Here is a 102132-nt window from a genome sequence, read left to right as displayed (position 1 = left end):
TTCTGGAATATTCTCATACTTAATCTTTTCAAAACTCATTTCTTTGACATTCCTCTCATCCTCTTCTTCTTCTTATCATAAATGTATGTTTAAGTCTGCCGGTATATCTTCCATGCTTTTCATATTTAAAAATTATTCTCTGTGTTGTGTTCTGGATGAATTAGAACCATCTTCTAACTTGCTAAGTCCCTCTTCTCCAGTGTCCAGATTAGAATCTGTCTATTCAGAGTTTTTAATTTGACAATATTTTAATATTCTGAAGATTTCTAAATAGTTACTTTTAAAATCCACCTGTTCTGGGGCTTCCCTGGTGGCGCAGTGGTTGAGAGTCCGCCTGCCAATGCAGGGGGCACGGGTTCGAGCCCTGGTCCGGGAGGATCTCACATGCTGCGGAGCAACTGGGCCCGTGAGCCACAACTACTGAGCCTGTGCGTCTGGAGCCTGTGCTCCGCAGCAAGAGAGGCCTTGACAGTGAGAGGCCCGTGCACCGCGATGAAGAGTGTCCCCTGCTTGCCACAACTAGAGAAAGCCCTCGCACAGAAACGAAGACCCAACACAGCCAAAAAAAAAAAAAAAACCACCTGTTCTTTTCCCAATTTTTATTATTTTGTTTCAAATTTTTTTGTTCTTTTCAGATGGAAATTATTTTTTCATTTACCCCTTTGGGCATGCCATATACTGTTTTTATTATTTTATTTTATTTTATTTACTTTCTGGCCACACCACACATCCAGGCCACGGCAGTGAAAGTGCTGGATCCTAATCACTAGACCACTAGGGAACTCGTGCCATATACTATTTTTTTAAAAGCCTTTGTAAGGGCCTCCCTGGTGGCGCAGTGGTTGAGAGTCCGCCTGCCGATGCAGGGGATACGGGTTCGTGCCCCGGTCTGGGAGGATCCCATATGCCGCGGAGCGGCTGGGCCCGTGAGCCATGGCCGCTGGGCCTGCGCATCCGGAGCCTGTGCTCCGCAACGGGAGAGGCCACAGCAGTGAGAGGCCCGCATACCGCAAAAAGAAAAAAAAAAAAAAAAAAGCCTTTGTAAGACTGCTTCATAAAATTATTTTCAGTGAATTCAAGTTCTTTTTTTTTTTTTTTTTGGCCACACCACGCGGCATGTGGGATCTTAGTTCCCCGACCAGCCCTCCTGCATCGGAAGTGCAGAGTCTTAATCGCTGGACCACCAGGGAAGTCCCAAATTCAAGTTCTTATTGTTATTTTTTTTTTTTTTGCGTTCTCTCTTAGTATTAGATTTGTGTGTGTGTTTTGGAATTGTGGTTTAATTCTAAATTTATGAGTCTGTGGGGGTTTTTCTTCTTCACTCTCCATATTTATAGCTACATGGCCTCCATAAACCGTGTCTAACGGTTCACAGCTACCTCTAGTTGCTCTTATACTTCCCCAGCCCTCAGCTCGGAACCAGGACTTAAAATGGCATTTTGGAGTTCCTGGGTGGCGGTGACAGTGGGGACTCTGCAGACGCAGTCTCCAGGGCAGCGGCACACTTCCGGGACGGGGAGCTGCCCTGTGCTCTCCAGGCTCTGTCGAAAGCCACGGTCCTGAAGGAAGAAGCCGTCCTACAAGGCGGTATGGGGGAGCCGCCTTGGCTGGGACATGATTTGTCCCCTTTACATGAACTAGAACACCTGGCTTAGGGCCTGGCAAACAGGCGTTGTCCATCTGCTTTCGTCACTAAAGAGGAGAACGCGGTATGGGGAGGTGAACGTCCACGCCCTGGGCAGGGATGAGTGCCTGCCCTTCCTGTGCTCCCTCCGCGGTAAGGTCCATCCCAGAGGCCAAGGTCACGGACTCACTCAACAGGGTCATCTGTCGCCCTTGAAATCTGCAAGCAGCAAAACTTGAAGGTTCTTTAATGATTACAGGCGTTAATGACTACAGCCGTTGTTTAGATTCGCCAGGTATAAACAAATTCTGGAAATTTCAGTAGTTTTTGCCGGGCACGGAGAGGGTTGTTACCTTAAATTTGGGTTTCAACCTTAAATTTGGGTTTCAAATCAACCTGACACACTACACGGCTTCCATCCTAAATCACACGCACCTACGGTTTCCATCTCCGAAAACGGAGGGCTTCCGCCCTAAACACGAGCAAATTATTTCAAAGCGCGGGGGTCCCAAGAGGAGAGGCACGTGGGGCCCCTGAGGCCACAACTCGGGTGGGCGCGGTCGCCCAGCAGGGAGCCTCCCCCGAGCGCCTCAGTCAACCAGAGCCGCGCCACGCCCTCGCCGGCCGCCAGGAGGCGCTGCGTACTGCGCCTGCTTGCTCCCTCCGCTCACTTCCACCGCCCGCTACCCCGCCCCTTCCGCCGCCCGCCCAGCAGACCTCGCCCATTCATGCCGCGCCCCACGGCGCGGAGACCCCGCCCCCGGCGGCGGTCGACGCAGACGCAATGCGGGCGGGGCGGGGCCGGGCGCGACGCGGGGCGGAGAGGGGTCGGGGCGGAGGCGGGGGCGGGGCCGGGAGCGACGCGGGGCGGAGAGGGGTCGGGGCGGAGCGTCGAGCCGCGGGGAGTGCCCGAGTAGACGCCACTGCTGCTGCCGCAGCCGCCGTCGCCGCCGCCGGGGGTCTGGCGTGCCCCGCCACCCCGGGCAGCTGGGTGCCGAGGCCGCCGGCGGAACATGGCGCCCTGCACGTTCTGGCGCTGCTGCCAGCGAACCGTGGGCTGGGTGCCGGTGCTCTTCATCACCTTCGTGGTCGTGTGGTCCTACTACGCGTACGTGGTGGAGCTGTGCGTGTGTGAGTACCGGGCGGGGCGGGGCGAGGCCCTTCGGCGCGGCCTCCGGCGCCAGGCAGGCGCGCTCGGTGGGCAGGGCGCTCCCCCGCGCCCGCGTGTGTACGCCCGAGCCTGGCCGTGGGGCCCGGTTCAGCCCGTGTGTTTCGGGTCGGCGTCCAACCTCTTAGACACAATGTGCTTCTGAGGCGAGGGAGCGGCGGCCGCTGGGCCCGGCCTCTGTGTCCCGGCTGTTTGCGGAGTTAACGTTCCCTCCGCCTGGGTTCCGAGGGCGTTCTCCTCGGCCCTGGGCCCTGAGAACGGGCGGAGGGTCGCCGCGGAGGGCCCACGCGGGGGCCGTGGTCCAGCCGCCGCTCCCCGGACCCGCCGGCCTCCTCCGCGTCGCTCGGCGTGTCTGCCGCTTGTGTCGGTCCGTGCTGGGAGCTCAGGACCAGAGGCTCCGTGCTGTCGGTAAACCCGGTCCCTTGGTCCCCCAGAATGATCTCGTCTGGGTCTACGCCGAGTCCGCAGTTTTCTGAAGGGCCCAGCAGTGTATACCTTAAGCGGAGAAAAGGCACAGGAGGTAGATGCTAATTGTCTGAATGGGAATTAGTGGCACCACCCACTCTACCTGGAAGGGCAGAATCGGGACCCTCGGGTCAGGGCCCTGCGCTGATACAGCTCGCGAATAAGTACTTGGTTAAAACCGAGTTTTGCACGTGAAAGAGACTGCTTTGGCTCAGAAGTTTTGAGGGTAGGTTTTTAAATGAAAATATCCACCTTTGAGAAAGTTATTTTGTACCTATAAAACATTTAATTTTCAAACATTTAATTTTCAGGGAAACTATCCCTGCAAGTAGGTCCAGAATAAATTAGTTGTGGAATACGTTTCCAAATAATAATGGAGTTCATCTGTTGCATATGATTGTTTAGTTTCATCCTTTTGGATACCAAAATGTTTGCCGAAAGTGCTTGCATCAATTAAAATTGACCAGATTTAGGTATTTCTTAAAGCTCCTTCCAGAAAGTGATCATGATCATGGGACCCTCAACAGCTTGTGATGATACTTTACCTTCTTTTTTTGACCGCACCCCTCTGGCTTGCGGGATCTTAGTTCCTCCACCAGGGATGGAAGCCGTGCCCCCTGAAGTGGAAGCCCGGAGTCCTAACCACTGGACTGCCAGGGAAGTCCCATACCTTATTTACTCCGAAGTGGGAGTAAGATTTATTCCACCAATCTCATTTAATTCTATCAGAGATTATTCCCTCCCTCTTCTAATTCCATAGTGGTTTTAAAGTAAAGGTTCTGAAGCTTTACTTGAAAATGTGCATTTATGTTGAAACTGCACATTTAACCTGTAGATGGTTATCATACATATCAAAAAGTGACATCAAACACGAAGGGAGGGACTTTCTTGGCGGTCCAGTGGTTAAGACTTCACCTTCCAATACAGGAGGTGCGGGTTCCATCCCTGGTCGGGGAGCTGGGATTGGATCTCACATGCCTTGCAGCCAAAAAACCGAAACAGAAGCAATATTGTAACAGATTCAATAAGGACGTTAAAAAATGGTTCACATCAGGACTTCCCTGGTGGCGTAGTGGTTAGGAATCTGCCTGCCAATGCAGGAGACACAGGTTCGAGCCCTGGTCCAGGAAGAGCCCACATGCTGCGGAACAGCTCAGCCTGTGCCCACAATGGCTGAGCCTGCGCTCTAGAGCCCGCGAGCCACAACTACTGAAGCCTGTGCGCCTAGAGCCCGTGCTCCGCAACAGGAGAAGCCACCGCAATGAGAAGCCCGCGCATCGCAACGAAGAGTAACCCCGCTCGCCATCTTAAAAAAAAAAAAAAAGAAAACATGAAGGGAAAGGAACGTGCGTGTGCTAGTAGGGGGGAACATTCCATCGCTCTCCCCTTTACCCCTTTCATGCCCCTGAACATAGGTGTCTCTACAGATGAAAGGAATGAGACTGGTCCCTTGGTCGGTTACACAGCTGTTGAGTGGCTGAAGGGGTGTGACCCACATCTTTCCACTCTGCATTTAACTTTTCGTGAGCCAAGAGGGTCACTGGAACTGTAATTGTTCTGTCCACAATGGGGAATTGGGGCGGAGCTAAGTGGTTGCCCTCTTAGGGGATCAGTTAGGCTTTAGGCCCGTCATTTAGAGATCACACCCCCAGGATTTCATTAAGTTAAAACATTCTGCAACAGTCAAGGCCCAAATGCTTGGCAGAATTTTAAAATACTCAGTGGTGACAGGTCTTACATAGGGACTGCGTTTACTGCTTCTAAGTTATCAGACTTTAACTAGGGAGCGTTTGGGAGCTCTGCAGTGTCACTGGCCTACATGGTGGAGCATAAAAGCTCATTCACTCTCACATTAAAACTATCCTTTATGCTACTTATGTATAATTTATGTTTGTATAAGCACAGACCATCCTACTGAGATATATCAGTGTATAACTTTATAGGAGCTTTAAACTGAGTGAAGTGTGAGTTTTATTTAAAGTGCTGTTTCAATAATTTTTTTTTTTTTTGCTTTTATTTATTTATTTATTTATTTATGGCTGTGTTGGGTCTTCGTTTCTGTGCAAGGGCTTTCTCTAGTTGTGGCAAGCGGGGGCCACTCTTCATCACGGTGCGGGGCCTCTCACTGTCGCGGCCTGTCTTGTTGCGGAGCACAGGCTCCAGACGCGCAGGCTCAGTGGCCATGGCTCACGGGCCCAGCCGCTCCATGGCATGTGGGATCTTCCCGGACCAGGGCTCAAACCCATGTCCCCTGCATTGGCAGGCAGACTCTCAACCACTGCGCCACCAGGGAAGCCTCAATAATTTTTACAGAATTTTCTCAGTTTCTGGTGTTCTTTATCAAATTAGATGGGAGAGAATGATAATTGTATCTTTAGATATGTTAATTTATTTAATTCTCATAATAAAAAAAGTTAAGTGATTTGTGCAGGGTCATACAACTAGTAAGTGGCATAACCAGAATTGGACCTCAAGTGGCTTGGCTCCAGGGTCCATGCTTTTATATTTAATTACTGTACAAGAGTAGTGTACTTGATTATCCAGATCTGGACACTAAGGGCAGATTTCAGTCTTATCTATAATTATTTATATAAGGTAATTTTTTCCTGAAAGGTAGTAGCTGAAGGTTCCTAGATATCTCAGGCGGTAAAAATGCATGGCCCACTGTAGGACATTTGAAAAAATAAATTGTTTATGAGAGACCCTTGTTCCGGCCTAGCCTCTGTAACTTCTTAATTCTGTAATTACATACACATACACACATATATTCACATACACGTAGAAATATATATAATCAGCAACTCCTATTACTGGTAGGAGTAATATTGAGGATAAAGTTGAGTAAGAAGTAATGCATCTGAGATGGCCATCTCACGGGGTGAAAAGTGGAGAAGTAACTTTGGAGTAATTAGTAATATTGGTCCTTGATTTTATTTTATTTTATTTTTTTTTAATTTTATTTATTTATTTATTTTTGGCTGTGTTGCATCTTCATCGCTGCTCACGGGCTTTCTCTAATTGTGGCGAGTGGGGGCTACTCTTCGTTGCAGTGCACAGGCTTCTCATTGTGGTGGCTTTTCTTGTTGCAGAGCATGGGCTCCAGGCACATGGGCTTCAGTAGTTGCAGCACGTAGGCTCAGTAGTTGTGGCTCGCCGGCTCAGTAGTTGTGGCTTGCGGGCTCTAGAGCACAGGCTCAGTAGTTGTGGCGCACAGGCTTAGTTGCTCCACAGCATGTGGGATCTTCCCGGACCAGGGCTCGAACCCGTGTCCCTTGCATTGGCAGGCAGACTTTCAACCACTGTGCCACCAGGGAAGCCCCCTTGATTTTAAATTAAACAGCAATTCTTCATTTTTTTCCTCAAGGCTAATATTCAGACATATGAGTTTAGTTATGGGTGGATTGACCAACTTTTCCAGCTTGGTCAAGCTGGTTCTTGTTGGGGAAAGTGCTAGTACAGTGTCCTAGGGTTTTATCAGGTCATTGGGAGCTGTTAGTCGTAGGTGTGTACCTCTTATTTGGCACTTAGATGATCGGAGACCTTAAAGAGATTTTGGAGATGATCTAATTCAATCCCTTTATTTTACTTCTGAGAAAACTATTACTTGGAAGATCTGTATGGTTTGTCCAAGGATGGATATGCCTTTTATCTTTTTTCAGAGAGGATATGTAGGATAGAACGGTAACCTCTGAATCTATGTGTCTAATAATTCCTATGTCTCCTGCATAGTTTCTTCAGATTTAGAAAGAGACAAGATAAATAGCTTAAACATCAACATTGAGCACACTGTCTTGACACAGTTGACTCCAGTGTATTTTATTGATTTCAAAAGAACCAGCTTTTGATTTCACTTATTTTTCTCTATTGTTTTTCTGTTTTCTATTTCACTGATTTCTTGTCTGATATTATTTCCCTTTCTCTTTTACTTTGGGATTAACTTGCTCTTTTTCTAGTTTCTCAATATGCAAATTGAACTAATTGATTTGAGCCCTTTTAAAAGTGTTTATCCTATATATCTACCCCAAATACTGCTTTATTCACATCTCATGAATGTTGATATATTGTATTTTCATTTAAATTCAATTAAAATTATTTTCTAATTTCATTTTTCATTTCACCTTTGACCCATAAGTTATTTTATAAGTATGCTATATAGTTTGCAGTTACTTGGGGATTTTTCAGATCTCTTTTTGTTACTGATTTCAAATGTAATTCCATGTGGTCAGAGAACATACCTTTATGACTTGTCCTTTAAAATGTATTCAGGCTTGTTTTATGGCCCAGAATGTGGTCTGTTCCATGTGCATTTGAGAAAAATGTATTCTGTATTCAGCAGTGTATTTTGTTGTTTGTTGTTAGGTATTCTGTCATAATGCTCCATAAATGTCAGTTAAGGCAGGTTGGTTGATAGTGTCCGAATCTTCTGTGTTCTTGCTAATTTTCTGTTTGTTTTATCAATTAACTACTCAGAGAGGTATAACAATAATTGGATTTGTCTTTTTCTCCTAGTAGTTCTCTCAGCTTTTGCTTCGTGTATTTTGCAGCTCCGTAATTAGGTACATAAAATGTTTAGGATTGTTGCGTCCTCTTCATGAATTGACCCTTTATCATTATGAAGTGACTTTCTTATCCTTGGTGCTATTGTTTGCTTTGAAATCTACTTTGGCAGATATTAACATGTCCACTAATCTTTCTTTTGATTAGTATTAGCATGGTATGTCCTTTTACTTTCACCTGTTTAATTTTTATATTTAAAATGCATTTCTTGTAAGCAGCATATAGTTGGGTCTTGCTTTTTAAATCCAGTCTGAAAACATCTGCCCTTTCTTTTCTTTTTTTAAATTGAGCTTTAATTGACATATAACATTCATTTCAGGTGTCCAGCATGAGTCAATATATGTATGTATTGCAAAATAACCACCACAAGCAGATTAGTTAGCATCCATCACCACACAGTTACAAAGTTCTTTCCTTGTGATGCAAACTTTTAAAATTTACTCTCTTAGCAACTCTCAAATACAACGCGAGTCACCGTGCTGTACCATCTCTGCCTTTTAATTGGCCCGTTTTGACCATTTGCATTTAACGTGATTGTTGATGTGGGTAACTTTAAGTCTTATCATTTGCTTTTTAAAAAATCTGTCCTGTCTGTTCTTTTTTCCCTTTTCCTCCTCGTCCTGACTTCTTTTGAATTAATCAATTTTCAAAAGGTTTTAAATTATTTTGTATGATTCTGTTTTCTCTCCTTTGTTGGCTTATTAGCTGTAACTCTGTTATTTTAGTGGTTGCTTTAAGGTTTATAGCATACATATTTAATCTATCATAATCTACCTTCCATTGATATACCAGTTCACGTACAGTACCCTATAAAAGCGCTGTTCCATTTCTTCCCTCATAGCCTTTATGCTCTTGTTGTCAGCATTTTATATGCTATGGAACTAACACTATATTGCTATTATTTTGTTTAGACAGTTTATTATCTTTTTAAAATATTTAAATAAGTAAACAAATCTTAAATGTTTACCTAAGTAGTTACCATTTCTGGTATACTTCATTCTTTTTTATAAATCCGTATTTCCAACTGGTGTCATTTTCTTCTGCCTGAGGGCTTTCTTTAACATTTATTGTAATGCAGGTCAGTTGGTGATAAGTTATTTCTGCTTGTGTATGTCTGTAAAAGTTTTTATTTTGCCTTTTTTTTCAAAAAGCAGCTTTATCGAGGTATAATTTACATACCATAAAATTTATTTATTTGTAGTGATTTTTAGAAAACTTAACCAAGTTATGCAGTCATTACGACCATCCATTTTCAGAACATTTTTTATCACCCCAGTCAGATCCCTTGTGACCATTTGTGGTTAATTCCTGTTCCCATCCCCAGTCGCAGGCAACGCTAATCAGCGCTCTGTTTCTCTGCATGCCTTTTCTGGACATCTCACATAAAGGAAGTCAAACAGTAAGTGGTCTTTTGTGCCTGGTGTCTTTCACATGTTTTTGAGGTTCATCTGTACTGTAGCATATATGAGTATTTCTCCCTTTATTCTCTACTTCACATTCTAATTTGTATTTTTCTGTTTCTAAAATGCAGTTTTATTTAAGAATATATTTCTAATAAGCCTCCTCCACAGATCACTTGTGCATTGAATTAGAATATAAATAAAACCCATACACTTTATTACGTTTAAGTATTTTAAAAATCCTGCTTTTAAGATTTATAGTATGGTTGGGTCCAGTTCATCTTTGTATCCACTAGAGAATCTAGTTACTAGTAGACTTTCAATAAATATGTGTTGAATCAAATGGAATCATACTCCTGTAAACTCACTTGAATCATTTTTGAATATGTGGAACCAACATCCACAATAACAATTAAATTATAGTTACCAACATATATTTCAACATTCTTTGGGGTTAAAAGCTACATGATATTGCTTATTGGTTCTGCAGTCTCTCTTTTGGATTTTGAAACAATGATTCTTTGAAATTATGATGATCTGTTTTGAAAAAATCTGGCTCCCTAAATCTCATCCTCAATAGAGGACATAATTATAGGAATGACATGAATTAGAGTATTTTTTTTGATGTTTTAATTTTGTTATTTCATATCTGTTTTTAGAGCTGGAGTGTAATACTTTTCTATGTAACTTGCCTTTTGAAAGCTATTGTTAAAAAAAAAAAGAAAGCTATAGTGTTCTGCAAACTTCATTATTTGCTTCTTCATTATCCTGGCCTTTTTCTTTTCTTTTTTTGAAGAACAATTTTTTTTCCTTAAGACTGCTAGTGATTTAATCTGTCCTGGTAGCGTTTTCTGTTGATACTAGAAAGCAGATTGGTCTGAGAGAACTCTATAGATAATACCCCAAAAAACCCAAGCCCAAACGAACAAAAGGAGCTTTTATATTTTCTTCCATATAAACTGAACCTTCTTTGGGCCTTTACTGCTTTCTTATAAGTCAAGGAATATGGAGAGGTGCTGGACAACTTAGAAACCAGGTTAGACTATTTGGAAGAACAACATTATGCCCTAGTCACATGGATAAAACTTTTTTTCTCTGCTGGTCACTTCCACTTTGTGGCAAAGAAGACGTCGCATGCTAAACTCCAGCCTCTAATGTCTGTTTACTTGACATCTCTGCTCATATATCTTAGAGGCATCTCAGACTTATTGTCCAAAACAAAACTCTTTTGAGTTTTTTTCTCTCTGCTGAACTGCTCCTCCTATCTTAGCTCAGTAAATGGCAGTTTCATCCTTTCAGTTCCCTGGTTGAAAAGTCATTTTACATCCCATTAATCAGCAAATCCTGTCATTAAGTGTACCAAAATCCAGTTGCTTCTCACCACCACCACTGCAGCTATATTTCTTCAAGCCACCATGATCTCTGTCGTGTGTAGTAGATTGAAAAACACGGCCACAATAATTTGTACTTCCTCCCAAGAGGTGGAGTCTGTTTACCCACCCAGTGAATCTGGGCTGGCTTTGTACTTGTTTTGACTAATAGAATGTGGTGGGAGTGATGTGTGAGATCTGGAGCCTAGGCTCAAAACAGCATGCGTCTTTCATGTTAACTCTTCTGGAACGTTCTGGTCGCCGTTCAGGCTGGACCATATGGCGAGAGAGGCCAAGGCAGGATGAGTTAAGCACCAAAGTGCCTGACGTGTGGATGAGCTCCTGCCCCAGTCTAGCTGCCTGTTGACTGCAGCTTGTAGAAAAACAACCCAGCTGATCACAGCCTGAACTGCTGATCCACGCGATTGTAGGAAATAATAAATGGTGGTTGTTTCAAGTCACTAAAGTTGGGGGACTTCCCTGGGGGTCCAGTGGTGAAGACTCCACACTTCTACTGCAGGCGGTGAAGGTTCAACCCCTGGTTGGGGAGCTACGACCCTGCATGCTGTGCTGTGTGGCCAGAGGAAAAATGATCATAAAGTCACTGAGTTTGAGGTGGTTTGTTATGCCACGTTATCACTTATATTATTGTAGCACCCTTATGTCTTTTTTTTTTACACCTTTATTGGAGTATAATTGCTTTACAATGGTGTGTTAGTTTCTGCTTTATAACAAAGTGAATCAGCTATACGTATACGTCTGTTCCCATATCTCTTCCCTCTTGAGTCTTGTCTCTTCCTCGTTTCACCCCGATCTTCCCACCTGCACCCTGTCTTCCACAGAGCAGCCAGAATGATCCCTTTAAAGCTAATACCAGCTTTGTCACTCCTCCAGTGAAAGCCCTGGCCGGCCTCCTCTCCTGTTCCGCGGGGCTCCTCACGTCCTCACCGTGGCCTCTCCCCCTCGTTACTTCTCTGACGTAATTTCCTTTCCACTCTTGCAGGCGTTCTGCAGCTGCCACACTGGCCTCCTTGCTGCACCGTTTTCCTTGTTGAATGATCTCAGTAACTTATTTGGCCTCTCTGAACTTGTCCCTGTGGTATAAAGCGGGGTAATGCCTGTCTTACAGAATCATGTAACGTTCTCAGCAGGGTGAGCTTTCAGATGTTACTGGGGGTGGAGAGAAACGTAAATAGCCACGAGCATACCTTTCCCCGCCTTCCCTTTTCGGCAGGAAGTGTTTTTGTTTTCCAGCTCTTAGAGTTGTGTTCCCCCCCGTGCCCACACACAGTCTTCCTAAGTGAGTGACGGAGCACATTCTCGCCCTTTTAAACACGTGGCTGCACTTGAGGATCGTATTGTAAACGTGGGCTCGTGTTTTGCTGTCAGCTTCTGGCAGTGTCGGTGGTGTGCCTGTGGGAGAACCGTTGTCAAAGGGGGCAGGCCGCCACCCCGCCGTCACGTGGGACTTTAAGAAGGTCAGGACCTGCTGCTATTCCTGGGAGCAGCTAAGCTACACAGATTCACATGCTGCTGCCACATGCAGCGCGTCTTCTTGAGCAAATGGGCACCTACACTAAATAACTGAAATAGTCACAGGTAATGGGGATTATGGTCGTATGAAGAATAGATTTCTCTACGACAGAGATCCGTAAGTCTTGATGATAAGCTGTTTTTTAATTGTTTTTAAAACGTTTCTCTTCTCTCTGTTCTTTCACTCTTCCCGGTGCTGCGTTATACTCACTGACGTGAACTTTGGCCCACCCAGTTGGAATCATAGGCGGGACAGTGATTATTAACAAACGCATTGAACAAGCATGAGCTTATTAAACGTGAAGTCTTCAGGGAAGCCTTTTAAACTAATGGCATGGAAAGGATATCATCAGCACCTGAAGGAAATAACACCAGCACACAAATGTTACCAGTGTGTGTCAGCGTTAAGATAGGGGGTGTGGCGTCGTGGCTGTGGCACGCATCGTGTACCCGTGTGCCCTGGCCTCCTGACGGCCCGCTCTTCCCCCACCCTCCAGAAAGCCGGAGCGAATCTCTTGAAGCCCAAGTCAAGATCCTTGGTCCTCAGCGTGCTCCGGTGGCTTCCGCCTTTGCTCTTAATGAAATCCAGAGCTCTTTCCGTAGCCTGCGAGGGGCCCTCGGTGCCTGGGCCCGCCCCTGCGTCTGACTCATCGCTTCCTTCTCTCGTTCTGCTTCAGCCAGCCAGCCCTCCTTGCATCTCTCAGGCCTTGCATGGTCCCACCTGAGAACCTTTGTCCTTATCTTCCTTCTGCCTGGAATGCTTTCCTCCCGGATTTCCACAAGCCTAGCTCTCTCACTTCATCTAGATTTCTTTTGAGATATTCCCCCATCAAAGAGGCTTTCCTGACTACCCTATATAAAATAAGAACTTCCTGGGCTTCCCTGGTGGCGCAGTGGTTGAGAGTCCGCCTGCCGATGCAGGGGGCACGGGTTCGTGCCCCGGGCCGGGAAGATCCCACATGCCGCGGAGCGGCTGGGCCCGTGAGCCATGGCCGCTGAGCCTGCGCGTCCGGAGCCTGTGCTCCGCAACGGGAGAGGCCACAGCAGTGAGAGGCCCGCGTACCACAAAAAAAAAAAATAATAATAAGTACTTCCTCTTTCACTTTGTCCTTACCCTGCTTTGTGGTTCCTCATAGCACTTATTAATTCTTGACATGTAGTTGTTTGTGTTTCTCTCCTGATAAGTATGTTCACTGCTTTATTTCCAGCACCTAAAACAGGTCCTGTGTAATGTGTACTCAATAGATTCATTGAATGAGTGAATTAATTGTGTTTCTGCCACTTCCCGTCCTAGTACAAGAGGGAGAATTGGAATGTATTCACAGAGTAGATAACCCACAATTTCAAATACAGATACTCTCCTGACCTTAAAAACATCTCTATGTTTATTTCAACCTAATTAAAATGTGAATTTTGTTTAAGAAAAAAAATCTCTATGTTATTTTAGTAATGTAACAAACATGGAATGTTTACAGTGTTCCAGGTACTGTATTTGACACTGTGAATTCAAAAATGTATAAATGCACATTGTCAGATTCATTTGGACTTTATATAATAGTCTATCGTTATTTTCACAGTGCTCATTTGCACATTACACATTTTAAGAAGCCCTGCTATAAGTAAGTATGTACTTTTGTTTAATCCAGTATTTTTCGAAATTCTTTTTTGCCATAGAATTCTTTTTTCATGAAACATCTATTTAAATCCCTTTAGACTTAGACAGTTGTTGACCTTCGGGAACAAAGCTCCATTAGTGGTGTTGGGGGTGGTAAGTGATCAGAACTGAAGGGACTTGTGCCTCTGAAGGAAGTGGTGTTAGCAGTGGATGTAAAGGGTAATAACTAACTCCTTCTACTTTTGTTACTTGATTCATCATATTAATACATTTAGAAAGAAGAATCATTATTTCTATAGATGCCAAAAAGGTATTTGAAAAATCCAACATCCATACCCGATTAAAAACATAATAAAATACGAGTAAGTGGATACCTTTCAGACAAAATTGCACACACACAAAATACTTAATTTCCACTAACACCAGCAGTAAATACGTATCACTGTGTCCATTGCTGTGTATTGAATAACATTGTATTGACAAAACCAGTTACCACATTCAATCAAGAGAGAATAATTAGAAGCATAAGACATTGGAAAGGAAGTGGGAAAGCTATTTCTACATGCAGATGACGTGATAGTGTATGTTGAAAAGCCAAGGGAGTCAATGACAACAGAACACCTAAAGAAAAGGAATGGAGTAAAATGGCAGGATATAGAATTAGCAAACAAAACGCAATACTTTCTATACGTACACAATAAAGAAAATAATGAATAATTGAAAATATGGTAGAAGTCAAGTCTCCATTTCCAATAACATCAAAAAGATAAAATACTTGGGCTTCCCTGGTGGCACAGTGGTTGAGAGTCCGCCTGCCGATGCAGGGGACACGGGTTTGTGCCCTGGTCCGGGAAGATCCCACATGCCGCGGAGCGGCTGGGCCCGTGAGCCATGGCCGCCGGGCCTGTGCGTCCGGAGCCTGTGCTCCGCGGCGGGAGAGGCCACAATGGTGAGAGGCCCGCATACCACACACACACAAAAAAAATTGTGTACCAATTGTATGGTATGATGTGTGGACAGACATATTGGCCAATGGAGTAGAATAGAATGTCCAGAAATAGGCAGTAAATATAGAAATTTAGAATAAAGTAGCACCTCAAATCACAGAGGAGAAAGTGGGACAACTGGATAGATATCTGATAAGAGATAAAATTGGGTCCATATCATACTGTATTCCAAGGTAAACTACAAATGGATAAAATATTTTTTGTTATATTTTATACTTTTTATTTTAAAATAATTTTAGACTTGTGAAAAATAGTACAAAGTATTTTCATATATCCTTCACCCAGATTCCCTAAAGGTTATCATTTGCTACACGCTTTATCATTTATTCATTCTGTCTCTGAAATATTTGAGAGTAAGTTGCAGACCTTATGTTCCTTTACCTGTAAATACGTCAGTGTTTGTTCTAAAAACAAGAGTGTCTTAGTCTGTTCAGGTTCTTTAACAGAATACCGTAGACTTATGTTGGTGGCTTATAAACAGTAGAAATTTATTTATCACTTAGGGAGACTGGAAGTCTAAGATCAAGGTGCCAGCAGGGGTCTGGTGAGGGCTCACTTCTTGGTTCATAGATGGCCATCTTTTCACTGTATTGTCACATGTTGGAAGGAGTGAGGGGGTCTCTTTCTTATTAGGGCACTAATCCCATTCATGAGAGCCTCACTCTCATGATGTAATCACTTCCCAAAGGCCCCACCTTCAAATACTATCACACTGGGCCTTAGGATTTAACATGAATTTTGGGGGAACACAAACATTCAGTCTATAGCAGAGAACATTCTCTTATATAATCAGAGTACAGATATCAAGATCAGGAAATTAGCATGATAAAATGCTACTCTCTAATCTGTAAGCCTTACTGGGACTTCTCCAGTTGTCCCCCTAAACCGTTCTGCTCCACGGACCAGGCCAGGCTTACACATTGCAGTTAGCTTTCAGGTCTCTCTTGTGTCCTTTGATCTGGAAGAGCTCCTCGGTCTTGTTTTGTGTTTCATGACCGTGACATTTTTGAAGAGTACAGGCTTCTTGTGTAGAAAGTCCCTCAAATTAGGTATGTCTGATGTTTCCTCATGTATACATTTTATAGCATGAATACCACAAAAGTAATGCTGTGTCATTGATTGTACTGTCTTGGGAACTGTTTACTTTGGTCACCACGTAAGCTGGTATCTGCCAAGTTTCTCCATTCTGTAAAGGTACAGTTTTCCTTGTAATTAATAAGTATTCTGGTAGACCCAGACAACCCACACGTATCCCTCTTTGAGGAAGGACTTGCTCAGTTGTGGCACGTGCGGTCAGCAGACAGCTTCAGCAGTCAGCTCTCCGGCTTGTTCAGTGTGACTCAGCTCACCCAAGGTCACACCCTTCCTGGGCGGTGTCATCCAGTGCTGAGTGAGAAGGGGTGGACTTCTTCAGAGCTCCCTGCCTGTGGCCAAAGCTTGGATAGGCCTGCACTACAGTGAGACGTCTACCTCTGCCCAATTCTGCTTCCCCCACCTCCTTTCACATGTGCTGATCCCTAGTGAGTATCTTGCACCCCAAACTGTCTCAGCACCTGATTCCAGAGAACCCATCCTGAGACAAGTATCTTTGTGGGAAAATCTGTTCATGATTACTTGCACTTACTCTTTTTTAGCATCTATTGAGGACTCTTGCTTGAAACAGTTACTGTGCTGGTTGCCAAATGGTGATTTTTTAAATTCTATGATTTCTTCTACATTTAATAATTAGAATTAAACTGAAAGGAAGAGCTTTCCCTCCTCCCCATTTATTTATTTATTCATTCATTTACATCGTCGTGCTCTCATGGATTCTTATTTTATGGGTTATAACATATCATTTATTTTTTATAATTTATTTATTTTTGGCTGCACTGGGTCTTTGTTGCTGCACGCGGGCTTTCTCTAGTTACAGTGAGCAGGGGCTACTCTTCATTGCAGTGCGCGGGCTTCTCATTCAGGTGGCTTCTCTTGTTGAGGAGCATGGGCTCTAGGCACGCAGGCTTCAGTAGTTGTGGCTCATGGGCTCTAGAGTGCAGGCTCAGTAGTTGTGGCACATGGGCTCAGTAGCTGTGGCTCACGGGCTCTAGAGCACAGGCTCAGTAGTTGTGGTGCACGGGCTTAGTTGCTCCGTGGCATACAGGATCTTCCCGGACCAGGGCTTGAACCCGTGTCCCCTGCATTGGCAGGCCAGTTCTTAACCACTGCGCCGCCAGGGAAATCCCTGTATCGTTTATTTTGTTGCTCAAATTGTCCCAGATTTAGCCAGTAGGAACCCTTTCAGTTTGGTTTCTGTGTCCTTGTGACACGTCACCATCATTTTTCTTTCCTTATCTTCAGGCACCAGGAGATTTTTTTTAGGCTTATTTGATACTTTTCCTACCCCTGGAACCTGCCATTTCAAAATGGACCAAATGTGAATATAAAAAATAAGAACCTTCCATCACTAAGAGAAAACATGGCTGGATGATCTTACAACCAGGGAGTGAGGAAAGCCTGATTTAAAAAAAAAAAAAAAATGGATATGACATAGTTCATAGGGAAAAAAAAATAAAAATGACTTATAAACATATGAGAAGATTCTTACCCTAATTTATTTAATGCAAAGTAAAATTACCCTGTAGTATCAAAAGTCTGAAAATATTTTATTGTAGAGAAATAAGCAGCCTCATGCATTGCTTGTAGGAGTATCAAAATGTTACATCCCCTATAGTTGAGTTTGGGGAAAGCAGACAGATTTACTTTCAGTCCAGTAATCCCACTGTTAGAAATCTACACTGAAGATAAACTTCCACAAGTAAACAACACATGCATAGGGTTATTCATTGCTGCACTGTTTGTACCAGCAGAAGATTGGAGACAACCCAGATGGCTATCAATAGAGGCCTGGTTGTGTACCTGGAACACCCACACAGTAGAACACCATGCAGTGCTTTACAAAGGAAACAATGGTTGTCTCTGTGTACTAATGTGTAGTGATTTCTAGGGTATAAGTGAAAAAAGCAAGGTGTAGACCAAGATATATAAAGGAAGAAGTTAGAAATACGTACTTACTTGCTTATTTTGCTAAAAGAAATAGTGGAAGGATAAAGCAAACACTAATAAAAATGATTATCTGGGGTGAGGGGGTGAGGAGTGAAAGCCAGGCCTTTCTGAGTACCTTTTTACATAGTTTTAACTTTTAAACATTTATATTTGTTACATATCCAAAATAAAAATAAAACAGAGGGGTAAAAGCAAACTGTAAAATTTGAAATCATGAAACGAACTTAATTTTATGAAGTTGGTACTATAACTACACAGAGGAAAGAATTATTTCAAGTGAGTTTTGAAAGTAACACAGGACTCCTTAGTTGGATGTAGTTTAAAGCCAAAACAGAATAAAACAAAAAAACTGCAAAGAAATCTTAAACTAGTATGTAGTTTTTAAACTGTTTTATGTATATTTTAGTTTAAACTGAATAAATAATTACTTAGGAACTAAGATTTTCATTGTGAAAGTAAAGAGATACAAATATAATGCCAAGAAATTAAGGAAAAAACTCTGTAATGTTCTATTTGAATTGGAAATATCAGTGTGAATATAAATATAAATGTATAGGGCTTCCCTGGTGGCGCAGTGGTTGAGAGTCTGCCTGCTGGTGCAGGGGACATGGGTTCGAGCCCTGGTCTGGGAGGATCCCGCATGCCGTGGAGCGGCTGGGCCCGTGAGCCATGGCCGTTGAGCCTGCGCGTCTGGAGCCTGTGCTCCACGGCAGGGGAGGCCGTGATGGTGGGGGGCCCACGCACCGCGATGAAGAGTGGCCCTGCTTGCCACGGCTGGAGAAGGCCCTCGCACAGAGGCAGGGACCCAACACAGCAAAAATAAATTAATTAATAAAAACTCCTACCCCCAACATCTAAAAAAAAAAAAAAAAAAAAAGAAGCCCAGTGATATTAAAAAAAAAAAAGAAAAAAGTATAATACTCCTTCTGTAACCCAAAGGGCCTAAAAGCAATGAAACTCCAGTAGCTGTGAGCACCCTGAGAATTCAAAGCTTGGTTTCTAAATATCATTAAAAGGAACCAGTGACCCTTGAAGAAGTGGCTAATGTCAGGTCCAGGGGAGGAAAATATAAAATGAGCCTGGGACATCTTGTGCTGTGCAGGGAAGTGCTCAGAGACTAATGGGATGATCAAGATGCTACAGGAGTCAGCTGGAAGAGGCATTAGCCAAGTGAGACAATTTGAACATAAAAATAACGAGTGTACTTGATGACACATTGAGTAAATAAAATCTGTAAGTTTCTGTATTGATATTCAAGAAGAAAAAAACTAAATTTATTTGCTAACAGTGGAGATGAATTTTTTAAATTAATCAGTTTATTTATTTATTTTTGGCTGCATTGGGTCTTTGTTGCTGCATGTGGGCTTTCTCTAGTTTCAGCAAGCTGGGGCTACTCTTCGTTGCAGAGCGCGGGCTTCTCATTGTGGTGGCTTCTCTTGTTGCAGAGCATGGGCTGTAGGCACAGGCTTCAGTAGTTGTGGCACACGGGCTCAGTGGTTGTGGTGCACAGGCTCAGTAGTTGTGGCGCACGGGCTTAGTTGCTCCGCAACATGTGGGATCTTTCCAGACCAGGGCCCGAACCCATGTCCGCTGCATTGGCAGGTGGACCCTGAACCACTGCACCACCAGGGACGTCCTGGAGATAAATATTATACCAAAATCTTATTCTGAAAATGGGTAATTAAAGAGAAATAATTATATTTTTGTACTGCCTTTTTAGAATGACTCTAGTTCATCTCCAGTGAGGGAAAGCTCTTTACAGAAGAATGCCAGCTTAAAACTATGGAAGTAAATAATAGAGGGCTTTTAATGGTGATTTTCTAATTCTACGAAATAATAGATTCAGGCAAGGCATATCAGTGGATGCTAAAACCGTTAGGGGAAGAAGATATTCACATACCCTTAATGTTTTACTCCACAAAAGATTTCGTGATTGTCAAAGTGAAAAGTGGACCTTTACAAAGGAGACATTTGGTGGTCACTACCTTACCAAACGGCCCAAACGTAGCATCACTGATAGTGACAAACTTAAATAATGTGTCTCCTGAGTATCTCCTTAAATACTATACAGTGCCCAGGTGAGTATTCTTGTCCATCCTCTTCCCCCTGCTCCCTCAAATTATACTCAAGACATTAGACTTTGAATGGAATGGTAGGAGGAGGAGGAGGTTGGGGTAGACGAAGAAGTGAAGGACACCAAAAAGAAACAAGTTCAGAATGTAGCACATTTCACAAGACATCTGGCCTCCTCTCTTCAAACAGTCACTGTCTTTTGGGATTCTGGGAAGATGATGGTAATGGTTTATTATTTTTGAGTCTCCCCCAGATCACTGCATATAAACAGAACAACTTGAATTGTATCTACAACAAAACCAGTTTGCTAGAGAATGAGGATGAGCTTTTAGACAACCCAAATGACTACAGAGACCGCAACTTAAACTATGATAGGAACGTTAGTCACGTACGTATGTTCTTATAGACCTAAGTGAGGAGGGGTATAAGGAAGAGAAAAATATAATTTGTAATGGTTATTTGCTCTAACAAAGTATATATGGTACCGCTATTAGAGAATGTAGAGCATGTATGCAACAAGTTATTTAAACCTTTCAGTAATCATATTACAGGCAATACTAATGGTCTCATTGATTGAAATAATATCAGGCATCTTATCTGACCACAGTACTATGAGACTAGAAATCAACTACAAGAAAAAAACAGCAAAAACACAAACAAGTGGAGGCTAGAAAATATGCTACTAAACAACCAATTGATCACTGAAAAAATCAAAAAGAAATATGGAGACAAATGGAAACGAGAACACAGCGATCCACAATCTATGGGATGCAGCAACAGCAGTTGTAAGGGGGAAGTTTATAGTGATGAAAGCCTACCTGAGGAAACAAGACAAACCTCAAGTAAGCAGCTTAACCTTACGAGAACGGATGAGAAAAACAAGAAAACCCAAAGTTAGTAGAAGGAAAGAAGTAAAGAATCAGAGCAGAAATAAATGCATTAGACACTTCAGAAAATAGAACAGGTCAATGAAACAAAGAGCTGGTTCTTTGAAAATAGTTTTTAAAATTGATAAACCTTTAGCCAGACTCATAAGAAAAAAAGAGCCTGAATCAATAAAATCAGAAATTAAAAAGAAGTTAAAACTGACACCACAGAAATAAAGGAGATCATAGCAGATTATTATGAACAACAATATGCCAATAAAGTGGATAACCTAGAAGAAGTAGACAGATTACTAGAAGTGTACAATCTCCCAAGGCTGAACCAAGAAGAAATGGAAAATATGAACAGGCCAATTACCAGTAATGAAATTGAATCAGTAATAAAAGAAATCCCCAACAAACAAACGTCCATGACCAGATGGCCTCACAGGTGAATTCTACCAAATTTGAGAAGACTTAATACCTATCCTTGGGCTTCCCTGGTGGCGCAGTGGTTGAGAGTCCGCCTGCCGATGCAGGGGACATGGGTTCGTGCCCCGGTCCGGGAGGATCCCACATGCCGCGGAGCGGCTGGGCCCGTGAGCCGTGGCCGCTGAGCCTGCGCGTCCGGAGCCTGTGCTCCGCAACGGGAGAGGCCACAGCAGTGAGAGGCCCGCGTACCGTGAAAAAAAAAATAAATAAATACCTATCCTTCTCAAACTATTCTAAAAAACTGCAGAGGATGGAGTGCTTCTGAACTCATTCTGTGAGGCCAGTATCATCACCCTGATACCAAAACCAGACAAAGATATCACAAAAAAGGAAAATCACAGGCCAGTATTGCTGATGGACATAGATGCAAAAATCCTCAACAAAATATTAGCAAGTCAAATTCAACAATACATTAAAAGGATCATTTACCATGATCAAGTGGGATTTATTCCAGGGATGCAAGGATAGATCAGTATCCACAAATCAGTGTGATACATGATGTTAACAAATTGAAGAATAAAAACCATATGATCATCTCAACAGATGCAGAAAAAGCTTTTGACAAAATCCAACATCCATTTATGATAAAAACTCTCCAGAAAGTGGGTATAGAGGGAACTTACCTCAACATAATAAAGGCCATATATGATAATCCCACAGCTAATATCATACGCAACAATGAAAAGCTGAAATCATTCCTCTGAGGTCAGGAATAAGACAAGAATGCCACTCTCACCATTTTTATTAAACATAGTATAGGAAGTTCTAGCCACAGCAGTCAGAGAAGAAAAAGAAATAAAAGGCACCCAAATAGGAAAGTAAGAGTAAAACTGTCACTGTTTTCAGACTACATGGTACTATACATAGAAAATCCTAAAGACCCCAGCAAAGAAACTACTAAAGCTCATCAATGAATTTGGTAAAGTTGCAGGATACAAAACAAATATCAGAAATCTGTTGCATTTCTATATAGTAACAACAAACTAACAGGAAGAGAAATTAAGGAAACTTGCATTTACCATCACATCAAAAAAAAAAAAACCTAGGAATAAACCTTCCTAAGAAGATAAAAGATCTGTACTCAGAAAACTATGAGACACTGATGAAAGCAATTGAAGATGACACAAACAGATGGAAAGATGTATTATTTTCATGGATTGAAAGAATTAATATTGTTAAAATGACCATACTACCCAGGCAATCTACGGATTCAGTGCAATCCCTATCAAAGTACCAAGGGCATTTTTCATAGGACTAGAACAAATAAGTTTAAAATTTGTGTGGAGACACAAAAGACCCCAAATAGCCAAAACAATCTTGAGAAAGAACAGAGCTGGAGGAATTACGCTCCCTGACTTCAGACTATACTACAAAGCTACGGTAATCAAAACTATGGTACTGGCACAAAAACAGACACATAGATCAACAGAACAGGATAGAGAGCCCAGAAATAAACCCACTCACTTATTGTTAATTAACCTATGACAAAGGGGGTAAGAATATATAATGGGGGAAAAGACAGTCTCTTCAAAAGTGGTGCTGAAAAAACTGGACAGCTACATGTGAAAGAATGAAATTAAAACATTTTCTCGCACCATGTACAAAGATAAACTCAAAATGGATGAAAGACCTAAATGTAAGACCTCAAACCATAAAACTTCTAGAAGAAAACATAGGCAGAACACTCTTTGACATAAATTGTGTCAGTACTTTTTTGGATCTATCTCCTAAGGCAAAGAAAATAAAAGCAAACATAAACAAATGGGACCTAATTAGGGGACTTTCCTGGCGGTCCAGTGGTTAAGACTCTGCGCTTCCACTGCAGTGGGTGCAGGTTAGATCTCTGGTCAGGGAACTAAGATCCTGCATGCTGTGAGGTATGGCCAAAAAAAAGGAAGGAGGGGAACTAATTAAACTTACAAGCTTTTGGACAGCAATGGAAACCATTGATAAAATGAAGAGACAAGCTACTGCATGGCAGGAAATATTTACAAATGATATGACCAATAAGGGGTTAATATCCAAAATATATAAATAGCTCATACAACTCAACATCAAAAAAAAAAACCTGATTAAAAAATGGGCAGAATGGGCCCATTAAAAAATGGGCACATGAAAAGATTCTCAACATTGCTAATCATTAGAGAAATGCAGATCAAAACCACAGTGAGATATCACCTCACACTTGTCAGAATGTCTATCATCAAAAAGACCACAAATGACAAATACTGGCAAGGATGTGGAGAAAAGGGGGACCCTGTACACTGTTGGTGGGAATGGAAATTGGTGCAGACACTGTGGAAAACAGTATGGAGGGTCCTCAAAAATTAAAAATAGAACTACCATATGATCCAGCAGTTCTACTCCTGGGTATATATTCTAAGAAAATGAAAACACTAATTTGGAAAGATACATGCACCCCAGTGTTCATAGCAGTATTACTTACAATAGCCAAGATATGGAAGCAACTTAAGTGTCCATCAACAGATGAATGGCTAAAGAAGATGTGGTATATATATTACAATGGAATACCACTTCATCATGAAAAATAATGAAATTTTGCCATTTGCAACAACATGGATGGAACTGGAAGATATTATGCTTAGTGAAATAAGTCAGAGGAAGATACTATATGTTATCCCTTATATGGGGAATCTAAAAAAAAAAAAAAACAGTCAGTATAACAAAAAAGAAACAGACTCACAGATACAGGAGAACAAACTAGAGGTTACCAGTGGGGAGAGGGAAGGGAGGAGGGGTAACAACTGATGGAGGATTAAGAGGTACAAATGACTATGTATAAAATAAGCTACAAGGATATATTGTACAGTACAGGGAATATAGCCAATGTTTTATAGTAACTATAAATGGAGTATAATCTTTAAAAATTGTGAATCATTATGTTGTACACCTGAAACATATAATATTGTAAATCAACTATACCTCAATTTTTAAAATGCTGATTTATAATTGCATCAACAAATTAAATAAAAGGGATAAATCTAACAAAATATGTGCAAGGTTTTGTATTGATCAGGTAAAATCTGAAGTGAAGAGATACGCTGTGATCATGGAATGGAAAACAATATTATAAGGATATCAGTTCTTTCTAAAGTGATCTATAGAGTCAATACAATACCAGCCAAAAATCCCAGCAGGCTTTTTTTTTTTAATCAAAGATGAGCTTAAAATTTATATGGAAATGCAAAGGACCTAAAATAGCCAAAACACTTTAGAAAAAGAAGCTGGAGGAGTCATACTGTGTGATTTCAGGATTTCCTAAAGCTGCTTGGAATCAAGTCAGGGTGGTGGTAGAGTAGGAGTGGACTATAGATCAATGGCGCAGGCTAGAGACTTCAGAAATAAACCCTTACAAATATAGCTGATTAATTTTCATGAGACGATCCAAGGTAACTCAGCAGAGAAAGTATAGTTTTGTTGGCTAACGATATTGGAACTATTGTCCATCTCTAGGCAAAAAAATTAACCTCAATCCTCACTTCATACCATATTTTTTTTAAATCAGCATTTAAAATCTATTACAGACCTAAATGTAAAACCTGTAAACCTTATAGAAGTGAACATATGAGAAAGTCTGTGAGACCTTCGGTTGGCAAAGATGTAGAGAAGACCCATCTTTAGAACTGGAAATTTTAGAACTGAAAAATACGATAGCCAAATTAAAAAACTCATAAAAGTCTGCTCAGTAGCAGAATGGAGAGGGCAGAGGAAAGAATCAGTGAACTTAAAGTTGGAATAAAAATTACCCAGTGTGGGGGGGCTTCCCTCGTGGCGCAGTGGTTGAGAATCTGCCTGCTAATGCAGGGGACACGGGTTCGAGCCCTGGTCTGGGAGGATCCCACATGCCGCGGAGCAACTAGGTCCGTGAGCCACAACTACTGAGCCTGCGCGTCTGGAGCCTGTGCTCTGCAACAAGAGAGGCCGCGTTAGTGAGAGGCCCGCGCACCGCAATGAAGAGTGGCCCCTGCTTGCCACAACTAGGGAAAGCCCTCGCACAGAAATGAAGACCCAACACAGCAAAAATTAATTAATTAATTAATAAACTCCTACCCCCAACATCTTTAAAAAAAAAAAAAAAATTACCCAGTGTGAACAACAGAAGAAGTTAAACTGAGAAATAAAAATGAATAGATCATCAGGGACTTGTGAAACTATTAAAAAAAACATCTAAACTATGTGTCATCAGAGTTCCAGAAGGAGGGAAGAATGAGAGTGTGGCCGAAAAAGAACTTGAAGGAATAATAGATTAAATTTTTGCAAATGTGACGAAAGACGTAAACCTACAGGTTCTAGAAGCTGAGTGAATGCTAAACAAGATAAAGAAGTCCATACCAAGACACATCATAACCAAACTTGTGAAAACTAAAGACAGATAAAATCTTGAAAACAGTGACAAAAGCTTACCTTACCTATGGGGGAAAGTTAGAACAACAGCAAGTTTTTCATCAGAAACTGTGGAGGCCAAAAGGAAGTGCCCTGGCGTTTTTCAAGTGTTAAATGAAAAGAACTGTCAACCCAGAATCCTGTATCCAGCAAATATTCTTCCCTCAAGGTTGAACGTTGGCAATTACAGATTGTCAGCACATCCTTACATTGTAAGTATATGCAAAGCAAAAACAGGATGAAGGCAGTACTATGGCTTTCTCCTCACATGCTTCTCACTTGTCAAGGAAGAAAAAGCTTTTTCCACCATAACTTTTCCTTTTCCAAAGATGTATCCATTAGCCAAAACTGTATCACATGGCCACAGTAGATGCAAAGGATGGTGGTAAAGTGAGAGTGTCTGGGATTTTTCAGTCTCACTTAGTGGGGAGTCGGTGAGAAAAGGGGGCAGTTAAGCGGAGAAGAGCATGTGGCCAGCTCTCGGGTCCACAGAGAAACTGAAAGTTAGATGAATACTATCTGCAAATGAGATACATCGTCACTGACGTGATGGAAAGAAGGACATTCATTATACCTTTACAAGGCACATGGAACCATTAGTATGTGTAATGTTTTTTATAGTTCTGACTTTATCATCAAAAGAATGTTTAAAACTATATTGGGATCCTCAGAAAACGGAATATCCCTCTGTGAGCCCAGAGGCTCTGCAGACGGCCCAGTGTTCGTTGTCCCTAACTATCCTTTGTCTGTGTAGTCGGAGGGGCAGCTAACAGATCCTGAGGGCTGGTTCCACTCCACCCTGTGCCAGGCATTGGTGACTCTGTCGTGTCCCTTCCTCCAAGAAAAATCTGGAAGGAACTACAGATTAGAAACTAGTGATTACATACCAGTGTCAGGAGTGTTAGCATAAGGGAATTATATAGTGCTGTGGGAACGTATGCTAAGGAGATTTATTTACCCCACTCCTGTGGTCAGGAAAGCCCTCTTGACGAAGTAGTTCTGGTCATTCTTGGTTTGTCTAGCTTTGTTTTTGGTATGGAACAATTTTGTTGTTTCCTGTAGTTGCGTGCTGTCTTAGTGGAAAGTTGGAAGAGGCAGCCACCAGAAACTGTTAGCCAGATGCAGTTTAAATCAGAACTCTGCTCTGACAAGTGTGATCACACAGTCTGTTATCAACTTTTGATCTTTACTAATATGATTACTAAAAATGGTATCTCCATGTAGTTTTACTTTGGATTTCTGTTACGAATGAGGTTGACCATCTTTTTTATGTTTGAGATGTTTGTATTTCCTTTTCTGTGAAAAAGTGGGTTCTTTAAAACAAACTCTTGTTGATTTGTAGCTACTCTTTAAACAGAGAAATTAGTTTTTAGTCCATAGTAAGAATTGTGAATATTTTTTCCTAGTTTCTTGTTGTCTTGTAGTGATTTTTTTCGAGTGTTTATTTTTACTTCTATGCAGTCAAATATATCAATATTTTCCTATGGCTTCTGTGTTCTGTGTCTTACTCTGAAATACCTACTCAGCTCCAAAAGTGTATATATTTTAAAATTTCCCTTGTTTCATGTAGTACATGCATGATTTTGTTTTTATTTTTAGTTTTTGCATTTAAATCTTTGATACATTTGGGATTTATCCTGACTGTGTTGTGAATCTCAGTGGTACCTTTTTTCAACATGGCCTCCCATGTATTCTGATGCTGTTTACTGGCTCTGTCCACACTGATTTGAAATCCCATGTTTATCATATAGTGAATATGCATTTGGTTCCATTTGGGAGCTTTCTGTTCTGTTCCAGAGATCTATTTATTCATGAGCCGGTACAAGTGTTTTAATAATTGGGGCATTTGTAATATTTTTAAAATACTGTGCTCTAGGATTTGACTTGACTAGAGCTACTTCATTATTCATCTCTTTCAGAATTTTCCTACTTCATCATGTAAGTTTATTTTTCCACAAATGAACTTTGGAATCTGACTGCTTAAAAAATAAAAGTACTTTTATTGAGATGACACTAAATTTATAAGAATAACCTCAGGAGAATTGTCATTTTAATAATGACTCTTCTATGTAAGAATATAAGCCTTTCCACTTGTTCAGATTTTTATCAGTGTCCCTCAGAAACATCAAAATGTTTCTTTTTGTATAGATCTTGCTCAATTCTTACATTTATTCCTAGGAACATTATTTTTTTAGGTGGCTTTTAAATAGAACTTTCTTTTATTATAACTTCTACATAATGATTACGTGTATATTGGGAATCTACTGATTTCTGTATATCAGTTTTTGTACACTATCACCTCTTATAATAGTTTTTCAGTTGGTTTTGAGTATAAAAAATGTAGTCATATAATCTACAAGTAGTGATACATATGTCTTCTTTTCAGTTTCTATACAATTACTTTATTTCTCTTTTATAATTGTGTGGCTACTGTAGTGCTTCCCAATCATTTCATATCATGGCACGTAATGAAAATTATATTTTTAGTAGTGTACACTAGCATAAAGGGGAAATGCTTTGTGAGGCCAGAGGGGACCAGCCCAGGGTTTAACTACCCCAGACCATACCTGAATGACCTAAGATGGGCTGGAAGAAACCCTATGCCTCTCTGAAACAATGTTTAAAAAAAAAAAAAAAAAGTAATGATCATGAACCTGCTTGTTATGTTCCTGACTTTAGTGGGAATACTTCTATTGTGTTTTCTCATTAAATTATGTTGGTTTGGGGATTGAGATAGATATATTTTAGTTTATTAAGGAAGTATCCAGATACTCCTGTTTTATCAAGAGATTTTAGTCAAAAATGGATATTGAATTAATAAACATTTCTTAAGCATTGTTGCTGTATGCCAGGCTTTGGAAATAAAATACTGAATAAAATGAAACACACTCCAGGAAAGAATACAAGTCCAAGTAGACCTGAGTTCAGATTTTTTTTTTAATTAATTTTACTTATTTATTTTTGGCTGTGTTGGCTCTTCATTGCTGTGCACGGGATTTCTCTAGTTGCAGCGAGCGGGGGCTGCTCTTCATTGCGGTGTGTGGGCTTCTCATTGTGATGGCTTCCCTTGTTGCAGAGCATGGGCTTCAGTAGTTGTGGCACGAGGGCTCAATAGTTGTGGCTCACGGGCTTAGTTGCTCCGTGGCACGTGGGATCTTCCTGGACCAGGGCTTGAACCTGTGTCCCCTGCATTGGCAGGCGGATTCTTAACCACTGCACCACCAGGGAAGCACTTGAGTTCAGATCTTATCTACACAGCATGTACTAGCTCTGTGACCTCAGGGACGTCCTTTAATTATTTTGAGTCTTAGTTTATTTATCTGTAAGAGGGAACTAATGATAACTGTTAGGGTTGTTATTGTTCTAAGACATGATTCCACACTAATGCAGTCCAGCAGGGTGAGACAGACATGTCAACAAGTAATTGCGAAAAATGAGGTGGTATGGTAGGATGGAGGGGTGCGCAGCCTTGAAATAAAGGAGGGACCCGCTCTGCCCAGAGTGGGACTCAGGAAGGCTTTGCCAAGGAGGGATGTAAACACCGGGTCTTGGAGGGTGAATGGGGGAGGCAACAGTGTGGGAAACAGCTTTGATGTATTTAGGAAACTGCAGTTTTTTCCAGGATAATTAGACCGTGGGTGTGGGCAAATGACAAGAGACTGGAGAGGCGGACAGATCGTAGATCACAGAGGGCCTACAGTGTTGGCTACTCTGACGACTGTGGGCTTTTTTCTGTAAGTGATGGGTGGGTGTTGAAGAGTATTCCATCTTCAGATTTGCTGGTGGTGAGGATGTGTTCAACTGAGAGTAGAGTTGCTTTAAGCTATCGCATTTGAGAAGGTCCTAAAACAAGGCAATGGGAGAAATGGGAGGGGGAGGCGGAAGTGAAGAGACTTAGGTGGTAGACTCAACAGGACCCAGAGGCCACTGGACGATCCAGAGCGGAGGAATAAGGAGCAGTTCCCAGGGTTACAAACTAGGAAGAAAAGTGCTCTAAAAATCACAGGATAAGTTCCTCTTTTTTTTTTTTTTCTGTAGAAAAATAACAATGTGTTTTGTGTGTAGCTTTTACAAAAAGTTTGGTAAGTTACATCACAGACTACTTAATTAAGTGCCATATGAGTGCCATAGAGGAGAGTTCTCATTCTGTAGGCAGCATTAAGAAAAGAGCTAAAGAAAACATAACTATAACCATATTGATACACTTAAAATTAACAAAGGTCTGAAGAAAAATTTTAATGTGATTGCAATGTTTATGGTAAAGAAGAATTTGAATTTTAGTGTTTCCATGGTTTTTGAGTGTGTAATTCTGAATTTGCATTATTGTTTACATTTTACAACTAAATTTTATGTTTATGAAAACGATATTAAGGTGAATAGTCAACCTGAAATAAAGTTTATATACAAGTGTTTAAAATATATTCACTGTGTTTTCTTCTATTTTAGTTACACTTTCTGGAAATGGAGAAAACGGTAAGGCACTTTTAACTTTCACTCTCAAGTTAAGTAGACTACTTATGGTATCTTAATTACAACCCATATACTTGTTATTTAGTGACGACTGTGTGTGTTTTGGTTTCCAGAAAGAAGATATATATTCTTAAAGCTTAAGTGATTAAAAGGAGATGTGTTATTAGATTTATTTTTATACATTCAGTATATTCTCATTTGTGTTATTTATGTAAATTGATTATTTTGTAAGGCATCTAGTACCCAAACTTCTTTGATGTATTTATATACATATTTTTGCCTTGTATATTCTTTAGAACTCTTTATAGTAGTGGTTCAAAGATTTTTAATATCAGTTCTAGCTAAGTTTGAGGAGGAGGTGTTTCATGATGTCTGAATTTTATTGGTGGTTCTCTTGTTTATGCATTTGTTTAAAATAGTACTTTACTACTCATAGTCATTTAATTAAGTAACCAGACTCTGAATTTGTAAATTATATTACTAGTTCATTTTGAAATGGAATTAAAGTTTTAATGACTAGTCAAAGAGACAGTGTCTGGAGAGAAAAATCATTACTCAAAATTTTATTGAGATAAAAGAAAATTTTAAGTCCTTTGAGATGAAATTTCAAAAATAAAATTTGATTTGAGATATGAAAATCCAGAGGATTTCTAAAACAGTTGAATAGTTAGAAACTTTTTTTGTGGTGGTGGTTGTTTTTTTGGCCGAGCTGCATAGTTTGCAGGATCTTAGTTCCCGGACCAGACATTGAACCCGTGCCCCCTGCAGAGGAAGCGCTGAGTCCTATCCACTGGACCGCAAAGGAAGTCCCTAGAAATTATTAATAAATATTCTTATTGTTGAAAATAGAAGGCGTTAAGCATGTAAATCTCAAGTTGACTTTGGATCTAATTTCTCAGTAACAGAACAAATATAGACTCAATCTTGGTAGGCTTGTTTTTCTTGCTTAAAATCAAAACTGTTTCCTGTGTGTTGAAAGCACAGATACAGAAAGCAGAGAATTTCTGAAGTTGTTATAAAAGAACTTTTAACTTGGATCATTATTTCTTGGGACTATTTTCCCCATGTCTTTCAGAGAGTCTTTCAGTAAAGTTTTTTGTTTGCTTATTTGTTTGTTTCTTAATTCAGTTACAGGTGATTTTTGAGTCAGACTTTTTTTTTCTTTTTTTTTTTTTTTTCTCCTTGCGGCACACGGGCCCCTCACCACTGCGGCCCCTCCTGTCGCGGAGCACAGGCTCCGGACGCGCAGGCCCAACAGCCACAGCCCACGGGCCCAGCCGCTCCGCGGCACGCGGGATCCCCCGGACCGGGGCACGAACCCACGCCCCCCACACCGGCAGGCGGACTCCCAACCACTGCACCACCAGGGAAGCCCGAGTCAGACCTTTTGATTTATAGGTTCAGGTTTTCTTTGAACTTTGATTTAATTTGATGAGTTAAGCTTTTACTTTAAGTATTACTTCTAACCAATAGTTTATAGCATATATATGGGATTATTAGTAATCACACTAATTTGAACTTATTTAAAAACAATATTTCCTGTTATTATTTATATTATAATTTGATAACTACCATCTATGAAGTGCTTACTATATTCCAGGCAATATACTAAGAGATTTATTTTATCTTTTCTTTCTTTAACTGAAGGTTAAGATTTTTTAAGGCAAAAACCATGTGCTTTTGTTCTTATGGAGAGCAAAAATATTCTAAAAAAATATTAAATGTTTAAAAAACGTTACAGTATATTGTTCTATATTCTAGCCTTAGTTGTAAGTAACTCAATGATTAAGAAGTTTAAAGTTAAAGTAACCAAGTTATGCAATAATACGTAGATGAGGATTGACAAACTTGATTGAATATGGGGGCAAAAGACGATAATATAAATGAGTGAAATGAGCTAGGTGAAGGTAAAATTGCAGACTTGATAAATGGCTTCAGTGCTGGTGTAACAGGAGACTGAGCTCCAGCCTGTTTTTCCAAAGGAGAAACAAATGAAGGGACGCTGTTGAATCCATTGGTTAGACCATGGGGTTTAGCCTAGAGGGAGCTGGAATGATAGAGAATGCAGATTTTGCGAAACCACAATTTTCAATGAGGATGACAATCAGTTTTTGTGAAAGTGGAAAGAAAGCATATTTGAGAATAGAAGGAAGTTGTGGTTAGGGCTTCATCTTAGCACCAGATGTTATCTCTGAAGTAGGATGTGGCCACTAGATAATAATTTAAAAAGTGGAGGAAAATTAGTTTAGATATGACACAGTGAGAAAGACCTTGGGTGTTTATCAAGCATATATGGGTTTGAATTCTGGCTTTATCATTTAGTAAGTAAGTAACAGTGGGGAAAATATTAAATTCTCTGAGCCTTCGATTTCACATTTGTAAACTGAAAGAATACCCACGAGACCATTGTGAGGGCTAGAAATAAGGTAACGTTATATGTCTTCTAGTAGACTTGCAGTAGGTGGAAGGGCTGACTTGAGTAGCTATAGTTAAAATAAATATGGTTACTAGGAAGTTCCAGAGTTTTAGAGAGTGCATTCATTTGTCATGTAGATGGAGCTATTTCCCAGGAATTTCATAGTCAAAGGGGATAAGAAACGGTGAGCCACATATTTTACGCTGGCCACTGAGATGGATTGGAAGCAAGAGACTGGAAGGCAAGGGCGCCCATTGGCTTGTGCAGTGACCCAAATGAGATGAGCAACAATGTAAGAACTATTACACTAGCGGTGAAAAGAATGAGAAGTCTACTTTGAAAGAGATTTTAGGAGCTAGAAGTTGAAGTACGTGCTCCGTGCTGATTAGCCAGCCATGCGTTGTGAGGGTCATCGAGCCCTGGCTTCCTGCATCAGTCATCTGTGTGTCTCAGGGTTCTGTTCTGTTAGACCAGGCATGGACCAGTATAATTGCAGAAGAAAATGCCAGGGTCCAGCAAGTTGTCAATTTTGTATCATTATTTTTATGGGAAAACATAAGGAAAAGTAACCTCAGACCAAAGGAAGGACAGTACTTCGAACTGAATACATGTTAGCTTTCTAAAAACGTCACTCCATTGTTCTTAACGTTTCTCATTTAACTGCAGACCAGTGAAAACTTTTATCAGTCTATATACTTGGGTAACACTGAAATAGGGAATGCACAAAAAGAACCAGTCTTTGAGAAGAAGGAACTGCTATACTTGGACAGCAATGATAATAGTAGCCAATATTTATTGAGGATTTATTATGTGTCAGACACTGTTGTGTTTTGCATTTATTAACTTATCAATACTAAGCAGCTAACTTAAAGGAAACACATTAAGTGCTTTAACTGAAGTCTGAGTAAATTATTTGGGGAGAATAGTATGAAGGGATAATAAATTCTGAAAGTAATGGAGGAGGCTTTTGGAAAAAGTAATATTTGATCCAAACTTTACAAATGAGTAGAATATCAAACTTTTATGCTCATCTGTGCTTTGTTTTCTTCGGTGAGTTTGTGGTGCTGCATTCCAAACTGAAAAAGACTTTAATCACTTGGTAAATAATTCTGGCTTCTTAATGGAAACCGGTTCCACTTCTTACAGATAGAAAAACCACAGAACACAACAAAAAGTTTTTAGTTATATCAGTGAGTTAATATTTGGAGATAAAGATGTTGGAATGTTACACTAATCCACTTAGGAAACAGTTATGGCAGAAATTCAGAGTGGCTAAAATTTTTTCATTACTCAGTGTTGAAAACGACAGTGGAATTTAGGATACCTTTCCTGACAGTCCAGGAATTGAATTGTTTATTTTCAGTATATAGTTCCTTGGATTTAATGTTCATAGTGAACATTAAATATTAAATAATAATGTTCATAGTGAACATTAAATAATAATTTTTAAGTCATTTAAAATCTAGCTTTTAGGAAGTGCTTTTGAAGGAGGTGCTCATAAGATTTCAGCTTAAATCTTCAGCAACTTAATGAAATCAAATCTCATCTCAGAATACAGTCTTTACTTATAAACCAGGTCAATAATCCTTAAATGCAGGAATAGAATGTTTTTTCATATCTGTAATGTTAACGTCATGCAGATAAAGGAGTGTATATATTTGATGTTTTTAGTACATTTTAATTAAATTTTTTATTGGATCGAGCCTCCTGACCCTAAATATTGTGTTTTAATGTATAATGCTTTTTCCTGTTTTCACCTGGATTCAATGAAATGTTATTTGTTTTTATTTACCAGGAAAGGCCGTTGTTTACCTTGTGGCTTTCCATCTGTTCATTGTTATGTTTGTATGGTCCTATTGGATGACAATTTTCACATCTCCCGCTTCCCCCTCCAAAGAGGTAAATTTAATGTTGGTAAATTACCAAATGCTTTCACTAATTATGGGATTATTTTCCCTGTGTTACCTTTGTTAAAACTTTATTACATAATGCATTTGTTCTGTTTTCATTCATAAATTGCTTGGTAACTCTGCATTGTGAGTGTGAGTCATCAGCGTATCCCTCAGATCCAGCCCACTGACGCAGCATCGTAAAAGATGGATAATGGCGCTAAGCTTTAGCTGTGCTAATATTCTTCTGCCATGCTATGTTTTCTTAAATTAAAGATGTACTTTATGTCACTGGAGTGAATAATGTTAAGGGACAGAATTGAGTTAGGAAAGTAGAGTTTATTTTTAGAAACTCTCAACATTTATTTTTTCTCAGGCCTGAACAAATAAGCTGCAACTAAAGTGTTTTGATTGTGGGAAACAAATTGTCTATGCTGTGGCTTGTTATACCTAGCGTGGCTAGTGTTTCTTCTACTTGCAGGTTCCACTTGGAAATAATATGAGTACACATTTATGTGGAGTAAAGCTGAAGACCACTATGTCTATTTTGCCTTGATATGGCTGACTGAATTCTCTTCACCTAAAGTTTAGAATAGCTAGATAGATAAGAATATATTCTCTAGAGTTAGGACTGCCTGAGTTTGATTTTCTGCTCCAACACATTATTTAATGAATCCAAGGCTTAGTTTTCTCTTTGGAAAGTGGAGCTAACAGTCATGCCCGTCTCTAGGATGTTTGTGAGGATTAAGTGAGATTCATTCATGTAAAGCTTTTAACATAGGACCTGCCATAAGGTTAGCACTCAAATATTAGATGATGGTAATAATGTAATTGTTTCCCTTTGTATTAAATTCATCAAAATCCATTAAAAATTATAGACGTATGTTTAAAGATACCAACTTTCATTTAACTTTTTATAGAACATATATGCCGAAAACTATACATGCCATAAATGTACACTTGACGAATTTTCATGAACTGGACACGTGAGAAACCAGCACCCAGTTCCAGAAGCAGAACGTGACTGGTTTCCCGTGAGCCCCTCACACTCCCTGCAGCCACTGCTCACGAGACACCACTGTCCTGCTCCCCCGACCCCTACCCACCCAGTAGCATCAACTGGCTTTGCCTGGTCTGCACTTCACGTGGATGGAGTCATACAGGACGTGTGCTTGCGTGTCTGGCTTCTTTCATTAACGTTCTCTTCATGTGCGATTCATGCATGTTGTTGTATACAGTTGTGGCTCCCTCCTCTGCTGTGTTATAAAACACAGTTTACTTACCTGGTCTACTGTTGATGGGCGTGGGCCGTTGGGCAACTTGCAGTCTCGGGCTGCTACACATAGGACTGCCATCGACATTCTGGCACGTGTACGTACATACACAGTTCTTAGGGGCAGGTGCCCAGGAGGGGAATTGCTGGGTGCTGCACGTACAGTCAGCAGTAGTGGGGAACGCCAGACTCTCACTGCCCATTGTTTCTACTGGGGGCTTTTCTTTTAAGGGATAATGTAAACCACTCATCAAGCTTACTGTTTCTTCAAATATATTCTTCAAACATTTGCTAATAATTAGTCAGCCCTTAAAGTTATATTACAAATTGCCATCCATATCTTAATCTCTTAAGTTGAAAAGGACCTAATTTTATCTAATCAGTTACTAGTAGTGATGGCTGTTGGAAACATAGCATGTGTGAAAGTAAATAGTTTTTATTACAGGAAATAAAAAATATAATAAAAACAATTGGTAATACTTTTGAGAAACAGGATAGTACAGAGGTTCAGAACTCAGCCCCCAGCTCCAGACCCCCTCGTCTGCCTCATCCCTCTGCGTTTCTAGCCGCGCAACGTTGGACACACTCCTTAGCTGTCTGTACCTCGGGAACGTCCTCTGTAAAGTGAGGATGGTAGTCGTACGCACCTTATTGGATTGTTGTGTGGGTTAAATAAATTAATCATACGTACATGTGATTGATGGTATTTATAATAATATGTAATTAATGCTATAGGGAAAATGCTTAAAAGAACGCCTAGCACATTAGTGCCATCTAACTTATTTTTTTCTTTTTTGGTTGTTGTATTTGCAAGGTTGCACCCATTTAGCATTTAGCCCAGTGCTTAATTAAGCCTTTACGTCCACTCCATCCTTCATGCTCCCCTATTCCTGTAAGTGTAATTGTAAGTGTAACTGACAGCCTGTGTCCAGTGGCCCTTCTGTGGCACGATCCACCTTCCCTGTCATGGACCTTGTCATCTAGTACTGTAATTGCCTGCTTACCTGTATGTATCACCTTATTAAATTGTTGGTTGTTTAAGGGCAGGGATCATTTCTGTCATGTTCTCCACTATATCCCTCTCCCACCATCTGGCACATAGTGGGCATCAGTAAGTATTGAATGGATTGATTATTCAATCATGGAGGGCCAGCTAAGCTAGGCCACAGTGACAGCCAGGAACAGGAATGTAAGATTATCTTTCTGAATAAGCTTACTCTGGGCTGCCTGAGTAGCTCTTGATAAGAAATTGCATACTTGTGAGATAGGTGTTCATGGCCGCATTAAAAGGACTCTAAAAATGTAGAGGCTTGAGCAACACTTCGGGCTTGGATCTAGGGGGATTGGTTGGGTCTAAAAAGCAAAAACTATGCATTTTTAGGGAAGTTAAGTTATAAAGGTAGGCATTCTTTTTTCATTCTTTCAGGCAGCAAGTATTTACTGAGCATCTGCTCTTTGTCCGACTGTGGTGGACTCTGGGAATAAAAAGAACAAGACAAACATAAAACGTTATAAATCATGGTACATTTAGAAAAAGAACGCGATGATGTGGCAGCATGACGGTAAAAGCTCTGAGGAAAAAAGCTGTTTTCGATAGTGTGATCAGAGAAATCTCTGAAGAAGTGGTATTGAAGCTGAGACCTTCATAAGCTGTCTCTTCCACTAAAGGATAAGCTTTTTGAAGGAAGACTCTTTGTTATTTACGGCTGTGTCTTCATTGCCTAGAATCAGACCTAGTGTATAATAGATTGATAAATACTTGAATGAACGAATGGTAAGGAGGACGCAGCATAAGAAAAGCTGGTAGGCATCTTCCATCACTAAGTGTCATCTTCCTAAAAAGAAAATATGGTTCCGTCGCTTCTCTGGCGTTCCTGCAGAGGTTGCCAGTGGGCTGGTCATTTGCCTGGAACACAGACCCTTCACGAGCTGAGGTCTTACTTCATGTCCATTGCTTCTTCCTGGAACTCTGTTTTCAAGTAGTGTGTTGCCCTGAATATAGTATTTTCACCTCTTTGTGTTTTCCATATGCCGCTTCTTTTGCCAACATTTTCTTTCCTGCTTTGTCTTCCTGGACGATTCCTGTTTATCCTTCTAAACCCCGTTTAGGTACCTCCTCTTCCAAGAAACTTTCATTGACAGCCCTCACCCCTCCCGAGGGAGCTTTGGTCACACCTTGCAAAGAATTGCTGATTTGTAATTCTATGTTTACATGGTTAACATTTGTACTGAACTATAGGAATGTGTTTTTGAGGCAAAGGCTGTATTTTTATTCATCTTTGGATCCCTGGTACCTGGGACAGTGCCAAGCTCTTAATTGGTGTGTAACAGATACTTAAATTGAACCATTTGAACACTAAATTTAAGATAATGGCATTTCATGGTTTGAATTCTGTTCAGTAGTATTTAATGAAAAATAGACAGGAATAATTTCAAAAATCTAGTTCATTTTAAGTTTTGTTCCACTCCTCACCTAAAATCCTGGTGTCTCTTGAGATTTTCATTTGGTTTAAGCTTTTCGTAATTTATAACCATAGTTCTTATGGAAAAGTAATGATTTTGAGGCCTGGCTAGAAACAGTTCAGCCCAGGAAAATTCTGTTCAGATTTGACAAGGAAGCTGTAAAATTTGATTAGAGCATCTTTTTTCCAAATATATATTTAACGTTATACCATATGATTTTTATTCTCTGTTTTGAATGTTTCAGAGATGCATCATGTCAGGGAAGAACTTTCTAGCAAGTTACAGGTCTCTTAAAAGAGAATGGGGCGTCTTACAAAGTAGGAACGTATTTTTGTACCTGACAGTATTCGAGGGGGTGGATCTCAGAAATGTCTGAAGATTCCAGCCTGCCTGGGAGTTTAGATCAGTGACCTCCAGAGTCTCAACTTCAAGCTTGTGTGTAATTTTTTCTGATTTTTTTCTGTCCTGTTCGTATGTCCATGTTACTTCTTGTCCTTTGTAAGTAAATTGGGGATTTCTTGTGTGCCATCAAGATTTAGTTGTGGGAGCTAGGCTAGGTCATCTAGACGGACTCTTCCTGCTTCTTAAGCCATCGTGTTTGGGTCAGGTTAGAGTAACAAGTCTGTGAAAAGAAAGAGCACGTACTTCACATGAGCAACACAGAGGGAGACATAGTACCGTAGAACTCAAGAGACTTGTGTTTTTATATCAGCTCTGCCGATAATTCTGCAGCCTTAGAAAATTCCCTGAGCTGCTTGGGATCACAGTTTCCTCACCCCAGAGCTCTTAATCCTGCCTGTGCCGCACTATCGCCCCGTTTGTAACAGAAGAGGCTGCCTCAAGAAGGCAGTGCCGTTACTGACGAGGCATTGAGAGTGTGGAAGGCTTGGTACTGGAGTTCGCAGGTAGACCAAAATACTCAAATTTTAAAAGATAAAGTTTTAGTCATGACTCCTTAGACCTTTTCAAGCAAAACCCTGTAAGTAAATAAAAATTGAGGAACAGTATTATTAAAGTATGAACTATGATCAAGAGCATGTCTAGGCCATTTTTTTGTTTTTAAAAAAAATCTGAAATAAAGACCAATAGAAACTGAAAAAAAACTCCTGGTTACATAAAATAGAGGCATAAAACTGAGGTCCTTGAGATGCTGGGATGACATGAAAAGAAGAGCAACTGAACAAGTCCTTTGTAGGAAAATGCTATTTAAAGAAATAGGCTGGAGGCTGCCCACACGCGGGAATTAAAACTTCAGAAGTGGAAACTGGAAACAAATCTATAAAGGAATCTCTCCTTGAGAAAAGGAGATTGTGCTTACCTTGGCAATCCTTAATACTTCTGGAGAAAGCACCCTGATTGATTAGCTTTTTAAAAGCAAAAACAAAGTAGTAAAAGAAGGACTTGTTGTCCTCATTGAGAAATTTGGCCAGAAAATAGTAGGGCCCCATGCCTGTGATTTAGCCTGTTACGCAAAGCAAGTGACTCTTTGGACATCCTTCCAAATCTCTTGACACTAACTTTCAAACACCAGAATTTTTACTAACAAAATATATATTAAGCCCTTTTTGATGGGCAAAGTTAAACTTCTCTGTAAAAAACAAAAATGCAAAAAATATTTAGTTCACGTTCTTTGCCATCATTAGTATGGAGGGCAAATATTTCTCAGTCTGTCAAAGATATGTGGTTTTGTTAAAATGTGCTTGATTTAGCTTCCTAAACAAATTCGAAGACAAGTTTTGCCTTTATAGAAGGAAATATTTTTGTTTTTTCTGTTCTGGATAAAACTTTATTTTTCTGAGCCTGATAGTTAATAATCATGGGATTAAAAAGAATTAATAGTTATTTCTCCTTTTATAGTTCTGCTTGTCCAATTCTGAAAAGGAACGTTACGAAAAGGAATTCAGCCAAGAAAGACAGCAAGAAATTTTGAGAAGAGCAGCAAGGGACTTACCTATCTATACCACATCAGCTTCAAAGAGTAAGAAAAACAAATCTTAAGCTTTTCTTCTCAAAGAATTTTTAAGATATGGTAATTTTTGCCAAGATATATTTGCATGATTTGACTATTAAGTGGATATTGCGGTTGCCACAAATAACATCTGTGGGAACAGGATTTTCATGTGTTGTGTACCTTACATGGTATTTCAGATAATAGTTATGTACATATGTTGATATAGATTTTTTAAATGAATTTATTTATTTATGGCTGCGTTAGGTCTTCGTTGCTGCACGTGGGCTTTCTCTAGTTGCAACGAGCGGGGGCTACTCTTCATTGCGGTGCACAGGCTTCTCATTGCGGTGGCTTCTCTTGTTGTTGAGCATGGGCTCTAGGCACATGGGCTCAGTAGTTGTGGCACGTGGGCTCGTAGCTGTGGCCCACGGGCTTAGCTGCTCCGTGGCATGTGGGATCTTCCCGGACCAGGGCTTGAACCCATGTCCCCTGCATTGGCAGGTGGATTCTTAACCACTTCTGCATTTCTTTTTTTGTCCCAACTCAATCTTCATGGCTAAAAATTACATTTATAATTTTTAGTAAACCATCATTTGGAAATCCTGGTTTGAATTTGAACATTTTGTGTCATCACTGAGTAACTTTTTAAAAAATCAAGACTGTGCTAACTTAGAATGGGGAGAAATAGAAGACATCAAGGGGAAGAAGCTTGTTCAAGGTTATAAAGCTAGTATTCAGAGAGCCAGAATTTGAAGTCAGGTTTGTCTGGTTCCGAAGCTGTGTCTGTTCCACTGGCCCCCTTGACGTTTGTGACTGCAGCAGCTTCCTTTTCTCAGGGGCAGAGCCTTACTGATAGGGATGGACCTGTGAGCGGCCAGACTGGTCATTTAAGTACAGGAAATTGTTTTAAATTATGTATTATACACCTCACTAATTCATGCAAATACCAGATAATGGTGATAGCTAACAGTTACTCTGACCTAAGTTCTTTACACATACAGGCTCATTTAAACTTCACACCAGCCTGTGAGGGAGACACTGCTCTCTCCAGTTTACAGACGAGGGAACGGAGACAGGTTAAGTAACTTGTTGAAGGTCATACAGGTAGTCATACAGGTAGGTCATACAGGTAGTCATACAGGTAGTATGTGAAAAGGTGCTCTGCCTGTAGAACCCCTATGCTTCTCAACTCTGAGGGGAAATAAAAGGAGCTTTACCTTTGTATAATTAGGTACACATTCTGACTTAAGAAAATTTTAAATTTGTGCAAAATTTTAGGAGGGGTTATTTGACCGACATTTAAATTTTTCATGCATTTCATATAGGCACACCTTGGAGATACTGTAGGTTCGGTTCCAGACCAGTGCAATAAGGTGAATATCACAATAAAGCAAGTCACGTGAACTTTTTGTTTCCCAGTGTGTGTAACCGCTATGTTTATACTGTACCGTAGCCTACTGAGTGTGCAGTAGCATTATGTCAGAAAAACACATACATACCTTAATTTAAAAATACCTTATTGCTAAAAAATGCTAACCATCATCTGAGCCTTCAACAAATCATAGCAGTAATATCAAAGATCACTGATCACAGATCACTATAACAAAATAATAATGGAGCTTGAAATATTTTGAGAATTACCAAAATGTGACACTGAGACACAAAGTGAGCAAATGCTGCTGGGAAAATGGCACCAATAGATTTGCTCAATGCAGGGTTGCCACAGGGCTTCAGTTTGTAAAAACAAAAAAACGCAGTATCTGTGAAGCCCAATAAAACGAGGTATGCCTATACTATCCCTTTGCATAACCACTATATTACCGTATAGAATGAAAACATGGATTTCAGATCAAACCCCAGCTTTTCCATTGCTAGTGCAATGAGAGTCCCTTAAACTTCCTAAGCCCTGGTTTCCTCATTTTATTTTTTATTTTTTTTTTCTTTTTGCGGTATGCGGGCCTCTCACTGTTGTGGCCTCTCCCGTTGCAGAGCACAGGCTCCGGACGCGCAGGCCCAGCGGCCATGGCTCACGGGCCCAGCCGCTCCGCGGCATATGGGATCCTCCCAGACCGGGGCACGAACCCGTATCCCCTGCATCGGCAGGCGGACTCTCAACCACTGCGCCACCAGGGAGGCCCTGGTTTCCTCATTTTAAAATGAGAATAACAGTCTCTAAATCTCTGGAAGTATACATAAATGAGACAAGCACTTAGTATAGATCTCAGTGTACAATAATAAATTTTCAGTAAATGAGAGCTTATTTATTTATTTTTAATGTTTATTTATTTTTGGCTGCGTTGGGTCTTCGTTGCTGCCCAAGGGCTTTCTCTAGTTGCGGCGAGCGGGGGCTCCTCTTCGTTGCAGTGCGCGGGCTTCTCATTGCGGTGGCTTCTCTTGTTGCAGAGCACGGGCTCTAGGCATGCGGGCTTCAGTAGTTGCAGCACGTGGGCTTTAGTAGTTGCGGCGAGTGGGCTCAGTAGCTGTGGCTCGCGGGCTCTAGAGTGCAGGCTCAGTAGTTGTGGTGCACGGGCTTAATTGCTCCATGGCATGTGGGACCTTCCCGGACCAGGCCTTGAACCGTGTCCCCTACAATGGCAGGCAGATTCTTAACCGCTGCGCCACCAGGGAAGTCCGAGAGCTAATTTAAAATAATCCCTTTTTATATTCAATATAAAATGTCTAGTTTACAACAGTTGTTAGTAGCTGCAGTTATGTAGATTAGATTTTTTTTTTTTTTTGGCCACGTTGCGGGGCATGCGGGATCTTAATTCCCTGACGGGCGATCGAACCCATGTGCCCTGCAGTGGAAGCGCGGAGTCCTAACCACTGGACCGCCAGGAAATTCCCTAGGTGTTTTTAACCCAAAGTCCCAAGATTTCAGAGAATTAATGAAACCGTGAGATTAAACGCAAAATTTTGGGTACTTTTTGAAATAGCCTGTTCTTTTGATTTTCAGAGCAGTACCTATGCCCCAAAGAGTTAAAAGCTGCTAATGTAAAGTCTTTACCCTTAAAGCTTTATTACCTTTCATTAATTTTAATGGCTTTCCACTACTCTGAAAAATACCCTTCATCTGTTGAATAGTGCACCAGAATTTTGCTGAGCACTTTACGGGGATTATTTACACCCCACTGAGACAGTGCAGCATTTATCCCCACATTAGAGACAAAGAAGTGAGACACAGGGAGGGCCCTGAAGTCCCCAAGTGGCAAGGTCTGGGATTTACACCTTATCTTCTGACTGCAGACAGAGTCCCTGCCCTTGAGCACCATTTTATACTGCATTTCTACTGCTTAGAATCCCAAAGAACATTGGGGGTTTTTCTTCTTTTTTTCTTATTATAGAAATAATATCATGCATTCTTTAAAAAATGAAGTTACAGAACCCCATGTTATAGAAAGTGGATCTTTCTTAGACCAGAGGTTAGTGGAAGTGACGGAGCTGCCCTCGCGGAGGGGCGTGGGGGCTGCACTGGGCTCCTTTTCGTGCTTTTCTGAACCATGTAGACATCTCATCTATTAAGGAAGCAAAATGAGTCTTTCTAAACCTCCGCCCTCCACAGCCTGGATACAACCAGTGTTTCTCTTTCTCCTGCTCCATTTCCCTGAGTCAATTCTGCTAAAGCTCTGTCCTTCGCCACCTTTTATTTTTATGTCTTTTTCTCTTCCTAGAATGATTATTTTCGCCTCCCTAAATCTACTTTAAAGTTTTAATCCACTGTCCATCTCTCTTCAACCATTTCTATTCACTTAAACAAGAAGAGATTTTAAAAATCTTCTCTGAACTTCTCACACTGTTACCTTGTAGATCGCAGGTCACTGTCTGCTGGTTGTCTGTGCCCCTCCCTCCTTGACTCCGTCCTGAGGCTCTGGCACTGGGATCTCCATCCACGGCCCTGACACAGCCAGTGTGTCACCCCCCAGGCCCCCAGGAGGCGTTTGTGGGATGAACCTGTTCCTGGGTGTTCCTGGGTGTTCTCCATAATGGCTGCTTATTCACTTGAAAGATCTCCCCAGTTCTCTCCCCTTCACTAATTTTTCCCACCCTAGAGGCTCACTTTATGTTTTATCAAAAATAATAACATTATTATAACGATAATAACTGCTTTACTGGGAATTTGATACGTTCCAGATTTTTTTTGATCTGCACAATAGTCCTTTGCGCTTGATATTATTTGCATTTACAGAAGAGGAAATTGAGGGTTTCAGAAAGTGAGTTACTGACCCAAGGTCACAAGCTAGTAAGTAGGAGAGAACGAGTATGAAACACGGCGGCAGAGTCCCAGCTGCTTCCGGGCTCGGGGCCACCCCGCAGCTGCACACACTTGGCTGCCCCTCAGGACCTCGCTGCCTTCTTGGGGTCTCTTGTCCTTTATGAAACTCGCGTGAAGATTGCTCACCTTCTTCCCTTCTCCCACAGTTTGCTCCTAAAAATCTTGCTTCTTCACTTAGTAATTCCCAACCCATTTCTTCCCTCTGCTTTCAGGTATACTTCAAAGTGTATCTCCTCTTAAAAACAACAACAAAAATTTGGTTCTGACGCGTTCCACCTACCGTTCTATTTTCTCTGCCCTTTGACTGTGGGTCCCCTCCTAAGTCGTCTGTGCCCTGGGCCTCTTTTCCTTCCCAGCAGATTCCAGGCAGCTGGCTTTCATTCTTCCTAACCAGGTTCGGTGGCGTTTCATTCTAACTGCTTGAAGAACTTTCTTCTTTGTGCTTTTCCATTCTAGTTGTTTTTGCATCTTTGAATGTTCATTCTTCCTCCTACATTTTTTTAACCCCGCTTCACAAGGGTGCCTCGTCCCAGTTCTTTTTGTAATGTTCTTTCAGCTGTTTTTAACCATGGAATTCTGACACCACGATATTGTGATCGTTGGTTCACTGTGTCTCAAACAATTTGTTTGCTTTAATAGTTTTCAGACTGAGTTATCTTTTCTTACTGTGAACTAGCAGATTGAGGGATGTTGTCACATGAGCACGCGCTTGCTGCCCAAACCCTTTCTTGTTGTCAGGCAGAGGGCTGGACTGCAGCTGTGCCTTCAGAGGGACGAGCCTGCCTTGCCCTCCCCCAGGGCCCTTGGAGACGCTTGTCGGGGCTTTGGCACTCCCCTTGGCATGTGCGCCCGCTAGAGCTCCATTCTCATATCTCCACCTTCCGAAGGTTAGCTGTACCTGAGTGACCTGTTATCCCAATTCACGTCAAGCAAAACCTAACACCATGGGGGCAGGAGGGAAGTCTGTCTTGTTCAACTTTATATTCTCAGCATGAAGCAGTGTTTGTCACAGGGTAGAGACTGAATATTTGTTGAATGAATGAACAAAAGAAAGAAAAACAACCTAACCCCCCTCCCATACCCACCCACTCCCTCCACCCACCACCATCAGGCTTGTGTCTGACATTGGCAGCATCGCCTCCCGGAAACCGCAGTTTTCTTTGCTGCTTTTACTTCAGTTCTTCTATCTACTCAGTCATCAAGACCCTTAAAAAGGCTTCTTGAAAAGTCTGTTTAGTTTCATCTCATCTCAGAGCAATGGCAGAATTTTGAGTGGAGGAAATGTAGAGGAAAAGGAAATAAGACACTGGGCTTCTGATCCCGATCTGACCACTCATTTAGAGAGAGGGAGATAATCTTGGGCAAACTACTTTTTTTCTCTTTAGGTTTTGGGGTGTTTCTAACCTAAAAAATGAGAGGTTGGGTTAGGAGACCTCTCAGGCCCTTTATACCTGCTCTGCTTTTTCTACCTTATATGGTTTCACTTCCCTAGTGTCCAGTCGAGCCAAGGTACTACAGAAGGCCCTCAGTGAGGTATGGGTTATTCATTTAATAAGTGGATATTTGTATAAATTCCCTTCATCTTGAAGTTTGGTTTAAATTATAAAAGCAATACAGGAACATGATTTAAAACAACTTTTTGAGGACGCCAAATGGGAAGTGTCTGCCTTCTCACCCTGGCAGTGCTCCCCAGAGGTTGCCACCCTTCTTGTATATCCTTGCAGAAATTTTTTATATATAACAGAATATGGCAAAACTTACATACAATCAATCAACATTTTAACAATGAGAGTGGATAGGTATTAACCAGTACAGATTTGGTTACCTGGGTAGCTGCCTTCTAGCAGGTGTAACTCTAACACTGCTTCAAAATAACACTTTGTGTCTCTCATATATGTTAATTCAAGTCTGAAGGTGGATGCATTGTATTGGGATGTGTAAAGAGAAAAATACATATATTCTTCTCCCCCTCAGAGATATGAAACATGCTGCATATCAAACTATTCTGCAGTTTGCTGTTTTCTACTTAATATGTTTGCACTTTTCCAGTTTAGGGTCCGTGTCTCCTTTGTATGGAGAATTCTTGTTAAAGTCTACGTAGTGTATCATAAAATGCTTAACTATCTTCATAATTCGTTATTCCTAGTGTTTTGTTATTGAAACCATGTTGTGGTGAGAGCGTGTCTATAGAATAAATTTTCTAGCGGCAGAGATCCCGGGCAGAGAGTGTGCATGCCTTACGCTTTTATAGATACGGCCAAATTCTTTTCCAAACACAGTACCACGTGACATGGTCCATCTGCTTTCTAGAGGGTACGTTTAATTTAAATTTTTACTTGAACCTGTTTTCCGTGCTGTCACTATGTCTGTTAGCCCTAACGATCACAAGTAACAGACAACAGCTTAAGCTTTTTAACTCCCCCTTCCCCCCAAAAGAAACTACCATAACGTATGGGGTGGTGTGAGAACGTGGTGGGTGGCTCCTGTGCCCTGAGGGAAGGACTGCAAGAAGGGACTGGAGCTGAGAACTGGGGGCCAGAGGGGCTCCTGCAGCTGTCCCTGCTGCTCCCTGGCATCTGCTCACTTCCTACACTGTCGCCCTTAAAATGATTCTCCCTTTCTTATCCCGTCCACGTGGCGAAGCGTGGCCATCGCGTTACTCAGTTCCACCCCGCGAGATACAGCTCACTGCCCCTCAGCCCTGATTCGTAGGAGAGAGCGTGAACCAGAAGGGGGAGGTGGGTGGGTTCACACAGTCCAGGTAGAAGAGGGGTCTTAGGTCATTTCCTGGAAAGAGAGTGGCCTGTAGACCAGGCGGATACCCCCGAAAGAAGTCTACCGCACTTGCAGTAGATCCCGTAGAGTATTTATTAGTCAAATGCTCTAAATCTGTGAAAGTTTCAGCTCTAGTGAAAGACCCATAGTAATTTGTCTTGTTGCCAAGAAGCATTTGTTTGCTTTGGAGGCCATGATATGGAAAAAGGTCAGTATCTCACTGTAATTTTATTATTCTCTGTTCATCCAAAATAGTGGTTTTAAAGCATTATTGATTTGTGAAGTCTTGGTACATTTCCCTCATAAATCTCAAAGAACTATTTTGTCACTTACTTAGATTTCAAAAACCAGAACCTCAGGTTCTGACTGTTCTGCAGATTCTGGTGGTGCTCTTCATTCAGTTGGCTTTTTGTTTCTGTCTGTGCTGTGTGGCACGCAGGATCCTCGTTCCCCGACCAGGGATTGAACCCGCACCCCTGCGTTGGGAGCATGGAGTCCTAACCACTGGACCGCCAGGAAGTCCCCTCCAGTTGGCTTTTTTTCTCTCAGAGTACTTGAGCGGAGTGGGGAGGACAAGCCTGACCTGATCCGGCTTCTCTGACCCTGCCTTGTGTTCTCCTCCTTTCCTCTCTGCCCCAGGCACGCCGGCCCCTCACTGTTCGTGCACTCTGAGCACCCTCCCACCCGAGGCCTGTTCCCTCTCCTCAGATTCCTCTTTTCCCACAGATCTATGTGACTGACCAGCTCCCTTCTTTTTTTTTTTTTTTTTTTTTGCGGTACGCGGGCCTCTCACTGTTGTGGCCTCTCCCGTTGCGGAGCACAGGCTCCGGATGCGCAGGCTCAGCGGCCATGGCTCACGGGCCCAGCCGCTCCGTGGCATGTGGGATCCTCCCGGACCGGGGCACGAACCCGTGTCCCCTGCATCGGCAGGTGGACTCTCAACCACTGCGCCACCAGGGAAGTCCCCAGCTCCCTTCTTTAAGTTTCAGTTTTCTCAAATGACTCTGAAATTACAGTACCCCAACGCCCCTTCCCTGCTTTAATTTTCCTGTCAGCACCTATCCCTAATATTACTACTTATTTTGTTGCCTTGCCTTGCTTACTACTCCCCATCTTTTCCACTAGAGTGTGAGTTCCGTGAAGGCGGGGATTTATGCCGAGAGCAATATCTGGCCCCTAGTAGGTGCTCGTTATGTTTTGAATGAATGAAGATACAAACTATATATTAGAATTTAGTGGGAAGAAGTTTAGAGTTCTTTCGCAATAGTATGTTTGCAATTTTGCTGTTTATCTGGGATGGGGTGGGAGATAATTGAGAACGTTTGTTTTGACATTTTACTACAGACATCATGGTACAGTAGGTCTTAGTGTATCTGAGTTTTGCCACTAAACTGCATGTTTGACTTGATACCAGCTCCTTATTTCCTTGGATCTCCTTATTGATCTGAACATTGCTGGGCCAGCTACATTTCTGAGGTTCCCTTCTGCCTCTCGACATTAGGATTTCATAAGCTCTCCAATGAACTTTGGTATTATTTTAAAATTATTGGTTGTCAGTTTCCTAGAGTTGTTTATAAGAAATGAAAGCAGATTTTACAGTCAAATTAAACTCAACTCTAAACATACCTTCTTCAACAACTTCCTTTTAATTCTTAAATGTAGCCGTCAGATATTGTGAAAGATGTCAGCTGATTAAGCCTGACCGTGCGCATCACTGCTCAGCATGTGACACGTGAGTGTTTCTCTTTGGCTTTCGTTTAAAAACCCCAGTACTGGAACTGGAGATGGGAGAACAGAAAGTGAAGGAACTTAGCAAAAATACTGCATCCTCTCCCATTATTTGCTCTGTATGCAGAGCTCACATAAATGTGTATATAAGCTAGAATATACTTTGAAGTAATCTTTGATAACAGTTCCTGTACCAGTTGTTAGAATTTTCTTTAAGTATGTGTACTTCTTGTGCATATGCTTAATGTAATATTGATGACCAAGTAAGTAATACCCCCCACCCTGAGAAAGATAACTTTAATTCCTGGATTAAAAAGACCATCATGACACTTTTGTTGTTTTTATTATTAATGTTGATATTAAAGCCTAACAAACCACAATAATATTACTTTCCTTTTCAAATATTTATTTATGTATTTATTTGGCTGCACCGGCTCTTAGTTGCAGCACGCAGGATCTTTAGTTGTGGCATGTAGGATCTAGTTCCCTGACTAGGGATCGAACCCTGGTCCCCTGCATTGGGAGTGTGGAGTCTTAACCACTGGACCACCAGAGAAGTCCCATTATTACTTTTAGTTACCACCTCTGAAGTCGTTCCCCCCAAAATTTCAAAGATTTTATCGCTTCTGCTCTTGTGAGAAGGTAGTGTGTTGAAAGAAAGACACCTAGTATGGGAATTCCAGTGAGTCCTTGAACTTGAGTGAGACAAGTTATTTAACCTTTTGGGTATCAGTTTACTTATTTGTTGTACTACTTGAAATGATCCATTGTCTAACTTTATGCAAATATACATTACATATACTGGTGGGGAGGCAAATTTGGGGTTTTTTTCTTCTGATTATAAAAGTACAGTGGTTCTTATACATGGGATAGAATTGTATAAAATCTGTGGAAAAAAATAACCACCTACAAGCCCATCAGTGTTAATATTTTAACAATATTTGCTTCTAAAGTTTTATCACTTGCACGTTTAAAATAACTTCCATTTTACTTTCCTTAGCTGACTTTGTAAACTAGATCTACCTAATGTACCAAGTGCTATATGCACCATATCTGTATATTAAAATGTTGTTTGATGTGGTCCAAGCCAGCTGGCTATGCTCAGCTGAATTCTCAGTGTGAAAAATCATTACTTCTTACCTACGAAAGTATTTGTGGAAATAACAGGAATTGTCTCTAACCTAATGTCTACTGGGTTGGTTTTTCTAAGGTGTATTGCTAAAAGGAAAATTTTAAGTTAAAAAACAATTATCAGAAATTAGAATCAGGGAAATTTTTCTACATGGATTTTCTTATGTTTGTTTCTTAGGTGTATTCTTAAGATGGATCACCACTGTCCTTGGTACGTATAAAACACAGAGGAAATGACATGGGGGTGGAGAGGTGGGAGGGGAGTATTTGGAGTGATTTACCTCAGCATTCCTAAATTTTGAAGGTCAATTTAATTACTCATAGATATCAAGATTGATCTAGTTTTATGTTTCTGCTACATGTTTTCCTTTAAAAATATATTCTGATGTTATTAACCCAAATAATTGTCTACTAAGAATTAACATTGAAATTCCAAATTCCTTACAGAATTTATTTAAAACACACATCCATAATTAAGATACTGCTCCCGACTTCCCAAATGACCCATTTTCTAGTTATAGTGATTTTAAGTTTTTTCATTGTCCTATTTGTTATTATTATGGTTAAAAAAACATTAAATTTCCCATCTTAGCTTTTTTTTTTTTTTTTTTTTTTGCGGTACGTGGGCCTCTCACTGCTGTGGCCTCTCCCATTGCGGAGCACAGGCTCCGGACGCGCAGGCTCAGTGGCCATGGCTCACGGGCCCAGCCGCTCCGTGGCATGTGGGATCTTCCCGGACCACGGCACAAACCCGTGTCCCCTGCATTGGCAGGCAAACTCTCAACCACTGCGCCACCAGGGAAGCCCTGTCTTAGCCATTTTTAAGTGTACAGTTCAGCAGTGTTAAGTATGTTCACATTGTTTTGCAACCAGTGTCCAGAACTTGTTCATCTTGCAAAACTGAAACTCTGAACCCATTAAACACTCCCCACTCCCCTCCCCTCAGCCCCTGGCAAACACCATTCTAGTTTTTGTTTCCGTGAGTTTGTCTTATTTTTACAGTGTGATTTTCTTTATTCTTCTAGGGTGAATAACTGTGTGGGATTTTCTAATTACAAATTCTTCCTGCTATTTTTATTGTACTCTCTATTATATTGCCTTTTCGTGGCTGCAACAGTTTTACAGTACTTTATAAAATTTTGGACGGTAAGTCTTTTTTCTATCTTAGAACATATATTTAGGACTTTATAAGTTGCTATTTCATAAATCCTTCATTCTTTATTATAAGTAGACATACTTAATTTTACTAGTTAAGAGTTTATAATGGCTCAGAAGACAGATGGGGTTAAAATTTACCTTCATATATACATGTTTGTAAATAAATGAATATTAAACAGGATATAGTGAGCTGCTTTTAGTAATCCAAACTGTTTCCAACCATACTATCAGTTTTAGGGAAGTAGTTACTTTTATTTCAGGTGATGAGACTTACTGCAGTTTTACAGTAATAAAAGTGAAATCCCCAGCCCCAGGTAACCACTAATCTGTTTCCTGTCTCCGGAGATATTAATACTTTTTCTGTTGTGAGTTGCAAATGTTTTTCCACAATTTTGATCGATGTCTTGTAACCCTGTTTGCTTTTGTTTTTACTAAATCAAAATTTTATATTTTTAAAGCAGTACTTTTAAATTATGATTTCTGGCTTTGTTCTGTTCACTGTAAATTTATACAGATATTTACCCAGCTTTTCTTCTGGCATTTTTATTGTGGTTTTTTTCCTCCCTCCATTTAAGTCCTTGATTTTGAAGGTGGGGGTTATTGTGGTTAAAGGTACTTTTGTATTTACTCTTCCTAAAAACCCTATGAAGGTATTTTATTTTATTTTATTTTATTTATTTTTGGCTGTGTTGGGTCTTTGTTGCGGTGCGCGGGCTTCTCATTGCAGTGGCTTCTCTTTGTTGCACAGCATGGGCTGTAGGCGTGTGGGCTCAGTAGTTGTGGCTCGTGGGCTCAGTAGTTGTGGCTCGCGGGCTCTAGAGCGCAGGCTCAGTAGTTGTGGCACACGGGCTTAGTTGCTCCGTGGCATGTGGGATCTTACCGGACCAGGGCTCGAACCCGTGTCCCCTGCATTGGCAGGCGGATTCGTAACCACTGAGCCACCAGGGAAGTCCCTATGAAGGTATTTTAAAATGTAGGTTTTATTATTCTTCAGGTATGGTGAAGCTGACAGATCAGGAGATGATAACCATTGAAAAGATAGTTTGTTACTCACAGTTCCAAGGGAGGGTTCATGCCACCCCGTGCAGGGCCACACAGGGAAGCACCAGAGTTGCTCAGGAAACAGAAGGCACAGGGCCCGTGGGAAAGCATGGTGACGCAGGGTAAATGCTCCTAGGGTTAGCTGGTTTGAATGATTTCAGTGTTCTCTGAGGATACAGGCTGTCCCTGGTTGTCTGGTGTGATTAGGGCAGGGTAGTATTGCCCACTGGAATGTGAGAGCCAGAGAAAGGAGGTGTTTTGGAGTATGGGCTCTGGATTGATTAGTTTGTATATGAGAGGTACGTTCCTTGCTATCTCTGTAAGAATTGGATGGCCCTGGGAGAGGCACTCTCTCCCCAGTCAGCAAGGCTCCAGATGCCAGAGCATCAGGAATACAGAAAGGTAGAAAATACAATGAATGCAGAAGGAGCTATTATTATTCCAGTTTTCAGAGTTGGAAACTGAGGTTGGAAAAGTTAGGTAACTAACAAGGTCACATACTTAATAGTATAGGAAGCCAAAATTTTAACTTAGATCTTTCTCTTCCAACATGCAGATACCTGAGTCATCAAACAGAATTAATCTTCCAGGAAATGTCTAATACATTTTAGAAGGATTTTCGTTAAAACATCATTAGACTTTTGAAGTTTGGGTGTTTGGACCAGGTATGCTAGCACTTGCGGTCCCTTCGTGCATATTAGAAGCGAGCACCTGCGTGCCGTGTGGTATCGGCCTAATGAATTTTAGCCTCTGTTGTTCCCCTACTTGGGCAGCTTTGTTCAGTTTACAGCCTACTTCACCACACTCAGTGGTCCTATTTAAATGAAGATGAGGGAATTCCCTGGTGGTCCAGCGGGTAGGACCGCTGCTTTCACTGCTCTGGCCCAGGGTTCAGTCCCTGTTTTGGGAACTAAGATCCTGCAAGCTGTGCAGCACAGCCAAAAATTTTTCTAAAATAATAAATGAAGATGAATCTGTGCCAGATGAATGAAGTCCAAATCGTAGAATTTCCCATTTCTTTATCAGAAACTTATGTTTGCATGTAATGATTTATTAATTAAAAAATAAATATTTTAAAACTTTTTGAGGGCTTTCCTGGTGGCGCATTGGTGAAGAATCCGCCTGCCAATGCAGGGGACACAGGTTCGAGCCCTGGTCTGGGAAGATCCCACATGCTGCAGAGCAACTAAGCCCGTGTGCCACAACTACTGAAGCCCACGCGCCTAGAGCCCGTGCTCCGCAATAAGAGAAGTCACTGCAGTGAGAAGCCTGCGCACCACAACAAAGAGTAGCCCCTGCTCGCCGCAACTAGAGAAAGCCCGCGCGCAGCAACAAAGACCCAACACAGCCAAAAATAATAATAAATACATTTAAAAAAAAACAAACTTTGAGATTCATCATGAGTAAGGAAAGACTAATAAACTTAAGTCTACTTTTTTCTCCATTCTTCAACAATTACTATGTGCCAGGCACATATGTTCTAGGCACTTGGGATATATCAATATACAGAAGAGACAAAGAGATCTGTCTTTGTAGAATGTACTTTTGAGAAAGGGGAAACAAATAATAAACATAATAAATAAGTAAAGTATATTGTATATCAGAAAGTAAATGCTGTGAGGAACAAGTAGAGCAGAGAAAAGGATTTCGCACGTGTGTGGGGAGGGGGGGGTGTGACGGGCGCAGCTTATAGCACTAAAGAGAGTGATCATGGCAGACCCCCGTAAGAAGATTAACTTTGAGCAAGAGTTGAAGGAAGTTAGTGGATATCTGAGATAAGAATAGTTATGTGGGATTCTCTGGCGTTCCAGTGGTGAAGACTCCACGCTTCCAATGCAGGGGGCATGGGTTCGATCCCTGGTCAGGGAACCAAGATCCCACATGCCACATGGCACGGGGTTGGGGGGGGAGAACATTTATGCACCCAACAAAGGAGCACCTAAATATATAAAGCAGATATTAACAGAAGTAAAGGGAGAAATAGACAGCAAGACAATAATAGTAAGGGACTTTAATACCCCACTTTCATCAATGGATGAATCATCTAGACAGAAATGAAATAAAGAAACATTGGACTTAAATGACACTTTAGTCCAAATGGACTTAACAAATTTATACAGAACACTTCATCCAAAAGCAACAGAATACACGTTTTTCTCCAGTGCATATGGAACGTCCTCCATGATAGGTTACGTGTTAGGTCACAAAACAAGTCTTGCAAATTTAAGAATATTGAAATCATAGCAAGCATTTTTTCTAATTACAGTGATATGAAACTAGAAAGCAATTCCAAGAAAAAAAACTGGAAAATTCACAAATATGTTTAGATTAAACATGCAACTTAACAACCAATGGATGAAAGAAGGAATCAAAAAATATCTTGAGACAAATGAAAATGGAAATACAACATAACAAAACACGTGGGATGCAGCAGAAGCAGTTCTAAGAGGGAAGTTCATAGAGATAAGCCTGTATTAAGAAGGATGAAAGATCTCAGGTAACCTAACTTTACACTTCAAGGAACTAGAAAAAGAGCAAAGCCTGAAGTTAGGGACTTCCTGGTTGTCCAGTGGTTAAGACTCCGTGCTTCCACTGCACGGGGCTTGAGTTCGATCCCTGACTGGGAAACTAAGATCCCACATGCCGTGCAGAGCGGCCAAAAATAAAATTTTTTAAATAGCCCTAAAAGGAAGGAATTAAAGATCAGAGTGAAAATAAATGGAACAGAAACTAAAAAGATAGTAGAAAAGATGAGTGAAACTAAGCTGGTTTTTTGGGTTTTTGTTTTGTTTAGTTTTGGCTGAGTTGGGTCTTCGTTGTTGCACGCAGGCTTTCTCTAGTTGTGGTGAACGGGGGCTACTCCTCCTTGTGGTGCGCAGGCTTCTCATTGCGGTGGCTTCTCTTGTGTGGAGCATGGGCTCTAGGTGTGCGGGCTTCAGTAGTTGTGGCACGCGGGCTCAGTCATTGTGGCACGCGGGCTCAGTAGTTGTGGCTCGCGGGCTGTAGAGCATAGGCTCAGTAGTTGCAGCGCACGGGCTTAGTTGCTCCACGGTATGTGGGATCTTCACGGACCAGGGATCGAATCCATGTCCCCTGCATTGGCAGGTGGATTCTTAACCACTGTGCCACCAGGGAAGTCCTCCTCTTTCATTTCTGATTTTGAGTCCTCTCTTTTTTTCTTGGTGAGACAAGGGAAAGGCCTGTCTATTCTGTTTATCTTTACAAGAAACCAGCTCTTAGGGCTTCCCTGGTGGTGCAACTAGAGAACCTAGAGAAAGCCCATGCACAGCAATGAAGATCTAACACAGCCAAAAATAAATATTAAAAAAAAAGACATTACAACTGATAAATACAAAGGATCAAAGAGATTTCTATGAACAATTATATGCCAAATAATTGGATAACCTAGAAAAAATGGATAAATTCCTAGAAACATACAACCTACCAAGACTAAATCATGAAGAAATAGAAAATCTGAACAGACTGATTAATAGTAAGGAGATTGGGCTTCCCTGGTGGTGCAGTGGTTGGGAGTCCACCTACCGATGCAGGGGACACGGGTTCGTGCCCAGGTCCAGGAAAATCCCACATGCAGCAGAGCGGCTGGGCCCATGGGCCATGGCCGCTGAGCCTGCGTGTCTGGAGCCTGTGCTCCGCAACGGGAGAGGCCACAGCGGTGAGAGGCCCGCGTACCGCAAAAAAAAAAAATAGTAAGGAGATTGAATAAGTAATCAAAAACCTCCAAACAAACAGAAGTCCAGACCAGGTGGCTTCACAGGTGAAGAGTTAACACCTGTCCTTCTCAGACTTCCCAAAAATGGAAGAGGGAACACTTCCAGACTCATTTTATAAGGTCAGTGTTACTGCAACAGTAAAACCAGACAAGGTCACCACAAGAAAATTACAGGCCAGTATCCCTGATGAACATAGATTTAAAAATCCTCGACAAAATGTTAGCAAACCAAATTCAACAATACATTAAAAGGACCATACACTATGATCAAGTGGGATTTATTCCAGGGATGCAAGGATGGTTCAACATCTGCATATCAGTCAATGTAATACACCACATTAACAGAATGAAGGATAAAAATTATATGATCATCTCAATAGATGCAGAAAAAGCGTTTGTCAAAATTCAGCATCCATTTATGATAAAAACTGTCAACAAAATGGATATAGAGGGAATGCACCTCAGCTTAATAAAGGCCATATATTGACAAGCCTACAGCTAACATCATACTCAGTGGTGAAAAGCTGAAAGCTTTTCCTCTAATATCAGAAACAAGACAAGGTTGCCCATTCTCGCCACTTTCATTCAACGTAGTATCAAAAGTCTTAGCCAGCCAGGACAGTTAGGCAAGTAAAAGAAATAAAATGCATCCAGATAGGAAAGGAAGAAGTAAAACTGTCTCTATTTTCAAGTGACGTATTAGAAAACTGTAGAGTCTACAAAAAAACTGTTAGAACTAATAAAGTCAGTGACGTTGCAGGTTACAAAATCAATATACAAAAACCTGTTGCATCTCTATACACTAATAACAAAGTGTCAGAGAAGAGAAGTTAAGAAAACAGTACTATTTACAATTGCATCAAAAAGAATAAAATACCTAGGAATAATTGTAAACAAGGATATGAAAGATCTCTACACTGGAAAGTAGGAGACACTGATGACAGCAAATGAAGAAGAGACACAGATAAATGGAAAGATAACCTGTGATTATGAATTGGAAGAATTCATATTGTTTAAAATGTCCATACTACCCACAGCAATCTACAGAGTGAGTGCGATCCCCATCCAAATTCCAATGCCATTTTTCACAGAAATAGAACAATCCTAAAATGTGTATAGAACCACAAAAGAGCCAAATAACCAAAACAGCCTTGAAGAAAAAGAACAAAGCTAGAGGCATCTCACTTCCTGATTTCAAATTATATTACACATCTGTAGTAATGAAAACAGTATGTTATTGGCATACAAACAGACACATAGATCAGTGGAATAGAATAAGAGAGCACAGAAATCAACCCATGCACATATGGCCAGTTAATTTATGACAAGGAACCAAGAAGATACAGTGGGGAAAGGACATTCTCTTCAGTACATGATGTTGGGAAACCTGGGCAGCCACATGCAAAAGAATGAAATTGAACCTCAGTCCTACATCATAGGCAAAAATCAATTCCAAATGGATTAAAGACTTGAACATGAGACCTGAAATCATAAATCTCCTAGAAGAAAATACAGGTGGTAAGCTCCTTGACATCAGCCTTGGCAATGATTTTTTGGATTTGACATCAAATGCAAAAGCCACAGAAGCAAAACTAAACAAGTGGGACCGTGTCACACTAGAAGCTTCTGCACAGAAAAGGAAATCATTAACGAAAAGGCAGCCTACTGAATGGAAGAAAATATTTGCAAATTATGTATCTGATAAGGAGTAATATTCAAAATATATAAAGAACTCATACAACTTAATAGCAAAAACAAAACAATCAGATTAAAAAATGATCAGAAGATCTGAATAGACATTTTTCCAGTGAAGACATGCAGATGGCCAACAGACACATGAAAAGATGCTCAACATCACTAATCATCGGGGAAATGCAAACCAAAACCACAGCAAGATACCACCTCACACTTTTTAGAATGGCCATTATCAAAAAGACAAGAAATAACAAGGTTTGGCAAGGATGTGGAGAAAAGGGAGCCCTTGTGTGCTGTTCGAGGGAGTGTAAATTAGCGCGGCCATCGTGGAGAATGGTACGGAGAGTCCTAAAACAATTAAAATTAGAACTATTATACAGTCCAGAAATTCCACTGCTGGGAGTATATCCAAAGGAAAGGAAAACACTAACTCAAAAAGATACCTGGGGGCTTCCCTGGTGGCACAGTGGTTGGGGGTCCACCTGCCGATGCGGGGTACGCAGGTTCGTGCCCCGGTCCGGGAGTGTCCCACATGCCACGGAGCGGCTGGGCCCGTGAGCCATGGCCGCTGAGCCTGCGTGTCCAGAGCCTGTGCTCTGCAACAGGAGAGGCCACAACAGTGAGAGGCCCGCATACCGCAAAAAAAAAAAAAAAAGATCTGCATCCCTGTGTTCATTGCAGCATCGTTTATAACAGCCAAGACCTGAAAACACTCTTAAGTTTACATTGGTGGATGAAGAAATTGTGGTACAAATATGCAACAGAATTTATACCGTTGCATAAATGGTATAAATTCTGCCATAGAACAAGAAGGAAATCTTGCCGTTTTTGACAACTCAGATGGACCTTTAGGGCATTATAATAAGGGAATAAAGTCAGACATAGAAAGACAAATACCATATTATCTAACTCTTATGTGGAATAAAAAAAAAAAACCCATAGATACAAAGAACATTTTGGTGGTTGTCAGAGGTGTTGGGTGGGAGATGGGTTAAGTGGGAGAAGGTGGCAGAATAAGCCTGGGGCTGTGATGTACAACCTGGTGACTATGGCTAATAAGTCTATATGAAAGTGTCTAAGAGTTAGGTCTTGAAAGATCTCCTCACAAGAAAAAAGGTTTTGTGACTCTGTGGTGATGGATGGTAACTAGACTTATGGTAGTGATCCTTTTGCCATATAGACATATATGGAATCATTATGTTGAACTCCTGAAACTAAAGTAACATATGTCAGTTACATCTGAATTTTTTTTAAGAGTGACTGTGGTAGGCCTCAGTAAGAAGGTAAAACTGAGCAAAGACTTGACGGGACTTAGTGGATACCCGAGAGAAGCGTGTTTCAAACAGAGGAGACATCTGACCTTTAGAGTAAAGGCCCAGAGGAGGAGCACCATGCCAGGCAGCTGGCAAGGCTGGAGTAGATAAGCAGGGGGAACGGGTCCAAGAGGCGGCCAGGGTTGCAGGGTCGTTGTGGGCGTTGCAAGGGCCGTGGAATGGGGAGCAGGGGTAACGCCATCAGCCTTATTAAGGGTCCCTCTGGCTGCTGTGTGGAAAGTAGACTGGAGGGGAGGAGATGGCACCCCTTGGAAGGCTATTGCAGTACCATTGAGGCAGGTGAGAAATTATTAGATCTAGTTTTTAGAAACTACTCATCCGAAGTTTTTAAAAAGCTGTTTGCTAAAAAAATCAATTTTATGCTTTCCTAGATACAAATCTCTGTTTTAAAAACTTTGTGGAAACCCTAAACATGCTTGGAGAGCGGAATGTTCTTGTCTTTTGTGGTTTTTGAGAAAACGACGTTGATGACCTTTAGAGAGCCACATCTTAGTGGTCCTTCCAAACATGAAAGGTTTATAACAATAGTGCGCAGGATAATTTTGTATAAAAAGTGGTTTCTTAATGCGTTGTCTCTATTTATACAAGCTTTGCCACAGGAAATCTACAGAGAGTTGTCCAAAGGTAAAATACCTCATTGCAGGCTCCCCTGGTGGCACAGTGGTTGAGAATCCGCCTGCCAATGCAGGGGTCACGGGTTCGAGCCCTGGTCTGGGAAGATCCCACATGCCACGGAGCAGCTAAGCCCATGCGCCACACCTACTGAGCCTGTGCTCTAGAGCCCATGAGCCACAACTACTGAGCGCATGTGCCGCAACTACGGAAGCCCACACGCCTACAGCCCGTGCTCCGCAACAAGAGAAGCCACTGCAATGAGAAGCCCGTGCACTGCAACAAAGAGTAGCCCCCGCTCTCCACAACTAGAGAAAGCCCACATGCAGCAATGAAGACCCAACGCAGCCAAAAATAAATAAATTTTAAAAATTAAAAAAAAATACATCATTGCCATGACATTCTTGCCATCTTTTTTGTGACATTGATAGTATGTATAGTACCCATTTGTTTCACAAGATGGGGAGATAGAAGAATCACTTGATGTATTTAAAAGGTATTGCGGTTACTCTGGAAGAGAAGAGAAGATAGATGTCAGAATCAACTAATGCTAAAAACCTTCCTGTTGGCCTGTAAACAGTGTTTAAATCAAGCAGGAGCCGCTCTTGTTCTGTGAGGCTGTGGTTGGCTGTGCAGCTTTGTTGTGAGAGCGAGTGCTTAAAGGCTTCCTTGTGATCCTCTTGCTAGAGACTGACTTCTTCTGGGTTAACACTTGCTTCTGTTGAGATGAATCTAGCCGTTAGAATGGGTAACAGAAGCTGTTTTAGTTCACTAATGCCTTGTGGCAAATTGACAAACCAAAATCGGTGATGACCGAAACAGGCTCTGTAGGAAGGGAGCAAGGATTAAAGAGGGAGGAATGGAAGCAGCTGAAGGGATGACTGTGCAGTGGTGTTCCGAAGATACAGACTAGGGAAGTCCAAAGATAAATTTATCACGATTAGTTTCTGGTTATATAATTAAAACAAGCAAATAGTAGCGTAGATGGAGAAAACCCTCATGTATCCTGGATGTTGGGGAAAGCTTGAATATATGTATAAAGTACAAAAGAAAAACGTTGGGTAAAAATGTCCATCTTTTTATTTATTACTGAAACTATTGCTAAAATTTAAGAGCAGTTTTTGAAGTGACTCTTTCTGACATGTTCTGTAAGCAAGCCCCTCTGATAATACCAATTCTCTGCTTTGGGAAATGTTGCTTTTGGATGTATTACCTAATTTATTTTTTTACTTCTCATATCTGGCAATTTTTTGGCGAATTCAGCAATCTTCAGGAAGAACCAAATTTGTTAAGAGTATATTTTGGAGGTTGACTGTTCTGAAAAGTCAGTCTTCTTTTTTCTTCCCGCAGAATGAACTCTCAGATACACGTGCAAAATTCCACATACTTTTTCTGTTCTTTGTGTCGACAATGTTCTTCATCAGCGTTTTGTCACTTCTCAGCTACCACTGCTGGCTCGTTGGGAAAAACAGAACAACCATAGGTAAGTAAGTTAAAATAAAGCATAATTATGTAGGAAATGGCCACAAATGAACATGAAATCTAGAGAAGGACAAAAGATGATAAAGATAAAATCATTCTGTATTAAAATTAACTTGGACTGGATAGGAACAATGGCTGTTTAATAAACATAAAGGTTCATAATTTTGAGAAGGTTGAGGAAGTAAGATTGACTTTTATATATTTTTTCAGTAGTGTGTTGTATATAAAAGTAGAGAACTGACTATATTTTATAAATTTTAATAAAAGCTGTTTCCTGCATTTGTTGTATCACTAATGTTAGCACTTATGTCCCTTTTTTGCTCATTTTTTTAAAATGAAAATATTGGGGAAGAATTCAGTAAGGTATTCCAATAATTGGACACACACTTCTTAAACAACAGTGGTGTGGCATTGCTCAGACTAAACCATTGGCATGTAAGCAGCAACACCAGCCATAACTGGAATATTGAGGTATTGGCTAACAAAATAGGGATCTGTCACAGTGTTTCGAAAGAAAGTTAAACACCCCCTGCTGTCTAAAGGAGAGTTGGACATACTTTAACATAGAAAGATGCAGACATTGTAGGGAGATTCTTAGGTACTTTTACATTTGGATCACTTTAATCTCATGTCTTATGGAGTCCTGTAAAATATGACGGGCTTCCAGGGTCAGGGTTTGGTGCCCTGCCTTTCCCAGCTCACTCTGCTGTTGCCCTCCAGTTCCCATGCCTTCATCCCTTTTCCATGTGAATAAGCTTCCTTATGTCAATTAATTTATCATCGTCACAGAATATCCTGTCATCTCTTCACCTTTAACCCGAGGTCACAGAAGGCAGCCCACATGCAAAGCCTAGCTCTTCAGACCTCCCAAGCAGCTGGACACTGAGAGATTTCACACAGAAAAGGAGATTTCTTCTTTTCAAAACTGACGACTCTGGTGGCCCTATTTTCCCACCTGGTGTCATTCGGTAGGAGCTCAGTAGTGGCCGACTGCTTCGGTGGCCACGAGCATTTAATTGGCCATGGTTCCCACCCTGCTTCACTTGTTTCCCACCCAAACCCTGTAGGTGTCTGAGAGGTGAGTGCTTCCTGGGAAACACATTGTTCTCTTAAAAACAATCTTTTTCAAACGTTTTTACCAGTGATTACAGTAAGAAATGCATCATTTTATATCACTACCTAGTGCATGCACACACATTTATAAAATGATGTAATTAGAATAAGCAAAATCTTCGTAAAACATCATTAATGTCTACTATGTCCAATATACTCTGATATTTTCTGTTCTAGATCTTTAAAAAGAAATGCTGGTTTCAAAGCACTGAATTGATTCTACAGCCTCTTCAGATTTCTAAACCCACACTTTGAAAAACCTTCCCCTAACACACCACTCCCTGCACACCCTGGTGTTACCCAGCTCTCCACTGCTGCTTCCAGATGTCCTCTGGGGCGTCACTTGCACCTTCCTCATAGCTGTCCCCGCCCTACCTTGAATCATTTCTCATGTTGCAGAGTTTCTATTAATACATTCAAACTGCTGCTATCACCCCAGACAGGCTGGGTGGCCTCTTCGATCCTGATAGCCAGTCATTCCTGTACCCAAACACTGAACCTTTCATCACTGGAAACTGAAGAGGTCTCACATTTTCACCTTGAAGCCTCCATTCCCTGACCACAGTCTTTATGTGTTCAGCTCTCCCTTTCCGTGTTCCAGTGTGCGCCCTTTTTAGCTTACTGAGTCCTCCACACTCCACCACTTTTCTCCCACGTTTCTTTCCCTTCTGGTTTTGTTTCTCACCCTTTTCCATTCTAGATCCCATAATAAATGCCCTCAAGCTCCCAGCAGCACCCTCGCACTACACATGCCCCTAAGTGCCTCTTCTCCCATGACGCCTTTGCCAGTCCCTGACCCAGGTTATTCCAGCGATGCGTTCTTCTCCCAGTGCGATGGGGCTGGAGAGAGCCGGTGAAGGCCGTCTCGCTCCCACAGCGGTGGTCACAACTACAGATTCAAAGTCTCAGACCTTACTTAGGCCCTCAGCTCTGTTTGGCAGTAATGTCAGTATTCCAGCCTTTCATCATTCTCCCTAATTTCCTTACCTATTTTGTGAATGCTTCATAGAAAAATTAGAAGTTGTCACAAGTAAATTCTTATCGTCTCACCTTTATAACCTCACACAAACATTTCTACTTTCAAACCCATCACTGTCACCCTCTTTCTAATTTCTGTGGACACGATGTCTTTTCTGGTATCTATGGTTAATCTTTAGAACCTTTTCTAAAGGCCATCCCATTTCTTCTAGAACTTTCTTCCATCAGTTTTTACTTCACTTTTCTGTGTCATCAACCTTTCCCAATCCATCTCTCCCTGGCTCCTTCTTATCCATAGCTTATAAAACATTCTGAAATGCATTTTGTCTTTAAACAGAGATCCTAGGCTCTGGCCACCATCAGCTTCCTCACTTGTTATTCATAGCTCAGGATCGAGCTCAGGCGTCACCTCCTACATATTTCACCTTCCTTGGCCACCACCCCACATGTATCCGTATCACACTGTCATTCTGATAGACTTTTGTTAGACTGTGGGTTCTTTGATCAGAATTTCATCTACTTTACCTTGGGATCCCAAAACCTGGTGCTTTGCCATAGGCACGTAGTAGGAAGTTGATAAATAATGAATGAGTGAAGTTGCAAGAGATAGAATATTAAAAAAAAAAAGAAGAAAAAGAAAAAGGCTAAGGTGTATTGAACATTCTTCAGTCGATTTTACTTAATATCACACAATAATTTTGACATTTTCATTTTATAAGGGTGATGAAATATTCAAGAGGTTATATTTTTTTCCCAAAAAAGTTTAAAAAGAAAAAAATTGGTACTTTCCTTCCCTCCTATAATTTTTGAATAGGTTAACTCTTCTTTTTTGTAATATATATCTGTAACAGAATCATTCCGTGCACCCACATTTTCATATGGACCTGATGGAAATGGTTTCTCGCTTGGATGCAGTAAAAATTGGAGACAAGTCTTTGGTGATGAAAAGAAATATTGGCTACTTCCAATATTTTCAAGGTAGTTTATAAAATGCACGTCTCAGAAATTATGGAACCTGTGATAGTCTCTGTCTCTCTGATTAAGTGATTCAGAGAATATAGTATATTATGACATTATGAGCCTTAAGAATGAAAACTCAGAATATCTTGATTACGTGAAGTATTTTATTTTTCATGTTTTTTATAAGGGTGAAGGAGAGTTTGGGCATATATTTGAATGAGAAAAAAAGATGATTCATAGAAAATAAGAATCACTCTTTTTTTTTCAAAATGAAAATAAGTTTGTGAAGTAAAGAATCATAAGAATTTATATTTATTAGCCATATCTTCAAAGATTTCCAATACAGGTTATGTATTCTGTTGTGTCTTAAATCAAAGAAGACCCAACACATAATGCAGTTTTTACCTGCATTTAAATTTAAATGAGAATATATGCTCAAGATGATTCATAATTTCCTTTTCTCCCAAATTCTCAGCCATCCTAGGCCATCTATATACCAAAAGTCATTATAGAGAAGGAAAAAGTATTTGAAATTCAAGTACCATATTTGTAAGTGTTGTGGGGTTTTTTCCTTTTTTCCCTTAACAGGGAACTGTATTGCTTGTTATTTTGTCTGAAAATGACATATTTGCATTCTTTTTTTTTTTTTTTGGCCACGCCACATGGGATCTTAGTTCCCTGACCAGAGCTTGAACCCAGGCCCCAGCAGTGAAAGGTCAAAGTCCTAGCCATTGGATGGCCAGGGAATTCCCAATTGCCTTCATTTTTGAAAGACATTTTGCTTGGTATAGAGTTGTAGATGCTGCTTGCATTTTTTCTGATAAGAAGTTTGTGGATATTATGTTTATTATTATTTCTGTAATATGACATTTTTCTCTGGCTGCTTTTAAGATTTTGTTTATCACTAGTTTCTTGCAATTTGATTATGACATGCCCGGTGTCGTTTGCTTCATGACTCTCGTGCTTAGGATCGTTGAGCTTCTTGGATCTGTACTTTTTAAACTTTCATCAGATTTGGAAAGTCCTTTTAACCACTGTCTCTTCAGGTATTTCTTCTGTCGCCTCCCTCCCCTCGTCCCTGCAGGGACCCCAGCTACATGTCTGTGGCTCCTCGGGAGGCTCCACCACGGCTCACTGGTGGCTACTCACCTTCTGTTCAGTCTTTTTCCTGAGTTTCATCTTCAAGTGCGCCAGTCTCTTCTGTGAGCTTTATCTGTTGTCTCTTATATTCAGGTGTTTCCACTCCGACTGGTTGGAACATAGACTATTATTTTTAAAGGTTATTTTCTCTAAACAGAAATTTCAATGTTGGCAGTTGGGTTTGTTTGTTTGTTTTTTGCGGTACGTGGGCCTCTCACTGTTGTGGCCTCTCCCGTTGCTGAGCACAGGCTCCGGACGCGCAGGCTCAGCGGCCATGGCTCACGGGCCCAGCCGCTCCGCGGCATGTGGGATCTTCCCGGACCGGGGCACGAACCCGTGTCCCCTGCATCGGCAGGCAGACTCTCAACCACTGCGCCACCAGGGGAGCCCAGCAGTTGGGTTTTTTGTCTTTGTTTTTTTTTCCCCTTCTTTGAAGATGTTGTTCCATTATCATCTGCCTTGTGTCGTTTGTATCAATAAATCAGCCTCTCTTATCTTTATTCCACTGTTTGTACAGGCACACCTCAGAGATTATTGCAGGTTTGGTTCCAGACCACCACAATAAAGCAAATATCATAGTAAAGAGAGTCATACGACCTTTTTGGTTTCCCAGTGCATATAACAGTCTATAACCATAGACTGTTAAGTGTTCAATAGCATTATGTCTAAAAAAAAAAACAATGTACATACTTTGATTTAAAAATACTTTATTGCTAAAAACTGCTAATTGTTATCTGAGCCTTCAGCAAGTCGTAATCTTTTTGCTGGTGGAGGGTTTGAAATATTGTGAGAATTGCCAAAATATGACACAGAGACGCAAAGTGAGCAAATGCCGTTGGAAAAATGGCACCGATAGACTTGCTCAATGTAGGGTTGCCTCAAACCTTTAATTTATAAAAATCACAGTATCTGCAAAGCACAGTAAAATGAAACACAATGAAATGAGGTATGCTTGTAAATTACTATGTCTATTTTTCCCCTGTGGCTACTTTTAAGATTTTATCTTTATCACTGGTTTTAAGTAGTCTGATGATGATGTTCCTTAGTATGGTTTGCCTTGTGTTTATCCTCTTTGGAGTTCGTTATGGCTGCGTTGGGTCTTCGTTGCTGTGTGCAGGCCTTCTCTAGTTGCAGCGAGCAGGGGCTACTCTTTGTTGCGGTGTGCGGGCTTCTCATTTAGTGGCTTCTCTTTGTTGCGGAGCACAGGCTCTAGGCACACGGCTTGCAGTAGTTGTGGCACATGGGCTCAGTAGTTGTGGCATACGGGCTCAGTAGTTGTGGCTCGTGGGCTCCAGAGCGCAGGCTCAGTAGTTGTGGCGCACGGGCTTTGTTGCTCCATGGCATGTGGGATCTTCCCGGACCAGGGCTCTAACCTGTGTCCCCTGCATTGGCAGGAGGATTCTTAACCACTGTGACACCAGGGAAGTCCAATCTGAATAATTTTGAAATAATTTTCAATTGTTTTTTCTGCCTGCTTCCTATTCCTGTGCCCCTCCCCCACTAGCTTTTCAGGTTCTCTTAAATATATGTCATGACCCGCTGGTCATTGCTGTTGTCCCTCCCTTCTCCCCCTCCATCTTTTTTCTCTCTTGGCTTCAAATTGGATCGTTTCTATTGTTACATCTGTGAGTTCACTTATCTTTTCTTCTGTAATGTCTACTGTTAAGCTCATCCAGTGAATTTCTTATTTCAGATATTATATTTTTCAGCTCCAAAAGTTGTTTGGTTCTTTTTTTATATCTTACATTTCTTTTTTCTTCATATCCACTTTTTCCAGTTAATTCATGGACATATTTGTAATCACTGTTTTAATGTCTTTGTTTCAAGTGTTCATGGTCATTTCTAAATCTTTTCTATTGACTTTTTTTTCTCTCAGTTATGATCACATTTTCCTGCTTTTTATGCTAGTAATTTTTGATTGGATGGTGGACATTTTGAATTCTGAGTGTTTAAATTTTGTCTGCCTTTAAAGAATGTTGAATTTTGTTTTGGCAGACTTCTGTTTCAACTTAGTCCTCCTTGCTTAAACCTTTGGTTGAGTGTAGGTAGCATTTTCTCTAGGGCAAGTTTATTCCTACCGCAAAGGTGAGAGCCTGGTTTATTCCTACCGCAAAGGTGAGAGCCTGCTGCGGTCTCTGCCATATCCACATGTTCAGTGAGGTCTCTCTACTCTGGCAGGTCGAATGCAAATGGCTTCCAGTGCTGTGCAGGCTCTGAATTGTTCAGCTTACACTCCCCAGTTGTTCTTTCCCCAGATTCACATATGTGGCTTAGTATTCATCAGAAGACTCAAGTAAAACCCTGTGCAGATTTCTGTAGCCCTTTCTCTGCACATATCCCTCTTCCTCAGCTCTGTCCGATAGAAGCAAGCCTCCTCATCTTCTCGAAACTCCCATCTCTCTCACCTTAATTCAGTGAGACCACCTTGCTCTGCACATCCCCCTGTTGGTGCTCAAGTTCTGGCAGAAGCTGCAACTCCTTGGTTGGTTTCTCTTCTTTCAGACACCACAGTTCTGTGCTGCCTGTTTTGAAAAGAGTTGTTGTATGTACTGTTCAACAGGAGGTCAAATGTACCAGTCAGTCCATCTTGGCTGGAAGTGGAATTCCCTGCGGTACACAGTTTTGATGTTTCTAGAATGTGGAAGGCATAGCTGTACTTTCTTTTAAGTTGTGAACTTCTTGAAGGCAGAGATTTTCTTTTCTTTTGTTCAGTGGTATACCCCTAGCACTTCAAATGGTACTTGGAACATCCAGTATACTTTCATTTAATGAATGTTGTTGAATAAATAAATATGTGGAACTTACATCTTGAATTTCAGTTTGAGCATTTATGATATCTTAAATGATTGTGATAAGCAGTCAGTTACCCAAATATTTGAATATGTATGTTTATCATGACTTTAATAGACATGATCATTTTAATAGTCATGGAAGATACTGTTTTTAACTATATGTAAATTATAAAAGAAAAAGACATATTTCCTCAGTGGAGTCTAATAACCCTCTAAATTAGAAATCTTAGAAATCATTCTCTGAAATGACAAGTTGTGATAATTTTATACCATGCCTCTGGAAAATAGGTGTTAAATTTGACCACTTTGATTTAACTGAACATGATTAAATTGTTACTGATATTTTTCATTACGCAGTCAGGGTGATGGCTGCAGTTTTCCGACTCGCCTTGTGGGGACGGATCCAGAACAAGCTTCTGTTTCAAACCACAGTGAAAATACCAGAAGGTGTGCTTCTTGTCATTAAGTTTTTCAGAATTCATTATAGAGCAAACTGTGTGTGTGTGTGTGTGTGTGTGTGTTATACATAGATAAATACAGTAGTAATGTAGCAAGCCAGCATAGATAAAGAGAAATTCTATTCAGTTTTTTTAACTGAGGGTTAAAATGTGGATATAGCTGATATGCTCAGGATAACCATATTTTTTATCATTCAAACCAGAACACTTTTGAGAGTAAGAAAGTGAACGCTTGCTATTAGTAGTTGAAGCAGGACAGTCTCATGTCACTGGACGCGTCTGGCAGGGTAGGAAGCACGGCTACCCTGCCTGCGCTGCGTCTTCCTAGAAACGAAGACTCTTTCAAGATTTGATTATGTTGGTTTATATCAGTTATATTTTCAAAGAAGTTAGTCATTGTACTATTCACCATTTTATTTTGATAAACAGATTTTAACTGCAGCGTGAAAATAATATTAATGAGGATTCAAAAATACAAATACAAAATTTTTCTTCTTCGTCTTAGAGGATATTTTCTCAGAGTTTGTATGGCAAGCACACTGATTCATAAATTCAGAGAAATAGTTCATTTTAAATGAAATTTTAAAGGAGATAGAGATGCTTCTGTCAAAGTGAAACACTTGAAACCTACTTACTACAGAAATAAGTTGTGGGGGAGGAGGGATTATAAATTCCAAGCTAGGGGATTAATTTTGGAAGAACATAGGCCTTAGAACCTAGGACCTCAGAGCTCGAAGAAGTTACTTAAACTGTCTGAGCCTCAGCTGCCAGCTCTATGAGAGGAGGATTTGTACTCCCTTCGGGGGTTATTGTGAAGATTGCGATGGCGTGTAGAAAGCACCCAGCACAGCGTCTGCCCATAGTGGGTCCCCAACAATACTAGTTCCCTTTTCCGCCTTCTTTTTTTCCTCCATTCCCTCCCTCCCTGGATGTCTTAGCTAGAAAACTAAGTCTACGCTAAATCACTAAATCATTTTTTCCCCTTAGATCTATACTGCAGAGGTAGAAAGCAGAAAACTTGGGAAATGACAGGTAATCTTTTTGTCCTGGCCACAGACGTAGATCCTCACCTGTCCTTGTGCTACCTTATGGCTCTTGATTAACATGTTAAAAATGTTTCAGATTGGCCTCTGAAGCTGTTTTTCTTTTATCTAATTGTTTTCATTGGCAGTGCTGAGTACAAATTCTTGGGTCTAGAGAGCCATTTAATGCGGGGGGGTTGGGGGCACATTTTCTCTTTTTTTTTTTTTTTTTTTTTTTTTTTTTGCTGTACGCGGGCCTCTCACTGTTGTGGCCTCTCCCGTTGCGGAGCACAGGCTCCGGACGCGCAGGCTCAGCGGCCATGGCTCACGGGCCCAGCCGCTCTGCGGCATATGGGATCCTCCCGGACCGGGGCACGAACCCGTATCCCCTGCATCGGCAGGCGGACTCTCAACCACTGCGCCACCAGGGAGGCCCACATTTTCTCTTGAAGATGGAGTTTTTACAGAGTGCTGAGATCTCATGAGTTGCCCTCACATTTAGGAGAAGGAATACTAATTTGCTTCTTATTAATTAAGTATCATTAATTGAGCATTAGACTATTTACTAAATTATTTGCTCCTCTTTCAGTATTGGCTCAAATCCACCCTTTCCTATCAAACCGCTTAGTGAATCAAAAAACCGCTTGTTGGACAGTGAATCTCAGTGGCTAGAGAATGGATCTGAAGAAGGTGTTATCAGATCAGGTAATGCTCGTCATCTGAAAACATTGCTTTGTCTGGTTAAAATGAAAATCACCAGGTTTAATAAATGTGGAAAAAGTAAAATACACTATGTGCTATTTTAAAATACTAAAATATTTGAAACTTTTTAATAAAATATCTTATACGTGGGCCGTTAGCGTTTACTGGTAGCTTTCACGGAGGCGAAGGGTGAGTGAGGAAGTGTAGTGGCTGCTGCTGTGTTTTTTTCTGTTCATGATTTTGTTTTTCCTTGTTGTTACCCAGCCATGTATTTTGTCACCTCAGATGTAGACAATTCTTTTGACATAATATTTTGGATAATGCTTAAACAAGGTTATCCTTTGGGGTCATAGCTTTTGCTTATTTGAAAATAATTTTGAAATGCCTTGTACTCTTTGGCTGTCTTGTCTTAGTATAAAAAGAGTGCACTGAATGTATTTGAAACATGGTGACTTAATCATTTCATGAATTGTGGTACATTATACAACAGTTGATAAGACAGAAGTGCGCTTTTGAATTAGGCCTTGGTTTATAATATAGTCTGGCCGCTCGCTAGCATTACAGCTTAAATCACATCTGTGGTTCTTAATACTAGTAATAACATTCTTCTTGCACTGTAGGAAGATGGTTTGGTACTAACTCTAGGAAATAACCTAAAACTTGAAAGCTTGCTGTCACAATTTCTGATTTGTTGTTAATTGTCATTTTGGCTTTCAGTAGCATTTCAATTCTCTTAAATTAGTTTCATTGAGACCTTCATTCAGGGGACTTACCTGGTGGCCCAGGGGTTAGGAATCCACCTGCCAATGCAGGGGACACAGGTTCGAGCCCTGGTCCAGGAGGATCCCACATGCCGCGGAGCAACTGAGCCCATGTGCTGCAGCTGCTGGGCCTGTGCTCTGGAGCCCGCAAGCCACAACTACTGAGCCCGCATGCCACAACTACTGAAGCCCATGTGCCTGGAGCCCGTGCTCCGCAACGAGAGGCCACTGCACTGAGAAGCCCGTGCACCACAACAAAGACCCAACACAGCCAAAAATAAATAAAATAAATATTTTTTAAAAGACCTTCATTCAGGTCATTAGACCCTCAGTATAAAATCAAGGGGAAAATCCATTTGTGGACTTGAAAGTATTGCTCCTGAACATCTTTAGAGCCAATGGACGTTTTTACAAAGATAAGCATAAAACCAGACTTTCAGATTTTAGCACTGCTTTCCTTCCTTCTGGGTTCTAACAGAAGGCAAATGGTTGGCACCAGAAGCCTATTTAGTGCTTACATAATACTTGCTTTTACTGTAATCATCAATTTTACCATTTAGCCAGAAACTTAATATTTCTTTTTTTGTCATGTCATATATAATTATGTGCTTACAGGGACAAATAACCATGTAACAGTGGCAATAGAAAATTGAGTATCACTTGTTCATAACTAACCAGTTGAATAAGAGCAAGGTAAGACAGTATAAAGGTAATTTCTCCAAAAATTAGTTTATTTGCATGTCATAATCTCAAAACAATGTGCAATTCAGTCTTTTTTACTCTTTCCATTATGTCAGCAAAATCAGGTAGTTCAGGAGAGATTGGAAGGTAACATCTGCCTAACTCCCATTTTTCTGACCACTCCTAGCATGATCTTACTGGATATTTGTTGGTAGATTAATGAGGAAACTAGTAAAAATTGTTAGGATTGGTATATGGACAACTAACCTTTTCACTGAACGGTACCTTATTAGTTTAAGGAAAAAAGGTGACTTTTGCCCACTACTGAAGAAATTTGATCCAGACAAGAGTGACTAAGATTAAAGACTGAAAAAAAGACTGGAGAGGTTCACGATGTTATTTACTTGGTAGAAGATATAGCAGAAGAGCAGTTCACTGTAGCCACGTACATGGATCAGGGATGCCTTCTCTGTGCGCCCAGAGGCAGGAGCCAGAGGAGGTTGATTGAAGTAGGAATAGAAGCCCTTCCCGGTGGACCCGTAGGAGCAGTGAGGGCAGTGCTAACGCCGACACAGGGATGTAGTGAACTCTCCTGCTGCTGAAAAACAGAGAAGACAGCTGTACACGTTCAAGTCAGAAGCTAAGCTCACTGGCTCAGCAGCATCATGCGCAGCTATTAGAGTTTTGAAAACCTACGTGTAGTGCTTCTTGGTTACCTGTTGCTACCTAGCAAGTTATCACACACTTAGCAGCTTAAGACAACACACCTTTATTACCTCAGTTGCTCTGTTCTCATCTGTAGTCTCATCTAGGGGACATCTGCTTCCTTGCTTGGTGTTTGTCATTAGCATTCAGTTCCTTACAAGGACCTGGAGTCCATGTCCAAGTCACAGCCAGAGCCTAAGACTCAGAGAGCATCAGAAACAGCCCCCGGTGGGGCTCCGGGCAGGCAGAGGGCAGCAGGAGCTGCAGGCGGTGATCACGTGTCATTGGCAGCCCCACCCAGAGCTGGTCCTCAGACAGGGCTCCCGGGTCCTGGCTCCGGGCGTCTTCTCAGTGTAGGCGGAATAATGGCTGATGCTCGTGGTGGTTGAGAATCCTCACTGAAATTCCCATAAACTTCTGATAGCAGTCTTCTCAGATGATGCCCAAGTTGACACTAAGGGAAACGTGTAAGGATCTGCCTCTGTTAAAATAAATGCTCACTTAATGGCTTCAGGGAAAGTCAGTGATCCGTCCCTTATTTACGGCATCTAAAAACCTTTATTATTATTAGAATATTAGTAATATTAAAGTATTTCTTTCCTTTTGTGTTGTATTAGCAGCTTTATACCTTAGTCCAAAGAACTATTTAATAAATCTTATTTTCAGAAATATAAAATCAAGTTTTAATCAATAATTCCATTGTTTCTGGTTTTATAGGTTTGTAAAAACATTATGGACTGAATATTTTCAGTTTTATACGCAAGATGATGATCAGTGGAATTAAATAATTGAAGTATAAATGAAGATATATTTTTTAAAAAAGGAAACCTTTGTGCAGATGGTTGGATCCACAGAAGCACTACTCCAGAGCTGGAAGATGCCTTAATCTTAAATGAGCCCATCTGTTCAACACTGACTTACAGTTACAAAAGTGACTTAATTTTACTTTGGAAATGACATTTACTCATAACAACGTACTATGATATGCTATAATATGAGCTGTCAGGTCACATGTTAACATGGCGTATGTATTCTTTTGATACCTGAGTTACATTATTAGAGTTCTTAGTATCCATATAAATTTTCACTCCAGAAACACAAGGTAAAAACTTGTTTTAAGTGAAGTACATCTAGGTCAGTATGGTGGCTGAAAGTGCTTGCACTGTGTAAGAAAAAGAAAAGAATTGCTTTAAAAACAACTTGGTGTTTGCTAATTTATAGTTACTGTTTTATACTTTTCAACATTTTTACTAAAGATTTTTTTTTATTGTTGGCTATAAAATAACACTCAGAAGGATTTAGATACCTAATCATTTAAAACATGGAGCATATTTGTATAATTCATTGAAGGCTTAGTTCTAAGCATTAATTAAACCATGTGCAGTGTTGTGCCCAAGGCTTAAAGAAAATTTGGCAGTATAAGAAATTATCTTGTTTCTGCTTTCAATATACTCTTCTGTTGAACTTTCATGGGTATTTATACAGGTAGGGAAACAACGGTTACGTGTGCTATAGAAATACTGGACACAGTAGGATTGGGTAGAAGTGGCTAGAAGAAAAATAAAGCGAAAGACAAGCTACAGAAAGCTGTTCAAGTATGTTCTCAGAGTGCTGCCTGCTGCTGAGTTGACTTTCAAATTTCAATTTAGGTAATGACTGAAATTTGCTTTGAAACTTTTTACAGTAATCCTATAATAGCTTAAACAGCAACATAAAAGACAATTTGAACTAGGGTAAAACTGTTTAGCGTAACACTGCTCTCAAGAAGGAAATTCTCACTTGAGTTGTCATTCAAAACTTCCATTCTCTGAGAGGCGGATTCCACTCTTATATCTGACTTCCTAACAGCAACCCCTTTCTGCCTAGACACTTATCCCCCTTTTCCTTTTCAAATCCAATCTAAGTGACAGGGATAGTTGGCATTAATTCTAAAGAAAAATAGTGTCCTATAGCGGAGAAACAATATACAGATGTCACTCCTCCTTTATACTCTGCTTAGTCAGCCACACACAAGCTAAAATGACTGACTGCTTCCAGTAGTGGGTGGAGATCAGTTTTAACCAGCGTCTGTAAAAACATGTTATAGTTTCCTTGTCTGTAAAATGGGGTTGGGGAGAGGGGTGTTAAGAATGATTTCGACTGGATGACCTTTAACATTCTTCAATTTCTAATTTTGCACAATACCTTACTTAACATTCGTCCAACAGGTATATTTGGAGTTGTCTTCTGGACGCCAAACAATATACTAGGGATAGCTCTATAATCTCCTAATGTAGCATAAATTTTATAGCCTACTATTCCAGGTTTATAATTTATAGGATTTGTTTAATTCAATGGGCTATATTAATATTAGATGTTAAAAGCAAGTAATTTTTTTCCCCTTTGAACTAGAGGAATGAGTTAGCTTTGAAAATAGTTTGGAATACTATAATACAGTTTCTACCTTTATTTCAACGCTGTAGTCTTAATAATCTTGATTCTAGAAAACTTATGAGAGTTAAGGGATATCGATTTACCAACCAGAAACATCACTTCAGTTTGGCAGTTTGAGTATTATAAGGAAGTAGTAAATGTTTAAACGTAAGTGACTGCTTTCAGAAATGTCCTGGTACTTCTTGTGGGTATTTTTACATTCAGGTCAAAGGATTTGCATGCACCTGATTAACAACTGAGGAAACTTAATTTTCCCTTTAACCTATTTGGGTGCTTTTGTGGTGTTTCTTTTTCAGTTCTTTCAGTATGTTAACATCATCTTAATACCATTAGTAAACACCTTTTCAGGAATTTTCAGCTAAAGCCTTTTAATTTAGTTACCTTTGGTTTAATTAATTTATGGCCAACATTTGCCACGTTCTAAATATCTGGCTTCGTTTAGTTGTACATATTAATGACTGGCAAGGGCCTACACATGGTGGGAATCAGGAAAAGGCTGACTCTTCGGTATTTCTCTGGGATTGATTAATGCTGCCAACCTTTGCGGAGAAATGGTCAAAATGAAGCCCTGTCAAAATTTATTAGTACTGTCTTTGTTCCTTCAAACACTTGAACAGTTGTGATAATATTTAAGGAAAATAAAAGTTGAATTTCAGGTCTTGCCATAGCCATTAAAAACAAATTAGGAAACTTGGTTTTATGTGGGTACAAACTTACTTGAATATTCAGTACCTGAGGCATCTGACCACTGTCACTGTGCCAAACCAAAGAGCAGCTACAGCTTAGTGGTCACTGAACTTGCACTGCTTACCTAGTATAGTTTCATCTTTGCATATGGATGATTTTTTAAAATCCTTTTACAGATTTAGTGGTTATGATCCGAAGTGTCATAAGTTAATTTAACTTAGTTTAAATCAAATATGCAATGTTTACTTGAATTTATTTCTATTAATAGCAGATTTTGACTGTAGGATTTTCAGTCATGTGAGATTTCCTTTCAGTCATCTTTAAAGCAGATGCATATTAAGGGCTTAGTGTTAGGATCTGCATATTTGGGGCGCTGATAAGACAACTGACTTGCAAATATGTTTTGCTTACATTTTGTTCTAGGACTAGCACTGCTATCAATGGAAAGTATTTTTAACTAATCTGTTAGAGAAATTAACCATATTTTTGCATTTCAGCCAAAATAAAGACCGTATCTCATATTCTGTAAGATACAGCGAATATGTAAATCTCAAATTCATGTGTTTCTTATGATCTGAACTATATTTTCCAACTTAAATTAAAAATGCAAGATAGATTCAGCAAGGTCCATATTTTTCTAACGACTTCACTTTATATTGTTGAGTTGCATAAAGCAAGGAATTGTATTTGTATTAATAGCTTCAGAAAGCTGTTGAGTTTATCACATTTGTACATGATTGCAGGTTAGTCTATGCCCATTTACAGAAAAGGTGGACACTATTTCAAAGTGATCTTTAATATGTTTTTATATAAACAAATTTGAAACACAGTTTACTTTGGTTGTTTTTACATATGTCCTGTAAATCTTGTATTTGTTTTTCATAAGTGTAACCCTGAACCATGACTTAATGTTATCTTTGCTTTGTCTTTTGGGTGGCCTAACCTACATTAACATGAAGGCTGAACATTTTAAAACTTGTTTTTCCAAAACTCATAATAATGATTATTTAATAAATAAATAAAGTCCTGTATTTGAACAGCTGCTGCTGCTGTTAGGGGATGACTTGCTTTAGTCACCTGGCAGGTGTGGCAAGGTACAGCGTTGCCTTGGGAAAGCGGTGGGGCTGATCCTTAGGGCAGCCACGGGGACTACCTGAGTGCGACGACACTGTGGTCTCCCTACGCCAGAGCACACGAGGCTTTATCAAAAAGGTTTTAATTTAGCTTTTATTGAACAATTTTCAATTGTCCCCTTCATCAAACCTAAGAACTTCCGTTCTTTGAAAGACATTCTGTTAAAAGAATGAAAAGTCGAACACTGGAAAAAGAATACCTGAAAAAGCACTCATATCCAAAGTACATAAATCATCCTTAAATTTCAATATTGAGGTGACAACCTGATTTTTTTAAAATACACTTGTTTGTTTGGTTTGTTTTTTGGCTGCGCCGCCTGGCTTAAAGGGTCTTAGTTCCGGGGGAAGTCCTCCAAAATAGACGATGTCCAATTGTCCACTTTTAGGAGCAAATCTCACCAGAAACCGCTATTTTTAGGAGCGCGTTTAACTGGAAAAGTAGATTTTTTTTCATGTCCGCTTAGGCAAGACCTGTCGGCAGAAGGTAAGTGAGCATGCACGGCAAAGCCCCCGGGCGGAACCTCGCACCGAGGCCCAGATGCCAGAGCGCGGTCGGCAGCTCTATTGCGGCTGCGCGCAGGTTGCTATCCGCATCCCGTGAGACGCGGGCGCCGCCCGGTTCCGTCCTCGGGACAGAAAAGCGAGACGCGATCCGACCGAGACACACTGCGGGCGGTGGGGAGCGCGGGCCCGGGGCCTCCGTCGCAGGCACTCGCTCGGCTTGGCCGGGGCTCCGTGGGGCTCGAGCCAGAGACTCCCGCTCGTCGCCGCAGGACGCAGGCGACGTGGCGCGGGTCAGGACCACTTGCCGGTGACCTTGAGATGGTCGAGCTGGTCCTCCAGCCGCCGGGGCGCGGGGAACTTGGCCGCCTGCGCCGCCTTGAGCGCCTGGAAGGCGGCCGCCCGGCGGGCCGCCGCGTGGCCACGCTCCTGCTCGACAGTGAGGAAGGGCCGGCTCAGCCAGTAGTGGTTCTCCGCCTCGATCTCCAGGCGGCGGACCATGTTCTGCTTCGCCTGCGCCGACACGGGTCGCGGCCTCCGGTGCTTCCCGATCCACTGCCGGCCGGGGATGCGGCCGCGGCGCAGGAGCGCGGTCAGGAACATGGCGCCTGCCGAGGGCACAGAAGCGGGAGTCGGCAGCGCGCCGGCCGCGGAGAGAAGGGAGAGGGGAGCCCCGCCGCCGCCCGCAGGGCACCCCGACCCGCGCCCCAACACTCACCAACCGCGCCTCACGACCGCCCTCCGCACGCCAGCACACGCGCCGGAAGCCGGAAGCCGGAAGCGCGCTTTCTCGACGCGCCGCCCGTTTCCTCGCGCGAAGCTTCAGCTCTCGCGAGAAGGGCCTTGCGCGAGTCGCGGAACCAATGGAGTTTCCGGCGCCGGGATTCAAACGTGCGCGGGAGCTGAGGACGAGCGCGGGTCTCGTCCATGGATCTGATCCGGGGCTTCTGCGGGAAGCTGCGGTCTCTGGCCGTCACCCTGGACGGCGAGACGACCCGGCTACAGCGAGCGCTGGACGGAGAGGACAGCGGTGAGTGAGCCGCGTGAGGGACGCTGGCGCGCGCACTGGCCGACCGACAGGCGGCTGACTGTGAGGAGCCCTCCCGGGGGAGGCGGCGGCGCCCTTCGCCCCAGGCACCCCCGGGCCCGCCCAGCGCTGCGCGCAGCCTCTGCCCCACCAGGGACGCGAGGCGGAGAAACAGCCGCACTTAAAAACCCTAATCGAGCCGGCAGGCTGGGCTCGCGATGCACGCGCTCATTTACACACGACGAGCTTTCAAGTGCACGTAGTGGGGGCTTATCAAGAAAAATACGACCAAGAGAAGATGAAACGTTTCTTCTAACAGCAGCCGCTCAGCCCTGTTCTTGACATGTAGGGTGACTTTAGTCTCACCCAGATGGTCCACAGTTGCAGTGTCAGTATTTTTCCCAACAAACCGTAGTGCCAAAACGAAAGCTAATACGCAGTACTGCTTTTTAAAATATAGGTAAAGCAAAATTCTCCACCACTAACGTTTGTATTAAGAAACTTTTTGAAGTTGTTGCAAGAGTAGTGCAGATTTTGAGATTATTTTGTGCGTCATAACTGTAATCCGCCTTAAAATATCGCACCCTGCAGACGCAGACTCATTTTCCTTTAACTATATTATAAGTTTTCCAGCCATTTAAAAATGTTTATGCTTGTGCCTGTGAAAGCAATATTATGTGCACGGCAAAAAAATTTGAGGTAACAGAGAAGTAGAAAGAAGAAAATAAGTCTTTGCTATAACTTCACCGTCAGAAGACACAGCTATTAATAGTTCAGTAGCTTTTCTACCATCCTTAATTTTAGCGTTGCCTTGACTTTGTTTACGTAGTTGAGATAACGCTATAAGACACAAAACTGTATTAATGGTTTTGGATTTTTTAGACATAGCTGAATAGTTTTCCATAAAGCTTGTGCTAAGTTACCTCCTTACCAATCTATTGCCTGGTTACATACATTCTTTCTTTTCTTTTGGTTTTACAAGAAAAAGCTGGAATAATTTTTTCAGTTCCTGGCCTGCATGTATTACAGAAAATATGGAATTGTGATAATTAGAGAAAATGAACATCCCCTAAATTCGCCTTCTATGATCAGTTATGAATCTCATAAAATTCACCATGTTAAAGGATACAATTCAGTGGTTTTCAGTATCTTCACAGAGGTGTGCAACCATCATCACACCGAGTTTAGATTTTCATAACCCCGCGAAACAAACCCCGGTCACTGTTGACAGCCACTGCCCAGAATCTTGCTCCCACCTACCGCACTGCTTTATGCGGCCGCTGATCTGCTTTCTGTCTCTCCAGATCTGCCTATTCCGGACATCTCCTATAAATGGAATTGTACAATCTGTAGTCTTTTGTGATTGACATTTCACTTAGCGAAGTGTTGCAAGGTTCATCCCTGTCATGGTAGCATGTATCAGTATTTCATTACATTTTATTGCTGAATAATATTTCATTGTATGGATTTACCACATTTTGTTTATCCATCAGTTGATGAACATTTGGGTCGTTTCTACTTTGGCTATTATGACTAATGCTGTTGTAAACACTCGTGTGCCAACGCTTTATGTGAACATAATGTCTTCAGTCCTCTTTGGTATGCATTTAGAAGTGGAATTGCTGCGTCATATGGTAAATCTGTGTTTTGCTTTTTGAGGAACGACCAAATTGTTTACCAAAGTGCACCACTGTACATTTCCACCAGCAATGAATGAGGGATGCAATTTCTCCACATCCTCATCAACATTTGTTATTGTCTGTCTTTTAATTATAGTCATTCTAGTGGTATGAAATACAATATCATTGTGTTGTTGATTTGCATTTTTCTAATGAAAACTGGTCAACTTTTTTTTATGCAGCAGGTTCTTATTAGTTATCCATTTTATACATATTAGTGTATATATGTCAATCCCAATCTCCCAATTCATACCACCACCACCACAACCCACCCCCACTTTCCCCCCTTGGTGTCCATACGTTTGTTCTCTACATCTGCGTCTATTTCTGCCCTGCAAACCAGTTCATCTGTACCATTTTTCTAGATTACACATATATGCATTAATATACGATAGTTGTTTTTCTCTTTCTGACTTACTTCACTCTGTATGACAGTCTCTAGGTCCATCCACATCTCTACAAATGTGAAAATTGGTCAACTTTTAACAGGTGGAAGGAGATAGTCTTGAAGGGAGGCATATTTTAGAAAAGAGAAATCTTTTTAAAAACGGCTTCTATGTTAGGTATATGACAAACTGATTAATAAGAAAGGTGATGGTACAGTGGGTAAAGGATGTCTTTTCAGTGCCAGGTCAATTGCACACTCATATGGAAAAAAAAGAATGGATCTTGATCCTTACCTCTTGCCATACACAAAAATCAATTCCTGATGGATTGTAGCTCTAAATGCAAAAGGCCAGGACTTCCCTGGTGGTGCAGTGGTTAAGAATCCACCTGCCAATGCAGGAGACACGGGTTCGAGCCCTGGTCCCAGAAGATCCTACATGCTGTGGAGTAACTAAGCCCAAGCACCGCAGCTCCTGAGCCCGCGTGGCACAACTACTGAAGCCCGCGTGCCTAGAGCCCATGCTCCACAACAAGAGAAGCCACTGCAATCAGAAGCCCGCACACCGCAATGAAGAGTAGCCCCTGCTCGCCGCAACTAGAGAAAGCCCGCGTGCAGCAACGAAGACCCAGTGCAGCCAAAAATAAATTAATTAATTAATTTAATTTAATTAATGCAAAAGGCCAAACAATAAGGCTTTTAGAAGAAAACAAAAGCATTGTCACTGGCAAAGATTTTAAAAATAGGAACCAAAACGTGCTCACCATAAATGAAAAACAGTTAAGTAGGACTACATTCCCTCTTCCTTCCTCCAGTCCCTGATCTGAGTGCTGATTACATAGGTATGTTCACTTTGAAAGTTCATCAAACTATATACTTATGATTTCTATACTTTTCTGTATGTATGTTATAGTTTAATAAAAATTTTAAAGAAAAGTCTTAACACTTTTCTTTGCAAATGACAGGATATAAATTATAAATAAGTATCTACAAGGATTTTATAATTCTAAATAACTATACTAAATTACATTTTCTTTCTTTTTCCTCCTTTTCCTTGTTATACTGTTTTCTTTCAATATTCATATTGAAGACTTTGAAGATTATCCAATGAGAGTTTTACATGACCTTCATTCAGAAGTCCGGACTCTAAAGGTATCAATCCTACAATATTAATTTATCATTTTTATGTGGTAATTTAAAAAAACTAACTAGACTTAGTCAAAAGTTAAAATGTACTTTCTTTCCTCATAAAAGGATGATGTCAATATTCTTCTTGATGAAGCACGCTTGGAAAGTCAAGAAAGCATTGGTTTCATAAAGGCAACAAAAGTACTGATGAAAAAAAATTCAATGGATATCATGAAAATAAGAGAGTTTTTCCAGAAGTATGGATATAATCCACGTGCTAAGGAAAATTCAGGTGTGAATAACTTGCATTTTATAGCATTTGTTTTAGTATTAAAGAAAGAAGGCAGCATGATTAAGACTACTATAGGCTTGGCCATTGTTTCTAGTTCTGACTCTGCCATTATGTGATAGTCCTTTGATCATGTATTCAGCAGTCACTGTGTTCTGGATGCAGTGCCGATCAGTGGTGCAACATAAAGACAGTTCTTGCTCTCCTTTGCAAATGCTGGATGAGAACCAACACAATGCTAGATGAAAGAAGGGTACAAGATAAATCTATGTGACTTGAGGATAGTTGGTTTCTGGTCAGCTCTGCCAGTAAACAGCTGAGAGACGAACCTTAAGGCATGCTATTTCACTTTTCTCGTTCTCGGTTTCTTCTTCCATAGAATGAGAGATTTTGGGCTATATAAATTCTTAAAGTCCTTTTTAGTTCTAAAATTCTAATGAAGGGTAGGATAGCATGATGGTTTAGAATTTAGAGTCAAACTGCCTGAGTTCAAATCTCTAATTTCACCACTTACTAGCTGTATTAATCTTTGACCAGTTACTTAACTTTGTACCTCACTTTCTCATCTATAAATGAGAGAATTTTTTTTTGGTTTTGGCCGCGCCGCATGGCTTGCAGTATCTTAGTTCCCCGACCGGGAACTGAGCCCAGGAACTGAGCCCAGGACCACAGCAGTGAAAGCACCGAGTCCTAACCACTGGACCACCAGGGAAGTCCTATAAAGTAGATATGTTTAACAGTATCTACCTCTGAGGCTGTATAAGGATTAAATGAGATAAAATTTGCTTAGAACAGTACCTCGTATGCTAATCACCCATTGTTAACTATTATTATTGTTATACCCATAATTGTGAGTAACTAATTTCAGTATGCTTCAGTGTCTTCATTTCTGTTATGAGAGTCTTTGTACATAAATAAAACATTAATTAGAGTCAACAAATATGTATATATCGAGGATATATATGAAGGTGTATTAAATAATCCGCATGGTATAATGGAAAGAGTTCAGCTGACTTTGGTGTGGACAGGTTGACTTTGGTTACTCAGAAACTGGTTCCACCAGTTACTACGTGTGTGTGACCTTGGATAATTTCTCTAAATTGCTTTTCCTCACTAGTGAACTAGAGGTGCTAATACCTTCCTAAGAGGTAGTAATAATGGTGATAACTTTATTTTATTAAACTCGTCAGTGACAGCCTTGTAATAAATTCAACAATAGGTTTTTTGGTAGTTCTTATAACATTTCTCAAAATTAACAGAAAGCACAATGCCAGAACAGCTCTGAATCAGCAGCTCTTCCAAGGACCAAAAGCCACAAAATCAAAGTTTATAACTTTTTTTTTTAATGGTGCATCCTTCACATTTAACATGTCGTGGCTTATCATGCACAAAAAAATAATATCCCATCCTAGTTCATTTCGGTTGCCAATCAAAACAAGGAAAGTAATATCTTCATAGAAAAAGTGTGTACCTCCTTCAATCCTTCACTTCCTTCAATCTGTAATGACTCCTAAAAAATAAAAAAGTATAAGTATTTTCTTTTTAATATTTATTTATTTATTTATTTATTTGGCTGCGTTGGTCTTAGTTGTAGCGTGTGGGATCTAGCTTCCTGACCAGGGATCAAACCCGGGCCCCCTGCACTGGGAGCACAGAGTCTTAGCCACTGGACCAACCAGGGAAGTCCCTTCCCGGTATTTTCTTAAAAAGGATGCAACAAACAGGAAATTTTCAAAAATTTTATTTCCCATTTCTTTCAATAAATATGTGTTTGTTACAATTAATATTTCATTTAGCAACCAAATGTTATCTGTTCAAAATCATCTAAAACAAATCTCTTTATTAACTGCCTCCGAATGCTTAAACATATGGCAGCATTTAGAATCAAAAGATGTGGGTTCAGATCTTGGCTCTTTAAATTCTATCAGCTGAATGTTCTCCAGAATGTTGTTAAGTACCTTAATTTTTTAAATGAGGAAAAAATATTCAAAGATTTTTTTGTGCTTGGAGTAGTTAATATGAAAATTAAATGGAGTAAAAATTAAATATAAAAATGCTTATCCTGGGCTTCCCTGGTGGCGCAGTGGTTGAAAGTCCGCCTGCCGATGCAGGGGACACGGGTTCGTGCCCCGGTCCGGGAAGATCCCACATGCCGCGGAGCGGCTGGGCCCGTGAGCCATGGCCGCTGAGCCTGCGCGTCCGGAGCCTGTGCTCCACAACGGGAGAGGCCACAACAGTGAGAGGCCCGTGTACCGCAAAAAAAAAAAATGCCTATCCCATCGTGGATTCTAAATACATTTTAGTTTCTCTTCCTTCATCTCACCCTCTCCTCTGTCTCTTCTTTCTATCAGCCCTTTCCAATTACTGGTTAATTTTCCTTCTCTACTTCATACTACATTTCTTTAATACACATTTTATATTTGTCATTCTGCATTTTCTTCCACCATTCCATTCTCTACTTTATACCTTTATACCTTGCTGTCTCGCTGTCTCACCAAAGCCCTACCATTTGTTAAATTAATCTCTGCCCAAATCCTGACCAAATCCACTTACCTTCTTTCTACATATCCTCTTTCACTTTCTGTTGTCTCTCACACCAAAAGCGTATTTCTCCTTCTTGAACTCTGTCTTGGCATTGTAAGTGCTATCCTGGATCCAACCTAAGTTCCACACCAAACTTGTTAACCAGTGGTGTACCCAGGAAATGGCAGAGGACTGTGGGAAGAAGTATAGTTGTTAGTAAAGTTATTTAGTCTGAAATGTACAGCATAGTGGTTCAGCATATGGGGGTCTGGAGTCAGATATAACCTATTAAAGATTGAGAAACTACTTGTCTCACTAATTTCTCCTCTGATTTCTCTCAACTAGGTTTTTGATACAGGTGTTCCAGACTGACTTAGGTTAAAAATTTATATTTGGTAACAGTCTTTCCTTTTTACCTTAGGCCATCTGTAAGTTAGAAATCTAAAATAATATTATTTTACTTTGTGTTAAATCTAGATTGTAGTTAACTCCACACTGTAATTAAATGTCATTACATGATAAGATAGTTTCAAAATATGTTAAGAAAGACTGGTAAATCACATTAACTGAGAAAGTAAGGAAATTACACTTTTATTTGTGAGTATTGTTTTTTCATCTTTTAACATTTTAGTTTACTCCCCTTCTCTTATGTATCCCCTAGATGAGATATGGGTGGACAAGGCGGTACATGTCAGAAATTTAAGGGGACAATTGAAATAAAACCTTAGAAAATAAGGAGAGAGTCAGGACCTTTGATGATTTGGGACATTTCAAATGGAGCTGTTTTATGTGGTTTTAGTATATGACATTTTCTAGTCTGATGTTTGACCAGAATATGACCTTGATTTTTCCTCCCAGTGGATGAGCAAGAAGTCATTGACTCTAAACCAGAGTCCAATAAACAGGAAAATCCTGAGAAGCCTGATGAGAAGGGTGATTTGTCGGATTCTGCTCCTCCAAGCAGTTCTGTTTCTGAGAAGCCTCCACGTAGTCCACAACTTTCCGATTTTGGACTTGAGCGGTACATCATATCCCAAGTGCTGCCAAACCCTCCCCAGGCAGTAAACAACGAGAAGGAAGAGCCAAAAATTTTAACTCCGTTTTCCAAACGGCCACTAGTAAAAACTCCCAGATGTGCACTAAAGATGGATGATTTTGAGTGTGTGACTCCTAAATTAGAACACTTTGGTATCTCTGAATATACTGTGTGTTTAAATGAAGATTATACAATGGGACTTAAAAATGTGAAGAATAACAGGTAAGCAGCTTTCTTAAAAGGAGCATTTTATCTAACTTTCTAAATCTTTTGTATTTATTGATTTTTTTTTCCCTAGAAGAAATATGTTTCAGACAATATCTTTCCTTCAGAGATTTTCAGATACTTCATATTTCAAACTTCTCTGAATCACCAATTCCATCAGTGAAGTGTGAGCTATTAGTTTCCTCAGGTTATAAGATATAGAAGGAATGGTAAGAGCCTGAAAACAGATGGTATATGGTAGGATAGAGAAGAAGGGATAAAATAAAAGTAAAATTATTAAAAACTTATGACCCGGGCTTCCCTGGTGGCGCAGTGTTTGAGAGTCCACCTGCCGATGCAAGGGACACGAGTTCATGCCCCGGTCCAGGAAGATCCCACATGCCGCAGAGCGGCTGGGCCCGTGAGCCATGGCCACTGAGCCTGCGCGTCCGGAGCCTGTGCTCCGCAACGGGAGAGGCCACAACGGTGAGAGGCCCGTGTACTGCAAAAAAGAAAAAACAAAAAAATGTATGACTGATTTGGTATGGAGACTTGGGAACAGAAGAGGATCTTGGGTAAATCACAGATTTCTGTTTTGTTGCCTGAAGTGATGCTAGGGAACTAAAATAGGAATACCTGCAGCTTGGGTTGCAGTAAAGCTGATGAGTTTCCTTACATGTTGGTTTTGAGGTGCTCTTAAGCTTAGGTATTTTAATATGAATTTGAAGCGCAGTGATGAATTCCATGCTAGACTAAAGAGATGGGGAGTGATTAGTATGGAAGTAGTAATTAATTAGTTACAATGAAAATGAAAATACCGCACATCACAGTACCACATATAAATCCATACCTTTAAGAACTCTAGTTATTAAAGAAGGAGAATAAACATTCAACTCAAAGTGTCAGAAAAAAACCCCACAATTGTGGGGAAAAGTGAAGGGAGTAAACACTAAAGATAAAATGTCATTACAAAATATTTTCAGAAGGGTAAAACTGATATGTTGAAGAATTGGTTTTTATTTAAACATTAATGCAAATGGCAAAATTAGGAACTATGGGCTATATTTTTTACTTTTCAAGCTATTAGAAATACTATAGGGTATAATACTATACATGTTAAAATCCCAATTAAAATACTCATAAATTAGGGCTTCCCTGGTGGCGCAGTGGTTGAGAGTCCGCCTGCCGATGCAGGGGACGCGGGTTCGTGCCCCAGTCTGGGAAGATCCCACATGCCGCATAGCGGCTGGGCCCGTAAGCCATGGCCACTGAGCCTGTGCGTCCGGAGCCTGTGCTCCACAATGGGAGAGGCCACAACGGTGAGAGGCTCACGTACTGCAAAAAAAAAAAAACAAAAAACATAAATTGTATTCTACAGAATAGTAAAACTATAATGCATAACTTCCACATTAAGCTTATCCCAGGAATGCAAAGATAGTTTAGTATTTGGGAACTCATAAAATACACCATTTCTATGATTCAACAAGAAAAACAAGTAGAGGACTTAACCTGGTGGTGCAGTGGTTAAGAAACCACCTGCCAGTGCAGGGGACACGCGTTCGAGCACTGGTCCAGGAAGATCCCACATGCCGTGGAGCAACTAAGCTCATGCATGCACCACCACTACTGAGCCCATGAGCCACAACTACTGAAGCCTGTGCACCTAGAGCCCGTGCTCTGCAACAAGAGAAGCCACCACAGTGAGAAGCACATGCACCACAACGAAGAGTAGCCCCTGCTCGCCGCAACTGGAAAGGCCCGTGCGCAGCAACAAAGACTCAACGCAGCCAAAAATAAAATTAATTAAAAACTAGGATAGGGCTTCCCTGGTGGCGCAGTGGTTGAGAGTCCACCTGGCGATGCAGGGGACACGGGTTCGTGCCCCGGTCCGGGAAGATCCCACATGCTGCGGAGAGGCTGGGCCCGTGAGCCATGGCTGCTGAGCCTGCGTGTCCGGAGCCTGTGCTCCACCACGGGAGAGGCCACAACAGTGAGAGGCCCGCGTACCGCAAAAAAAAAAAAAACTAGGATAGTCTCAATAGATTATCCTATTATTATTCCTCAGTAAGGAAGTTTATGAAATTTGACACCTGTTCTTCATTTAAACTGGTCAGATTCTAAGTGGAAAGATACTTCATTAACATAATAAACTATGAATATCTAACTTAATAGTGAAGCTATCTGTTACAACCATTAAACATTTTTTTTTAATGTCATTCTTGATGTTCTGGCCAATGTAATGAGATAGGAAACAAATAAGTATTACTCTGATGTATTTCTAGGCCATGTTTTGTGCCTGGGCAACTCGAGAAAGTCACATCTAAAATTTATAGAAATAATAAAAGTTCAAGAAAGAAGCTGATATATTGATAAGATATATTTTATATAGTTATAACTATTTAAACTAATATGCTTTCCTATATTTTATTAATAACTAATTGGTAAATACAGGGGGGAAATCATTCAGATATGAAACAGAAAGGTAAAATACTCATGCCAATTGTATGTGAAAGACCTATATGAATAAAACCATTAAATATTTCTGAGTTATATAAAGGGAAAATTAGGATGAAAAAACAGACCATATTCCTGAATAGAATGACTGAATATTATTAAGATGTTCAATCATATCAACTTAATTTATGGATATCATACAATTACAATAAAACCTCCTTGGGATTTTTTTAAGGTAGAAAGTGAGGGATATTTGACAGAATTTTTCTAAAATTATTTGGAAGAATAAAAAGTAAGGATAACTAAGAAAATAATGAAAAATAACAGTAATGAGGGGACTTAACCTACTGGTTATTAAAATATATAAAGCTACAGCAAGTAAAGCAGTGTAAAATTGTGACAGAATGGACCTATTGCAGGAACAGAATAGCCCAGAGACAGCCTCTAATTTACATAATAACTTAATATATACTGAAGGTGTTTTTGAAGTAAAGATTATTCAGTAAATTATACTAGGACAGTTGGTTAATTGAACCATCTTCTAGTATTCAGTGATATTCTTTATAACTGTATTTCAGACATCTGGGTAATTGGCTAGAACTACCTTAAGATAGCAGGATCAGTCTTCTTAGTCTAAAAAAATGTTCTTAATCTCTATCTGTATACTGGTATAAAATTCCACTTTATGATTTTTGAAGCAATGAGCTATACAATTCCTATGTTTGAACTAATGAGTTGAACTCATAGCTTTCCTTTAAGTCAGAGTTTTTTTTGGTTTTTTTTGGCCACACGGCATGTTGGATCCTAGTTCTCCGACCAGGGATTGAACCTGTGCCCCTCTGTAGAGGAAGTGCAGAGTCCCAACCACTGGACCACCAGGGATGTCCCTACGTTAAAAACTTTGAACCCACTTCTAAGTCAAAACTGTCAATACAAAATGGTTCTTAACCTTTGTTTGAGGCATGGATATACATTTAAAAACAAAAAAACAATTTGTTCCATGGGACTACTGTTCCATAAAACATAACTGAATATTTGTCCAGACTTGATGGTATATATGTATATAGTAAGATTAAATTTTTTTCCAGAGGTTAAATATTCACTTTTTTTTTTTACCTTATTATTTCCTTATGAATCACACCAGTAAGGGGGCCATAGAAACAGAACCAGTGACCAACAATAATATCTTTGCCACTCCTGGCCCCATAACCCAGCCATTGGAAAAAAATGGTAAGTGTGAAAATCAAGTTACTTCTCAGCTGTACTCTTTTCAGACTATCTTTGTACAAAAAAAAGTTTCTATCACCTTAGACATTCTAACAGCCTTCTGCATCTTTTCAGTTCATAATACTGAATTATAGGAAGTGCCATTGCATTCAGGTTCAGAATGATTTCATACAAGAGAAATATAATTTTCTGGAATGCTTTTCATACTCTTCCTGATTGTATTCAGTATTTTTCAGCTTGTTTGTTTTTAACATTTTAACTTAAAACATATAAATATATATTCATTCACCAATCTTTTTTTTGTTTTGTTTTTTTTGTGGTATGTGGGCCTCTCACTGCCGTGGCCTCTCCCGTTGTGAAGCACAGGCTCCGGACGTGCAGGCTCAATGGCCATGGCTCACGGGCCCAGCCGCTCCACAGCTTGTGGGATCTTCCCAGACCGGGGCACGAACCCGCGTCCCCTGCATCGGCAGGCGGACTCTCAACCACTGCACCACCAGGGAAGCCCCATTCACCAATCTTTTGATGTAGAGCCAATAATACCTTTTTTTGTTTTAGTTTAGCTTCAGCCTATTGATTAGATTTCTACATTATCTTCCTTATGTAAACCACTCCCAGAATACATCAGCTACCGTTTCAAATTTTGGGTTTTTTTAATAGTACAAAAACTTAAAATCATATTCATGTAGTGTTTTCATATTTGTCCCAGCAAACATGAAAACACTGGTTTTCACATAATATAAAATGAAAAATCCTAGAGTTTTATGATTTCTCTGAATAATTATTTATAATCATCTGGTCTATACCACATTTATTGGAAATTTTTTTAAAGTAACTTGTCTATCAGGTCTTTCCAAAGTTTTGGACATGTTTTCAGAAAAATTCTTTTTTTGTGCTATTTGCACTGACTTGTTATTAAATTAACAAATATTGCTGGCATAAACAGGTTTGAAAAAATACAACTGGGGGCTTCCCTGGTGGCGCAGTGGTTGGGAGTTCGCCTGACAATGCAGGGGACACGGGTTCGAGCCCTGGACTGGGAGGATCCTACATGCCGCGGGGCAACTGGGCCCGTGTGCCACAACTGGTGAGCGCGCGCTCTGGAGCCCGCAAGCCACAACTACTGGGGCCCGCATGCCTGGAGCCCATGCTCTGCAACAGGAGAGGCCACCACAGTGAGAGGCCTGTGCACCACAGGGAGGAGTGGCCCCTGCTCGTCACAACTGGAGAGGGCCCATACGCAGCAACGAAGACCCAAAGCAGCCAAAAATAAAAATAAATGAATTAAAAAAAAATACAACTGACTCATAGTAAGCTGAGCTCAACTTATAAGAGCATGATTATATTGAATAGAGGCCTTTTTTTTAGAAAGAATGAACCACTACCTCCTTCACATCATACTCAGAAATCAATTCCCAATGGACTATAAACTTTTTAGAAAATGATAAAGGAGAATATCTTTAGGCCTTCTGAAATGGGATGGATTTTCTAAAGAATAGCTTACCAACTAATATCCTTTAATATACCATCAGCAGTATATTTCATGGAAGGAACAGAATGCTTACGTTTACCCATTAGTAATTTGGTTAAGTGGAGGCTTGTTAATAGAGTTTCAACTGTACTTAGTTTGACCCTATTTTTATGGCACAAAATTATGATTATTACAGCTTTTATAGTCTCTACTTACTAAAATTTAGTAATTTGTTTACCATTGCTTCTTTTATCCCACTCATTCCTTCTGGGTTTAGATTTCCCTTTTTTTGTGTCACTCATTCTTCCCCACCCCGTGCTATCATTTATGTTATTTACTTATTTTAAAATTTTTATTGAAGTATAGTTGATTTACAATGTCGTTGCTCATTCTTGAATGATAATTTAGCTGGATATAGACGACTAGATTGACAGCTTATTTTTCTTGAAAGTTTTAAAGAAAGTATTCCATTGTGACCTAGTGAGCTGCTGGTGAGCAGAGTGCTATTGGTCTGATTAGCTTTCTTTTGTGGAAAATCTGTCTTTTTTCCCTGGTAGTCTATAAGATTTTTATGTATTATGTTTAGAATTTAGTATGATTTTTCTTTTTTTTTAACATCTTTATTGGAGTATACTTGCTTTACAATGGTGTGTTAGTTTCTGCTTTATAACAAGTGAATCAGCTATACATACACACATATCCCCATATCTCTTCCCTCTTGAGTCTCCCTCACTCCCACCCTCCCTATCCCACCCCTCTAGGTGGTCACAAAACACCGAGCTGATCTCCTTGTGCTATGTGGCTGCTTCCCACTAGCTATCTATTTTACATTTGGTAGTGTGTATATGTACATGCCACTCCCGCACTTCGTCCCAGCTTACCCTTCCCACTCCCCGTGTCCTCAAGTCCATTCTCTACTAGGTCTGCGTCTTTATTCCCATCCTGCCCCTAGATTCTTCATGACTTTTTTTTTTTTTTAGATTCCATATATATGTGTTAGCATACGGTATTTGTTTTTCTCTTTCTAACTTATTTTACTCTGTATGACAGACTCTAGGTCGATCCACCTCACTACAAATAACTCAATTTCGTTTCTTTTTATGGCTGAGTAATATTCCATAGTATATATGTGCCACATCTTCTTTATCCATTCATCTGTCAGTGGACACTTAGGTTTCTTCCATGTCCTGGCTATTGTAAACAGAGCTTCAGTGAACATTGTGGTACATGACTCTTTTTGAATTATGGTTTTCTCAGGGTATATATATGCCCAGTAGTAAGACTGCTGGGTTGTATGGTAGTTCTATTTTTAGTTTTTTAAGGAACCTCCATACTGTTCTCCATAGTGGCTGTGCCAATTCACATTCCCACCAACAGTGCAAGAGGGTTCCCGCCTCTCCACACCCTTTCCAGCATTTACTGTTTGTAGATTTTTTGATGATGGCCATTCTGACTGGTTTAAGATGATATCTCATTGTAGTTTTGATTTGCATTTCTCTAATGATTAATGATGTTGAGTATTCTTTCATGTGTTTGTTGGCAATCTGTATATCTTCTTTGGAGAAATGTCTGTTTAGGTCTTCTGCCCATTTTTGGATTGGGTTGTTTGTTTTTTTGATATTGAGCTGCATGAGCTGCTCATAAATTTTGGAGATTAATCCTTTGTCAGTTGCTTCATTTGCAAATATTTTCTCCCATTCTAAGGGTTGTCTTTTCGCCTTGTTTATGGTTTCCTTTGCTGTACAAAAGCTTTTAAGTTTCGTTAGGTCCCATTTGTCTATTTTTGTCTTTATTTCCATTTCTCTAGGAGGTGGGTCAAAAAGGATCTTGCTGTGATTTATGTCATAGAGTATTCTGCCTATGTTTTCCTCTAAGAGTTTGATCGTGTCTGGCCTACATTTAGGTCTTCAATCCATTTTGAGTTTATTTTTGTGTATGGTGTTAGGGAGTGTTCTAATTTCATTCTTTTACATGTAGCTGTCCAGTTTTCCCAGCACCACTTACTGAAGACGCTGTCTTTTCTCCATTGTATACTCCTGCCTCCTTTATCAAAAATAAGGTGACCACATGTGCGTGGGTTTATCTCTGGGCTTTGTATCCTGTTCCATTGATCTATATTTCTGTTTTGTGCCAGTACCATACTCTCTTGATTACTGTAGCTTTGTAGTATAGTCTGAAGTCAGGGGGCCTGATTCGTCCAGCTCCGTTTTTCTTTCTCAAGATTGCTTTGGCTATTTGGGGTCTTTTGTGTTTCCATACAAATTGTGAAATTTTTTGTTCTAGTTCTGTGAAAAATGCCAGTGGTAGTTTGATAGGGATTGCATTGAATCTGTATATTGCTTTGGGTAGTAGAGTCATTTTCACAATGTTGATTCTTGCAATCCAAGAACATGGTATATCTCTCCATCTATCTGTATCATCTTCAATTTCTTTCATCAGTGTCTTATAATTTTCTGCATACAGGTCTTTTGTCTCCTTAGGTAGGTTTATTCCTAGGTATTTTCTTCTTTTTGTTGCAATGGTAAATGGGAGTGTTTTCTTTTTTTTTTTTTTTTTTTTCAGTACGCGGGCCTCTCACTGTTGTGGACTCTCCCGTTGCGGAGCACAGGCTCTGGACACGCAGGCTCAGTGGCCATGGCTCACAGGCCCAGCCACTCTGCGGCATGTGGGATCTTCCCGGACCGGGGCACAAACCCGTGTCCCCTGCATCGGCAGGCAGACTCTCAACCACTGCGCCACCAGGGAAGCCTGGTTGTGTTTTCTTAATTTCACTTTCAGATTTTTCATCATTAGTGTATAAGAATGCAAGAGATTTCTGTGCATTAATTTTGTATCCTACTTTACCAAACTCATTGATTAGCTCTAGTAGTTTTCTGGTAGCATCTTCAGGATTCTCTACGTATAGTATCACGTCATCTGCAAACAGTGACAGCTTTACTTTTTCTTTTCCAATTTGGATTCCTTCTGTTTGTTTTTCTTCTCTAATTGCTGTGGCTAAAACTTCCAAAACTATGTTGAATAATAGTGGTGAGAGTGGGCAACCTTGTCTTGTTTCTGATCTTAGTAGAAATGGTTTCAGTTTTTCACCATTGGCGACGATGTTGGCTGCGGGTTTGTCATATATGGCCTTTATTATGTTGAGGAAAGTTCCTTCTATGCCTACTTTTTGGAGGGTTTCTATCATAAATGGGTGTTGAATTTTGTCGAAAGCTTTCTCTGCATCTATTGAGATGATCATGTGGTTTTTCTCCTTCAATTTGTTAATATGGTGTATCACGTTGATTGATTTGCGTATATTGAAGAATCCTTGCATTCCTAGAATAAACCCCACTTGATCATGGTGTATGATCCTTTTAATGTGCTGTTGGATTCTGTTTGCTAGTATTTTGTTGAGGATTTTTGCATCTATGTTCATCAGTGATATTGGCCTGTAGTTTTCTTTCTTTGTGACATCCTTGTCTGGTTTTGGTATCAGGGTGATGGTGGCCTCATAGAATGAGTTTGTGAGCGTTCCTCCCTCTGCTATATTTTGGAAGAGTTTGAGAAGGATAGGTGTTAGCTCTTCTCTAAATGTTTGATAGAATTCGCCTGTGTAGCCATGATTTTTCAAGCTAAGGACTCATGTCCTTAATTCTGGAAAATTCTCTGATATTACCTCTTTAATAATATTACTTCTCCCCTAATTCCTTGATTTTTTTCCTCAGATTCCTGTAAGATATATTTTAGAATGTTATCCTTCAGCCTCCTTGGTTTTCTGTTTTGTGTTGTTTTTTTGTTTTTATAATTTTATTTATTTATTTTTGGCTGCATTGGGTCTTCATTGCTGTGTGTGGGCTTCCTCTAGTTGCAGCGAGCGGGGGCTACTCTTCGTTGTGGTGTGCGGGCTTCTCATTGCAGTGGCTTCTCTTGTGGAGCACAGGCTCTAGGCACCTGGGCTTAAATAGTTGTGGCATGCAGGCTCAGTAGTTGTGGCTCACGGGCTCTAGAGCACAGGCTTAGTAGTTCTGGCACATGGGCTTAGTTGCTCTGTGGCATGCGGGATCTTCCCAGACCAGGGCTTGAACCTGTGTCCCCTGCATTGGCAGGCAGATTCTTAACCACTCTGCCACCAGGGAAGTCCCTATTCATTTGTTTCTTAAGGGATAGTTAAATTGGTTTTTTTGTTTGTTTTTTTGTTTACTATTACAGGCAGTGCTCTAGTTAAATTGTCCTTTGGACACATGTCTCTCACATCTTGGAGTAGAATTTCTAGATCAAAGGAGATGCACATCTTTACTTATTCTAGAAAATGCTAAATTGCCACTGTAGAGTTGCTATTGTGGTTTATTCTCACCAACAGTGTTTGAGTTCCTGTTTCTCCATCTTTTTCAGTACTTGATGATTAGACTTAATAAACTTTTGCCAGTTTGATCATTTTGCTAACATGTTTACTTTTTCTCTTTGGTATTTTTAGGGTGCTTGCATACTTTGTTACAGATAGCAAATGTCCATATACACATGTTCTTGTTTCTAGGTTCTCTCTTCTGTTCCAATAGCCAGTTCTTCCATCCTTGGCCAGTGTTACACTGCTTTTAGTTACTACAGCTTTAGAGGAAGTCCTTATATCTTGGAGGGCAAGTGGCCTTCCTTGCCCTCTTCCTCCTCCTTTTTTTTCTTCAGGAATTTGGTTTTCCCATAAAGGTCTTACACAGCTTTTAACAGATTTATATGTAGGTATCTTATCTTTTTTGTTGCTATTGTGAAAAATATTCTTTTTCAAATATATTTTTTATTGTTTGTTGATCTTATACTAGAACTTCATTGTTGTGTATTGCATTTGCAACCCTGCTGAACTTTTATTAGGGCTAATGATAATTAGATTGTGAATATGACAGTTGTTTTTTCTTGTCCAGTCAAGTACACAAGAGTTATAATTTCTTAAGTTATTAAAAATAAAGTGCACAAATTAAACTGACAAAGATTATAATATAAAAGTTAAAATCTTTATTTCAACCTTATTTTCAAATATGTATTTCATGCCATTGTATGTGTCTTCTAGATGCTGAGCATACACATTCTCCCGTGGCACCTACATTCTGCACTCCTGGTTTGAAAATCCCTTCTACAAAGAACAGCACAGCTTTGGTAAACTTCCATAAAATTGAAAGTGCTAATCTTTTCCCTAGTGAATCCGATACACTATTTCCAGACTCAAACAGTCTGTTCAAAAAACATAGACTGGGGCTTCCCTGGTGGCGCAGTGGTTGAGAGTCTGCCTGCAGGGGACACGGGTTTGTGCCCCGGTCCGGGAGGATCCCACATGCCGCGGAGCGGCTGGGTCCATGAGCCATGGCCGCTGAGCCTGCGCATCCGGAGCCTGTGCTCCGCAACGGGAGAGGCCACAGCCGTGAGAGGCCCGCGTACCGCAAAAAAAAAAAAAAAAAAAACAACGTAGACTGTTGTAGCCTTTAGGAGTATATTTACAGTGTTTCCGGAGGGTCATTCGGGCAGCAAATATCAAGAGCTTTAAAATTTTTCCATACCGTTTAACGAGAATTTATTCTAAGGCACATTGGGACAAAGGTTTATAACAATGAAGTTATAGAGGGAAGAATAGCATTATTTGTAAGAGCAGAATATGGGAACAAACTAAATGTCAAATGATAAACGGAAAGCAAAATATATTACAGTAAATCCATAAGAGCCAGTGTCATGTGACTAGGATGTTTTGAAAAACAGATAAGAACATATAGAAAGAATGTCTTCAAGAAATATTTAATGATATGGAAAATGATATGTATGTGTATGTATATACACACATACACATATATTTTATTTTAAGGAATAAGAATGGATAGAAACACACCAGAAAGTGGTTATCTGTGGGTGATTTTTATGCCTTTTTTTCCAAATTTTTCCCATTGAACAAATTTACAGTGTAATCAGAACCTCTTCCCTGTTTAAAGTTGGTATGAACACTTAAGACAACCAATATGGTAGATTGGGCCGTCCAGTGGATCTTCCAGCAGTGATGGAAATGTTCTGTAATCTGTGCTATCCAGTGTGGTAGCTAGCTGCTGAGCAGGTAAAATGTGGCTAGTGCATCCGAGGTGCTAATTTTCAGTTTTTTAAATTTTATTAATGTATAATTAAATTTAAATAGCACCATGCGACTTGTGGTAATCCACTGCTTATGTTCCTGGCCTCATTGCTGACTCTGCCCTAGGGAGACGGGGCGTGTTGGCATGAATGGGCTTTCTCCTTGGCAGCAGTGAGGGCATAGCTCATCATCCTACGACTCTTACCTGGCCCAGGATAGTGTTGCCTGAGTCTGGGTGGTGAATCCGTCTAAATCTGGGGTTCAGCCAACAGGCCTATTTAGATTTCACATGAAGCTCTTGCTCAGCCGTCAGTAATGACGATGGTACTTTTTCCTCCACATGCCATTTCTTTGTGTCCTTGATTTTATTTAGTTCTTGGTCAGGGAAGAGGGGGTCATTTTGGGGCCTACTTAGAGATCACAACAGAACTAACAATTGACTAACAATTTTTATTTACTATATTACTTTATACCACCATAATTTAATTATTTCTTTTTATTCTATAGGTAGCCACAAATTATCCATTATCAAAAACAAATAGTTCATCAAATGACTTGGAAATGAAAGACAGTACATCGTTAGTTTTAAATTCAGACGAGTGCTTTGAGAATTTTGCGGATCCCTCTTCTCCTACGATTTCTTCTTATGAAAATCTGCTCAGAACACCTACACCTCCAGAAGTAACTACAATTCCAGAAGATATTCGCCAGGTTATTTTTCTAGGCTATCGTTTGTTTGTTTTCTGCGAAAATACCTGAAAATGATATTTAACTGTGTTATTTATCATTGGGCTAATGTGCTCATTTGGATCTAAATCTAAATTCTGGGCTGTTAAGCCTGTCTAAGACCACCTGGCTAAGGCTCTTCAGAGCTGAGCACAAGCTAGTGATGTCATCATGCCTTTGTTCCCTCATGAGGCATTTTCTCTTTAACTTCATGTTCTGAAATGTATTCTTATAATATTTTCTAATCATTGTTCAAATGTGATCACCATGGTGACCATTGTTTCCATTGGTGTTTCGAGCAAAGTCAGAAATGTCATTTACCCTCCAGTTTTCCAGAGTTGGAGTATCATGAATAACTTGTATCACAGTTTCTTGAACTTGAGATGTCTTGGGCCTCAGTTTGAGAAACATTTGTTTAAATATATTAGAATATCTGATTCTTTTTGGGTTTTTTTTTTTTTTTTTTTTTTTTTGGCCACCGTGAGGTTGGTGGGATCTTAGTTCCCTGACAAGGGATTGAACCAAGGCCCCAGCATTGAAAGCGCCGAGTCCTAACCAGTGGAACGCCAGGGAGTTCCCACAGAATATTTGATTCTTTAGTACAACATAATTTACCAGTAGTCTGTTACTGGTTTATAGCAACTACTGACTCTACTAAGTAACCACCAGCCTGATTCTTTGAGCATCCCCTCTTGATAAAAGTTACGGTGTTGGGGAGTTATTGCTTAAGCAAATGGAATTCTTAATAACCATTCTAGAGACCTTCCTAGCTTATGGAGAAGGATAAAGCTACTTGGGGAAATACCCAAAAGCCATTGGAAGGGACTCATACTAAGATATCAGTAAAGTATTTGCTATCCTTCTTTCTCTGTCTTTTCTGCATTCTTGGCCCTATAATAAACTGAGGGAGAAAGGAGCATCTTCTGTCTATAGGCATTATATACAGTTTCCAGTTTGCCATAGTGATCCTTCTCTCTTCATTTTTGTGTTAAAGGAGGGAAACCTTGCATTTAATGTATTACCTCTTTGTGAAAAAATCATAGTTGAAGGGCTTCCCTGGTGGCGCAGTGGTTGAGAGTCCGCCTGCCGATGCAGGGGACACGGGTTCGTGCCCCAGTCCGGGAAGATCCCACATGACACGGAGCGGCTAGGCCCGTGAGCCATGGCCGCTGAGCCTTCGCGTCCGGAGCCTGTGCTCCGCAATGGGAGAGGCCACGACAGTGAGAGGCCTGCGTATCACAAAAAAAAAACATAGTTGATATTTCAGATTCTTGTTTTTATTATCTTTATAGCTGATGATCTTTCTTTTGAGCATTTATTTCACCTCTTTCCTATATAGATTTCCCTAACGTCTTTGTAAAGGCCTGATTTGCTCTCAGGGATGCACTGCTGCTTGCTTCCGTTAACCCAGCAGTACATTTAGAAGTTTTAGAAATCCCCGCTACACCCAAGTTAAACTTCTGATATCTCCATCTCTGTGCCATTGAACGTCTTTGCTGCTAAATATTCTGTTTTAAATAACCCAGATCTTCAAATTTTCCTTGGTTTTTCTTGAATGTTTTATAACAGCTTCGAAATTTATATTATGTTGTTCATATGACTTGGTGAAAGGAGTTTGCTTTCTTTTAGATTTTATCAAAATACAACTCAAACCTAGCTACTCCGGTAGCAGTTAGAGAAGTGCCACCCAGCAAAGTGTTCCTTCCTCGATGTGAAGGACAGCACGTCCGAGACGCTGGCAACAGAGAAAACTGGTGAAAGTGAGTATGTTCCCATCCTAAAGGGACTAGGTTTGTTATCTGAGGAGAACACTGGAATGTTAATACACACTTGTAATTGACATCCACCAGCTAGGTAACAGCCCATCTCTCTTTTGGTCCAGAATTCATGATCCCTGCATCTCAGGCTCCCACACTACCATGTTTTACAGTGTCACTGGGAATCTACTCCCAACCATATTATGAGTGTAAAAATAGATGGCTTCAGTGTCATTTGTTTCGTTGAAGGCTACTGGTTATACCTAATTGATATTTTCTATTTGTATCTTTCTACAGAAATTGTAGTGGATCCATCCTTCCATTATAGAAACTGAACAGAATGAGATGAAAGCAAATCTGCTCTTACTTTGTTTTTCACATTCCCCGACATCTTTCCCCTTTTGAAAATCCAACTCATATTAAAGATGAGCATGGACACCGATGTCATAAAATGCTTTTTATTAAGTTTGATTTAGTCTAACCTCAGTCTTGTTGACATGTAGTTCAGTTACTCAGTTTTGAAAGATCATTACTATTTCACTGATTTCAAATTTACCCTGCCTAATGGAAGAGTATGGTTTAAGTAATACTAGGAAGCAGGATAAATAATTTTTGAAATTTAAACGTTACTGTTTGCTACTCAGATAAGGCCACTTTCAGTCTTCTTGGGCTACTAGACAGTTGTTGCTAGACCTGGGCTTCTTCCTTGGGTCTAGCTCTGCCTGCCCTTCTGTGTCCTATCATGACTATCCCAAGTCTTTTACACCTTTTATTTCAACAATGCTCTTTTAAGGCACTGTTGTTTACAAATGACACCTTAAATTAATTTAGGGAGAGAGGAATTTACAGGCCTAGGTAACTATACTGAAGTAGGTGTCTCGGACATTTGGAATTAGACACGTGCCTGCTGTCAGGACAGATGTTTTGTTTTTACTTGTCAGTTTCATCCTTTCAAATCACCTGTTACCAGCACATGGCTGCAACCTCTCCAGGTCCCCTTCCAGCTCGGCAGCCCAACAGAGCCTGAGCCTCACTCTGTGGAGGGTCCTAGGACTCCTGGCCAGGTGCTCATCTCTGGACTGTCCGCTGTGCCTCTAGAGCTGTCTGAGAGCTCCAGGCTGCCCTGTCCATGGAGCCCAAGATCCTTCCGGTCTAAGTAAAGTTGATGCAGCAAAGATTATCCTCTTTTATGGTTGGGCCTTGAAAGTCAAATGTGAAGACCTGTCACATTGTGAATCTTTGTTTTGTCAGAAAATTGCCACTAAAACAAAACAATTTATTCTTTGTTCTAGGAACTACTGTGTAATAATTTTTGCTAAATATTGGTACAATGTAAAATTCAAGATATTTAGTTTTATTTTTCCAGGTAAGCTCTGGTCAGCCTTGTATACGATGGTGACTCCCAAATTATATCAGCCTTTTATACGCTATTTACCACGGCTGTGTGTACCTAAGTCCACAGAGTGGACAGATTGCTTGAGGGAGGGAGTATATTCAAAGTGCACGCAGGGCTGAGTCCTGGAGTTCCGTTTCAGAAGATGGAAAGAGGCAGAAAAATCTAGCAAAGGAGATGAAGAAGCAGCTGGTGAAGTAGGAAGGAAATATTTCAAGCCGAGTGATCGATTCTATCAATATTGCTGAGAATCCAAGACAAGACAGAATTACCACCGGACTTGGCAAAATTGCTGTTACTGACAGCACTGCTTAATCCTGACAGTGCTCCGGACGGACGTCTGGAGTGGACTGGAAAGGTCGGAGGTGAGGAAGCAAAGATCACGGGCTGAGACGGCGCTTTTCATGAGTTTTGCTCAAGAAGGGAGAAAAGAACTGGTGCTGCAGCCACGGGGGGGTGGTGAGTGAAACCAGGTTTTTGAAGATGGGAAATAAAGAACGTTCCATTCATCATTTCCGACGGCCTGCTGGGTGTCTCCACCTGTCCTGTGATGGCCCCTCAATTCAGTTTGACCAGAATTTCTCTTTCCCTGGCCCTTACCACTCTCCTCCTGTGATCTTAGTTTCTGTTCCCTAGAACTAGGATGCTTCCGGCTTATCAAACTTCAAAAGTTACCCTTCAGTGTCTTCCCACTGCTCCCAAGATGAATCCAGGGTCCCAACGTGGCCTCCAGGACCGCCCCCTGTGACTGGACCCTCAGCTGCCCCTCCCTCTTGTCTCAAAACCTGGGCTCCAGCCGGCAGCCGGCCTTTCCTCTCCTTCCCTTCCTTCCTGCCCTGGGCTTCACACGCGCTGCCTCTGCCCAGATGGCTTCTCGCACCCACTCTGCTCAGCTGACTATCCCTCACATCCTTATGCAGTAGATACTTGACGTTTTTGTCTGCCCACCACTCCTACCCCCTTAAAGGAAAACGCTCCAATTTTCCCTGAACTCAGCCCAGTTTCAAGACCAACCAAGCAGGGTCACAGTCCCTGACCAGTTGGTACTGGGCACATGACCCACGTCATATCCAAGAGAGCCAATTCTGGGACTTTGGGGAGCTATTAGGAAGAGCAGCACGTTTTCCTGGATGTGCAGTGTGCGCCCAGAGCCACGGAGGGGGAGGCCGGAGGCGGAGCTGCCACGGAAGTTCCAGCAGGAGACGTGGGAGAGCTTGGAGGCCAGCTCTAACCCCAGTCTTTCAGGTAAATGATTCATAAACTCCTTGTTTTCTCGTTACATAAAGCTCTTAACAGTCCTGCTTCATCTGCTTCAGGTCTCAGATTAAATGTCATTTTATCAAAGATTTTACCGATTTTCCCAGTCGGCACCCTATTCTCACCCTTTATAGTACTTGGTAGAATCTCTAACAGAATATTTGAGTGTACGTTTATTTAATGTTCATTGCCCCACTGGACCATAAGGTCAATGTGGACAAGGACCTCATTTGCTTGCCTTGTTCATTATTACACTGGTACCTGCCAACTTAAAATATTTATTGGTCAGTGATAACATCAAACACTTACTGAGGTCTTACTATGTTAGGCATGGTTCTCAGTACATTCATTAACCCATTTAATTCTTAAAAAGTAACTCTTAGCAAATAGGTGC

At 40.8% G+C, this 102132-nt stretch overlaps 3 protein-coding genes across 6 annotated transcripts; 2 read left to right on the top strand and 1 right to left on the bottom strand.

Annotated features, from left to right (window-relative positions):
* The first annotated feature begins 2532 nt into the window (after positions 1 to 2532).
* On the top strand, positions 2533 to 76506 carry ZDHHC20 (zDHHC palmitoyltransferase 20). 4 transcript variants are annotated; one of them, XM_082602595.1, is made up of 14 exons: positions 2533 to 2755; positions 30060 to 30086; positions 34295 to 34398; positions 39982 to 40102; positions 48786 to 48855; positions 50161 to 50193; positions 51008 to 51128; positions 59532 to 59567; positions 60906 to 61038; positions 63980 to 64106; positions 68378 to 68467; positions 70090 to 70205; positions 71579 to 71656; positions 73067 to 76506. In XM_082602595.1, the coding sequence occupies exons 1-13, from the start codon at positions 2638 to 2640 to the stop codon at positions 71614 to 71616; spliced, it is 1134 nt and encodes a 377-aa protein (XP_082458721.1). In that variant the 5' UTR covers positions 2533 to 2637; the 3' UTR covers positions 71617 to 71656; positions 73067 to 76506. The 4 variants fall into 4 exon arrangements, with proteins under 4 accessions (XP_082458721.1, XP_082458718.1, XP_082458719.1 ...); XM_082602592.1 differs by lacking the exon at positions 59532 to 59567; XM_082602593.1 differs by lacking the exons at positions 59532 to 59567; positions 71579 to 71656.
* A 754-nt stretch (positions 76507 to 77260) lies between these two features.
* Positions 77261 to 77891, bottom strand: MRPL57 (mitochondrial ribosomal protein L57). Its single transcript, XM_082602601.1, has 2 exons — positions 77822 to 77891; positions 77261 to 77711 (listed from the first exon to the last, which is right to left on the bottom strand). The coding sequence occupies exon 2, from the start codon at positions 77704 to 77706 to the stop codon at positions 77398 to 77400; it is 309 nt and encodes a 102-aa protein (XP_082458727.1). The 5' UTR covers positions 77707 to 77711; positions 77822 to 77891; the 3' UTR covers positions 77261 to 77397.
* A 46-nt stretch (positions 77892 to 77937) lies between these two features.
* On the top strand, positions 77938 to 100995 carry SKA3 (spindle and kinetochore associated complex subunit 3). Its single transcript, XM_082602591.1, has 9 exons — positions 77938 to 78133; positions 81285 to 81346; positions 81449 to 81614; positions 84993 to 85392; positions 88973 to 89058; positions 95565 to 95650; positions 97113 to 97316; positions 98961 to 99091; positions 99386 to 100995. The coding sequence occupies exons 1-8, from the start codon at positions 78031 to 78033 to the stop codon at positions 99087 to 99089; spliced, it is 1236 nt and encodes a 411-aa protein (XP_082458717.1). The 5' UTR covers positions 77938 to 78030; the 3' UTR covers positions 99090 to 99091; positions 99386 to 100995.
* The last annotated feature ends 1137 nt before the right edge of the window (positions 100996 to 102132 follow it).

The sequence above is a fragment of the Mesoplodon mirus genome (genome assembly GCF_964341445.2).
Source record: "Mesoplodon mirus genome assembly, chromosome: 17".
Taxonomy (NCBI): Eukaryota; Metazoa; Chordata; class Mammalia; order Artiodactyla; family Ziphiidae; genus Mesoplodon; species Mesoplodon mirus.
The sequence above is the reverse complement of the archived record's forward strand: the minus strand, read 5'-3'. Positions and strand labels throughout refer to the sequence as shown.

What these genes read in the sequence shown, in the direction of transcription:
- ZDHHC20 (XM_082602595.1), top strand. Translation starts at nt 2,638, where the DNA reads ATGGCGCCCTGCACGTTCTGGCGCTGCTGCCAGCGAACCGTGGGCTGG. An exon ending in CCGCTTCCCCCTCCAAAGAG is followed by an intron (nt 34,399 to 39,981) that starts GTAAATTTAATG and finishes CTCCTTTTATAG; the next exon opens with TTCTGCTTGTCCAATTCTGA. An exon ending in CACTGCTCAGCATGTGACAC is followed by an intron (nt 48,856 to 50,160) that starts GTGAGTGTTTCT and finishes TTTGTTTCTTAG; the next exon opens with GTGTATTCTTAAGATGGATC.
- MRPL57 (XM_082602601.1), bottom strand. Translation starts at nt 77,706, where the DNA reads ATGTTCCTGACCGCGCTCCTGCGCCGCGGCCGCATCCCCGGCCGGCAG.
- SKA3 (XM_082602591.1), top strand. Translation starts at nt 78,031, where the DNA reads ATGGATCTGATCCGGGGCTTCTGCGGGAAGCTGCGGTCTCTGGCCGTC. An exon ending in GCTGGACGGAGAGGACAGCG is followed by an intron (nt 78,134 to 81,284) that starts GTGAGTGAGCCG and finishes TTCATATTGAAG; the next exon opens with ACTTTGAAGATTATCCAATG. An exon ending in CAGAAGTCCGGACTCTAAAG is followed by an intron (nt 81,347 to 81,448) that starts GTATCAATCCTA and finishes TCCTCATAAAAG; the next exon opens with GATGATGTCAATATTCTTCT.